The following is a 129,945-nucleotide window of genomic DNA, read 5'->3' on the forward strand; positions in this document are numbered from 1 at the left end:
GGTATCCCCTTCCCCAACATATCAGTGCACAAAACGACCGAGGTAGAACCACACTTAGTGGGTCCAGTAGTCCGGATGTAACGGGTGCCGAAGCGGACAAGGAAGGCCTGGCGGTCCAATCTTCAACTTCTCTAGGCTGCTCTCAACGGGTGTCATGATCGTGACTACTGAAATTTGTGGGCGTGGAACGGCCGTTGCAGCGCTATCAGAAGACTGCAGGCCCCTCTGGGCTAAGCTACCTAGGGTTCTGTTGGTGCTACACTACCTAGGAGAGGAAGCCGCCCTTCCAGCTCCCTGGAATCCTCTGACCTAGGTTTTAATCTGGCGGCTGAAGCTCCTCTTACATGCGTGCCATAGGGATACAAACCCATGAGAAATTAAGCCAGGCCACTAGCTTCTGTTCCTAGGAACATGGCTTTTCTCCCTCTCGATCTTGCTCCTGGAGAGCAGTAGCTGCCTTTGGCCAGTTTCAGAGCTGGAGGTCAGGAATGTGGGGACCCAGTCCCATATCTTCTCTCCTACAGGAACCTCTGCCTCTGGGCTTAGTTCTCCACTACTGGGACGAGTTCATTGTCGAGTTCTCAAATCCCTCAAGGACACCTACAAGGATCAAACAGGATGATGTCTATAGAGCTAGCCAGAACCTGCCTGGCTCATAGGGATCACTTGGAAACTTTTCCTCCTGTATTTTTCTTTTTTTCCTGTTTTTTGTTACTGCTGTTGCTTTTGAGACAGGGTCTTACAACAGAGCCTAGACCACCCTTAAACTCAGAATCCTCCAACCTCAGTCTCCAGTGCTGGGATTACAGGCATGAGGCATTATGTTAGCTCATCTGAAAACTTCTAAAACTCTAACCTACATCCCAGACATTGCAGAGCTTCCAGGCGGAGTGCAGGTGCCCTGTCAGGTGGGCCCAGGGTTGAAGCCAGAGCTGGGAACAGACAGCCTCACATTCTTGTGTGGACGAATGGTGTTGGTAGGATGGGTATGGGTGAAAGGTGTCTCACTGAGCAGAACTTGGGCACGGAACTGGACTGTGAATTCGGGTAGCAGGGATGCCTGGTTACAAATCCAGCATTACTTTCTTTTTGTCTTTTTTAAGACAGGGTCTTAGTTTATCTTAGTTTATAGCCCAGACTGGTCTCAAACTTGTGGTCTTAAGCTTCCAAGTGTTGAGATTATAGGTGTGTGCTGCCTCGCCGGCTGCCCAGCACCTTCCCAACTGTGTTCTTAGGCAGGTGAGTCTTTCTGAGCTTGCCACCCACCTGCTTCAGCCATTACGTTCTGATCTCTTTTTTTTTTTTTTTTTTGGACAAGGTTTTTCACTCTGTATCCCTGACTGTCCCAGAACTCATCATGTAGACCAGGCTGGTCTTGAACTCACAGAGATCCACCTGTCTTTTTTCCTCTCAAGTTCTGTTTAAAACTTGGACTTTTTTTTTTTAAATCTAAGCTAAATGCAGATAAAAATGTTCTTTATGAACCTCTAGACTTTCCTCTGAGCCTAGATCTGAAAAGGCTATGTCTCTAAGATGACCCCAGCCTCCCTTAAAATTCCTGCCTGAAAAAACTCAGGCTGGCAGAGAAGCATTAGCCCACATCTGTGATTAGGGACTCCCAGTCTCCATCAGAGGGTGGACTCCTGACTGGTCCCTGTACACACAGCCACCCAGGCTCCTTTACACCACCCAACCCTTTAAAATCTCTTACTCCCTGGCCCCGAAGAAGCCCTTCTCGTCCCTCTCCCTCCACCCTTATCCTTTCTGTAAAAGTCCAGGTACTTTCATGCAAATAGAAGTTAAAATCTATTCCCACAGGATTCTTGCAAAAATTATTACTGACCAAAATCTGTCCTTAACACATTTTTGAACGTTAGCTTTGTTTATCTTGGTTTTGGCCTTTGTCTTTTGAGATGAAGACTTATGGAGTCCAGCTGAAACTGGCTGTAATACCAGAAATGACATTGAACACCCTGATCCTTCTGCCTCTGCTTCTGTCTTTGACAAAGACTTTGATGATCTGAACTGTTTCCTAGAATTCCACCTATGAGGATTTGAGGCTATAGATGCAAACTTTTATCAGTTACATGTTTATCTTCATGGTTGCTCCCCCCCTCCCCCCCAAAAAAAACTATTGCCAATGGCATTGGTTTCCCAGTCTCAGGGAACAATGCAGTTTCCTTAGCGAGAATAAGGATGATAGTACTGACTTGCAAGAATAAAGTGAGCCTGGTGGTACATAAAGCAGTGCAATTTGGGAAATGTGGACCCAGTTCCACTACCTTCTCTTCCAAATGGGGAAATTTTTAAACAACATGTCCAAGCAGAAGGCACAGGATGAGCCTTGTTCCCCACTCCTGATGTGGGGCTATCTGACCAGGCAGGAGGGGAGTCAAGCATGGTAGCTCTCGTCCAGGGAATCTAGCCTGAGTCCTCTACAGACTGACAAGGAAGAGCCATGTCTGGTAGGGAAAGGACAAGAAGGACTTCTTGGCGAAGGGGCAAAGGTCAGACACCAAGGAGTAGGAAGTACCTTGAGAGAGGTGGGAAGGAAGGAGCCATGTTTACAATGGCAGCCCAGAGCTCAGAGAAAACAGATCCCTGGTGTCTTAGGCGCTATTAGGTTGCTTCTCCTCTGATGGGCCCTGGGGAACAGGGTTACATTCTGGGTGGAGTAACAACAAGCAGTGGCCATGAGAGCTGGGTGTGCCCTCTCCTGGAGAAGGCTGAGCTTGGCAAACAGGTTTGAGTGGCTGGCTCAAAGAAAGTGTGGAGAGAAAAGGAGGGTCAAGGAAAGTCCTTGGGGAGCACTTCCCTGGAGGAGATGGAAAGAGGATGAATAGCCACTAGTGAGGCACACACACACACACACCCCAGAAAATGGAAAGCAGCTGATGCGCAGCGAGAAGGCAGAGAGGACCGCTCCATCCTCCAGAACCTAGGGCGGCAGGGCTGGTACTTTCCAATGACGGGGGTGTTAATTTATCGTCTTACACAGTAGTTGCCATCCACACCATTGTTTCACTATCACAAGGAACTTCTTGTGTTAGCATTTGACTCTGGGCAAGCAATTAACTCTCTGCCTGGGCCACTCCTTTCTCTCCTTAACAAAATAAGAAGAGCCCCTAGTTCAGGAGCACCTCGTTCAGCCTGATGGCAGACTCCTACTCCAGGGGCTGAGAATCCTGCCTCTGGTGCTCTGCAGAGTACGACCAAGGATGACCTGGACAACTTTGTGCATCTCTGTCTCCAAAAGTAAGAAGAGGGCTTTGACTATAGCATCCTTCTATGCAAGCATGAAGACCCGAGTTTGACTTCCAGCACCCACATGAAAGCTGGGCATGGCAACACCAGCCAGTAATCCTAGCACGAGGGAGGCATAGAAGGATGCCTGGGGCATACTGGCCAAACACTAATCAGTGAGCTTCCAGGTTCAAAAGATGCCTTGTCTCAAAAAATAAGATGGAGAGCGATTGAGGAAGACCCTTTATGTCCACCTCCAACAAGCATAAAAAGAGCTGCAAGGATGGCAAAGTGTTTGGCTAGCATTCAGATGCCCTAGGTTCAATCCTCAGCATTAACTATGGAAGGAAGGGAAGGAAGAATGGGGGAAGGAATAGAAGAGGAAGGAGAAGAGAAAGGGGAGGAAGAGGGAACACTGAAAGGGTGGAGGGGAAGGCCAGAGGCAGCTGTCTCAATGGCTGTTGTAAATTGAATGGAGAATGTATAAAGGCTCAGCATACACAATAGGTGGAGCAGGTGATCATGCCGTGGTTGTGTGTTCCTCCTCTGTGGTGACACCTGGGTCCTTGAGTTGCTCACAGGCTCGCAATGCCTGAGTATCTGGGTGACCCGTGGAGCACTCACACCATAGGAATTTAAAAGAACTCATTGAAAGAGCTCATCGCCCACTGTCATCTTGCTTGAACAGGCATAGCCCAAGAGTCCTCTGATGTTTCTGTGAGTTATAGAGCCTGGTCTCTGAGAGGATAGATACTTCCTTCTGGAAGGTGGCCTTCACCCAGAGTTGATGTCATCTTTATTTGGGAATATACACTATTGAAGTGATGTGACACCCAAGTGTTTGTGACACATTTTGTGTCCTAGCTAAGGGAGGTATAGGACACAATGGGAATCAGGTACCATTCTCACCCTCACATTGGGCAAGAATAAGTCAAATAAAGATCCTACTGTATGCTGTGATAAGGGTAGGGAAGGAAGCGTTTTCTCTAGGACTCTGGGGGTCAAGAGGTGTCCTGGCATTGGTGGGCTTTGTAGTGGGTCCTGCAGGGCCCAAAGAAGTGCCAAAGAAGAGTGAAGGCCCTAGGTGGGAAGACTTTGGCTTCAAAGAAACAGACCATTGCGTCTGGAACGGAGGAAGTGGGGATATGGGCCTTTGTTGAGGGGTTGTGTGTTTTGGGGGACTGAGATGCCTCAAATGGCTTTAAGGATGTGATTGTTTCATATTTAGTTTATAAAATTTACTATTTTATTTATTTTTTTAGAGAAAGGTTTTCATTATGTATCTTTGTCTGGAACTATGTCCACCAGACTGGCCTCAGCCATCCACCTACCTCCGTCTCTGAAGTACTGGGATTAAAGGTGTGAGCCACTTTTTACTTCTAGGTTAAATTTTAACTTCAGGAAACTCACCATGTTGTCATAAACATCCATCTTTTCATTCTTCTAATTTTCGTAGTGAGAAGTTATAAAACATTTTATTCTTGTTTTTTGTTGTTGTTTTGTTTTGTTGTCCCCCCCCCCCAAACAGGATTTCTGTGTGTAGCCTTGACAGTGTGTCTTATTTATAAACACCATTTAAGTGTTTGGTGGTGGAGCCTCTTAAAACAGCTGCAAGGTTTTTGCAGCTAAAGCTGAGTCAGGAAGCCTCCCTTAAATAAGACACACTTGCCTCTAGCAAAAAGAGCCTACCTGCTCTTTGCTGCTACCAAAAAGCCATGCTTAACTCTGTTCTTTTGTGTCTAGAATTGCTTTCCAAGCTCTTTCAGGTTTTGTGTGGATGTAGTTGTCCATGTTGGCACCATTCTGTTGGCAGAGGTTTCTGTCTCACCAGGTCCCACAGCCATTCAGTCCCAAAGAAATACACAGAGGTCTACATTAATTATAAACTGGTTGGCCTATTAGCTCAGTCTTTCTTATTAACTAACTCTTATATCTTAAATTCTTGTCTGTGTCAGCCACGTGGTGTGGTACCTTTTATCAGTGAGGCATTCTCATCTTGCACTCTCTGTGTCTGGGTGACACCTGCAGACTGAGCCTTTCCTCTTCCCAGAGTTCTCCTGTGCCACGCCAACACAGCAACTGTTGTTCTTCTGAGCAAGGGACGTCGGGATTAACACACAACACAACTTCAGGTTCTGCAGACAAGCCTTTATTCCACTTTCTCACACAGTATATATAGCCCTCAGCAGGGGAGGCCAAGCCAGCAAAAACAGGAAGCTCATCACCATAACTCAATGGCTTAGGGGTAAACATCCTTAGAAACATTGCTGAAAACAACAGATTGTTCCTGTTTTCAACCAATCACAAGAGTGCAAAACAGATCAAGTGGGGGTGTGAAGGCCTGTCCTCTAGGGACCCAACACTCCTGTTCTGGTTGCCCCACCTATACTTCCTGTCTGGCTACTGGCCAATCAGTGTTTTATTTAACCAGTACAAGTGAGAAATCTCTATAGGATACAAGACCATTGTCCTACAGCAAGGCTGTACCACCACTGCCCAGCTATAAAACATTTTTTGAGCTATTGTGTCTTTTAGATTTTAATTTGGAGACAGTTTGTTCTTCTGAAGCGTAGCTAGATTCTTAATTGCCAAGAAAATGTTAGATTCAAAATGACCAAGGATTTTATGTCTCAGACTTGCATTGTAATGAAATCATATGTGAAAAATGACAGTCACTATAGAAAAACTACAAATATTTTTCTTCTGTTATGTACTTGTGATTGATTTTTTAAAATGCTTTTATTGAGGAATAATTGGCACACAACAAATTGCACATAAAATACACCATTTAATACATTTAGATATCCTTAAATACCCCCATTAAAACATCCTCTTAATTGAGATAGTGAACATAGTCACAGCTTCCAAAATCTCCTCCTGTGTGGTTTCAAGATGGCCTGCCCGAGCTTGTAGCTGAACTGGAGCCACACCCTGTTTTAGTCTTTGAAGAATAAACCCCTCGGTACTTGGGGTGCTATGTTGACTCTGTCAGCTCCTGGCTGGGTAACCAAGTTACTTCATTGCTTAGGTTGCTTTGTTTTGATCTGTGAAAAAGTACCTGCCTCACAGGGTTGTAAGGAATGCCGATAGATAATAAAGCCAGTCGAGGGCTGGAGAGATGGCTCAGCGGTTAAGAGCATTGTCTGTTCTTCCAAAGGTCCTGAGTTCAATTCCCAGCAACCACATGGTGGCTCACAACCATCTGTAATGAGGTCTAGTGCCCTCTTCTGGCCTGCAGGCATACATGTAGACAGAATATTGTATACATAATAAATAAATAAATATTTGAAAAAAAAATTGGCTTTAAAAAAAAAAATAAAGCCAGTCGATGCTGGCCATTGTTACTCGCTACAAAGCACTGGACCTAGATGTAAAAAAGCCATATGGGGGTGGGGTGGGGGTGGGAGTGGGAGTTCAGTAGGTAAAAGTGTTTGCTGCACTAAGTTCTGAGGATTCTCCTAAAAGCCAGAGGTGTGGCAAGAGCATGTGTAATGTCTGGGAAGATGGAAAGCAAACACAGGAGTCTGTCGCTGGAAGCTCAAAGACTAGCCAGCCTGATGGAAGAAAGGAACAACAAAGATGGGGAAGGTAAGGCTTGACATGGTGGCTTATGCCTTTAGTTGCAGTAGGCAGAGGCAAGCAGATCTCTGAGATCGAGCCAGCCTTGTGTACAAAGAGAGGTAAGTTCCAAGACAGCCGGGATTACACAGAGAAACCCTGTCTTGAAACAAAAAAGGCAGAAAGTAAGAACCAAGACAACCCCACACACATGCTGTGACATGTGCACACCCACATTTACCCACAGGAATGTGTGTGCATACACATACATGTACACTTACACAAAGCCAAATAGGACAGAAGTTTGGAAAACCACTCCCTTCTCCAGGGGAATCAGCTTCTCATCACCTCCATTCTCCCACTGTCCTAGGATGGGAAATGTGTATGTCCAGATGATTGGTCATCTTGTCAGTCACTTGCGGCACCTCTGCACAGGTCTCTGAGGGTGCTTCCAGAGAGGGAAGGCTCACCCTGAGTGAACTGGGATCCTGGGCTGAATAAGAGAAGCAAAGATCCAGTTGAGCATCTAGCTGCCTTGTGCTACTGTTGACATGCCTTCCCGGCCCCTGCTGGACTGTGCCTTCAAATTATGAGCCAAATAAGCTCTCCTTGTGAAGTAAGCTCTTGCCATAGCAATGACAAAAGCCACATTCTCCCTCCTGATCAGCTGGCACAGCCCTAGAGAATGTCAGACTCTGAACAAAGAAATTGCAAAGGCTCATCACTAGAGAAATACATATTAAGTGATGAGATGCCAGGGGCTTTTGTTTGGTTTTGTCAGTAAGGAATAATGAGAGGCTGTGTCAGTCAGCTCCTGTGCGGTAGAGAGAATGCCTGCCCACTGCAATTCTCAAGGAGGAAATCCTCAGGGCTTGAGCACACTGGACAACAGGCACCATGGGCCCAGCATCCAGCAAGGAGGAGGAAATTCTCCACATCCCTAGAAGCTAGTGACTGACATGGAGATGAACATTGCCTAAGGACTTGGTGTAGCTCCTCTGACCAGGGAGCATACTTTCTTAACTTTTAAATTTCTCAGCACTTGATTACAGCATAAGATACACAAAACTTTTTTTTTGCACATGTATATACATAGCCATGTGGTCACCTGAGTCTGGTATAGAACAGGTCTGTTGCCCTGTGTGTTTGCTCATTCTGAATTCCATCGCTCAGACCTCCATTTAAATGCAATACTATTTTAGTTGGCCAGCTTTTGCTCATCATACATTTTTGACATTTTTCCCCTTGATGTTAGGGATCAAACCCAGGGCTTCATGTCTCATGTCTGCTAAGCAAACACTCTACCACTAAACACTTTTCTTTTCTTTTTTTAGATAAGTTCTCACTACATTGCCCAACTTAGCCTTGACATTTTGATCCTCCAGCCTCAGCCTCTGGAGTAACTGGGATTGCAGGCCTGGGTGGTTAGGCCCCCCACCTGCCTGTGAACTTAATGGTTTATCAGCTGAGTGTGTACAACTGTGACGGTGGCGTGTGCATGTGTGTGGCGAGGCATTCTCCCTACCAAGAGCCTAGCAAGCAGTTGTGCTGCTGAGTGCCCTGTTTCATGCCCTGACCCTGTCCACTCGGAGACAGCTAAGACCCTACAGGGGAGGGACTAAGTCCCGTGAGGCTGCCCTTCACTTGAGGTGCCAGGCGTGGGTTTGTGAGCAGTACCTCTGGCCCACTGGCTGTAAGCAGAGGATCCCTTCCTTGGGTTGGATGAGTTGGTGAGAGCTGCTCATGCAGTTCAGTAAGGTGGGCAGTGCAAAGGACACAGCTAAATCCATAGATGGAAGAGATTTGCTGGGCTCGACATCTGGGGAAGGACAACAAGCTGATGTGCCCTTGGGGAGTGTCACCTTCCAGGTCCTTCACAGGCTTGGCTCTCCAGGAACACTCAGAATCTTGTTCTTGGGTCTCATGGAGGCTTTGGTAAGTGGGCAGTATTGATTCCATCATTGGCAATGAACTTTCTTTTAGACCTTTTCCTGGCAATCAGGAGGTGGGGCTGGAGTTAATGTCATCTTGAGGGCCTACTCTTACAACTTCATCTAATACTAAGTATGTCCCAAAGCCCCCACCTCCACAAACTACTAACATGGGGATTGGGGTATTCAGTTTCCATCACGTGAACTTTTTTGGGGGGACCTACAAACCACAGCTCATCTCGCTTTCCAGCAATGATGACTGTTATGAGCATCACATGAGCAAGAAATACATTTGTGTGGCATAAAACTGTTATCACTTGAGGATTTTCCCAGTAGAGCAGCTAATTATGCCTTAAGTGATAGTTAGCTAGAACCAGTTTATTGTGCCTTCAGTCAAGACCGGAAGGACCAAATCTGCATGGTGACCAACGCCTGTGGATCTGAAGGACACACAGAAACATTAGAGGAATGATGCATTGAATATTCTGATTCCGCTTTTTCATGCGCTTCAGTTTTTTTGCATATATATATACCACAATTAGTATACACAACATTTTGTACTACACAAATTATAACAGCTTTGGATATTTTGAGAGTCAGGATCAGAGAAACACTAGTTGCTATATAAAAGGCCAAGAAACTCAATCAATTGGATTTGTGAAAAGCAGTGTCCCAGGACTCCTGAGTCTCCTCTGAGCTGCCCTGCTCCCATTCAGACGATCCAGCTGTGTGTCAGCAGACACTGGACTGGAAGACAGGATCCCAGAGCACTGCCCAGGCCCTTGCTGGTTTTCAGAGCAGCCTTTCACCCTGTGAGGCCTCTGTTCCTGCCCTCCAGAGACTGGCAGCAGTGGCAGGCTCCCACAGTAGGGTGAGACAGAGTCTCCCATGGTAGGGTGAGACAGAGTCTCCCACAGTAGGGTGAGACAGAGTCTCCCACGGTAGGGTGGGACTGGACCGCTGGAGCAAAGTCTTGGTGACTATAAAGGAGACATCTGCTCTCTGGAGGTCCTCCAGCCTCAGAGGAGGCAGTAGGCAGCATCTTTGTTTAGTTTGGACAGAGATCAAATGTATTCATTGCCCCTCTCCCAGCAGGGAAGCCACATAGCCCAGAGGCCTCACCATGAAGGTGACTGGGCACTTTTCTGATAACTAGCATGTCTGCCAGTACCGTGGCCATGGTCACCACAGTTGAGTTATGAGGAGACAGAAACTTGCCCAAGTTCACACACAGTTGAAATGAGACCCCACCAGACTTCTAACCCAGACAAAGGGATCCTAAAGCCCACCGTGTTCTTTCCACTTCACCACACACCTGTCTCCATGGCCAAGGGCCAGGCATCCAGCCAACAGTAATGGAGACAATTTGCCCTGTGACCCCTTTAACAGGGAAGCAGGAAAGCAGTTCCTGCTCCAACAGCACTCTCCCTCCATCCCTCCCTTCTCCCCCGCCTTCCTTTTCTTTAGTCAAGTTAGCTATAGCACCAGCATTTTGTTGAACTTCTGCAAAAGTCCTACAGTCCACATACAGCATAAAATGATGGTACTGTTTTATTTAAAAAAATAATTTCATGACGTGTGTGTGCGTACACGCTTACCTAGGTACCCAGATGATACTGCTGAGGGAGGTCAGAGGGAGCCTTCGGGAGTTGGGTCCCAGCAAACAGATCGTCCGGCTTGGTGGCAGCCTCACCAGCCTCTCATTCTGCTTTTAAAGAAAACTTTAAAGTCAGTTTGTTCTTGGCCAAATATGAGTAATCACGGCCTGCAAGCACATTCAGGTTATCCTGAGTAGCATATCCTCTGTGGCAGTGGTCACATGAATTTCCATAGCAACAGAACAAAAACAGATCAATCCACCTATCAGCTATATTGGTGATGGGGGTGAGGAGAAATGTGGGGCAGATACAGCAAGGTGGGCAAATGTCTTCCCAGGTGTCAGACGCTACCATGCTGCTTTAGGTAGGTAGAGACCAGAGATCTGCTTTTGTGATGCACTCTGGGACATTTACCTAGTAGTCATGGCCTTAATCAGACACAAAAATTAAGTTAATAGCTGTTAAATAGCCCAAGATAATTTTGGTTCTGGCTCTAGAGCCTGTCCTCTCTTTGTAACCATGATGTCCTAGTCAGTCAAGGGCCAGGAGCTCGAGAATCTTTGATGCAAAGGAAGTTCCTCTCTGTTTACCTTCACCACTGGGGTCAAACCCAGGACTCGGCATGTGTGAATGCGCCGTAAGCATTCTACCACTAAACTACACTCCAGGCCCACAGACACAGCCTCTTTAGCGAATGTTCATTCTCAATATGCACAAGAAACTGGGATCTAAAGGGGAATGAGAGTTTGCCTGGTATCACCCAGCATCTTAGCCTCAACAGATTAACACAACAAACCTGGGCTTTCTAGCTCCAAGACAATGTCACTCACATCACACAGGCCCCTAAAAATGACTAAGTACCTTCATTAGTACTTTGTGGGGACTCGGGGATCCTGATAGTAGTAGAGCACTTACTAAGCAAGTACAAGCCCTAGGTTCAATCTCTCCCCCTGCAGAAAGAGAAACTGTTCTCAGTAGATGTACAAGATACACTGTACACAAAGGAAACACACAGATTGTAGGCATACATTGTAGCAAACCATCAAGGAATGACTGCTCCTATTTAACTCCACCACGAGATAGGAAGAGGACATTGCCAGTGCCACAGATCTCCTGTGCTCCTCCTGACCACTGTTCTCTCCACTCACCCCAAGGGACTTGGATGCTGACTCTTTTCTGTGTATGTGACATTGGGGGTTTTAATTTTATTTTATGTGCCTGAGTGTTTTGCCTACATGTATGTCTGTGCACTACATGCATGCCCAGTGCCTGGAGGGCATCAGATTCCCTAGGACTAGAGTTACAAATGGTTACGAGCTGCCATATGGGTGCTGGAAATTGAACCTGAATCCTCTGAAAGAAGAGCCAATGCTTGTATGTCTTTTCCTGGATGCCTGACCCAGGACTGAAATTGCTGGATGGTTTGGGGGATGACACTTGAATGTTCTTCTTGTTCTCTTCCGGTATACTTCCCCTTAGCAGTGAAGCCTCCTGCTTGCAGCCTTGAGGAAATCCCCAGCTCCCTGCCCTGTGTTGTCCAGAAGCTCTCAGGCTGTCAGGCTGTCCAGTTGAGAGAGGGCAGAGGACAGCCGGGACACAAATTTGTCACAGTAAGTGGCTGCTAACAGACGCTGGCACGTCTGTAAAGTGCTTCCCTCTGTTTGTGTGAGATAAGCCCCCTTCCGACTACATAAGGCCCTATGCTGCTGGGAGGGCCCAGGCTCTGTCCAGGCTGCCAGTCACTGCTAGTCTCCCAGCTTATAGCCCTAGTCCTCTGTGGCAGCTGGCATGCCCACCGTGGTCCCTCCCAGAGGAGGAGCTGCATCTTTTCTTGCTACATTCCCCTGGCCTAGCCTGTAGCCTGATATATAGAAGGTGCTTGGTAAATATCTGTAGAGTAAACCTAGCATTCTGAAATGCCGATTGGAGAATGCAGCTGGTGGCTTTTGGGAAGGATTAGGAAGTATAGCATTGTTGGAGGAGGACTGTCTTTCAAGCAAAGTTTAAGTTTTTAAAAGCCTCCCACCATCCCCAGTGCACTCTCTCTTCCCATTTGTGGGTCAGGACGCCTGCTCTCAGCTACTGCTCCAGTGCCGTGCCCTCCAGCCTGCTGCTGTGTTCCCTGCCATGATAGTGAGGGACTCCTGTCCCTCTGCAACTGTAAGCACAAAACAAACTCTTCCTTTTATGAGTTGTTTTGGTCATGGTATTTTCTCACAGTGATAGAAAAGTAACTAGGACATCCATGAGTCTGTCCCTTGCTCTTGTCATTCCATACTCATGCTGCCTTCTCCCAACCAGCACGTGACTTCTTAGCCACCCTCGCACTTTTATACCTTGTTTTTAGAATTTCTTTCTGTAATGATATGTCCTGCCCCTTTAAGAGACAAGTCACGCCCCCCCTCTGCTGAGGCAGGCAGATCTTCCTTCCTGCTTGCAGCCTGAGTTTCTTCCTTTTTGTCTCCCTCAAAGATGCAGCTTCTGCCTCTCCCCACTTCTCTCCTCCCCTTCTTCCCTCCCCCTCAAAAATTATGGCTCTTCCATACAACATGTGACTGCTGCCATTTTGACTGAGGTCAGGCAACCTTACCACCATCTTACCTGAGGTCTAGTGACTTCGCTACCATCTTGGCTGAGAACCAGGTTAGGTGACCAAGTTCTGCCGTCTTTACTGAGGTATTCCCTGCCGGGCTCCCCAGTGTTAATCCTGTTACATGGGTGACCTTACTGCCATTTTAACTGAGGTCAGGTGACCTTACCGCCATCTTAACTGAGAGCCAGGTCAGGTGACCAAGTCCTGCCATCTTTACTGAGGTATACCCTGCCTGGTCCCCCGATTTACTTATGTTTTTGTCTCTAAATTCCTATTGTTGATTCTGTTGTATGTGTGTTTTGTGCAGTGGCATGCCTTTGGTAGGGCCCACCAAGAGCATCCACTTCACCCAATTCCTGTTTACTCTGTGTGTGTTCATACATGTAACTTAAATGCACCTATGTTTACTGTTAAATGTTATAATTGTCTGTTCATTGTATTTCATTCCAGACTACAAAGCAGTAAGTCTTGTGTTTTAAACTGGTATGTACTTTTAAGTCTCTTACAAAAATACTTTATATTTAATCCAACCCTGTTGAGCGCCAGTACAGTCAAGCTTGGACTCAGCTCTTCAGGCAGATACTATACTGTAGCTGTACCTGATAAACAGCCCTCAACTCCTCAGAGATCTGGGGAATATGGCATTTAAATATTTAATTATTAAAAACTTTCCATAACAAAAAGAGACAGTTTGGCTCCTAGCAGCAGCACTCTACTTCCTCCAAATAAGACAGAAGACAAATGGGCACACAACAACGTCCATCTGCAATATACTTCAACTGCCAAGTGCTGACCACTGGGCAAAACTGCCTTTCATCTAAACTGAAGATCTCCAGATGTGGACAGGATCACTGGAATTGACAACCTAACTGCTCAGGTCAGGGTAGGCTTGTCTTCCTACAGATTTCTTAGCCCACAAGATCTAGAGCCTGGCAGACCCTGAGCTAAACAGAAAAAGGCAAATATGACCTTCAGTGACCATGGAGGACCCTGAGGAGTAGCTCTGGGTGCCAACCAAGTAAGTTCTCTGTCATTTTTAATCAATAATCCAAGTAAAATTTTATCCTCCTCAAAGATCTCTGATGCAGTTTGACAGCTGAGAGGTTTTTGTCAGTTTAAATGGACAACCTCACCAAACAAATTTCAGTAAAATACAAATACAAGACCTGCAAGTTATAAAGGTGTGAGGACAAATACAAGTTATCAAACTTCTCTCTCTCACTGCCTTTCATTGTGCAAAAATATCTGTCACAGTCATTCTGACATAAATATGCTACTCTTTTTACAATGTATATGTCTAAAACTTCTGTTTTCACAAACCCAAAAATTCTTGAGAGTTCTAGGGAGCAACATTGAAGGATCCACCTTAAACAGGTCAGATACATCCCCCTCAATTCCCTGGTCCTAATTTTTTTTCCTTAACTTAACTTTGTCCTCTGTTCTGCCAATACCTTAAACGGTGTAAGAGACACCAGACTTTTCCATACCACAAACACCAGACAGGAGCAAAGAGACCAGCTACTCCAGGATGTGACCAGCACCCAGATTTCTCAGGTTCCCCCCAAAAAGACGAGGTCTACAAATAAGCAGGAAGCAGTCTTGAGAATTCGTCACACCAATTCCTTTAACCTGTGGTGCCTAACCTCCCGCCTTTTTATTATATAAAAGAGATGGGAATGTAATGATCTGTCCTGTCCCTTTAAGAGATAAACCCCACCCACTCCCCCCCAGTCTGCTGAGGCAGGCAGATCTTCCTTCCTGCTTGCAGCCTGAGTTCCTTCCTTTTCTATCTCCCTCTCTAAGAGGCAGCTTCTGCCTCTCTCCACTTATCCCCTTCTCCCCCCTCTCCTCTCTCCTCTTCTTTCCCCTCCACAACCCACTAAATAAATACCCAACCTCACTCTGCATGGTGTGCCTTTCTGTCTGTCTCTCCCCTGCTGCATGGCTCCCTGCTCAGGACCAGCTGCCTTCAGAGACCAGTGGCGTGGTCTTGTGGCATGCCCATCTGTCTGTCTCTCCTCGTAGCCTGCTGTAGCCATTTGGGAAACTGTGCTGTCCCTGCCTGGGACTAGCTGCTCTCGAGACCCACATGACCCACTGCCCACTGCCGCCACTTGGGGACCTGCAGCATTTTTATTAATCCATTACACTTTCCCCACATTCAGTGCCTTCAATCATGCACTTCCTTCAAAGTTCCCCTGAAAAATCACCTGCACCAGGAAGCCACTCTTGCCCCCCATGAAAATAGCCTCCTCTCTTGTCTCAGGTGTGACTGGTGGCTCTGAGGTGGTCCTGTCAACTGTCTGAATCTGTGGTGTGCAGCCCAGGTAAAGTTTTAGACAAACTGGTGCTGTGTTGTCCTGTCTTCCTCTACAAAGCAGTAATAATAGTGATTGGATAAAACTATGTAAGGCCACATGGGTGGGTGTAAAGTGCTGTAGCACAGGACTGGAGAGATGGCTCAGTGGTTAAGAGTGTTTATTGCTTTTGCAGAGGACCTGGGTTCAATTCCCAACACCCATGTGGCAGCTTACAACTTTCTGTAACTCCAATTCCAAGAGATCTGATGCCTTCTTCTGGCCTCTACTGGCAAGTACTCAGTGCAGAAACATGCACGGATGCAAAATATGCATAACCCATAAAAATAATTTTTTAAATGCTGCAGCACAGAGTCCTATGTACAGGAAAAGCAGGAATTTAAAACAGTATTGTCTGGAGCTGGGGATATAGCTCAATGGTAAAATGACTGCCCAAAAGGCAGGAGAGCCTTGGTTCATTCCCTGTACCACACACACTCATCACCATTTCCATTGTATCAGAGGCTTCTGCCTTGTGTCTTGCGGCTTGGTCCTGGAACCCTCACTGGGGGCAGTGAGAGAATAAAGAAAGAACAGACACAGAGACATGTATACAGGAAAGCTGGGATCAGGTGGGGTTGTACTCACTGACAGAAGAGCACAGGGGTAGGCCTAGCTAGTCTTAGTAGAAGCCTTCTGTAGGTGAGCATTCTTAGGCTGTAAATGTCTGGGGGGAGGAGAAAGCTGCAATTGCTAGTTTCTGCGCACATTGACCACTCCCACACACAGTGACTCCTCCCACACACTCAGATCTGGGAGGAAAGCTTTGCTATCTCTCTTGAGCCTGGCCCAAATGGGGAATAGGCTTTGTCAACTTCCCGTGGGTCTGTGGCCTTGGTCTTTGTCATGACAACAATACACATTGACTGAGGACGTCAGTCAGGGCTTCCTCCATTCCCTACAATGCCCCCTTTCTTATTTCTTAGATGCTCGGGATGAATCTTCATGCTTAGTCTAGGGATGGCTCCCTGCAAAGCTCCACACCAGACTGTAATCATGAACGAGGAAAGAACAAAGCAGCTGCTATGCCCAAGGAAAACAAAAGGACGTTCTAACAGGGTAAAGGGTTAAAGCCTCGGAGCTCATTGAGGATCATTTTTGCAACATTAGCAGGAGAAGCAGTCTGATTATAAACCTTTTGCATTTCTGGGATGTGTTGACATAATTGGGCCACATTCTTGGCATCATTATTTTGGGTCCAAATGCCAAAGAGGCCAGCCCCAATTCATTCCCAATTATATGTGTTCTAATTCTCAGGAGGTGCCACCATACATGTGTTTGGTAATTCGTATGACAAATTCAGTCTTGTCTAAGTCAAAAGGCTATAGCCTGCCCTGACTGTTTGAACAGTGCCCATGGACTCCAGGTGATGAGAACACTGCCCCACCTCCCCACAAAGGAGGGAGTTATTAGTATAAACAGGTATTGAAGGATGTGACCAAGCCACTGGACCAAAAGGACATAAGTCCAGGATGCTCTCCTCTAACAAGACTTAATCTGCACAAATATGACATAGACTCGTCAGACATGCAGCTACTGTGTTATTTCTGGTTCCCCAAATTCATAAGGTGTTGCCACTCCTGTGGGGCTGGGACCTTGATGTGACTTCCTTCGTGTCAGGAACACACATCCACGCGGGACTTCACTCACTCAGATCTGGTCCTTACAGGCGCCCCAGCTGATACATAACTTTTGCAAGTGGGAGGTGCCACTCACGCCTGGACCTCTGAGGAGGAGGAATCACAATGTAATCACAGGTGACGATTGGTTTTTAATGGGGGCACACGGGCATTGTCACATCTGATGGCACTTCATGGAGCCAGCAACAAGGCCTGTCTCTTATGCCCCAGGCCAAGCAGGATCAGAAATGTCCGTTTGTGTGACAGTAGCCAAAGGAAGTGGTTTTAGGGGTCATATGAGGGGGCCAGCAAAGTAGGGGCTTCCAGAAAGGCTTGTTAGAGGAGGTAAGTGTGAGACGCTGCAGTAGACACCTCGAGGTACTGTCATTCCTTAAAGATGGCAGCTCCCAGGCTCCCCCGACCCCGACCTTCTGTATCACCTCCTTCCACAGACTCAAATGTGGCTTTCTTTATAAATGGTGGTAAAGTCACTCCTACTTGTTGGGAAGGTCCCTAGGGATGAGTTGACCTTTCTGTGTCCCAGAGTTCCTCAGAATAGGCCTGTGAAGGCTGGTTCCACCTGACCCAGCCACGGCAGATGTTCTCTGTCCTCTTAGCGAGCAGGCAGAGTCTGTCTGGATTTTGCCTTGGAGAGTCCCCATAAAGAAAGCATCTTCATAAAGGATCCTATTCTACTTGGGAAAAAAGGAAAAGAAAATGACCTTTAGACTCTTGAGTAACATTAGAAAAAAGAACAAGTCATTCATGTGTGACTGTGTTCCGTAAGCTCCACTGGACTTCTTAAGTCTCCATCCCTAGGCTGCTGTCAACACCCTAATTGCTTACCCACAGCTGACTGCAGAGTTATACACCGCCACCACTCAACACAGAGGCCTTGGTCTCAGAGAGCGAGGCCTGGCTTGCATGGAGCTCCAGCATGAGCCGAACCCCTCACAGCATCCTCACCGGTGTGAGGGTGACATTCTAAGGCTTCCTGCCAGTGTTGCCAAAGGCACACGTGAAGCCTTGGCTGTGAGTGTCTGGTGTGGGACTAGGCATGTCGGCCCCAGTGTGACCACCATCCTCTGCTACCTCCTTTGGGAAGACCAAGAAGCAGCAGCCAGTCCTGACGGGGTGGAGTATTAACTGATCTCTTTTCCCCTCCATGTGAAGTAGCACACCTGGAGCCCTGGCCCCCACTCTGCCTCCTCTTTCCTCTCTCAGAAGTTTGTCATTAAGTGGGACGTGAAACTTGAGTGAGGAAGTAAATTCTCCATGCTTAGGTGTCTAGGTAAGGGCACCTAAGGTTTGGACCAAAGGGTGAGCAACGTTGTTCTGCCAACCTTGGTCCTGGCCCCTGGTTTCCAGGCCACTTGCCAGGACTCTTGAGTCTTGCTATACACCCCTTCTCTAGTTCTTAGCCACAGCCTAGGCAGAGACTAGAGAGGGCACAGATTCAGGGTGGACATGCCCTTCCCAGATCTGGGGAGCCTGCATCACAGGTGCTGTTCTCTCTCCCTCTCTCTATCCTTTCTTCCCTTCTTCCTCCCCACCTCCATTCTGCCCCCTGTTTCCTCATCTGTTTTGAATGCACGGGGTTGGAAGAACTCTCTTCAAATCTTTCCAGGCCTGGCACTCTCAGACCCCACAGGTAAGTGCCCACTGGGCTTCTGTTCAGTCTATGTAGCCACTTGGCTGAGGAGGAAACAGTTTTGAGATGTGGCAGTCTCTCCCAGGATCATGGCTGGACCCCAGTCCCTGCCTCTGTGGGTACGCTCCTTCCTCAGCCTTGGGACACTCTCTCAGTTTCAGACACAACTAGCCTAGTGGGATACAGCCAATGGGAGCACCCTGAGCCCCAGCCTAGTGGGATACAGCCTATGGGAGCACCCTGAGCCCCAGACTATGAGTGCCAGGCTCTGAAGAAGGTCTTCCCTACCTCCAGGCTCCTCTTGATGATCAGTCTCAACCCCAACTCAGGCCACAGAGTACTAGGACAAATACTAACTCTGTTGCTTTTTATTTTTACATATGTGCCTGTGATCCTACATAAGTATCTATGTGCCACATACGTACATGGGCCTTTGGAGGCTAGAAAGAGAGGTCAGATCCCCTTGCACTGGAGCTAGAGATGGTTGTGAGCTGCCATGTGCATGCTGGGAAATGAACCCATGTCTTTTACAAGAACAGTGAACACTCTTTTTAAAAAATATAAATTTATTTTTATTTGACTTTTTAAAATGTCTGTTTTGCCTATGTGTGTTTGTGTACCACTTGCAGGCCTGGTGCTAGAGAAGACCAGATCCTCTGGAACTGGAGTTGTAGACAGTTGTCAGCCATGTAGGTGCTGGGAACTGAACCCAGGCTCTCTTCAAGAGCAGCCAGTTTTCTTAACTGCTGAGCCATCTTTCCAACATCCCTTTTGGTTATTCATTCATTCGTTCGTTTGTTTATTTTAACAAGTTCTCTCTATATTGCCCAGGCTGACCTGGAACTCCTAGGCTCAAGCTACCCTCCCATCTTAGCCTCAGGAGCGGCTAGGGTATACCTCTGGGCCCAGCAACGCTCCCTTTCATTGATTAAATATCGGGCTGCTCTCAGTGTTTCCTGGGTATTTAGCTTGTGTGACCTCATAAGTTATAACTCCATCTCACACAGCTGGCTTAGGTTCCCTAGAAAACAAAGCTCATGATCAGAGACGGCGGGAGAAGGTGTGGACCAGTGAAGAAGAAAGGAAGTGGGGAGGGAAACACAGGGCATCATGGGTGGTGGTGAGTTGCTCTCAGAGCTCCCTGGCATTGCCCAAGAAAACACAGAAAGCTCTCTGCCAACTGAGACGTCTAGACAGGTCCTGGATCTGCACCTTGGACTATCCTTTTGAAAGAAGGAAGTGGCTGGGTGGGCAGAGAATTTCCTGGGTTTTCTCCCCATTCCTGTGTTGAAGTGCAAGGCAGGCGATGGGAAGAAAAGCCATCCCATTGAAGGGGGTTGGGCATCAGACAAAATTTCACTTAATTATTCACACTGTCTGTAATCCGTGGGCCACCCTGTCCTTTCTGCTTAAGCTGGTTTCTGACAGGATTTCTGCACCTCACAATCATGAGTCCCCATTTCACAGTAAAAGACAAAGCGGCCGGGAAGGCAGGTGTCTTGGCCTTGGTCATGTGTCAAAGCCAGGCATCCATATTCCTGAGGACAACGTGTGTGGTCCTCCATCCAGGCCCTTCCAGGTGAGGAAAGCAGCTGTCTCTTCCTTCTGCCAACGTCAGGCAGGTATCTGTGCTTGCTTCCTTCCTCCTCTGTCCCAGTTTCTTCCTCCAAAGCGCACTTCAGTGGTCCAGGTTGGCCTTGGCAGCCCGAATTCCCACTGTACAGTTTTTGGCCCAGCTCAGATGGAGACACGTGCCATCCCAACACCCCCAGGGCCTTGGGCCTCCGCAAACTCCAGGTTCATCCAGAGCTGGAGGAGACGGACTTTTTGGCTGGAACCCCCTCTACTCAGTCCGTGTCGATCAGGCCCAGAGAACGCGAATGTGGCCCAGGGTTGCGTAGCTCTGGAGTACAGCTGAGACCCTGTGTACTGCAGGCAGAGGCGTCCCTGCAGGCAGTTGAAGGCAGGTACTGCTGGAGCCGTTTTGCTGCTCCATCGCTGGAGCACGGAGGAGCTGTAACCAGCAGAGGTCAGCAGAGACCTAAAATGCCCTTGCTTCTGCATGGCAAAGCCAAGAAGGTTTCAGGTCAGGGGCCCCATGTGAAGTATTTGAAGATAAAAAAAGGAGAGGGGGGAGAGGGGAAAGAGGAGAGAGAGGGAGGAAGGAGAGGGAGAGAGAACCTTCCTACCCAAGACCTAGAAAGACTGGGGATGGAGTTCAGCTGGTAGAGTCCTTGAGGTTCTGGGTTCCCTGGGTTTGGTTTCCAACACCACATTAACGGGGCTAATCGCACAGGCTTATGATCCTAATACAGGAGAGAGGCAGGGGAATCTAGAATTCAGGGTCATCCTTACCCTGGGCTTATTTGCTTCGTCACCTACTAGGACACTTGCCCCAATGACCTAGATCATTATACCCAGCTCCCTTCCCACCTCCGTGTAGTACTTAATAATTTAATGTGCTATTTTCCCACTGGCATTTGACCCCGTTTCTGAACAGTGCTTTTGCACAATGAGGACCTGGGCATCCCCTCTGACCTTCACCTGCTCCTCCCCTCAACCATTTCTTTACTTTGCCATTGGTAAAATAACACACTCCTTTATTAAACAGGGGGGAAGTTTTCCCAGAGCCGGGAAAAGGGGGTAGAGAGAATGGAAGGGTGAGAAGAGAGCCATTAAATGTGGTCCCTGGGCATGGAATGGCCACTTCCCTCACTGACCGTGGGCCACTGTGCTTACCTGTACCCGATACAGCTGGTCAGCAGTCCAGCATGGATTCAGTCACACTCATGAGTCCCCACCCCTAGCTGAACAATAGTCCAGCATGGATGCAGAGGGACTCAGAAGTCCCCACCCCTAGCTGAGGAGCTACTGAGAGTTGATGGCTGCGGGGTGGGGGAGTAATTTTTCATTGGGGGTTGGCAACTGGTAGGGTGCCTATGCTCAGTTGATGTTCCCACACCACCTGCATGTGGGCATCACTAATAGAACTCCATGGATCATTAAAAAATGTTGTGTGTGTTTGTGCGTGTGTGTGGAGAGATCTATACAGGCATGAAATTGTGAAAAAATAAACTTTTAAAATTCTTGAAAAAATATTTCCCCAACTTTTCCCATAGAAAATTCCAAAAGCACTCTATAATAAGCTACGCAATAGGTAATCACACATTTGAAAATGTGTTTAATGTTAACTTCAGTATATTAGAAAATATGTGTATGTGCACATAGATATACATCCTTTGTTTTGTGTTTTCACAGGTATAAAAAGCCCATTTTTAAGTTTTAAAAATGAATTTAGATGGATAAAACTATTAGATGATGGGGAGAATGGCTTGGAGGAAAAATGGCTTACACCTATGTAAATTCCTGAAAGGCATAACCATGGGCCTGTGAACCCAGCACTCAGGAACAGGAGATGAGGGATCTCTGGAGCAAATTGCCTAGCAAGACTTGCCAGATCAGTGAACTTTGGGTTCTTCAAGAGATTCTGCCACAGTACAGGGGTAGAAAGCAAACAAGGAAGATGTCCAAACTGAACCTCTAGCTTCCACATGCATGCATATTCAACTGCACGCACACACATGGGAGCGTGCACACATTCACGTGTGTTCATGTCACCAAGTGTACATGCACACATGAAGAACTTTTCAGTGACATACAGTGGCAAAAGAAAAAATCAAGGAGGTAGCAACAGTGTCGCTACCCAAGCACCAGTGTGCCTGATACTGAAGACAGGCGGACTCCATTGCCTTCCAGTGGTTTTTCTTGCAAATTCCAATCATCTTGTTTTCCTCATCTGTGACCATGCCTCAGATTGAGGCTTCATCTCAGTCTTTCCACTTTTGATGCAGGCCTCCCCCTTTACCCAGAGACACTCAGTAAACAAGGGCCCACAGCACATCGCTTTGGCACTCCCCGGGCACAGTTCCTTCATTTGGCAAATGTTGACGGGGCACCTTTTCTACACCAGGCGCTCGTTCAAAGTGCGGCAACCTGCCTCGCTCACTCAGTGGGTAAACCTCGGCCCGGCCTTCGTGCGTGTGTTCACTGCTCTGATAAAGGACCATGACCAAAGCAACTCAGCGAGGAAAGGTTTTGCTTGGCTTCCATATCCTGAGTCAAGTCCATTGAGGGAAGCCGAGGTAGGAGCTCAAACAGGAACTTGGAGGCAGGAGCTGATGCAGAGGCTGTGGAGGGTGCTGCTTACTGGCTCGCTCTCGTGGCTCATTCAGCTTGTTTTCTTATAGAACCCAGGACCGTCATACAAGACCCAGGATAATCAGTCCAAGGGTCGGTTGCTCACAGTGAACTGGACCCTCCCACATCAATCATCAGTCAAGAAAATGTACCACAGACCAACCTAGTCGGGGCGTTTTCTCAATGGAGAGTCCCTTCTCCAGAAATCTCTAGCTTGTGCCAAATTGACATGAAACTAGCCAGGGTGGGCCCCAAGTAGACGGCTTATAGATACCCTATGTATCGGTACCCATAATTGAATCTAATTCATGAATTAGGTACAGTAAAAGATGAATAACGATTCGTAACAGAGTAGACTAATTATGCTAGTCTATCCGCATGGTATATCCTCATGATATACACGAACATTCTAATGTTCTCAAGCTACCTCGCGATTCTGCATGGCTTCTGGAATCTGAGGTGATGTGGAGCCTGTGTGGTGAAGGAGGGTTAATTACTGTCATCCTCCATTAATCCTGAGGAAGTGTGTTAGAATCCCAGTGCCACCCATCCCCCTTCTGAACCAGATGAGCACCATGCCCATGTCCAGCCCAACGATTTAGTTTAGCCCTGTCTCAGTATCAGATCAAGATCACATTACAACACTTACATTCAAGTTGCCCTCAGAACAGAAGACACATCAAAATGTATGAATTCTTTTGTTCTAGAATTTTCCATTTCCTATATTTGGGCTGTGCTTGACTGTGGCTAACTGAAACAATGGACAGGGAAATCTAGGATAAGGTCCAGCTACTGAGGCTAGAGTAGAAATCACAGAAACACCTGCATCCAAGGAGCTTATGAAAGTATGTCACAATGCTGTTGGCCAGGGTGAAGGAGGAAAATCAACAAAATAGGAGCTGCTGGTGGCATGGGTTTCAGACTGGATGGTCAAGAAAGGCCAGCAACCCTGAAGCAGGGATTAGAGGAGGTGAACACATGAGCTGATAAGCACAGAGAGAAACTGTTCCAGGCAGAGGGGTGGAAAAGCCCAGAGGAAGGAATGTGCCTGTAACTTTTGCATAGCAACAAAAGGCCAGTGTGGCTGTTGCCAGAAGCACTGAGCTGTAGAAGCCAAGGTCAGAGAACAGAAGCCTGTCCCAAGTAAGAACTTTCACTTTTATCGTGAGAAGGTAAGCTTCTGGAAGCTTCTGGCAAAGGAACAGTGTCCTGTCAGACCTGAGTTCTAACAGGTCCTTCTGGCCTTCCTGCCACACAGGGGTCATGACTCCAGCCTGTGGAAAGTTCGCAGAGGCTTGGGATGACCAAGGCCAGCTGTCCACAGCCGAGGGCAGGCAGGCCCTCTACCCTTGATGCCTACTCCAGTCCTCTCCATCCCAGTCATCTGTGTGGCTCCTTCTTCCTCCCTTCTGCCTCCCACATCTCCCAGGCCTCCTTACCTGAGAGAGGGACAGGTTTGCCGGCTCATTTTCACCACCCCAGTTTAGCCAGTGCTTTCTGGGCATCATGGTTTCTGCTTTGTTTTGAACTGTCACGGGAGTTGTTAGGGTTCGAGCCTGGACCCTGTGAGCCCTAACAGGGTAAACTCAGCCACATGGCCTCAAGAGGTCAAGTCAAGAGACAAATTAGGGACCAGTGAGGAGGCTCAATGAAGGATCTTTCTGACAAGACTGATAATTTGAGTTCTATTCCCTGGTGGACGGAGAGAACCACCTCTCACAAATTGTCCTCTAACCTTTAAACACACACACAGACACACACACACAGACATGCACTCATATACAAATGTAATAATTTTTTATTGTAAAAAAAAATTATCCTATAGAATGTGAATAGACATAGTTGTAAAACTTTATGAGAACACAGCTACCTGGCTAGGGAAGATAGTTTAATCTGTAAAGTCCTTGCTGCCCAGGCTTGAGGATCCAAGGTCATATTCCCAGCACCCACACAAAAGCCAGGTGCAGGCATACATGTCTGCAATCCAAGCACTGGGTGGAGCAAAGACAGGCAGAACCCTGGAGCCCATTGCTTACTTAGCCTGGTCAGAGTGGTGAGTTCCAGGTTCAACGAGAGACCCTGTCTTGAAAAATAAGGTGGAGAGCAATGAAAGAGAAAGGCTCCAGATGTTAACCTCTGGCCACACACACCTGTATCAACACATATCTACTTACAATATACACACACCCACATACACCCACACACAAATACAACTATCAAGAACAAATACTTCTCCTAGGGTATTAAAAGACAACATTTATAAAGCTGTACAAAACACAACCACGAGCAAACATTTTTTAAAATGAGTTTGACGGTTAAATACTTGGTTACAGATGTACGTCTTTGGTGACCAATGTCTCTTTTAACTATTAGGAGGCATGTCTTGGAGTGCATAGTATTAGGGTGTATTTAATTATTATTGCTGAAAGAAAATACCCAGGATACAACTAGAAATAACACAAACCAGAAGAAGGGTTTTTAGGGCACTGGTGACAGTGTCATCCTGAGCTTTGGTTCTTTGACAGCTTCTGCGGTACCCAGCAACAACCAGTCAACGCCGCACAGAAAGACACAAAGCAAGTTCTCTGGTCACCAACTCCGATTCTCCTACTCAACAAAATGGAGAGTTTTTGGCTCACTAAGATAACTGGGCTACATGACAAAAATAAACAGTTTAGACCTGACAAATTTAGGGAACCGTGCTAGGAACTAGAAACACACTCATTTTCTGATGGGAAAGTGCACATCCCACAATAACAAAATACTTACTTGAGGCAAAGAGACACACCCAGGCTCTCAAATAGCAGGGTTGGCCAAAATGGCAGATTTTTTAAAAAGAATCTGAATGGCACTAATTAAAATTAGCAGAAAAGTCAAAAAATCCACTAGCGCACTAGGTGATGGCGCATGCCTTTAATCCCAGCACTCGGGAGACAGAGGCTGGCAGATCTCTATGAGTTCAAGGTCAGCCTGGTCTACAAGAGCTAGTTCCAGGACAGGAACCAAAAGCTATAGAGAAACCCTGTCTCGAAAAAGAAAAAAAATTACAATTATGGCATAGCAACGAAAATAATTTTATAGTTGGAGGTCACCACGTCACGAGGAGCTGTGTTAGAGGGTCGCAGCGTTACGAAGACTGAGAACCACTGGGCTTGAGAGAGACCCTTGAGTAAAGGTTCTTGTCGTGCAAACCTGGCAATCTGAGTAAGGTGGACAAGAAGAACTAACTCTACAAAGGTCCTCTGACCTCCACATGCCCGATCCATCCTCCCATAACAACAATCAATTTTAAAAAAATTAAAAGCCATTTTTCTTAAGAAAATTTTATTTCTTTAGACCCAAGAATTAGGTTCTAGCTGAACATTAGTACCTTTGCACTAGACACAGATATTTCTCTAAATATATGAATCTTATTTCATCAACTGTCACACTGTGGGGTTTTACTGTTTGTTTGTTTTTGATAGGGGAAAGATATCAGTTTCTCTGGTGTACCCTTCTCTGTCTTAGTCTAAGTCCGTGCTCTAGACAGGCCAAACTCTCCAAATAAGGACAGAAAGACCCAGTAGTGTCCATTACACGATATATTTGTTTCAAAAGGTCTGAACACTCCAGGCAGCTGTTCCCAGACACAGATTGCCTTGCGTTGTTCCCATTTCTCCAACAGGGGTTTAAAGTACACAGCTATTTCTCAAGGAGCCAACCCTAACGGCAGCAAGCCAAGCACCCGCAGAGTAATCTTCTCTGCCTCCACACCACGCTCCACTGTCTACGAAATAGATAATAGGTGGTTGAGAAAGAAAAGCCTAATTTCTAAATGCGTTCCATGGGCAGGCAAGACGGCTCAGCAGGTAAACAAGCTTGCTGCCAAGCCAGACAACCTAAGTCAGACTTCCTGGGATGTGGAGGCGCTAGCGGGAGAGGGCCGATTCCTGAAAAGCTGTCCTCCAGTCTCCACGCACACACTGTGTGTGTCACTAACTGTTCTGTTGCCACGACGAGATACCTTGACTAAGGCAGCTTATAAAAGAAAGCACTTGGGGGGGGGGGGCTTGCTTATGATTTCAGAGGGTTAGTCCATAATCATCATGGCTTTGGAACCTGTCGGCAGTCAGCAGACAGGCAGGGATGGTGCTGGGGAAGTAGCTGGGAGTTTGTATATTATCTCATTTTATCTGCAAGACGGAGGGAGGCAGAGAGCATGACTGGAACCATTTTTTTTAATTGAAATAATCTTTTTCATACAATATATTTTGATTATGGTTCCCCTCCCCCAACTCCTTCTTCGCTTCCCCATCCACCCAAATCCACACCTTTTCTATCTCTCTCATTAGAAAACAAACAAAAATCTAAAAAAATAAATAAATAAATAAGTAAAAGAAGAGCAAATAAAAATAAACCAGAATAGAGCAAAGCAAACAGAAGAAAAAAAATGAGCTAAAGAAAAAATACGGGTAACACAGACTCAGATACACACACATTTGCACACATAGAAAACCTGTAAAATCAAAACTGGAAATCATAATATATAAACAAAAGATCTGTAAAGTTAAAGAAAAAGCCCGACAAAGCTTTATGAAACAAATAAACAAACCCCTCCAAAAATCTTACTGAGACCTGTGTGGTCCCGTGTGTGCTGCCGGATTCTGAGTTCATGTGTGCTTCAGTCCTGTTGGGTCTAGAAGGCCTCACTTCCTTGGCGAAGTCCATCCCCACAGGCTCTTACAATCTTTCTACTTCCTGTTCTCCGGAGTTCTCTGAGCCCTGACGGGAGGGTTCTGATGGAGGCGTCCTATTCTGGACTGAATGTTCCAGGTCTCTCACTCTCTGCACACTGTCCAGTTGTGGGTATTTGTGAATCTTCGCTTCTGTGCAGAAGAAAACTTCTGAGCAAGACACAGAACCATGAGTATAGCAGAAAGTCATTAGGAGCCTTGCTACATCCCTTGGCTCAGTGGTCAAGAGCACCGCCTGCTCTTCCAAAGGTTCTAAGTTCAATTCCCAGCAACCACATGGTGACTCACAACCATCTGTAATGAGATCTGGTGCCCTCTTGAGGAAGAGACCTGGTCAATCATCCTCATCAGCTTAGACCATGAAACCCAAAATGGACAAGTTCAGCAGAACTGCCATATACAGGCTGCCCATGCACACTTCAGCATTGCCAGGGCATAAATTTCATTCATTTTTCAATTTTCAGTATTTGTTTTTCCTCTAGTTTTCCCTAATTAGTCTCAGGTCTAAATAGTTTCAGCCACCAGAGCAGTGTCAAGCATAGATTCCCTCTCATGGAGTGGACCTCAATGCCAACCAGACAGTGGTTGGCTACTCTCACCGTGATTGCGCCACTATTACACCTGTAAATCCTGCAGACTGGCCACGACTGTAGTTCACAGGGTTTGTGGCTAGGTGGGTGTTTCCCTTTTTTCTCTGGTAGTGTGCAGGACCTTCCAGTATCACAAATGCTCGTCAGTAGGGGTTGGCAAGCTTCAGCTTGACGTCTCCATGTTCAGTGAGTTAGGTCTTCAGCAACAGGAACTCGCCAGCAGTTTGTAGAGAGTAACCAACAGCCTCGGCAATGGCCAGGGCTGTTTAGGGGTTCCGTGGGGCCCCTTCGGCCAAGAGGTCAGTTAGAGGGAACTCATTCCTGGCACTGGAGGTTTCGTTTGGTGGTGAGAGATGTCTAGTTTAGTTGGGGCTTTTAGAATTTTGGTGATTCCACTTAAGATGTCTGGTGTGGGCTTTTGGAACTCAAAGCCTCCCCGCTCTAGTGACACACCTCCTCCAAGCCCACACCTCATAGACATTTCAGAACAGTCCACCAACTGGAAAACAGACATTCAAAGATATGAGCCTATGGGGGCCATTTTCATTCAAACCACACAATGTGTGTGTGTACACTCAAATACACACACACACACACACAAATAAAAGAATTAAAAAATGCATTCTGGGTATCCATTACTTACATTCTAAGTTTCTGAAAGGGTGAATTATGCTCAATTTTTAACCTGCATTTAAAGATGTTTACAAAGACCAAATTTTTTTTTACAGTACTTTCTTCGATAACAATAGCCAGGTGATGGTGTTGATTAAGTGACCATCTTCATGTACTTTGTAAAATGAATACTTGTAAAATTGACCAGTTGGCTTGTGATCTTAAATCATAAACACACTGAGGAAGAATTCAAGACACACAATCATGGCAACATTTAGAAAACACTTCACAGAACGGTCGGAGAGCTGGCTGAGAGGATTGGAGCACCGCCTGCAGTGCCCGAGGTTCCAGGTTCGAGTCCCAGGTAAGTCTGTACTGTGTGTGATGTAATGTGTTTGTGCTGTGTGTGTCTGTGTATGAATGTCTCTGTGCTGTGCCTGACTGTGTATGAATGTGACGTCTGCATGCATAATTAATCAGGAAAAAAAAGAAAATACTTCACAGGTAAAATAAGCCAACTTGTGATCCAGTATTGGAGGGTAAAGGACCAAAAAGTAGGTGGTGAGAACCACAGAGAACTCATTTACAGAAACTGGACTTTAGAAGGAAGCCTTTGCTTTGATTTTTTTTTTTTTTTTTTTTACTTAGAAGCTTTTGGGGTTAACTCGTATACCCAATGGACTGTAGCCAGACACTGCATTCAGGAGATCCATATACTTCTAACATGCGGACAAACACTCATACACATAAAATAAAAATAACTCTTTAAAAAGCAGACGGGGAGCCGGGCGGTGGTGGCGCACGCCTTTAATCCCAGCACTCGGGAGGCAGAGGCAGGAGGATCTCTGTGAGTTCGAGACCAGCCTGGTCTACAAGAGCTAGTTCCAGGACAGGCTCCAAAACCACAGAGAAACCCTATCTCGAAAAACCAAAAAAAAAAAAAAAAAAAAAAAAAAAAAAAAAAAAGCAGACGGGGTCCACGGGCTGTTATCTACTCGCTGCTGCCTTTAGAATGACAACTGATGAATTTAGTCAAGCAAGATTTTTAAACCAAAAACAAGAACTCAGCTTAGTAAAGATATTTTTTTAGTTTTTTTGGTGTAATTGAATATTTATTCTATTTTATGTGTGTCACAGTGTTAGTATTCAGGCAACTGTACTGGCCTGCCCTTGGGGTCCTTACAGAATATGTCCTCAGCTGCAGCCTTAAGAGTAACCCCTGTGCACGTTCGCTTCATTCCCTTTTAAAAGGTGGGCCTTGCCCACCTCCTGTCTCTTCCCCCACCCCTCTTTCTCTTCTGCCACTCTAATCCCCAGGGAGCAGTCTCTGCCCCCGTCTCTGCCCCCATCTTCTCTCTCCTCTCCCAACAAACCTCCCATGTGAGCCTTGTTGCATGGCGTGGCTTCCCTTCTGGGCATTTTAAAATGAATCACAGCACAGAGAACCTCAGAGCATCTTTCCCACTTGATGTCTTCCCAATCACTCAACTCATTCCTCACCTACAGTTTCACGACATGGTGGTACTAGCCCACCTTCGTAGCGGCTGCTTAGACTAGGAGAGATGGAACACCTTGGTCAGGATCACTCAGTTCCTAAGTAGAAGAACCAGGAGTTGAGGTCAGGTTTGGGTAGCAACAAACTGTCCCTGTGGTTCAGATGTGGATCTCTGTGAAGGGCTATGGTTGGGGGACTTCTCTCCTACCCGGAGCCAGGGAGGAGCTGCACACTCAGTGAGAGATGTAGCTAGCTACAAGGACAAGGACTTCTCTGCTGCCAAAAGAGTAGCCAAAGGGAGGGAGGGAGGAAGGGAGGGAGGGAGGGAAGAAGGGAGGGAGAAAAGAAAGAGAGAGAAGGAGGGAGAGACATCAGTATTCCAATCACAGGCCTGAGGAAACAAAGTGGGCAAGGGTGCTTGCTGTACAAGCATGAGGTCCTGAGTTCAAATCCCGAGACCTGATGAAAAAGCCTATCCTGTAACCCCAGTAATGTGGGGGCAGAGCAGAAAGGAGAGGGTGGCTGGGACTTGCTGGCCAGCCAGCCTAGCTGCATCAGTGAGCTTTAGAGGAATACGGCAGAAAGAAATAGAAGATACCAGACACCCCCTGGCCCTCTCAAACCCCTCCACTCCTGCACACACCCCCACAGGCACTGCTTCATACGCCACTGATAACACACACTCTTCCGACCACCATCCCCTCTGCTGCCGCCACCCCGAATTGGCCTAGTTTACCCAGAGACCAGAGGACATTGGTGGAGACTCCCAGGATGAGCCCTCCTCCTCTTGGGCAGCAGCCAGGAAAGTGGACAGAGGGACCAGACAGAATAACCACCATGGGGGCTGTATTTATTTTGCAAGAGGAAACTAAATTGCCATTTTCCAATGCAGCTAGAGCAGCCTCTCCTACTCCCTGGTGTTTTCGCCTCCGTGTCCCAGCATGGACTTTGTGTGGAGACATTTATCCTTTGTCCCCAGGTGACTCTGAGAGCCAGTTATCAGCTTCTGTTGGCAGGCCACCAACCCTCCTTTCACAGGGGCTAAGATACAGGCCACTGCCCTTCTCTGGGACACAGGGCTACCCGGCCCTGTTACCCCTGGTGTTCCTCTGTGGCCTTTGCTAGGCATTTTAGGGCCTTGTGACTTCCCAGGGTCCCTCCACCCTTAGGTTTCACTGACCTAGGCAATAACTTTGTTTCCAGATCCACCCAGGTCCGCTACCCCTTTCCCAGCTCACTCATCTCTGTAGCCTTTCCCAGCTTTCATCTTGAACAACAATTTCTTATCTTCTTCTCCCTTCTGGTTCAGTTCCCTCATAATGGGGGCACAATGATATTACTGACGATGACGCCACCCCTCCCCTCAGCACAGCCAATCAGGCCCCTGGCAAAGCTCTCCCCATTTGGAGCTGGCAGTCTTTGATGGCCAGCCTCCAGACTATCACCTCATGATCTAAATAGTTCAAACTGAAGCCCAGGGAGATACAGGGACCAGGTCAGAGTTAAAGACTTGGGCCTCCTGCCCAACGTACCCTCAACTATACTATGGAAGCAGCTTTGGGTGAATTGTTTGGGGGACAGTCCAGTGTTTCTTAGTCACCTGACTTCCTCGGTTAGGATAGCATCACCTGTGACTAGCAGACTCAGTGATCTTCTTAGGGACATTTTTTAGTGTGACAGCAGAGTAGAGATCACAGAAAGCTACACCAAGGTTACAATATAAAAAAAACTAGTTGACGGGGAAATACCTGGGCTTCATCTAATAAAACATGCATACATACACACACACCAGAAAAACCCATGATACACAAACACAGAAAAGTTGGGTGCTATATAAACATATTATGGAGGCTATTCCTTCTGGTCCAATGCTTTTGGAGCTTCTCCTTTCAGCTCCCTAGCCCACTCTTATTCTTGAGACAATTTCCTCCTCCTCGTCCTGCTCCTCCTCCTCCATCTCCTCCTCCTCTTCTTCCTCCTTTTCCTCCTCTTCCTCCTCCTTCTCTTCTTCTCCTTCTCCTCTTCCTTCTTCTTCTTTGACTTTTTGAGACAGGACTTCTCTGCGTGGCCTTGCCTGTCCTGGAACTCACTCTGTAGACCAGGCTGACCTTGAACTCACAGAGGTCCGCCTGCCTCTGCCTGAGTGCTGGGATTAAAGGCGTGCGCCATTTAGTTTTATCCGTCTTAGTAAATGGCTTCTATGGTTGTTTCTAGCCACGTGTCCCTGGTGCTATCTTTTGTCTCAGGACACAAGAGCCCGGAATCTGGTACCCTGTAGAAGGCAACCAGCTCCATGGGCTCACAGAGAGCAATAAAGAATCCAGAACTGTTAAACACACAGGCTTTTCTCTTCAACAAGAGGGATGTGTATGCCTGTTTTCCATCCAGAAGGCTGGGAGTGGATATGTTGACAACCTTGTAACCTTTATTATCTGTAGAGCCAAGCCTCAGCCGGATCACCTATTCTTATGAAAGAGGTTCAGTGTACCACCTGCCATGTTGTTTTTTCTCTCAAATTTTAAGAAAATTGTTTTCAAGCTTTTTTTTTCCTGTGTCTGTTCCTAAATTCTCTTACCAAACTATAGACCCACAAAGGGAGCCCTGATTTCCCCCAGTAACAATAGGAACGCCTGCCAACATCTCCTGTATACAATCTGCACTGAGTTAAACTTTATCTTTGCCAAATTAATGTCCAGTCAGATCTTCAGAGAGGGGGCTTCTTTGGAAATGGGGTGTAAGCAGGTGTAATCGGCTAAGATGAACTCGGATAGGATTGTGATGGGCCCTGGTCTGCTGTTTGGTGCTCTTATACGGAAAGACATATAGATAGAGAGGGGAAGACAGCCCTGGGAAAGCAGAGGGGTTACAGATGCCGCATCTCCAAGCCGAGGAAGATGAGCAGGAGCCGTGACCTGTAGAAACTAGAACAGAAGCAAGCAGTGTTCCTGTGAGCTTTGGAGGAGTGTGGTCCTTTCGCATCTGCATTTCAGGCCCCGACTTCCTGAACTAGGAGAGAATGCATTTCTGCTGCTCTAAGCCATCTAGATTACAGGGTTTTTGTTATAGCAGCTGTAGTAATAAACATACAGTTCACCTTAGAGGAAGCTTTCTGGTATTAGGAGAAATGGCTGCTTGTGGCTGCCTGCCAACTAGCTTTTCCTCCTTTAACGAAAGGGGCAAATCCTTGCTTGTGTTTAGGTGTCCCTGAATGGCCCCATTTTGGGGTTCCCACTCATGCCTGCTTTAGTGCAGATGCTTCTATGTGCTATGAAATAGCCCCCCGTTACCCTCCCCCAATACTGTACTCCTTGAGAGCAGGAGGGCTTTCCTGCGTGTTCAGTCCGGATCTGGAGCCAGGGGACTCCCGGCAAACCCACTTGGGTTACATTCATCTCTTGAGGCTGAGGCTGCAGAATGGGCATTGGGACTAGCAGTCATCTCCGGTTCAGGGTCTGGATTTGTGCTGGGAACACCCATTTGCTCCAAAGTGTCCCTTTAAAGACAGTGAGGAGGTTTTCTGGGGGCCTAGAAGTCCTGAGCCCATTGGCTAGACCTTCTGGGAGAACCGGGGTCAATTTGCATAAAAATGAAGTCTGGCTTCATTGAAATTCTCCTCATCTTGAGTACAGCAAAACCAGGAAGAAAAGGGAAGTTTTCGTCCTGAGCAACTTCACTGTCTAGGGACATTCTGAGCTTCTGAGAATAGAGAGGAAATGGGGCCCTCTGGGTCAATCCAGGCACCGCCTACCCCTACCCCATGCCCGCCCCCACTGCCCCAGTCAAGGCCAACCTCTCACTGTGGGAGACCAGCGCTGAACAGCGCTGTCTTTGGTGAATGCCCACAGCGGATGCCACGCGGTCCTGAAGCAGGATACTGCTGCCTGACCAGGGACTCCAACATGCCCGACAGCAGAGATGCCCAGCAGCAAGGTGCCTTGGGGACCACCCAAAACAGCTCCCAAACAAGGTGAGTCCAAGTCAGGTCTCAGCACATGGAGCTTGAGGCCCGGCCGCGTTCATTCTGTTACAGGGGCCGGGCAAGCAACGTATCTTTCTGAGCCTTGGCTTCTTTACCTGATCTCTGTGATGGAAAAGGAACGAGTTAGGGACGCTTGTCCTTTGGAATGCCATTTAATGTGTCTGTTTTTTCTGGTAGCCATAGAAGCTTGATTGAGGAACGAGTTACACTGCCATTAAAACAGGTTTCAGTCAACAGGCATGTCCCTCTGTCTCCCGGGGTTGGTGGGTGAAGTGGCACATAGCATATGGGGGTCAATGGCCGATAAGTTCAGGGAAGTGCCCATGATCCCAGCCCCAGCCTGCTGAATGACCTTGGCAAGTCCCTGGCCCTCTTTGTCAGTACATGACCAGTGGCTGAAGTTGTCCAAAGCCACTGATTTGGAGGAACTGCATCTATGCCCCATGAAGGAAAGAAATAGGCAGAACACAGAATAGTGGAAGACAAGGGCTCAGGCCCAGCAGTGTGCTAAGTGGCTGGATTGTATACAGGGGAGCTCAAGGCTAAGTGCCAAGGGCTGAGTAGTAAGTGCAGATCCTGCAAGGATATGGGTTCCAAGAACATGGCCACTGTCCTCATAAGGGCTGTGCAGAAAGAAAGGTAGGGTGGATGGGAGGATGTGTTGATCTGTCCCTTAAGGTCCTTGGAACAAATTCATCAGCCACAAGCAGTACCCTTGCCCCTGTAAGGGATGCAAGTATAGGGGAACAGTTGTGGCCTTGGACATGGGCTGTTGGCACAGAAAGGTCTAGGCCCTGGAGGCTCTGGGTACAATCTCTCATGAGCTCAAAGAGCAGGGGCTAGCACACCATCCCAAGTGATGCTCATAGATGCCTGGGAAGCTCAGACCTTGAAAAATGAAGAACAGTGTCTGCTGGTTTTCAAAGTCACCTGTCCCACTAAATGAAGGGTGAGTAGGGTCAGTAAGCCCAGTTTTTGCTGAAGTCTGTATGTCAGGTCCATATTGACAGGGACTTGGCCACCAGGGAGAAAGCTGGGCACCTGAGCTGATAGGCCCTGGGTCTGCTTCACTGATAATACTGAGATGGTCAAACCTGGGGGCCGTCTCCAGCTTTGGCAGGAAGGACTCTGTTATGGGAGCGAGCACAGCCTCAGGGCTTGCAGGACAGACAAGGACTCCACCGCTTTCTCACTGGGCAACTTGGGATAAGTTGTTGAACCTCTCTGAGTTTTAGTGTTTCCCTCTGTGCAACGGAAGATGAACGGCCTGACTTCCCTTGACCTTGATCATGTTTGACAACGTCTTCAGGGGTGCGGGCTCACACACCACAGACACACAAACCCCAGGGCAGTGGCCAGGGCATCTCGGCAGCAGGCTGCAAAACTCAGGGCTTGGGCTCTGGTCAGGCTCTACTCCTGACTCACTCTACAACTCAAGGCAAGACATACCCTCTCTGAGCCTCAGTTTCCCCATCTGTCTGGCAGGGCAGGCGAAGGTACCCCAGCAGTCTTGCAGTGTAGCTACGAGAAAAGACCATTGGTTCCTTACTGGAGTCAGCAAAGCTCCATATCTGTGGCCAGGGACAGCTGCTCCTGCGGTAAGGATGGTTCCAGAAACCTCCCATAAGTTGAAAGACCCTTGCTTCCTCTTTCCTCCCTCATACTGCAGAAGGGTTGGCTGGCGGTGGAGGAACAGGTATTAGGGGTGCCTAGAACTGGTGTACCTCTCGAGACTGAGGCTATAGAGGATGCTATCTACCGGAGGCTTTATTGAGCATGCCCTGAGCCATTAGGTCTCAGTCATATCAGGTTCCAGGTCTGGGAGAAACACCCCAATGAAAGGAAGTCCTTGAGAACGGGACAACTGGTCTCAGGTTTGAAAGGCTATGGTCCCAGGGTGGTAGCAGGGGCAGTGTGTTTGTGAAGAAGTGGCCATCAGACCACCAGGCTGGGGCCAGGCTAACTCATGGTCTGGAGAGTCTGAGGTGTTCTACTTGTGATGGGCAGGCCTAGGGCAGCCAGCCGGAGAGGAGGAAACAGGTGGCTGCATCCCTTCATCCTTCCAAGGCTCCAGAGCCACTGGTGGCGGTGAGCAGTCTATGGCAAGTAAGGAATGGCTCCGGTGGTGGCCACAAAGGGACTGAATGTGAGGTAGCCAGGGGAAGTGAAGCAGAAAATTGGTCTGTAGGATTGCTGGCTCTAAACTGCCCAAACTCACCCTGAGCGGCCTGCTACTGTCTTAGCTCTGCCTGACAGAAGCCAGGTATGGAGAGGAACCCCTCCCACCCCCGAGAGCCCATGATGGAAGACAGTCCAGGATGCTGCAGCAAGCTAGGCAAGAGATGCTGTCCTCGCAGATAAAGCTTGCTAACGGTGGCAGGGAGGGGTCAATCCATCTCACCAGCTTGATGGCTTAAGAGGAACAACCACAGGGAAATGTTACCAAAAGCACAAGTGTCCTTGGCATTGGGAACACACAGAGCCTTCTAGTTCTGGAGATTCTCCCGACTCCCACTGCCCACTTCGCATAGTACAGAAGTATGGCTGCTCTTTCTTTTCCTCATGCTTTGATATCTCTATTGTTTTCCTCTGTTCTATAATATGCCCATTCATAACTCAACATCACTTATTGTCAGATCTCCAGGAATTGCACTAAACACAAGAGAATGTCAGAGACTACAAAACAAGCCTCTGCCTTAAGGAGTTTACACACCAGCCAAGAAGGCAAACATTAATAAATAATTATGCCATGAGTCATTAAACTTACAGTTTAATGATAGGTATCAAAAAGGAATTTTAAAATGTGTGAAGAAAAATGCTAGTGTGTGTGTGTGCATGTACGTGCATTCGTGCATGTGTGCATGTGTATAAGTGCATGTGTGTGCCTGTGTGTGTACATGTGTGTCTGTGTACATGGATGTGTGTGCGTGTGTGTGTATGTGTGTGTGTGTGTGGACATGTGTGTGCGCATATGTGTGTGTGTGTGCGCGCGCGCGCGCGTGTGTGTGTGTGTGTGTGTGTGTGTGTGGTGGGGAGGGGGACTGGTGAGATGGCTTAGCCAGAAGAGTTGCCTGCCACCAAGCCTAACAATTTGAGTTCAATCCCTACTGCAAGTTGCCCTCTGACCCCCACATGCACATCCCCTTAAACACACAAATATTTTTTTTTAATGTAGTAAAAGAAAAGAAAGGAAAAAATATACAGGGCCAGAGAATTATACACTTCAAATGGTAAAAATGTTAACTTTTAGGCTATATTTAATTTATCGTGATAAAATAATTTTAAAGTTAGTAATGTAAAAAGAAATGGAGGTAATATAATAGAGATCTGACTTTGTCTTGGAGACTAAAGGAGTCTTTAAACCTGAGGCCTGAGCCGGGCGGTGTTGGCGCACGCCTTTAATCCCAGCACTAGGGAGGCAGAGGCAGGCAGCTCTCTGTAAGTTCGAGGCCAGCCTGGTCTACAAGAGCTAGTTCCAGGACAGCTCCAAAGCTACAGAGAAACCCTGTCTTAAAACACCAAACAACAACAACAACAACAACAAAATTCGAGACCTGAAAGGTAAGCAGAATTTCATTGGGGAAAGAGCTCTATAGGAAAGGATGGGAAGGACCTTGGTGTTCAAGGCCAGTGGGCACAGGACAGAGTTGGGACTATAATGGCCACAGGAAGTCAAGGTGTTGGTGTCGGGAGTATCCAAAGGGCAGGACCTATCTGGAAAGTCAGAGTCCCTGAGGCAAACTGGGCCTGGTCCCAGATATATGACATTCAATCTGGGTATCTTCAGACTAACCCACGTCAGCCCTGGGTCCTTGCAGTGTTGTCAATTGTTAGCCAGGGGCAGCAGAGGCCAAGCTGGCTCAAAGCCAAGGATTGGGACCCAAGCTAATCGCTGTGTCCCCAGGTAAACCCTTTTAAATGACATATGCCCTCCCAGGCCGGTGGGTTCTTTCAGGTCATAGTCTTACCCATTCGGTTACTACACCAACACAGAATCAATTTACTTCAATCTACTCTGACTTGAATCCCTCTGGGGAAGGAGAGTTTGTTACTTAATTTCATCACCTCTGTAAAGGACAGCGGTGGGAAGAGAGAGTTCTGTTAAACACCCAATACTTCAAGAGACCCCCGTGTTGCAGAAAGGATTAAAGAGCCAGACAGTGAGGCTGTGGGGCTGTGGAGCTGTGGAACGCTATCCTCTAGGCGTTGAGTGCTTACCACACTCGTGAACTCAGAGCAACTGGGAGGACCGGCACAGGACTGAACCCTTCAACACGCAGTCATGGCTGAGGGCGGGGCCCATGGGGTCTAGCCCCTCCTCCAGGTGTTATTGGCAGCTGATGATGAGGGAGGGGCCCATGGGGGTCTGGCCCCTCCTCCAGGGTGATTGGCAGCTGACTGTTGTTGCAGGAGTGGGAGTCATTGTCCTTAGTGGTCCTCCGCTGTCTTTAGTGGCTACTTGTCTATGCTGCCACCATGTCCGTGTATGCAGCGCTGCCTAAACTCCGTGGACCACAAAACCAAATTCATGACAGTGCGGGGCTGGAGTGATGGCTCAGTGGTTAAGAGCTCATCTGCTCCTGCAGTGGTTCTAGCTCAGTTACCTGTCCATGGCATAACTGCAGTTTCTGGCCACCACAGGCACTGGTACGTACGCACTCCACCCCAACGCTCACTTGATTAAAAGAAATAAACATAAACCTTTAAAGAATGATAGTGGGAGGAAGGAGCACCTGATGAGAAGAGAGACTTGGGGCAAGGAATGGGGATAAGCTAGGGTAGGTGGTGACTGTGGCCAGAATGTATTATATATATGAAATTTCCAAGGAATAAATTCATTTTAAAAATTAACAAATTGAAGTAGTTAATTAAAAGAGAATAGTCTCCTGGATTCCTTGTTGTGACTCCTGACAGAGGCTTGTGTGGAAGATGCTCACAGAGAGCTGGGAAACTCTAAAGGCCACGATCACAGGAGAGACATCTAGGCCTGGCTCTCTGAGCTTCCACTTGCAGAATGTCCGTCTGAAGAGTTGAGTAGGTGGATGGGGTTTTATTAACGGAGGCAAATGTTTCCTACCGTGAAACATACTGACCTATAGGTGATGACTTCAGTGTGCACACCATATGATCAACAACCCAACTTTAATATGGAAAATACTCATCATTCCAGAAAAATCTTTTACGTCCCCCCATTTCTCTAGTCATTCTTGAACGTCATGTGTGTAAGTCACTCCACACAGACTGTGCCCTTTTGTGCCTGGCTCTTGTCACATTTTATGCCTGAGAGGCCATCCATGTCATTAAGTGTTTCTGTGGTACATTGTTTATTCTTTGGATTGTCAAGCACATCTCTGCTTCCTTGTGTAGATACCACAATGTGTTTATTCTCCATTCTGCCAAGGGTCATTTGAGTTCTTGTTTTATTTGATGTATGTCACACTACCACCAACAATATCTTGAACTGCTGTAACCTCTTTCAGAACATACGTAATTGTATTTCGAGTTCTCTTGGTAACACAAAATATTCTTTCTGTCCTGAGCTCCTTAATCATATCCATACCCCACCACCAAAAGTAAAGTAAAAAGCCATATTCACAAGTTGCCAGTGATAAGGATGTGTGTTATTATACTGGCATTGGCTGGAGACCTTAGTTCTTTGCCAATGGCCCTCTCTGTGAGCTACTTGAGTGTCCTCACAACGTGGTGGTGGGTCAGCAGGGCTACTAGGGATGTTTGAGAGTCATGGCTCACATGTCTGGAGCCTGTGCTGGGGACACGCAGTATGCCGAGTGTTCTAGGACTCTTCAGCATATATGTATTTCTATGTGTCTTCCCTGAATGATGTCACCAACATGCCTTCGAGGTAGGCAGATTTCTGACATCATGGGTCAGGGATCCACAATCACCTACTTTGAGAGTTAGGTGGAGACTTTGCTTTTTCTGACCCAGCCTTGGAAGCTAGGCACTTCCCTACAATGTTAGGAGCCAGGCATTGGGCTAGCACTTATTAAGGGTGTGGGTGGGATTAATCAGACTTCACCAACTGATGGAAGCAGTGTTGCGAATGTGCAGGATGGCCAAGCATGGTGACACGTGCTTATACTTCCAACACTCAGGAGGATGAGGCGTGAGGATTGTGAGTTCAAGCCAGGCTGGGCTACACAGGGAGACCCAATCTCGAAAAAGAATTTGCAAACATGATTTCAACCTATTACAGCAGTTTTTGTAAGAAATGTTTCCGTCTTTCATTTGTGGGAAAAAATGCCGTTATTTTACCTTCCTTTTAAAGGTGAAGAAAATTCTGGCTTGCATCCAAGGATTTGTTATAGCCATACTGACATCTCCATGGCTTCCATGGCAAGCGGCCAGTCACTTCTGCCTTCTCCTTTTGTTAATGCGTCCTCCCCCCACAACCCTCCATTTCTTTTAAAATATTGCCTTTGTCTGCACCCATCAGCATTTCGATGCCTTTAATCTGAGGAAACCACTGATTTGTCTCTGCTGAGACATTCTATCGAGACAAGCTGATGTACAGCCTATTGAGAGTGACCTCTTAGCAGCTGTGTTTTCACGACTCAGTCATCATGTAGCGTGTATTATTGTCTCCTTCTGTCTGTCTGTTTGTGTATGAGGGGGGCTGAGGCAGGGTCTCACTGTGCCACCCAGGCTGGCTTTGAACCCAAAGCAATTCTCTAACCACAGCCTCCCAAGTGTCAGATTAAAGGTGTGGTAGGTAGCTTTTCATTTCTTTTATGCCTAATTAATATTTCTTTATATGTCACAACTTGCTTACTCCTTCATCCATTGATGGGCACGTGGGTGTTATAACCATCAGGCTGAGAATATCCATGTTCAGTTTTGGTGTCAACATCTCTTTTCATTTCTCTTGGGTATATGCCTATGAGGGAGTTGTTAGGTCATATGAAATTCATTTCATAACCTTTTAAAATTTTATTTTCCTGTTTGAGACAGGGTGTCATTATGTACCCTTGGCTAGCCTAGAGCTTTCTATGTAGACTAAACTGTCCTCGAATTCAGAGATCTGCCTGCCTCAGTCTTCCAGATTTGGGGGTTAAAGGAGTGCACCTCATACCCAGCTCAACAGATAATCTTCGAGAAGCCGGAAGAAACTGTCCTCTGAGCAGTTGCAAGGGCTCCAGCGTTTCCATACCATTGCCAACTCCCTTAACTTTGGGGATTACCACAACCCTGGTGGGTGTAAGCTGTTACTTCATATGGTTTTGATTTGTGTGTCCCAGTGACTGAGACGTTGAGTAACCTCTAAAGAGCCTATTGTCTTCTTCAGAAAGATGTCTCTTCAATTCCCCTTTGTCAATATTGTTCATTATTGAGTGATAAGTGTTCATTTACACATTCTAAACACAACTCTCTTTACCACCATCTGATTTGGAAGTAGTTCCTCTAACTTTCTGGGTTAGCTCTTCGGGTTCTTGATTGTGTCCCCTGAAGCTTGGATATAGTTCTAATTTTGATCACAACCAACTTATCGGTTTTTCTTTTGTTGTTTATATCTTCAGTACCGTGTGTGAGAAATCTTTGCCTAAGTCACAGTTACAAGATTTACTTCTTCCAGTGTTTTCACAGACTTAGCTTTTCATTAAGTAATTGAATTCACATTGAATTAGATCAAATAATGTATATTAGTTTGCTTCCTTTTGAGCTTCTGTTTTGCGGCTGGCAGGGGAAGAGCTTTGCCTCCATCTTCCTCAGCCACCTCAGCTTGCTGGAAAGACCCTTCTTTCTCTGTTGGGTCGTCTCATCTTAGTGAAGATTGGTTCGCTGTGAACTTACAAGAAACGGGAACTCGTTTCTGAGTTTTACTCCACTGTACTTGTTAATGTGTCCACAAAACACACCAGCACAAGGGGAGACCCCTCTACATGGGCCCACACAAGCATGTACCCACATACATCACAACACACACATACAGATACCCAGCGATCAGCACAAAATGTATACACATCATACATATACACAGACAGACTGACTGAGCGACAGACAGAAAGACAGACAGACAGAAACACACACAATGGATTGTGACTATTTTTTCCCTCTTTAATTCTTCAGTTTGTCTTAATAACTGCTACGAAGCCCTGGTATCTTCATTTCTATATCTGTGTCAGACCAGGGGTTGTTTCTCTCGCTGTCTTTCCCCCTTGATTGTGCATATTTTCAGATGTTTAGTCTTTCTTGGCTGAATGATCAATATTATGAATTGGGTGTTAGAAGGATTAAGACTATGTTAGTTTAAAGACTCTACTAACACAAATATAATAAACCCGTTCCTTAGCCCACCATGTCTGCTGTTCTGCGTCAGTTGTTTCTAGGAAATCCCATGTTGCTAAGACATAGAATGGAACTGGAGGCTTCATGGAGTGGGGGCGGGGGTATATAGCTCAGGGCAGAGATTACCCAGCATGCACAAGTGAATTATTCAGCTTTATTCAATTCCCAACACCAGAAAACAGAATAAAAGCAAAAACGTGAACCCTGGAGTCTGCTCACCAGGGTCCCAGATGACCCCATCACTAGCTGCATGACTTTCAGGGATTTACTTCCTCTCATTGTACATTTCCTCATAAGATGGGGCCACAGTCAGTCAAGACAGCAAAATGAGCAAGTCCTGTAAAGTAGCTGGAACATTATCTGGCATCTTCCAGATTCCCTTCTGCTGCTGTGACACTCCAACCACTCCACAGCAGAGCCCCTTGCCAGCCAAGGCCCAAGAAGTACAGACTGTGGTCGTGTGTCACATCTTTCTTCTTTGGCCGGTGTGTCCCCAGAGCAGCGGCCGTCTTTGGCACACACCTGGGTGGCCTGGGGGACGTCTTCTCTACACGGTGAGGATCTAGGACTGGAGGACCAAGCAGTGTGTTTCCCTCCTCTCATATCCCTGGGAGAGAAGCAGAGACTCCTCTTTGACCAGAGCTGGGATTTACAACCTACCTATCCACTCCAGTCCTATTCTGTAGCCGGGGCAGCCGAGGCCCCAAGGGGAAAAAAAAACACAGTCAGAAACGTGCATGCAGCACTTCAAATAAAAATGGCAGTCAGTGGTTTTCAAGTCATTTTTGGGCTAGAACTCTGTCAACTTTGAGCTTCACACCGCCTCCCCTGTGATCAGCAGACCTACCAGTTGTATCCTTGATGCCACGTAAGAGGTGGTTCAGGGGCTGAGGCATTTGCAGCCACGCCTGAAAACCTAAGTTTGATCTCTTGAGTCCACATAGTAGAACAAGAGAACCAACCCCTGCAAATGTTCAAACAACCCGTTCAGACTGTTTTCTGACCTCCACACACAAATAAATAAATAAACAAACAAAATAAATAAATAAAATTTGGGATTTGAGAAAAAAAGAAGGCGGCTTCATTAGGATTTCAGAACTAGAATTCTGACCTTTCTTATTGTCCACAACACTTGTCACAGCCCTGATATTTGATGCACAGTCGGGAATGGGGACAGAAGATGCTGAGATGCCCCATTCCCTACTGGCCTTCTTGTCCCTGCCCTGTCCCACTCCAATCACCTGGAGGGCCCAGCACTTCCAGGATATCTGGCTGACTAAGGACGTGCGCTCTGAGCCCACCTCTCTGAAGTCTATGTCTGAGTGTGTTTCTTCGTCTGTAAGATTCCGACAGCAGCAGTGTTTCTGAGCTGTTGTGAGGATGGACATTTCCACACAGATGGAAAACACGGAAAGCATTGCACAACATCCAGTACGTGCCCCGTACAGGAAAATCAAGAGCACATACCATTCTTATTCCTGTATGTTCCCCCCTGCACTCTCAGGCATGGGATCCTGGCAACACGCAAACGCGTAGGTTTATCTCTACTTAGAATGGCATACTTCTAGCGCAGGCCCTTGATTGTCAAACACAGTCTTGAAACTGGGAGGCCCTTTATCTGTGACATCTCAGAATATGGAGTACCAGAGAAGAACCAGGAGTTGTCTGAAGTCACACAATCAAGGCAAAAATCCAAAGATTAGTGTCCAGAGAACTCTGCCTTGGGCTTGACCAATTTACTAGCCAACTCCTTTGAGAGACTGTCATAGAACTTGATGATTGGTATATTTATTTCCTTACGCGGACAATGGGATTTGGTTTGCCAAGGTTGAACACTCAGTCTAGGTACTGCCAGCTGGGTTAAGAGTAAACTGGCTAGATGGCTGCCCCACCCATCAAGATGGGAGCCAAGGCTTAGGGAGGAGGAATTGTTGTGGGTGAGGTCCCTCAGTAAACAACCCACTCCTGTTGGGACTCAGTCAGTCAAGGCCCCCACCATCTCTGCTCCAATCCGTTCCTTCTGGTGGCTCTGAGCATATGCTAATCATGAATACCTTACCCTAATGATTTTCTAGAGATTTCATATACCCAGCAGATCTTTACTTTGGCCCAAGGCCCCACCCATGAACTGGGAGCTAAGACCAGATGGTCCACAGGCTATATCTATTACCCATAATAGCTTCCCCTGCCCTACCACCATGGCTTCACATGAAATAATCTTACCTTCAGCCCTCCTCCATGGTCTCTCTTTGCCCTCCCCAAAGCTGGCACTGATGATGCCCCTCACCAACCAGTAGCCTTGAACACATGCATGCCCACCGGCCATCAAGCGCACACTATCTCTAATATAATCCAGTTTGCTCACCTCTGCTTACACAGCCCACATGCCACCTGGTACACAGAAGGCATTAAATCAACTCCGGGATAGGAGGAAGGACGCCCCCCCCCCCCCGAAGCTATCAATCACTGGGACAGGGAGAGATTATTTCCAACTCTGGGAGTAAGGACTGAGTTCACATTTCTGTTTCCTAGCGATTGCTAGTCCTCAAATACTAACTAAATGCCTTGGATTAGCTAGCCAGCTCCAGGAAAAAATGTGACAGCAAGGGGTCCCTCTCGGAGTTCTTGGAATATGTGGGGCTTTTAGGAGTAGGGCACAGGAGGAGGAGGCTTGCTGATGGGTTTTTCAAAGGATTGGAAAGGGGCTTACATAGTTCCCAAGTTCCCTGAACATCATCAGTTTGGAAACTATATCCAGCCATCCAGAGGGCCTAGAAACTTCGGGATGAGGCTACCTTTGTCTTCAAGTGCAGATGTTACCACCCCTTCCCCTCAGCCAGTATGACCCAGTGCTGATCCCAAGCGTGAAGCCGCTACTCAGCCAGCACTGGGGAGAAGAGGGGAGCTCTCTCATCACCTCTCCTGGTGGGATGAAAGTCTGAAAGCCTTTCATATGACTGGGCCTGGATTTCTGGGGTCACACAGGCTTCTCAAATAGGAAGAGTGCTTCTGATTGCAGAAGCCTATGGATGGAATGAGCAGTGGATTTCTAGAAGGTTCTTTTGCGAGACAGGGTTTCTCTGTAGCTTTGAGGCCTCTTCTGAAACTAGCTCTTGTAGACCAGGCTGGCCTCGAAGTCACAGAGATCCACCTGCCTCTGCCCCCCAGGTGCTGGGATTAATGGTGTGTGCCACCACTGCCCGGCTAGAAGGCTCTTAAAATGGCTCATCACCAGGTTTCAGAGCGAAGAGTGAAATGACCTGGATGTCACAGGGTGGAGCAGTGGGCAGGGGCCACTTGGGAAAGAAGCTGCTCAGGAGTGAAAACAGGGTAAAGGTCAAAATTATCTTGAAGATGGAGTGCTGATAGCTCTCTGTCACCCAAGTCAGTAGAGGACCTCCCAACCAGCCCCTGTCCCCATTGCTGTCTCTGTGCTCTGCATGTGAGTTAAACTAGGATTTGAAATCTCCCCTCATGCTGGCTGGGGTGCCTCTAGTCTCTCGTCTCAGCCTGGGAGCAGTTTGGGGTTTGGAGTTTAGCTCCCAGGGAATAATTAAAGATGAAGATATGAGTGAATTTCTCAAAAGAGACAAGAAACAGAGAAATCTAAGGAGAAGCCAGAAAGAGAGGTGGGCAGAGGTTCTCCTAGTTTTAGAGGGTACTAAAGAAGCCATGGCAGCGGCAAACTCACTAGTGTTGTGGGGAGCGGGGTGGGGAGTGTCTTTAGAAACCCGAGGCAAGGTCCGTGGATGAGGGTTGTCCGAGGAAGGTTGGATAGAATGGTTGAATTTGTGTTGCAAGTGCCGGATAAACCTGTGTCCTGGCATCCTGGCTTCAGAGCCAGCTGTGGGGAGCCAGTTTAAACACGCTGGCTCTGCCTCTTGCTGGCTGTGTAACATGGAGCAAGTCTAGCACTCTCTGGGCCCCCATTCACTCATCCGGAAAATGGGGATATTAATAACATTGACATTACAAGGTGGAACAGTGCATACAGGAAGCCCAGCCCATCTGACAAGGTATGTGTACTTAGAAACCATAAAAATGGACCCCCCCCAAAAAAACCCAAATTGAACAAACAAGTCAATCTTCTGGCCCAGCCCCAGAGGCCCCCAGAGTGTGTTCTGTCAGGTACATGGCCCAGTAGCAGGAGTAATTTCTCCAAGGCTCTGTTAGGGATCGCAGTCAACAAGCCGTCTCTGGTACTGCACTGGCAAGTCCCTGTCCTGCTTCCCACCCCGCTTATGTAAGAGCCATAAGCTGGGTCCTATGCCATGTAGGTCAGAGGTACCTGGGGCCACACCTTGCCAGGAGCCCCAAGGCGGGCTGGGGCGGGTCCCCACTCATGCCCAGCCCTTGTGGCTCATCACCCGGAACCTGGGCCACTGCGGCAGCCAGTTCTCAGATTCATCATGCCATAGCTGCAGGAGCAGGGGGTGTTTAGCCCTGAGCCTGCCACCACAAAGAAAAGGAAGGTGAGCGGGGAGTTTGGGGCCGAGCTTGCTAGGCAAGTCCTCTGCTGTGACTATTCTGTGGGGGTCGTGGGAAGGTGGGAGTAAGGACTGGAGAGAGCTGTCAGAGGTTTCATCTTTGAAACGAGGCAGTCCATATAGACCAAAGGGAAGCTGGGATGTGAGGTCTGGTGTACAAGATAACAGGGTGGCAAAGTATGGGCTTGGCCTTCTTTAGGGAGCCCCAACATGTCTTTGGGGTTTTTAAGGTGCAGGGTGGTGCTGAGGTAACACCTCCATTGAGAACTTTCTCAGGATGTCTGGAAGTTGGTTTTCCCCTTGTCTCTGGACAGAGACGAACATTTCAAGTACCAGAGACTTGGGCAGTGGGCAGAGTCTTTGCAAAGTAGGAGTCCTGGAAATCTGATAGATTGGCTCTTGCAGGTGAGCAATTGGCTCTAGGGAATATTGAGCCCAGAGCCTCAAGGAAGCCACCAACTGTGAGCTTGTGTTGTTCCCAGACTGAAGGGATGTGTGGGTTTAGAAGGCAGTAAACTACAGTCAGGTGCCCAGCCCCAGGAGTGGTGAGTCATGCCTCAAAGAAGGACAACTGCCCCTGCCCTGCTAGGCCTGGGCAGTGACTCACACTGTGTCTCTGTTGCAGGGCGGTCGAGTTGGGCCTCTCTGGGGCTGCGGTGGCTTTCCCCAGGGGACGCTGTGACACGCCCTCTGAGGTTCTCGCTCTCTCCCTGGTGAGCTCGAGGGGTGCAGCCACCCCACAGGGACCATGCCAGAGGTGCTGCTTCTCAGGTCTGCCAGCTCCATCCTGAGGACTGTGTAAGGAACCAGGGTCCCACCATCCTCCTGCCTCCTGCCCGTCACCATCTCCCATGGGGGAGTACTTAGCACAGTACCTGAGTCCCGGACCTGGGTTTAAGACTTGTCACCCTGTTCATTCCCCCTCTTGCTTTCGCCAGGGATGGAGGCAGATGATTCTGCACTGAGCGCTTTTTCTACATCATCTTCTCACGATAGCATAGGATATGGGTTAGAAAACAGCTCAGATGCCGGGCGGTGGTGGCACACGCCTTTAATCCCAGCACTAGGGAGGCAGAGGCAGGCAGATCTCTGTGAGTTCTAGGCCAGCCTGGTCTACAAGAGCTAGTGCCAGGACAGGCTCCAAAGCTACAGAGAAACCCTGTCTTGGAAAAAAAAAACTAAAAGAAAAAAGAAAACAGCTCAGAGACACATAGCGATTTGACCATAGCATAGCGCTTGAGACGTTAGTTGAACCCTAATAGGAGGGCAGACTCCATGCTAGGCTGTTTCAAGAGAACATTGATTTGACAGCAATTGCGTTACTGCTCATGGCTAACTGGGAAGATTGAATGATAAGACTATATAGGAAATGGATCGTTGTGAGGGAGTCACACGGGAAGCAGGGTTCTCCTTAATTTATGTGTCACACTGTGATGATATGATGGGTATATCCAACCAACATTTACCGGGCTTCGACAATGATTACTCATGGCTGGAGAACAGAGTTGAATTGGGGATAACCCTTACTTTCCAGGAACTTCCTGTGTGTGACTCTCAAAGATCAAGCTGGAGGGTATTTTGGGAATCTAGGAGGGCTTCCTGGAGGAAGAGTTAAGGAGGCTAGAGAGGCTCTGCAGTCTGCTGGCAAGCCTGGATGACTAGATGAGATGGAATGATGGTTAGGAGAGAGCCAGTGAGCAGGCCCTGCCGCACGCCTCTGTCCGCATTTCATGGAGTTGCTCAAACAATACCTTGGTCTTCTTGTTCCCTGCATACCTGGAGAGGTAGCAAAGAACGCCGAGTTTCGTTGGCTTGCTTCTGTGAAGAGCAAACAGCAGGCTTATATGAGAAGAACACTAGGTGAAAGGGAACCAGCCTCCTGCCATCTTGGAATCTTCCTCCTCAGAATTCAAAACACAGACAGAAGCAAGTCAGCTCAGGCCCTCCTCCCACCATCCCTGTCATTTTATTACTTGAGGTGATTTCCTCCTGGAAACCTGCCAGCTTCCAGAGCACTCATTCAAGAGGAGTCTAATTTCCCAGAATGACAGGTATAAACATTGATCGCTGTCAACAGGCGTGTTACTAGTCATAGTGTGCTCACCTGCCGGGATCACTCACTGGTCACCTGTCCTTCTGGAAAGAACAGAGATCTGCCATGTTTCCCCCTTAGCGCTGGGGATCGAACGTGGGGCCTCACGCTCACTAGGTGAGTGTTCCACCACCCAGGGCTTCCCAGGGCTTTTGGAGAGGAACATGAGCCGTTTCATCCCGAGGTCTCTCTCCTGACAAAAACCGATAGTATGGGTTCACTCAGACCTCTTCTTTCCTATCCTGCTATAAAAATGATGCCTTGCTAGGTGCCAACATTGACAGTGGCAAAAATGGGTGCAGGAAAGGGTAAAAACAGGCAAGCTGTGTGAGGTGGTGCCGTGCTGGTGATTTGTGTGGGTGACTCTGGCCCTTATGCAGTTGAAACCTCTTCTGCCACTAGCTAGAACCCTGAGTGAGCAGGAAGGACGTTAGACACATTCGAACTCAGGTGACAGACAGTCCCTCCAAGGGCCTCAATTGCCAAGGCCCTTGCAAGGGGAGATCAGCTCTGTGGGTAAGGACAACTCCTTTTTGACTTTTTTCTTAACCTAGGTACCCCCAAATTCTTTAAGCCCAGGACATGAGGGTTGAATTTGACCCTCTGTGGGCCAACTGCAAGGGTAAGTGAGGTGTCCTCTCCCACCAGGTCCTGGTGGGAGAACAGGGCCCACCTGAAGGGTGGGAAGAAGACTAGGATTATAGACGGTGTCTTCTCCCGCTCCGGGTGCTGGAGCTCAGGAAAGGCCTGTTCAGGGAAGATGGGTTTCCCACACTCTCTAACCAGAAGGCTCTCATCAGAATAAGTAACTTAGCCTTCTGACTTCCCAGGGTGGCTGTCTTTTTATTTTCTCTGTTTAGCTTTGGGAAAGCCAGAACCAGTTCGCCCAAATTTAATTAGGAGCGGAAGAGCACCGTACCTTTGATGGTGGGGACTTACAAACAGACCTGTTTAGAGGAGGCTGCTGAGCTAGATGGTAGGCGATTACAGGCTGATTTTGTAGTGGCTTTCCAGTCAGTGATTTTAAAGGTGGGTCGGCTCTGAGCACAGGGTTTGGCCTTGTTGTCCAGGCCCCACCTCACTAAGGGAACTCACAGGCTTGTTTGGTAACATTACTGTCTTCATCCCCAAGCGGGGCAGCTTCCACCCAGCAGCCCTAGAGAACAGCGCTGTAAAACAGCTGCCCCAAAGTCAGTAAATCCAGAATGCTCAGAAACCTTGGCTTTGTCATCCTTTCCGTCCTCTCCAGAGCAGGTCACCATAGCAACAGGGAAGATGCTTCAGCCCTAGGGACCATGCCTTGTTCACAGTGTTCCCAAGAAGGAGCCAATTCAGTCCTCCCCTTCTGTGCCAGGTCATCATAGCAATAGAAGGGATGGTCCAGCCCTGTGGACCATGCCTTACTCATGGTGTGCTCATATAAAGGACCCACTCAGTCCTCCCCTTCTGTGCCAGGTCGTCATAGCAACAGAAGGGATGCTCCAGTCCTGTGGACCATGCCTTAGTCACAGTGTGCACATATAAAAGACCATCTCAGTCCTCTCCTTCCCCTTCCAACCCTTCTCCTTTCATAACTTTCTGTGTCTTTTGCTTTAACACATATCTCAGGTTCTTAAGCAGACTGCTACCAGGTGGGCCTGGGTGTGTTCGAAAACTTAGTTTGAACCTGCAGTACCAGCAAGGAATAAGGCCGAATGTACAAAGCAGGTAATTGACCTGGCTTCCTGGGAACTGGGCAGGGATGGGGGTAACCCCACCCTGACAAACAAATGGGACTCCCTGGAGCCAGGGTCATACCCTTAAGGCATCTGTGACCAGCCATACTGGTTACCCACTATACAATTCCAGTAGGTTCTGTTTACATAGCTATGACGATGATGTATTCCTGCTGTTGTACAGTCCTGCAGCCCTGTGTAGTCCTGAGGGGTGTGTATTGAAATCCCTCTGCTTGTCCACCCAGGAAGGGGAAGTGTGACCAGGTAAACCCTGGGAAGGACTGGTGCTGAGGGACAGCGAGGCTGCGGTGATAACAGAAATCCAGGAGCCAGCCTGTCCCGATCGATAGAAGAGACCCTTGCTCAGGGCCACCTAGCCTGGGAAGCCAGGAAGAGCTAGGACATGCACAGCCCCAGCTCTCCCTGGCCCCTGTCCTCTCCATGGGGCTGTCAAGATTGCAGGCAGACACCATGGAAGAGGGAGCCCCTTAGGATTCCAAGAGTTCTAGGAACATCCCCAGCTTTACTCTGAGCCTCTCAGTGAGCCCCAGGACTAGTAGGAGTGAAGAAAGATGGGGCAGAGGCTTCCCCCAAACCTCAAGCCTATATTCTCTTAGAATGAAGGCTCAGAGTCCAAGCCTCTTCCTGTCTGGATGGAGACACTGAGACTCATGGGGAGATAAGATCTTGCACGGTGACACTCAAAGAATCAGGAGATAGCAAGGCTTGATTTCTCCTACAGAGGGAAAAGGAGGGGACTGGAGGAAGTGAGGCAGGACACAAAATGTTCTAACCTATGTTACCCATCTCCCCCACTCCCCAGCTCCTTAATTGATGGGCGAACGCTCCCCAAAGAGTCCTCAACTCATGGCCTTGAGTTCTCAGCTCCAGAGAAGGCCTCACCGCCAGATGCCACAGGTGAGCTCGCGTAATGGGGTGGTCTTGGAGGGAGTCGTAGGGGCTGCTGGGAGCCACAGAGCAGAACTCAAGGAGAATCCATGGAAATCTTGTTATGTCCACATTTTGGGGACCCCATCTAACTCTTAACTCACAGTTGCCACATGGCCATCAGGGCCAGGCATGATGGAAGATTACAGGGGGCTGATTCCTTCTCCCCTAAGGTTGGGAGGAAGGGGCAACAATGGGAAGACCCTAGCAGGTAGGGCCTGCAGGCTTAGGCTGCCAATGGACGGGGAAGGGGGCCAGCCAGATAAGCAACACCTTTGGGAGTTTGTACTTAGTTAACTAGAGCATGGGGCAAGCAGACGGGTGCAAGCTAGCACAGTTTGTTTTGGAAGCTGGGTCATCACGTGCTCCGTCGGTGACCTTCCCCTCAGATAAGCAGGCCTCAAGGAAGGTAGTTATCATTCACCCTGAAAACTTATCTGGATGATAATTGTATCATTACAACACTTGTTCACTTTTATGCACAGAACAAGATTGTAACAGAAGCAGCATTTCAAAATAAAAAGAGAAACAAGAGGCAACCCACTCAGGGGTTCCCAGCTTCCCACTCGCTGTGCTGCCCTTGAGCTCTAACTGTCCCTGGCCTGGGTCACCTTTCAGGACTGAGCATTGGGTGACTGGTCTTCCCTGGAGGAAAGTCTGCTAGCTGTAGGCTCCTCCAGTAGACAGGCAGACAGTCCGGTGGTCATCCAAGTGGGAGCTGGTTGGCGTCGAAGGCGAGTTGCTATCAGTGGCTATGTCTGAAGCGGCGGTGTATTTTGTTGTATGGCCTTCCCTTTGGGTGTGCCTGAGCTTTCCTCGTGGTTAAATTGTCTACAAGTCTGGGAGTGTGGCTGGCAGTGTGTGCAATGAGGCAAGGTGGGGAAGAAGGGGCCATTTCTAAAACCCCGAGCCACAGAGTGATGGTAGAACCAGGGACTAGAGAAAGAGAAGGAAGCCTGTGGCCTCTGTCCCAAATCCTCTCTCCTCAATTACATATTGCTGGGGTCCCAGAGTGGCTAAAAGACAACAGCAAGCTCCAGGCTTCTCTGCTGTGCCACAGTATTGTCCCAGACTAGAGAGAATTCACTACCCATTTTCAGCAGGGAAACTGAGGCAGAAAGTATTTCTTTTAGGCATAATAACACATACCTGTGGTCTTAACACTTAGGATGAAACAGGGTAACTGTTGTATGTCTAATCCCAGCCAGCCATGTCTCTCTAATAAATATAAAATATCCAAAAACAACAATCAAAGAAGTATAATGCAGGGAGGCCCTGGACCAGGATCATGGGCATTCCAGTCCCATCACTGGCTTGCTGCCGCCACCTGACAGGCTGCCCCTGGTGGCCTTGGCAAGAGTGTCACCTCAGGGCCGAGAGTGTCTTCTGTGGGTCTTTCACACACCCTCCCGTCAGAGGTAAAGAAGGAGCCAGGCCAGTCCCTGGTTTCAGAGAGTTCTTTGCTAGGCTCCAGAGAGGCATAAACAGAGCTTCACTGCCATGCTCCTAAGAGCCCAGGCACCTCACTGACCTGTCAGGTTCCCAGGGCAGTGTCCTGCCCCCACTTCCCCCACCACAGTGTCCTCTCCCTGCATGAACCCAGCTTGCTTATGCAGATGTTTAATTGCTTCCTGAGGCAATTGAAGGGCAGATGCCAGACCCAGTGGCTTAGGCCAGGGAAGCCCCAGGGCTCTGAGGTCCTGGGAGTGGGTGGTAGCATTGGCATTCCTGGCAGTTGAGAGGAAGGGAGCTGATATGAGAGAGCTCGGAAGGACACCTGGCTTCTTTGAGAGGCGCGAATGACGCTCGCCTGTGGGCCTCTCAGCTGCTTTAGCAGCTGCAGGCACAGGAAAAAGCAGGTCTGAGCAAGCTGGGTATGGAATCCCAGGAAGGTGACATCTACAGTCTACCTGAGCAGCTGGGGACAGGCGGGATGCAGAGAGGACACTGCAGTTAATGTAGGGTGGGGTTACAGGATGCCGGGACTGTGGGCATCTGTCAGACGTAGGCCAACTGGCCCTTTGTAGACTCTAGACCTTGCCTTGTGTTCCGGGCTCTGGAGATGGTGAAGTTGACAAGCTTCCTTCCTGCCCTCCACGAACTCCCAGCTCGGATGCATTCTAGTTGTGGAGAATCTTGTGCTATTCTCCCACCTTCTTACTCTGATAGACTGGAGGGGGGGCAGAGGAGTCTCTTATCCCCATGGCTGTCAGCAGACACCCAGAATAGAGGGTGCATGGTACCTCCAGGCCCCATTCACACAAGTCATGTCCCTGGGGTCGGGAGGATGTTGGCAGAACAGCCTGGAGCTTCAGGTGTTACTGGCTCAAGTGTCTACTATCAGCAGGCTAGGCCTTGAGCTTCGGCCTGGCATCCTTTGTCTCCCTGGTCAAGGAAGCTTGTGGGGTGGGGTGGGGTGGGGGTGGTGGGGAGGCTGGGCTATGGTGGCCATTGAAGGAAGGGGAAGGGAAGGGTCGCAGGTTGAGTGGGTAGGTTGTGAAGCCACCCTGTGGCATAATGTTTTTCAGAAGATTGAAAACGGGCCGTGGCATATTCCACAGTCCTGGGAGGGGCATTTATGGGATTCACACAGGACAGAAAATCCCTAATCCTCGCTAGCAATGCGTCCATACAGCTGCCCCTTGTTGAGCAGTTACTGTGGCCAGACTCGGAAGATACATTTTCATTTTCTTCATCCTGGCCACAGAGAGGGAGGGAGGCTGCGGAGAGGGTGACACATACCCTGCTTCTAGCTGGGAAAAAAGGGGGGAGGGGAAGGGAAGAAGGGAAGGGAAGAAAAGGTTAGGGATTTCCTAATTTTCTTCTCTCTGCCTGTCTCTCTCTATCTGTGCCTGTCTGTCTGCCTCTCTTGTCTATTTCTCTCTGGGTCTCTCTGTCTCTCTCTCTGTCTGTGCCTGTCTGTTTCTCTCTGCATCTCTCTGTCTCTCTCTTGTCTAACTCTGTAGCCCAGCAGTCCTTGAGCTTGCTATTCTCCTGCCTCAGCCTCCTGAGTGCTAGGGTGAACGATGTAGGTCTCCACGGCCAGAAGTGATTTTCTCTGAGCCAACATCTGTCTATAGGTAGCTCTCCCAATGGCCCGTTTGGTCTCTTTGGGCCCTCAACTCTGTTGCACACAGGAGTCAGACCAGCCCCGTCTCCCGCAGCCTCCCCACCACCTAGCCACAGAGCTCCTGCGTTCCTGCCTGCGGGAGTCAAGGTTCAGCATGGACCCCTCAGAGGCACCTTGGTCTCCTTAAGTTCCCAAGAGGTTTGAGGGTCCTACACTCCAGTCCCCAGGCTGGACTCCCAGGGAGCAGTGGTGCCAAGCCATGCTGGAATCTGACCTCCACACAAAGGCAGCCTTGTGCCAGGGCCTGAGATACATTTCTTTCTAGCCCTTTCTAGATTGAATATGAACCCCTGCTGAAGAAGGGGGGGGTGACCCAGGAAGAGCAGCTGCCAGGGACAAAGCTGATAGAGGTGCTGACTGGGGCTAGTTTTCCATCCCCACCCCCAGGAAATTGCCAGTCCCACCCGGGAGCTCTGAGCTGAGGATTGGAAGGGGGGTACTCATCCCTACTTGGTCCCTAGGGCAGAGAGGACCTTAGGCCCAAGGGATTTATACCATTTCATTGTCCCTTACTCTCATCCCAGGGACATGTGTGCAGGCCTAGAGTGGAGCGCCAAGCTGAAGAGACAGAAGGGAGCAGGGTTCTACCCTTATGTCTAGGAGCTCATAGCCTGAAGCTGGGGACCAGGGAGGGGTCCAGCTCTCACTTTAGCCTCTGTGAGAAGGGCTTCCCCGAGATCTGGAGAAGCAGTGGAGGTGCTTTCTCATCTATGAAATGGAAACAGGAGGTAATCCCAGGCCTGTCAGCCAAAGACACATCTGAGGTACCCTTGGGGAGACCTTTCCAGGGGTCAGGGTGCATGGCTTCTCCTAGACATTCTTCAGACACTGCTTGATGTCCCACCCCTCTGCCCCCTCCTGGAGACTTTCCTTTCAGGGCAGATAGGAGAATTCCAGCCTTGATTCCTCTAGAGAGGTGGTCTCAGCCCACAGTCCCTGTGTGTCTTCCAGGCTGACTGAGACCCCTAGAGCGATGACTGGGAGGGACTTAGCTGGTGGATGTTTTCCCTTGTTATCATCCAGACAGGGAAACCAAGGCTCAGGGATGGCAGACGTCTGCCTACGGTCACTCTGCTCTTGATCAGTCACAGGGAAACCTAGCCAGAGCCCCCAGCTTCAGGGCCTCTCCCACCAAGCCCAGAGAAACAAAGTCATTGGACGTTCAGCAGAATAGTCTAGACCACACCACCATGGTCTTCACAGACCTCTCAGGGCTAAGGGCCCGGTCCTTTCCCCACCTCATGCCCCAAGGCCAGTGTGACCTCTGTACCCACCAAGAGGCTCTCATCCTGGAATCCCTGTGTGAGAAGACTTCCATGGTTGGGTCTCCAAGGTCATTGGGGGAGGGGTTGTGGGTGCTGTGCAGTGCTGTGAAGTTGTTCTGATTCCATCCATGCAGTCTTGCAGAGAGCTCTGTCCTTGTCCTCAGGCCCAGTGTATGTCACCCCCATCCCATCCCTGCAAATACACTTGGCTTCTGAGCTTGGCTATTCCCACAGGCTACAGGAAACACCCCCATCCCCCACCCCCTGTCCCCTCTTCTCCACCCCTCACCTTCCACCCCATGCTGGAGGTTTTCTCCTTCCCAGAACATGCAGTGATTTTTTTTTTCTCTGCTGTTTAGAAGCCTTTGTTCCAAAATCCCAGCGTACACACCTCCCTGCCTGCCCAGCACCCTTTAGCACAATGGGCGGCTTGTAAAGCACCCTGCCAGCTCAGGCCAAGATGAGAGCAACATGGAAGGTACTGGAGACAAAGGGGAGCAGCAGACAGTGTGAGGGGGCAAAGCCCACCCCACGTGCCCAGAGGCCTGGCTCTGGCATAGGCAGTGCCCCGCTGGCTACTGGGCTATGGTTGGCATGGCAGATCGAACCGTGGGAGGTACTGCCGGGAATCTTCTCCAGTGGGGATACGGGTGCCTTGCTAGGTGATGGAGACTTCAATGGGCTTCTAGTCATGGATCGTGGCTATTGTCCCGGCACTAATGTAAACATAGCAGAGAGACAAGGGTTGTGCCCCTGTTAAATTTTGAGGAGTATTGCCAGTCCCGCCTGATCCCCTAAGTCTTTCCAGTCCCTAGCAGGCCACCCCTGAAACGGTGGACGGACGCTTAAAAGAAATCCCACACTAGCTCACAATTGAGAAATAGTTATTTATTTAGGGGTAAACTCACAAATCAGAATCCTCTGCTTGACCGGTTGAATCACATGATCCAAAAGAGCAGCCGTTGGAAAAAGAGCAAGGGGAAGGAGAAAAAGGGATAGACGAGCGATTGGCTTTTGTGTCTATAGTATAAGAGGCCACACCCCAGTAGGTGGGTAATTACAAGCTGTAATAGTTCCTACAGCACACCCCAGATGGGGAGACAGTCACTCACAGCAAGTATGACTTTTCCCTACTGCATGGCTCTGAGCAGCACCACAGCCCGTGAGCTCAGACCTACCTACTCTCCATCCACTGGGCAATCTTTCTAGCTTCTGGACACAGGACACTGCCAGGACCAATGGAGATAGGTTTCCAACCCTACCTTTGACTTGCAGAAGTAAATTCTCTCTCTCTCTCTCTCTCTCTCTCTCTCTCTCTCTCTCTCTCTCCCTCTCTCCGCCCGTAAATTAAAAACGTGTGTATTGCTGTATATGTGCAATGTTTATACAGGTATGCACGTGACTCAGAGTCCGCACTGAGTGTCTTTCTCTGCTGCTCTCTACCTTACTTTTTTTGAGACGATGTCCCTAACTGAACTCAGAGTACATAGATTAGATACACTGGTATTAGTAAGCTTGGGAAAGCTACCTGACTCTGCCCCCACAGCACCAGAGCTATAGATACCTCCCACCATGTCTGGCTTTTTCACTTGGGTGGTGGGAATTTGAACTCATGCTTAGATGGCATCTTCCCACCCACCCCCATTTGCTTCCTTTTCGGCTTGATGCTATAACCGTGAGCATTTCTATGTGTCACTGAGTATTCTAATATCCTATTTTCTTGACTGTCTGGGAATCCCTGATTTCCACTATGCATCTCACGCATCCCTGTTCGACACTGAGTCTGTGTCCCACGGAACACAAGGTTGCCCATTGCCATTGGCTTGCTGCATTTGTCTCACTGCTTCACTTGAGCAGTTTCTCAAGAGCATCCCTGCTGACTCCAGGAACACTCCTCCTGCAAGGCAGCATTGTCAGCCACTCTTGGGAAAATCATCTGTTTGCGCCCCACATTGGCTGGCACCTTTCCCAACCATGGAGCCTGGCTGCTGCCATGCTGCTTGGGTTCTTTCTTTCTAGGAGAGTCAGGAGTGGGAGGTGGCAGGTGGGTGAGGTGCTTCAGAAGATGGCATGCTGTTTATCTAGAGGACCAGGGAAGAGAAGAGGCATAAGAAGAGGCTGGCGGGAAATGAGAGGGAATGGACTCCCGCGGTCCCCAGTGAGAAGACTCCAGCTACTTCTATCTGCTCCTTGCTTCTATGTATTTCTCTTTCTATGGAGTGGCTCCGAATGCCTCACCCTCTCAGCTCGCCTGCCTGATCTCAGTCAGTCACTTCTGGAAGGGAGAGGAAGGGGGAAGGATCTCTGGTGTGTCAGGCATCCCCTATTTGGAGTAGTCCGACTGGACTGCCTGCCTGCACACTGATACGTGGGCACATGGCCAAGCTTGAAGCCCTTTGTCACTCATGCGGCCGAGGTAGCAGGACTATTTACTGCCCAAGGCCCGGCCTCCATGGGCAGGGGCTCTTCTCACTGCTCTGCCCTGCATTTAGCACATGCCAATAACTAAACCCAGACTCAGACCTTTTAACTTGTTGTCGGGACGTGTTCCCTTGGCTATGGGGATGGAGGTTGGAGGAAGGCAGTGTCAGGACAGGCTTGGGAGTAGGAAATACACGTAGGAGGAATCAAGGGAGGAGGTGCCCCACACCTCTGTTTACCCTTCTTTCCGTTCCCAAGTCCAAGGCCAGGCTTCTTAGCTGGCACCAGAAACCCAGGGGCCAGAGACCTGTGGTAGACTCAAGCCAGAGGGATATTAGCCATTGTAAATTCCACCAGATCCTATAATTTTGGACGTGGGTCTGTGCCCCCCCCCACCTGCATCTGGAGAGATCATGCCCTGCCCTGTCATCACACCGTTCTCTGGGACCAGGTGAAGTAGAAAGATGAAGTCTCTTTGACACACACTCGCTCCGGCCAGTCCTCTACTAGGATAAGAAGGAGGCCAAGTTGTTCTTCTATAGATACTGAAAATCAGCACGGTCAAGCTAACTGGGTGCTGAGCCATTGCTGCGCCTGCCTCTCCTGCGTCCACACAGGTGGCCTCCTCTTAGGACCCAGAGTCGTAGCAGCATGGCACTGAAGTGACATGGAATGTGTCCCTGTCGCAGAGTGAAGGGTCTGCCAGCTAGAGTCACAACATGCACAAAGATACCGAGAAAGGGGGCAAGGGGGCTTGGACACATCTCAGGATGGAGGGATAGCCATATGTGAGAGAGGGCCTGCTGGAAAGGAGGGGTGGCCAGCACGCTGTGGCCCATGAGCTCAAAGGAAGACTTTTGAGCAGATCTGGTCTGGGTTTAGAAAGGACACTTTGGAAGTCTGAGGAATGCAGGACAACTTATCAGCCACAAGTCCAAGGTTACAAGACAGGATTTGGGCAGGAGTCATTATCTTTTTCCCAGAGGAGATATGGAAACAGGGATTGTAGTGAAGGCCACTCGGGGGACAGCACACCAGAGGAGGACAGTGAAAGCGTCAGGCAGAGAGACTCTGAGCCACAGTTCTGCCTCCCAGCTCTGCGACCTCTTAGCTCCCTGAGACCTAAGCTTTAGCTAGGTGACAGAAGATTGTGGGCATATGAGACAGTGCTCAATTCATGTGACCATGGTGGCTTCTTCCTGGGGAAAGGATGACTGGGCCCCAGGGAGGGGAGAGGCAGGCCCTTCCCCCCCCCCCAGGTTTCTCTTTTGGCTTGTCTAAAGGGCCTACTGGCCTAACTGGGCCTGTGGACAAAGAGAGCCAACAAGATTCATTCTGCTTGCTAGGAAACCCTGTTCTTTGTGGCATGGTCCCCAAGGCTAGGGCTCTGTCCTGTTTCATGAAACAGCTGGACTAAGAGGGAGCGGAAGTACAGGCCAGCCAGCTTCTCCTCTCTTCCCGTTCTATCTTTCTTCCTTTCAAGCTGTGGGCAAGCTGAGCGCTCAAAAGCGTTGGCTCCGGGAGGTAAAGCAGGAACAAGACAGAAGAAATTAGATGAATAACTCTGTCCAGAGATGTGCATCAAAAATAAAAACACGGCTGCGGCTGGAGACCAGGGGCAGGAGAGCAAGGCTGGGGCTGGAGACCAGGGACAGGAGAGCAAGGCTGCGGCTGGAGACCAGGGGCAGGAGTGTTGTGCTTAGAATGTGCTGTATGCCATCCCAAACATCAAATTCCCAGGTGCCCAAACAAAATTTTAAAAACACTTTTTTTTCCTGATCCTTTTATCCTACCTCTAGATATCTATCCTCTAGAGGACCTGGGATAAATGAGTAACGATTAATGACTGTGTTTGTCCTGACCCACATAATTTTTTAAATATTTAAATGTTCAAATAAGAGTACACACACACACACACACACACACATATTTCTTGTAACTCTTGGTCTCCATTTGTCCTAGTTACTTTTATGCTGCTGAGATAAGACACCTTGACCAAAGTAATTTATAAAAGAGAGTGTTTAATTTGGGGCTCATGGTTCCAGAGGGTTAGAATCTGTGATCATCATGGCAGGGTGTGTGCGCGAGGCAGGCAGGGTGCTGGAGCAGCAGCTAAGAGCTCACGTCTCAATCCACAAGCACAAGGAAGAGAGAGCGCTAACTGGAAATGGTGAGGCCTTTGTGAAACCTCCAACCCCCCCAGTGGCACGCCTCCTCCAACAAGGCCACGCCCCTACTCCTTCCCACACAGTTCCACCAACTGGGGGTCAAGGATTCAAACCTATGAGCCTAAGGGGACCAATCTCATTCAAACCATGACACCACTCTTACCTGGCACCGAATCCCACCACTGAGGAGCAGGGCCCTCTGTTAGTATGGCATATCATCTCCCATGTCCTTAGGAGTCCTTACCAATCCCTGTTCCCTCTCTGACATAGAGGCTTGGGGGCACAACTATTGTCCTTGCATTATAGATCCCCCCCCTTAAAAGTTTAAATCGGCAAATTAAAAACCACATATTTATGGTAGTCTGTTTTAAAACCCATAGGTAGTATGGGGTGGCTAAATTGAGACTGTTAACATATGCACTCCATCACAGATAACATTTTTTGTGCTGAGTACACAGAATCTACTTGTTCATTTTCAAAAATACATGTTGTTATTAATTGTGCTCTCTCAAATGTTGTGGCTCCCTCAGACTAGAGACATACCACATTGTTCAGGGCCTCCATGGAAGCCAGGAAACCAAGGGTGCAAGTGGAGGCCCCGAGTATCAAAGAAACAAGAGGGTTTCTTTCTGTGTGCAAATGAAGACCGCCCTGTGGACTGCACTGGCAAGTCCTCATTGCTGGGGCGCTCACTCCTGCATTATTTATTGCTATGCATTATTTATTATGATGCTGACACATGAGCCCCAAAGTCTCATGGGCATTTTGAGTTTCCCCTCCTGGGTTATTACTCCAATGGCATGATCTTTCCCTCCCCCACCCCGCTTCGTGGTGCAGATATGCTAGCTGCACTGCTGGGCTGTGTTTGTAGCTCAGTGGTAGGCTAGCACATAGGGCAGAGCCCCAGCAGCTACACCAAACCAAAGCTAGCCCAACTGCAGCAGCAGCCAGAAAGAAACCTTTTTGGTGTCTGGATAAGGAGGCCACCCACTTCTGTGCAGCACAGGCCTCTGAGCCATTTCGTATTTCCTAGAGAATGCATTCCATTTTTGTCATTGAAACGAGAGATTATAACTGCTTAACGTTAAGCCTCTTGGTTTGGACTAGGGATGCAGTACGGCAGTAGCGCACCTGCCCTAGCATGCACAGAGCCCTGGCTGCAACCTCCAGTCCATGTAGAAAAAGAAGAAAGACAATTCTTGGCTTGAGGGAGGCTTTAGCAATGATCATAAGACTGAGGCTTACCTCTGCTCCTCTTGGCAGCTAGGAGAACAGGTGCAGGGGGGCGTGGGCTTCTGGACTAGATCATAGGAGGAAGACGCTTTTTCTGCTCCAAGCAGACAGAAGTTTCTGTTCCCCTGGGGAGGGAAAAGGACTAACAGGAAGACAGCAACTGGGTACCCAGCTTCACACACACTAAACACACCTCTGTTAGGAAGATCAACATTGTTTTTTTGAGACAGGGTCTCATGCAGCACCAACTGCCTTCAAACTTGCTATGCAGCTAGCAATGATCTTCAACTTCTGATCCTGCTGTCTCCACTTCTTAAGTGCTGGTTTTGTAGGCATGTACTACCACACTTGGTTTCTGTAGTGCCGGAGAGTGAATCCAGGGCTTTTTGCACACTAAATAAGCACACTGACCACTTTGCTACATCCTCAGCCCTTCTCCCTTTCATTTTCCTCCTCTCATTATTTTAGAAGCAATTTCACTAAGGTATATTTCATATACCATTTAATCCACGTCTGGTAAGTGTACGATACAAAGTTTTTTCAATTTACTTATTTATTATATGTGTGTAGGCTGGAGATACGAAGGTACGATACTGTGCAGGTAACAGACAGGAGGTCAATCTTTCCTTCCAGTGTGCAGGTCCTAGGGACTGAACTCAAAAAAGTAGGCAGTGTCTTTACCTGCTGAGTCATCTTTCCAGGCCCAATTCAACAAGTTTAGAAACTTACAGAGTTCTGTAATCATCACAATTTATTTTTAGAATATTTCCATCAATCCCAAAAGATGCCCTGTACTCTTCTTGTGGTCATTCCCATTCCCACCCCTAGCCTTAGGCAACTAACCAGTCTTTTCCTGGATATGTCTTACAATTGGAATCACGAGGTACATGGTCTTCCACATCTGGCTTCTTTCACTGAACATGGTTTGAGCTGTCTCCATGTTTGACTCACAATTGGTACTTGGCTCCTTCTTAGAAATGGATCCCATCGTATGGATCATTGTCAGGGTTTCTGTCCTGCCCAGTTCCCGTAGTCGTTAAGTCCCAAAGAAATCACACAGAGGTCTACATTAGTTATAAACTGATTGGCCCATTAGCTCAGGCTTCTTATTAACTCTTATAACTTATATTAGCCCATTATTCTTATCTGTGTTAGCCACATGGCTCAGTACCTTTCTCAGTGGCGTAGTCACATCTTGCTTCTTCGGTGTCTGGACAGGACTGCAGAAGGAGCTTCCCTCTTCCCAGAATTCTCCTGTTCTCATTGACCTGCCTCTCCTTCCTGTCTGGTTGTCCCGCTTATACTTCCTGCCTGACTACTGGTCAGTCAGAATTGACAGAATATAGACAATTGTCCCGCACCAGATCATGCATTTTGTGTCTTTGGTCACCTGCCTGTGGACATCTGAGTTCTTCCCCTTCTTAGGTTGATAAGTAATATTGGTATGAACGCCCATATGCAAGTGTTTGTGGGGACACATGTTTGTTTTTCTTGAGCTACCTAGGAGCCACAATGCTGAGAGGTATAGTAACTCTCTGAGAAATGGCTAAGCTGTCTCCTGATAGAGCTGTACCCCAGCCTTCATTTCCACCAGCACTGCCTGAGCATCCAGCTTCTCTGTCCTTACTAATCCTGCTTTGCCTTCCATGATTGCAGTGCAGCTAAGAGGAAGATTACATATTAGGATCACAGCAGGGAATGACAGGGTCAAGGTTTGGAACCCAAGTTACTCTGATTCCTCTTCAGCTTATGGGATAGTGGACAGAATCTGCAGGGGGTAGTCCTGGGGACTGGGGCTGCTGGACTTTGGGACAGGACTTACACCTCCGTCCTAGGGGCAATGGGCTCCAGCAATGGCTACAACAGGGACTTGGTCTGGGAAAGATGGGGAGATGGTCAGTCAACTTGTTCTGGCTTCTGCCAATATGGGTCACAATAAAACCTTCTCTCTGGTGCCCTCCCCTGGCCCAGCCTGTATTTGCCATGTCCCCTTCCTTTTGACTGGGTCTGGCTATGTTCTCCTGTCTCAGCCCCATGAGCTTTACTTCTTTAGGCCAATGTCAAAGTCTATTTGCAGCCTAAGAATATATCTATAGAGGAAAGGGGCATCTGATCTGTCTGTCTAGTTCAGGTAGGACCAGAGGCAAGATCCCCCGTTGGTGCCAGCCTTGAGGCAAGCCCTGTGAAGGCGTTGGCTTCCTCCGAAGATGTGCCTGGCCAGGAGGCAGCAGTGAGGCTGCCTCTATCCACATGGTGCTCACGTTTTTAGAATGATCATCCTTGTCCCAGGAAAAGAAGGCCCAGCCAGATATGGCGGCACCTACCTATAATCCTGGTGCTTAGCAGGCAGAGGCAGGAGGATTGTAAACTTGAGGCTATCCTTCAAGACCCTGAAAACAAACAAACAAATAAGCCCAAAAGGTCTAAAAGAGTTTAGAGAACCAATCCCATGCAAACTTCCTTTATAAACAGGAAAATGGAGGAGAATGAGCTTTTATTGACCACTTGAGTCTCCTTCGTATGCGTCATTTCTTCTGGTCATTTTTTTCTGATCCCCACACTCGATGACAAATGCCCCACCTTCCCTTTGAGGAAGCAGATTCAAGCTGTCGTGTTTGCCTCAACCCAACATGTTAAGTGGTTCAGCCAAGAGGAAGATGCCTGCTTATGGGCTCTGTTCCCACACACACAGTGTCCCAAACCGTGGGATGAGACATCAGGCATATGTGATTCAAGACCTGACTCTGCCACTTTCTTGCTGTGTGATGTGGGGAAAGTGAGTGAACCTGTCTGGGCCACAGTACCCATGTGTGACATCATAAGGCTGTGTGGATCTACTCCATAAGGATGGAATAAGAAGACCCAGACACAACTGTCTAGACTTCTGCTGTCTGTCCTCTGCTCTGCAGGCTCTGCTGGCTAGGAATGCGGGCCTGTTGGTTTTCAGCCCATTACCCCAACCCCAATTTCGCTCTAAAACCCCGACTTTCTGTCCAGCTAGATCTGTCCTCGCCTGCTTCCAGAAGCCTGAGAAGCTCTGAGCCCAGAGACATTTTTACTCTTGTAAGTGGGTCTGAGCCTCACCTCTGCCCACCACAACCTTGGCCTGCAAGGGTAAACGCAGAGAAAGGCCCAGGAATCTCCATCTCTGGGACTTCCCTCCAGTCGTTTCTTCTCTTCTTCCCTGCTGTCTCCCTGAACTGTAGCAAGATTAATAAAAACCTAGAGATAGAAACTGGAGTTCAACCCGAAGGTCAGAAAAACGAAACAGACACCTTAATCCGAAATGTCGATCCTGCCTCCAGGAATCTCAGAATGAGACTGTGACTGAGAGCTGTCTCCTCCTGTCTTTTATTCCTCTCTAGTGCTGGGATTAAAGGCACACAACTACTATCCAGTTTCTTTGGCAAACTAGTGTGGTTACTGGGATTAAAGGTGTTTGTCACCACTGCCCGGTCTGTAAGGCTGATCAGTGTGACTGTTTTACTCTCTGGTCTTCAGGCAAGCTTTATTTATTAAAATACAAATGAAATATCTTTACACTAAACTTTGCTCATCTTCCAAGGCCAAGCCAGACTTGCCTTCTCCAAACTGCCTTCCGGCCCACCACAGGCCTGGTTTGCCTGCCAGCTCTCAAGGTCCTGTCCGGAAGGTATTGTCGGCAGCAAGCCCGGAGGCCCTGCCCCAGTCAGAACTGGATCCCCTACAGACAACCCAGGTAGGTTTGACCACACTGCGGTCTTTTCCTCCTTGCAGAGGAAACACTCTGGACAGCTCGGGCAGATGGAAGAGTGCGCCTGCGCCGGGAACCCTTCTGCACGCAGCCTCCCTATACCGTGCACCGGATGTTCTACGAGGCCCTGGATAAGTACGGGAGCCTCAGTGCTCTGGGCTTCAAGCGCAGAAACAAGTGGGAGCGCATCTCTTACTACCAGTACTACGAGATTGCCCGCAAAGTCGCCAAGGGCTTCCTGAAGGTAGGAGCCCCTCACTGCACACCCTTTCTTTCCTGAGACCTGCTTTCTAGCTTGAGCACTCATAGGCCTCCTCCCCAACTCCCCAGCAGGTGAGGTCTCCAGAAACCACCACTGTAAAACATGATACCATCCGCTGGGCTAACACTATATTCTGGGCCCTACGCTAAGGATTTTACATTTATGGAACCTCTACCACAGGCTACCTTCAAAGAAGGAAACCAAATAGACTGATCTCCCCAGAAAGTCAGAGGAAGAGTAAACAGGGTTGCCAGAAGCTGATTTCCTAACATGTTTTCTGACTGGGTGAACTCTGAGATGGGGATGGGCCTGGACGGGTTTCTGCAGTCTACTGGGAGGCAGCAGGGGAGGGAGAGAGGTCCTTTCTGTGTAGTTGACCCTCCTATCTGTCTTTGGCCTGGAGCTCGGCCTGGAGCGAGCCCACAGCGTGGGGATCCTCGGCTTCAACTCCCCAGAGTGGTTCTTCTCTGCGGTGGGCACAGTGTTCGCAGGGTGAGTGACTGGGCAGGGGTAAGGTCTCCTATGGGCTGGTGGTGGGCAGAAAGGACAGAGAGGATCATTATTTCTTTAGAGGGCTCTATACCACTCCGCAGCATCCCTTATCTCCCCCACCCCCAGGACCTTCTGGGTTCCCCTTTTCCCATCCCTGCCTGTTGGAGCTCCCTGGGAACAGAGTCTGTGAGGCTGTGAGGAGGGGATGGTTCCTCTGCACCTGATATGAATCTTCCTGTGCCCCCAACAGGGGCATTGTCACTGGCATCTACACCACTAGCTCTCTTGAAGCCTGCCAGTACATCGCCCACGACTGCCGTGCCAACGTCATTGTGGTTGACACACAGAAGCAGCTGGAGAAGATACTGAAGGTTTGGTGGGAAGAGCAATGGGTTGTGGTTACAGGCTGGACATCTACTCTAGTGTATGAAGGGTGCTTTTATTCACCCATCAAGAATTCTTATCTCCCTCAGCCCATGTGCACATGCAATACACATGTACAACACACACACACACACACACACACTTGGGGAGTGGGTAATATTGCCTTTCACTCATACTCCTGGCCAGGCCATTGTCTGTCATGGCCTTCCCTCTGGACAGGGTCTGACCTAAAGGGAGAGCTGTGGACATGGACTCCTCTGTAGCTTAGTTTGTGCTTTGGAGATGTTCCTTGGGCTCTAGCCACTCATCTGCTCCTGAGGGTCAACCTTCCAGAACCTGGAACCTGGGTCTCCAGAGAGACCACAGTAGGTGCCTGCCTCCCTTCATCTCTGCTGGAGAAGTCTCTTAAGAAAAAAAAAAGCAAGCTGGGACTTGTAGTTCTCACTTGGCTGTGGAGATACTCCCTGGGGCAGACCCAGTTCCTGGAGAGGGTCCCCTCAGGCGAGGCTGTGCGAGCCCTTGCTGAGAATCACTAGCTCACAGCAAAGTGAGAAGACACCCCCCCCCCCCCCCCCCCCCCCCCGCCCAGAAGCCTCCAGAGTCCAGGTCTGCTCAGGGAACACTAGTGCAACAAGCTGAGTGTCCCTCCTCTCCAAGACAGGCCAGGAGCAAATGCAGAGCTGGGGCCCAGGAAAGCTGTGGGATGGAGGGGATGGGGGACCCAGACCCCAAACAAGATCTAACAGGGGCCTGAGCCATCAACCTAAGAGACAATTCCTCAAACAGCAGACATGGCCTGGCAGGCGTGAGCACACACACCTTCCTGAACTTGTCAGTGAGGCTGGATAAGGTGCCCACCCCTGCATCTTGTGCTTGGCTACCCTATGGCTAGATCCAGACTCCATGGAGTGTGCACTAGTCTAGGACATGTGAGCACAGCCTTTTAGGCCAGTTTAGGGTGATTATGGAAACTCTATTTTGCGGCCATTCTGTTTTACTGTGAAGGGTTTCTCCTGTGGCTCCTTGGCTAGTGAGGAACTGTCCTGCCTCCTTACAGGGCCCTTTCTTTGAGTCCTGCTTTCAGGATCTCACTGACCAGCTCCATTTGTCTATCTCGGACAAACATGTGGGTTTGGGAACAGACAGATAAGGACAGAGTGTGTGGCCCCAACCTTACTCCGAGACAAGGAGGGCGGAGCTATCTTCAAGCAGTCTTCTTTCCTTCTCCAAACTCTTGTTCTGAGGGATATGCTAAGTGGTCAGCCTCCAAGAACCATGGGGCCTGGGTTTCCAGAGAGGTCATGGAAAATGCCTTCCCTTGTCTCTACCAGAGTAGTTAGTCATCAGGGATTTATATGCTACTGGCCTTTTCAGAGCACCCTGGACTTAGCATGACCCAGAAGTCCTCAGATAGCCTCATGGTCTCAGACACACCCAGGTCATTGGGTCATTTTCTGAGCCTTACTCATCACAGCCTAACCCAGAACAGAGCCAGGCTCTCCCAGGCCCACTTAGGTCTGAAACCGTGATGGATTAGGAACCAATCAAACAGGGTTGAGGCCTCATGAGCTTGCCTTCACCATCCCTGTTAACATGTCTATTGTCCTGGTACAGCTCGTTGTTAGGCAGACATGTTGGGGAGATTTTATTGGCTTAGCTCCTGACATTACTATGAGACATAGTCTCACAGCAAACTCCCTGATCCTGTGGCTCTTAAATCTTTCTAGTACAAAGAGCTACATACAAGCAGGGAATTCTGGGAGTAGAAGAAACAATCCTACCCAGGGTCAAGCGCACCAACTGGTTATCCAATACCAAGTGGTCAGCTCTGAAAACATATATACACAAAGTAACATTATACGGACAAAACAGACTGTATGTGTGTATTTAGGAGTGTGTGTGTGTGTTTGTGTGCATCTGTGTGTAACGACAATTAATGAAAAAAGAGGCCATGAATTTGAAAAAGAGCAGGGAAGGGTATATAGGAGGGTTTGATGGGAGGAAAGGGAAGGGGTAAATGATATATTATAATCTCAAAAAGGAAAGTTTTTTTTTTTAAGGAACCAGTCTAGCTGGAGGGGGCATGGCTCTGTGAAGAGCGTGCCTTCTAGGTGTGCATGAGAACCCGAGTTTGGATCAGTAGCACACACGAAAAGCCAGATGTTGTAGCAAGTGCCTGTCGGCACAGGTGAAGGTAGAGGAAGCCCATGGCTAGGCTCACCAAAAGACCTCAAAAAATAAGGTTGAGTGTGATCGAGGGAAAGCATCTGATGTCTCCCTGTGCCCCCTCCACACACACACACACACACACACACACACACACACACACACACACACTCATGGACATACACACATGTGGGGTCTGCTGTTAGGTCCCAATCCCCAAAATGGCAGTACCACTGGCAATGTCCAAACTGACTATCTGGCCTCAGCTTGAGGTGTCTCAGAAGGATTGCTGACAGAAAGATAGAAGCTTCCACAGCGCTGATCAGGAACCTGTGAAATAAGTCTCTACCTGCCAGGAAGAGCCACTTCTCCACTTCTGGCAATTGGTACATCTATATCCCTATTAGCACACACACATAACACATTTCAAAGCTCCGAGCTAACCTCCAGGCTCTTTTCTCCTCATTAACATCAACATCTCCCTGTAACGCATGTGAAAGCCAGTGATCTGGCCTGCATGCTTCCTCTTCCCCTCCTGTCTAAATCTCAGGCTACACCAGGTTCTACCTCCTCTCTTCCACAGCTGGCCCTCTACATCTGTCTCTCACCCCCACTCCAGGTAGCCACGGCAGCCTCCCCAGATGCCTCTGGCTGCTCTCTACCACCTGATAGCCAGGAGGCAGTTTCATAGTTACAGTAAACCTCCTTCCCACCCATGGAATGGCCTAGTTCAGTGGTTTCACTGAGCCCTCACTTAGAAGAAGGAAAACCAACTCGACAGGCCCCGTAGCCAATGGTACGCCCTCTTTTGAACCCTCCCATGCTGGGCTGGGGAGGGTTGGATAGCTTAAAATGCAGCCTCTCAGATCCAGGACTTCAGTTAAATGACTCCCTTAGGTTTAAAACAGAATCTGTGTTATGGAAGTTCTCAAACAAACAGAGACAGGCCCCTGCATCATCAGGTTTCATGTTTATCAGGGTGCTCTAACATGCGTCTTGGCCTTTTTGCTAAGTTAAAAGGCAAATATTCCTCATCATGGTGTTTCATTCTCCAAGTTCTTCCCTGTGCATCCCAATCAGCAGTGTGAGTCTTTCTTAAATAATGTCTGGTAACGAGGGCTGGGAGTGTTGCTCAATTAATAGAATGCTTACCCAGAACCTTGGCTCCACTCCCAGGGCCACGTAAACGTAGCCTACATCACTGGATGCGTAGGTACGCCGCTGTAGTCTTAGCACTCAGGAGGTGGAGGCGGGAAGACCAAAAGCTCAAAACCATTCTCTCTACATAGAAAGTTAGAGACCAGCCTGGGATACATGAGACCCTGTCTCAAAGAAAAGGATAAAGGAAAAACAGCTGGCAAGATGGTTCAGTAGGAAAGATGCTTGCTGCCAAGCCTGGTGATCTGAATTTGATCTCCAGAATCCACGTGGTAAATGGAGGCAGCCAACTCCCTCAAATCAACCTCACATCCCTCCACATACATATGCAACCATGCACAAGCAGACAGATACACACAAGTAAATATAACTTTGTGTCTTTAAATGATTCTTCTGCTCCTAGCATTTACTGGGGTCTGGAAAACAAAATGATCACTAATCAACCATGTGGCTACTTGTTCTTTGCCCCCTTCTGACTTCTGCATTGGGTTTGTGTTGTGTTTGGTTTTCCAGTCTATCTCGACCTCCGTTCCCACCTCAAGGTTTGCTCTAGACCTTCTGCTGTGCATCTTGAACAAATCTCAGTGCACCTTCAGACAGGGCACTGCTCCACGTGTGATGGGAACTCACAGAGCATGCGGACAGACCCACAAACCCTACAGTGGGTTTCACAGAAGCAAACCAACCAACCTCAGAGAATAGTGAGGGCTTTGCAGTCATGCTGAACATGTATAGGGGTGTGTGTCAGAGGGGAGGGCACATGTGTACTGTGTACTGAGTGACAAGAAAGAAAGAAAGAAAGAAAGAAAGAAAGAAAGAAAGAAAGAAAGAAAGACACGACTGCTCCTAGGCATGGTGGAGGGGAGTTTATTCTAGATGCGTGGGAGAGCATCGTTAGAGGCAGGGATGTCTGGGAGAGTCCATAGTAGACATGACCCTGAACCATCTGAGGAGAGGGGGAGGGGAAGGTGGGAAACCAGGGGCAGCAGCCAGGAGGCCCAAAGGAGAACAGACAAAAAGGATCAGATAGCCAAAATGGCTAGATTATATAGGGAAGGGAAGCTGGGGGAAGGGCAGTCCAGCCCCTGGGCTGGAGAAGTTTGGGGTGTGGTGGGGTATGGCAGTCAGGAGGACCCTGTAACAGGTAGGGACTGAGGGATGCAGGGAGGAGTCTGCTTTGATATGCTAATGGACACCTCAGCCATTTGTCCCATATTTGAAACATCATACTGAGGAAATCAGAGGACCACTTTCAGAAATTGGTTCTCTCCTTCCACTAAATAGATCCTGGGAACTGAACTCAAATTGCCAGGCTTTGTGGCAGGTGTATACCCTTGAAATTCTCTTGCTGCCTCATTCCTCAGCATTCTTGAGGTTTCTCTTTTTCTGAAAAAAAGAAACTACTTTTGATTTCATTTGTTGAAAGATTAATTTTGTCTTATTTTGCCCTCTTGGTTGACCCTTCCTTCCTTTGTCCTTAAAGATTCATCCCAATGTTTTCTCTCTGTGTGTTTCCTGATAGAAATCCGTGGTGTCTTTCTTCCTCATTATGATGTATTTCTCTGGCTGCTTTTTTGTTTTGTTTTGTTTGTTTGGGGTTTTTTGTTGTTGTTGTTTTGTTTGTTTTTTAAGACAGGGTTTCTCTGTATAACCCTGGCTGTCCTGGAATTCACTCTGTAGACCAGGCTGGCCTTGAACTCACATAGATCCACTTGCCTCTACCTTCTGAGTGCTGGGGTTAAGATGTGCCTCACCACCACCCAGCTTTTTCTGGCCACTTTCAAGACTTGCTTCGTTTGCTCCTTTGAAGCTAGCCTTGAACTCTGCACACTCCAGGCCCTGCATTGTCACGTCTGTCTCAAGACGTGTTCTCTAGCACTGGTTTTAATTCTTCCCTCAGGCTGTATCTGGAGAGGTTTCTTTTTTAATCAATTCATTCATTTATTTATTTGTGTGTATGTGTGTATCTTCCTTTAAATTCACTGAGATTCTTGATTTGGTGGATTTATAGTTTTAATTTAACTCAGCAATTCCCCAACTTTATTTTTAAAACATAGGGATTTCAATTATACATATATTAAATTTCTTTTTTTTTTTTCAAGACAGGGTTTCTCTGTGGCTTTGGAGCCTGTCCTGGAACTAGCTCTGTAGACCAAGCGGTCTCAAACTCACAGAGATCCGCCTGCCTCTGCCTCCCGAGTGTTGGGATTAAAGGCGTGTGCCACCATCGCCTGGCTAAATTTCTTTATATTATACCACAAGTACAATTTTTTTCTGCTCTAACTATTTTTGAAGGCAAGTTCAAATTAAACTCCCTTAAGACATGGCTTTTCTGGGTCTATGTTTTATGGCCTTGGAGACACCTGCGTAAGACCTGTTTCCTCTGGCTTAACCATTGCTCTCTGTAGGCAGAAGCTTCTGTCCCCCCCCCCCCAGTCCTGCAGCCATTCAGTCCCAAATAAACACACAGAGGCTTATATTAATTAATTAAAAACTGCCTAGCATATTGCTCAGGCTTATTACTAACTAGCTCTTACAACTGAAATTAATCCTTAATTCTTATCTTAGGCTTAGTGCCTTTTCTCAGTACAGCATTTTCATCTTGTGTCCTCTATATCTGGCTTGTGACTACATCTCTGCCTTCCCTCTTCTGAACATTCTCCTAGTCTGGTCACCCCACCTGTACTTCCTGCCTGGCTACTGGCCAATCAGTGTTTTACTAAACCATTACAAGTGACAAATCATTACAGTGTACAAGAGCATTATCTCACCACACTTCCCCTTTTTTTCTTTTCAAAACAAGAACTCTGAATCTAATCTCCTTTGTTTAGTCTTTTTCCTGACCATTATTTATAACAACTTGTAGCCAACAAAAACAAGCATCCATTATCTATTTTTTGGGAATGTGGTTGTAGTTTTCTAGGCTACTTCCTATTGATTGGGGGCATTGATAATCTTTGGGGTATCCTGAGAAAATTTAGGATTATGGCTAAATCCTGACTGGAGTATTCTGTGAATCTGGATCACCTCCACCAGTCCCTTGAAGCTGTTTTGGATATAGAACTCGGAGAAAACTGCAACAGAGGTACTCTGAGATGGATCGTCTGGGCCATCCTCTCCTACTGGAGGTTTTTCAGGGGATCCTCCTTGATCAAACCTATTTTTCTTAACCCAGAGTGAATCTACAGCCTCTAGTTTCCTGTGGAAATAAAATCAGAACCTTTTCCTCAAAATAACATATCTTAAATTTTGAAATTGAGATATTTTTAAAATATATAGGTTGGTTTAATCTAGCATCATTTATAATCAAATGTCTTTTAGCAACTGTTATTCCTTCCTCAACAATCATATAATTCAAAGACAGCACAATAACATATAGTATCCAGACTCTCTGTGCATTTTCCATCTTACATAGCTTTTTAAAAATTACTCTATTTTTTAAGGACTTTCTCTATTCTTTTTCTTTTCTCTCCCAAGCTTAACATATTTTTTTAGCATACTGTAAACCATTTAGTTTTTTTTATATGAATCTGTCTTTACTGTATATTTCTGTCTTTTTCTGATCACATGAGTCTTTAACCTGCTAAGCAGCATGGCTAGGACTAAAGCGGTGGCTTTGACACCTGGCTCCACCCCATCCCTTGACTTCCTGAGAGTCTCGCTTCATGGTGGAGGTCCTGGTGGGAGCCATGATTGTTACCACAACTCTTCAGAGTGTTTAAATCCATGCCACCAGAAGAAGCATACCTTCAGCTGCTCATAAACATTGTCTAAGTATTTGGCAGCAGGGTATTTTAAAAGAGCCACAGGATTTTTGCCACTAATGCTGAGTAAGGAAGCCTCTCTTAAAGAAACCACACCTCTGCTTGCACATAACAAACAGAATCCACCCAAGAAAATACTGCTACCAAGAATCCATGTGTGATTCTGTTCTTTTGTGTCTAGAATCCTTTCCCAAGCTCTCTCGGGTTTTATGTGGATATAGTTGCCAAATGTTGGATGCCATTTGTAGATGGAAGTTTCTGTCCTGACTGGTCCCGCAGCCATTTAGTACCAAATAAGCACACAGAGACTTTTATTAATTATAAACTGTTTGGCCTGTTGCTCAGGTTTATTACTAACTAGCTCTTACACTTTAAATTAACCCTTATTTATTTATTTATTTATTGGTTTATTTCGAGACAGAGTTTCTCTGTGTAACAGCACGGCTGTCCTGGAACTTGCTCTGTAGATCAGACTGGCCTTGAACTCACTGAGATCCACCTGCCTCTGCCTCCCAAGTGCTGGGATTAAAGGTGTGCACCACCACTGCCTGGCAACCCATAATTTTTATCTATGCTTAAGTACATGGCTTGGTGCCTTTTCTCAATAAAACATTCTCTTCTTGTTTCTCTGTGTCTGGCTGGCGACTGCATCTCTGCCTTTCCTTCTCCCAACATTTTCCTACTTTGTTCACCTCACCTATACTTCCTGCCTGGCTACTGGCCAATCAACGTGTTATTAAACCAATACCAGTGACAAATCTTTCAAATATACAAGATCATTATCTCACAGCAACTTTGTCTCCAGTTTCATGAGCTCTCATCAATGAGATGTCTGTCAGCACAGCTGTTCAGCCAGTGAGTCACTGACCCTAGGAAAATGCCTGGAACTCTCCCTTCTGTGGCTCTCCCACCAGTTCTTCTGAACTACCTTGCCCTCCTGACTCATTGCTCTCTCACATCAATTCAACACGACATCAGACATGCCTCCCCTCCCCTTCCTCCCTATCCTTCCTCTTCCTGCTGTCCCTCTATCTCACCCTCTCACCTCCATCCCTTTTTCTCAAGCTCCTCATACCTCCCTCACCTTTCCCCCTGCTCTTTTTCCCTCTCCCCTCACATCTTCAGAAAGAACACTAGGTTCGTAGAAGCTCATCTCAATCTCAGGAGTGTGTGTGTGTGTGTGTACACTTGTGCTTGTATGTCTGCATGTGTCCATTTAAATCATATTTCACAGTGATAGATAGCTCTGATTCAAACATTTCATGGTGGGTATTTAATTTTGATTTTATTCTTGAATTTCTCTTATCTAGCCTTAAAAATTGTAGCAGATAATAACATTGGCCTAATCCTATAACACATATCAAATAATTTCAAAATAACAGTATAGATTTACTGCCAGAATAAGACCTATGACTGGGTGGTGGCGGCACATATCTTTAATCCCAGCTCTCGAGAGGCAGAGGCAGGTGTGTCTCTGTGAGTTCAAGGCCAGCCTGGTCTACAAAGCAAGTTCCAGGACAGACTCCAAAGCTACAAAGAAACCCTGTCTTGAAGGGAAAAAAAAGAATTAGACCTATGAATCCAGACATGGTGGCACATACATGTAACCCTGACACGGACACTTAGGAAATGGAGGGAGAAAGTTAGCCAAGGCTACAAGTTTGAAGCCAGCCTGAGTTATATGAGACCCTGTCTCAAAAAGCATGCCCAAATACACACACACACACACACACACACACACACACACACACATGGGGAGTGGGCTAACTAGATGAACCAGCAGATAAAGCACTTGTATAAGTCTGATGGCCTGGATTTGATCCCTAGTTCTCACATGAATGTGGTATTAACTCCACAAGGTTGTCTGACCTTCACACATGTGTACCATGACATGTGTGACTATACCCATCATATACACACAATAATAATAAATAAAAACATTTAAAGGCAAAATAAAATGAGAGAGAGCTAGGAAAATAACTCATCCAGTGAACTGCTTGCTGTACAATCGTGAGGACCCAAGTGCTCCCAGACTTTGTAAAAACCTGGGCATGGCAAAGTATATATACATGAACACAACACACACAGGTTGGGGAAAAAAAATGAAAGACAGAAAGGCTGCTGGGTGAAGTTTGAAATTTCTTTTAACTCTTTCCCAAGAACAAAGAATCAAAACACAGGCATAAAATTCTTTGATGAGGCCAGCACCACACACCTTGAATTCCAGCACTGGGGAAGGGAGGGGGCAGAGGCAGGCGGATCTCTGTGAGTTCAAGGCCAGCCTGGTCTACAGATTGAATTCCAGGACAGCCAGGGCTACATAATAAGACTTTATCGTTATGGAAAATGAAAATATACAAGCAAGTAATAAAACAAAAAACTTTTGATGCCATTGTGTTTATGTGATGTGTATGTGTGTGTGTGTGTGTGTGTGTGTTTAACCAGGTTGACGTGTAGTCTTCATTTGTATTGGCTTGAAGTGTTTTTTTTTGTTTGTCTGAAACAGTCTTACTACATAGCTCAGGTTAGCTTGTGATCCTCCTGCCTCAGCCTCCCCAGTGCTAAGATGACAGGCACACACTGTCACACTTGATTTCCTTCAGGTTGCTCTCAAGACTGGAAAATCATTTTTTCTCTTTTACATATAAACTTATTTGTTAAATAATTATAATATTTACATGATTCCAAAGTCAAAATTATTTGTTATACTTGAAGACCTTATCCCTCCCCCTTTTGTCTTGTGCTTGCCCCCACTCTCTGCCTGTAGAAAGTCAGGGTAATGAGTTCTAAGCTTCCAGAGCCCCTGTGACAAACATAAACAAATGCTTGCTTGTATGCGTGTCCTTTATTCACGTATGTTCACACCGCATTCCTTCCTCAGGCCACGAAGCCATGCTGTGGACACACATCTTTCCCACTGAGTAGTTTAGGAGACACACCGTATTGAAGTTTACACTCCCTTTGCACCTCTGTCTCCGTCATCTCCACTAACCTAACACTCTGTTGTGTGACTTGTTCAATCAGGCCCTGGGTCCCCACTGTCACTGCACCCAAGTTCCCACAATGGGGAGCTGTGGACAGAGGTGTCCCACTGGCATTGAGAATCAAAACTAGGAGACTTTTGCTACAGCCCACCACATGCAGATGAGGCTGTTTCTACAACATGGCCATTTTCTTGCTGAAACCCAATTTGTTTCCCTATCGATGCAGATCTGGAAAGACTTGCCACATCTAAAAGCAGTGGTGATATACCAAGAACCCCTTCCGAAGAAGATGGCCAACGTGTACACGGTATGAGTAGCAGGCCCCAGGTGACTGATGGGCCTGTCTGTGCCTACACGGTTGACCAACTCCTCTGCCCCGTGTTGCCACAGATGGAAGAACTCATAGAACTGGGACAAGAAGTGCCCGAGGAGGCCCTAGACGCCGTCCTTGACACCCAGCAGCCCAACCAGTGTTGCGTGCTGGTCTACACATCTGGCACCACCGGAAACCCCAAAGGCGTGATGTTGAGTCAAGACAATGTAGGACAGTTGCCCAGATGGGTGGGTGGGATGACTCTGGGCTGCGGTCCTGCCTCAACAGCCTCTGGGGAAGCCTCTCGGACTGCTCAGCCTAAGGAGCTAGATGTAGGAATGCCCACCCATTTGTGGTGTAGACAGAGCCCTGCAGAGGGGAGAGGAAAGGAAGCAGAGGGGAGGCCTGTCCCTAGAGGTCTCTGGAGCCTGTAGGAATACCCTAGAGGGCACCTCCATCCTCTGGGAATCTCTATGGAAGTAGCCCAAGCCCCTGTGGCTTCCTCCCCTCAGATCACATGGACAGCGCGGTTCGGCAGTCAGGCTGGGGACATCCAGCCAGCAGAAGTCCAACAGGAGGTAGTCGTCAGCTACTTGCCCCTCAGCCACATTGCTGCCCAGATCTACGACCTGTGGACCGGCATCCAGTGGGGAGCCCAAGTCTGCTTTGCAGATCCCGATGCCCTAAAGGTCAGTCTGTCTTCCTGACTTCCGGCCCCATGTGTGCCCAGTGTGTGAGTCAGGGCCTACCCAGGTGTGTGCTTGAATCTACAAGCCCTGTGTACTTGCCGATTCCTGGTGCAAATAGCACTCAGAGTTCTTTCAGCAACTGTTTGCCCAGCCTGACTCAAATAACCAAATGAACATGGAAGCTGATGACATTCTATTAAGTCATATAAACTACCACCTTCGGTCTCAAACTCCATGAAGTCACAGTTTCCTAGAGTATGACCATGAGATAATCAAAGGGTAGCCACAGCTTCCTGCACCCCAGTCTCATAAAATAGACCCAGTCTTTGCATCTTTATTTGAACCATGAAGAAACATTCCCAGAAACCCCCTAGCCAGCTTCCCTGACCTGGTGTCGTCTTGGTAGCGTCAACAGTGTCACATGGTTAGTCCTAAAACAAACACTGCTGGGGGAGCAACCAGCGTGTCCTTGTTTGGCTATGGTTGCTGTTGTTGTTGTTGGTGGTGGTGTGTGTGTGCGCAAGCATGATACGCTCTTGTTCTCACCTGTGCACATGCCTCTGAAGGCTAGTCAACATGGACTGGTTTCTTCTTTAATTCTCCATCTTTAAAATTATAAAATTTAAAAATTTTGAAAATTGTTTAATGTATGCATTGCGTCACATCCATGGAGACCAGAAGAAGGCAGAGAGCCATGGATCTGGAGGTTCAGGTATTTGTGAGCTACTTCATGTGGGTGCTGGGAACTGAACTCTGGTCCTCTGGAAGCGCACCAAGCACTCTTAGCTGCTGAGTGGTCTCTTCCACCACATCTACCTTATTTGTTTTCTTTTGAGACAGGCCTGCCCCCTCACTGTAGTAAATCAAGTGAAATTGTTTTAATAATGCTGAATTCAACCCTACAGATGCAGAATTTTAACCTTTATATTTGATATATTTTTAAATATTTATCTTACTTTATGTGTATGAATGCCTTGCCTGCATGCATGTGTGTGTCCCTGGTACCCTCAGAGGTGAGAAGACAGAGGAGGACGTTGAATCTGCTGGAACTGGAGTCGTGGATGCTTGTGAGGCATCATGTGGGTACTGAAAACTGGACCCAGCTCCTTTGCAAGAGTAACAAAGGCTCTAAACTACAGAGCCACCTCTCCAGACCCTACAATTAGTATTTTTAAATAAATTTTATTTTTACATTTATCTGTCTATCTATTTTGAGGGTCTCACTGTATACCTCTGGCTGTTCTGGAACTATGTAGACCAGGCTGACTTCGAATTCACAGAGATCTGCCTGTCTCTGCCTCCTAAGATCTGGGATTAAAGGCATGAGCCACTACACCTGGCTTATTTTTTAATTTTGAGATTATAGTATAATTATAACATTTCTTTTTTCCTTCCCTCCGAATTTTTCTCTATACCCCTCCCTGCTCTCTTTCAAATTCATGGCCTCTTTTCCACTAATTGTTATTGCTTGCACATAAATGTATTCCTAGATATAACCTGTCAGTCCATATAATATTATTTTGTGTGTGTGTTTTTGGGGCTGACCATTTGGCCCTGGCAAACAATTGGTGTGTCCTTCCTTGGGGAAGACTACTTCTCCCATGCCCAGCTTTCCTCAGTTGTCTGCAGTTTCTTGTGTAGGATTATGGCCTTGTGGGTTTTTTCCTGTACACTACAGTGTATCTGTTGGTGTTCCCCTTGGTCTGCTCACATGTGGGCGGTCCTGTTGGGGAGACTTGACGGATGGAGCTTCTGGCATATCTAGGAGACACAGTGTCACAGAAAACTCCCTGATCCTGCAGCTCTACAGTCTGTCCGCCCCCTCTTCTGCAATGTTCCTAAGCCTTGACTGTGAACGTGCTTTGTAGAGGTATCTACTGGGGCTGTGATTTTCTGAAGTGGTTCTGTCTATTGCAAAGAGAAGTTTCCTTGATAAGGAGTGAAGGCAAGACTTCTCTGTGGGTATAAGGACAAATACTTATAGATTGTTGTTTGCTGGTTTAGTGAATTAGGGCTTGCAGAATCTCCTCAAATAACCATAACGAGGCTTCCAGTTAACTGGGATACCAGGCATGGCATCTCTCTTATTAAGGACAGTTAAAGATCTGCTGTTGGTTACTATCAAAATATGCACGCTGCTACTGTACCTTTAGGGTTACGAGGCCATGCTGGTCGCTGATGTGGTCCATAGGCATCACAGCTGGGTAGGACTGTTGGTTGCCTTCCTCCTTCAGTAGCTTGCATGGCACCTTTTGATACCATGAAAGCCAGTCCTCAGGAGGGGGGCATTCAGGTCAGTTCCAGTTCAGGGATTTACTTTCCATCTCTGAGTGGGTAACCGAGGGCAATTATAATAGGCTGTATTTTGGGAGTTTCTTGGACAGCCCTGGCCAACAACTGTAAAGAAGGCTTCTCGTGTCTGGTATTTGGATTTTTTTTGTTGGATGGTCTTTGTCTCTTGGAGGGAACATTGTTAGTCCAAATGAGAAAAGTTTATTAAAACTATATGTGTTTATTTATCCATGGAACTGCGTATTGCATTTTGGATGACTAGTTCACAGCATGACTCCTTGTGGATTTTCCAGGCATTGTGTTGTCATGTTCATCATCTTCTATATTCCCCTAGAGAAGCCCATCCCTTCCCATTCCCCCATTCGGTAACTTGTACCCTGCTGTTCACCTCTCTCCTGCTCTCAGTCCCTCTGTCCTGGCAATGGTCCTGGGTTACTTTCCTGGCTTCTGTAGTTACTATAGGCTGTGTGCTCATCTGAAGACTGGGAGCGAGGTGTCTCCAGTGGGAGAGAACATCTGTCTTTCTAAATCTGGCTTACCTCACTGGATATGATCTTTGCTAGTTCCATCCATTTACTTTCAAAGTTGATGATTTTATTTTCCTTCACGACTGAATAATAATGTATCTATATACCACATTTTCATTATCCAGTGTCGGACACTGATGTGAGACAAGACCTCTCCCTGAGCCTGGAGCTCCCCATCTGGGTGAGAACTTTCAGTTGCAGAGTCCCCGGGATCCACTCTCCCAGCGTGAGGTTTCAGGCACATGTGCAGTGGCCGTCTTTTTTAGATGAGCCTTGAATCCAGGTTCTCATGCTTTCACAGCTGAGGCACCTCCCTAGCCCCTTTGTTTGGTTTTTAATTAATTTTAAACTTAAGCTTATTTATTTTTGAGACAGGGATACACATACACACACATATGGAGAGAGGGAGAGAGAGAGAGAGAAGCTCTGCCTGGCCTGGAACTCACTATGTAGATCAAGTTAGCCTGAACTCACAGATATCCCCCTGCCTCTGCCTCCCGAGTGCTGGGATTAAAAGCCAGTGCCACTACATCCTATTTTTATTTATTTATTTATTTATTGTATTTGTAGAGAGTACTGCAGGGTCTTATGTGTCTATAGTGTACAGTGTGTATATATCAGAGGACAACTTTCAGGACCAGTTGCATCCTTCTACCATGCAGGTTCTGAGAATGAAGCCATGTAGTCAGGTTCAGCCACAGACCCCTTGATCCACTGAACCACCCCACTGGCCCTTGTTTTTGTCTATTTGCTTATGTTATGTTTTATATGTCTCTTTGTCTTGAGATAGGATCTTATTAGGTAGCTCAGGCTGGCTTTAACTTGCTATGTGCCCAGCCTGGACCTTGAACTCATAGCCCTCTTGCTTCAGCCTCCTAAGTGCTGGGATTACAAATATTCTCCACAGTATGTGGCAAAATGAGGTTATCATGCTTGAATTAGACGCAGACAGGTCTGAGGGATCCAGGTGCTGCTCGGGCATCTGGATACAGTGGTCCGCAAGGGACACCAAAGTTCTGCAATGCAGCTGTTGAACTACAGCCTCCGCATGCGCACAAACTGGGTGCAAGCGCGTGCGCTTCCACAGGTGCGCCCGCTTGGAGTGTTTATACTGTGAGGCTTGTGTCTGCAGGCCTGGTACCACCTCTGCTTCTCTCTGGCCTTGAGCAGGGGAGCCTGGTGAACACACTGCGGGAGGTGGAGCCCACATCCCACATGGGGGTGCCTCGTGTGTGGGAGAAGATCATGGAAGGGATCCAGGAGGTGGCGGCTCAGTCAGGCTTCATCCGGCGCAAGATGCTGCTTTGGGCCATGTCCGTGACCTTGGAACAGAACCTCACTTGCCCTAGCGAGTAAGTTTGGGGCAGGAGGCCTGGGGAGGTGCAGGGCCAGTGCATACACAGTAACAAGCAAGAATCTAAAAAGCTGTCCTGGTTCCAGAGGCCTTCAGCTTGGGAAAACATTGCAGTAGTCTCTCTGTATCTGGGCTTGTACTCTGATACCATTGCAAACCTGATGGGGGTGTTAGCTGGGAAGACTGGCTTGATGTTTTTTCTTAAGAACTCACCCTCGTAGGGAGAGCTAGCTCTTGCCAACTGCTCGCCCTCAGTAGCTGGCTTCCGTGATACAAGCCTAGCCACTCCAGTTTTTCCATTTGACTACTCAGCTCGTTCCCAAATCCCTTCCGCTTGCTTATTATTGTAACTTTTTGTTTATTGAGGCAAAGTCTTTTTGTTTGGTTGGGTTTTGTTTTTGGTTTGTTTTTTGTTGTTGTTGTTTTTGTTTGTTTGTTTGTTTTCGAGACAGTGTTTCTCTGTAACTTTGGAGCCTGTCCTGGAACTAGCTTTTGTAGACAACGCTGGCCTCGAATTTACAGAGATCCACCTGCCTCTGCCTCCCTAGTGCTGGGATTAAAGGCATGCACCACCACTCCCAGGGAGAGAAAGCCTTAATATGTAGCTCAGGCTAGCCTAAAGTTCAGGCTTCTCCTTCCTTGGCCTTCCAGGTGTTGGGGTTATAGATGGAGACCATCACATCTGCCTCATGATTTCTTTTTAAATTCCCACACAGTAGACATCTGGCCTTGTTTCAACATAAAAATGCTTCTCATGTTGAGTGTCCAGCTTAGAGTGCTGATCGAGCAAGCACAAAGCTCTGGCTCAGGTCCTTTGACCTGAAAGACGGAGTGAAGGGGCAGAGGGGCTTCCATTATAAGTGTGTCTTCTGAAGCAGTGTCAGCTTTGTGGCAGAGATGCGGACACACCTGTTCACCTACAGCGTCATTCACACTCACAAATGGTGGCTGTGCAGCCAGGCCTGGGGGAAGGATGGATGGGCAGGTCTGTGATCCCAGCTCTCAGGAGACTGAGGCTGGAGAATGGCAGTTAAGGTATGCCTCAGCCACAGCTAAGTTCAAGGCCTGAGTAAATTCATGAGACTGTCTCAAAAGAAAATAAAAATAAAAAAGAAGGGTCTGGAGAGATGGCTCAGCTTGTTTGACTCCATGACATGTTTGCATGCAACCCGGAGGAGTCACGCTTATAATCACACACAAATTCATGTTGCGCATAGCAGGCCAGTATCCAAACTGTCCGCAGTTCATCACAACACACAGCTTCAATGGCCATGCCGGCGTGTGCTCCCGTGAGTGTCTTTGTGTTTCTTTCTGTGGACTGTTCTTTCCTCTACCCCCTCGCAGTGACCTGAAGCCCTTCACAAGCAGACTGGCGGATTACCTAGTATTAGCCAAGGTCCGTCAGGCTCTGGGCTTTGCCAAGTGTCAGAAGAACTTCTACGGAGCAGCCCCCATGACTGCAGAGACACAGCGCTTCTTTCTGGGCCTTAACATCCGCCTGTACGCAGGCTATGGCCTCAGCGAGAGCACAGGCCCCCACTTCATGTCCAGCCCCTACAACTACCGACTGTACAGGTAAGGTCTGAACTTGGGACACACTGAGAGCTCAGGTGTCCTTGCTGACACAGTTTGGTGCCTTGGGGGACTGTCCCTCTTACTCCCCCTTCCACACTGGAGCCTTGGCCTCAAGTGCCAACAGGGCCATCTTGGGCCAAGCCCCTTGCTTGCCCCCTTCATCTAGATGGGCAGTCTTTGCCGCTGTGACGTGTGTCCTGTGGCTGAAGACACCTTAGCTGCTGAGACCAGGAGTCCCTGGTGAAAAAACCTCCTTCTTCCATTTTTCCTAGTAGGGTAGGGAATGCTAGACTGTGTCCCTGGAGAGCTGATGGACAGGCTCCTGCTGGGGTGAGACTGGGAGTCAGGGCAGGCTTCTGGAAGGTAGGGAGGTCAGTGAGTTCTGGGGAGGGATTTAAGAGTGGTCTGTTGTCGTTGGCAACTCCCTCTGCATCTGGTATGATAGTTTCTACTATTAGCGTTTTGGCCATTCATTCATTCATTCACTCATTCATTTGATGAAAACCCTAAGGTACTAATTAAAATACAAAATCCCTCTGCTTTTAAGATGGCTCAATAGGCAACTCACACAATGAGAATCCGAGTTCATATCCCCTACATCCATGTAGAAAGCCAGGTGGGAGGCAGGTGCAAGTGGTCCATTGTGAGTTCAAGGCCAGCCTGGTCTGTGTAATAAGTTTCCGTTAAGGCAGAAATACATAGTGAGAACCTGTCTTGAGTGTCATGGCGCATGCCTAATCCTAATGCCTGGGATATGGAGACAGAAAGAGCTCTAGAGTTCCCTGGCTGGCCACTCTCAAATTGCTGAGTCCCAGTTTCAACCAGCAATCATGTCACACACACACAAAAGAAAAAATCAAGGGCTGGAGAGATGGCTCAGAGGTTAAGAGCACTGACTGTACTTCCAGAGGTTCTGAGTTCAATTCCCACTAACCACATGGTGGCTCACAACCATCTGTAATGAGATCTGGTGCCCTCTTCTGGCCTGCAGCATACATGCAGACAGAATATGATATATGTAATTAATAAATATTTTTTTAAAAAGAATAAAAAAAAAATCAAGTCAACTGTGACAGAGGAATATATCCAACATTGACCTCTGGCTTACACACACATACACACAGACACACAGACACACAGACACACACACACACACACACAATTACTCTTAGGTCTTAAAAAGCAATCCTGAGAGGGATTGCTTCACTGCCACCAGTGAAGACCATGTAGATCCCAGAGAGCCCCAGCAGAGGCTGACCCAGACTTTTCTCCACCCTTGTCTCTCTCATCACCAGCTCTGGCAAGCTGATCCCTGGCTGCCGGGTAAAGCTGGTGAATCAGGATGCCGACGGCATCGGTGAGATCTGTCTCTGGGGCCGCACCATCTTCATGGGCTATCTGAACATGGAGGACAAAACGTGCGAGGCCATCGACTCAGAAGGCTGGCTCCACACGGGTGACATGGGCCGTCTGGATTCTGATGGCTTCCTCTACATCACTGGGCGCCTCAAAGGTGAGCAGCCCTGCCCTGGGGCACAACAAGGGCAGAAATAAGTCTACCCCAACGCCCTTTGTTGCCATTGCCAGCCCTGAACCCTCCATGAGTGTTACGTGCCTCTACCAGCGTCAGCTCTGGGGCGAGTACTTTCACAATCAATAAGAACATCCAGAGAAGTTATGTACCTACTTCACGGTCACCTAGAGTGAATGGGGGACCTGGGGTTCACTTCCCCAGAGGAAACAAGACAAGCCTCCAGGAGACTCCAAGGCATAAGTATTATGCTGGGTTTTTTTTTGTTTGTTTGTTTTTGGTTTTTGTTTTTTGACACAGGGTTTCTCTGTAGCTTTAGAGCCTGTCCTGGAACTAGCTCTTGTAGACCAGGCTGGCCTCGAACTCACAGAGATCCTCCTGCCTCTGCCTCCTGTATTATGCATTTTTATGTAGAAACACAAAACGTGACAGAGAGTAGGGTAGAATGGATACAACATTTAAAATAAAACGTGAAACTTCAAAGGCAGAGAAAGGGAAGCTATAGAAACTCCTCCATGGAAAGACGTTTGTGTAGTACCATAGCCCCCAGGTGGCAAGCCCACTCTTTCCGGAGCTTACACAGGCAGGAGTGCAGCTCAACCTGGGTTCCAAGGAGGCTGTGGTCCTTTGTGGATGCCGGAGGTGGCTGTACTGGCCAGTGAGCCTCAGAGATAAAACCCTAGCCCCGGAGCAGCAGGTAGCTGCTAAGGGGACTGTGCTCGCTTCCGCCACCTAGTGTTCACTTTTGTAATGACAAATGAGGAAACCCGCATTCTAGCCCTGGGAGGAACCAGCCATGATTTTAGACAGTGTGGTGAACATGGTTTTCGATAAGAATACAGATACCTTTCCTCCAAAAACATACAATTAGGCCAGTACTGTCCACCAAAAGCGCCCTTCCCTCACTGTCCCTCAGTGTCACCTTTCTCACCTGCCAAGTCCATGAGCCAACGTTGGGATTGTTCTGTTTCTCGGCACAATCTCCCCTTGAGTAGCTTTAGGGGCGGGGGCGGGGAGGCTGGTGTCTGCTTCTGTGGTTCTGCAGCTGTGAACTTCCTCTCCATGGTGACTCTGGACATTTGCCTTTGATTTCACTGCTCAAGTGTATCAGTAGATTGGCTTAAAAGATGACTTTCATCTCGTTGGAGTTGTAGATTAGTTTTGTGAGGTTGTACGTCTTTCGGAATTGAGTCTGCCGGTCCCTAAAAGTGCTTGCTGTCTCTCCCCTCTCTGGCTACTAACGTCTTTTGACTTTTCTCTCAACAGTGTATTCTATTGTTCAGTATAGAGTTTTTTTCATCCCTTCACTAATATTCACTTGGAGAATTTTATTTGTATGCTATTGTAAGTGATGACATTTAACATTTTTGTGTCTCAATTTGTTTGTTGCTGAGATACAGAAGGCAATTACCTGTTTTTTATATATTGGTCTTGGGTCAAACAATCTTTTCCTTATTCTAGGGATTAAATAGAGGTACTTGAGCAGGCTAGGCGAGAACCCTGCTATTGACCTACCTACCACCGAGATTCTTACTTTTTTGCCTGAGAACAGGGTCGTGCTAATGCCTAGGCTGGCCTCAAACTTTTAACCCTTGTGCCTTAAGCTTGCCAAGTGGCTGAGATTGTGAATGTCACTAGGCCTGCTTCAAATGACCTTAAGGAGTTCACAGAGTAGTTGTCCTGGAGTCTTGAGTTTGTTTTATTGCCATTTGCTCGTTTGTTGGCTCATTTATTAAGCAGGGACTTGCTAGGTAGTCCAAGCACTCACAGCAATCCTTCTGCCTCAGCCTCCTGATGGCAGGGATTTTGTGTCACATGCATGACCACTATTTATTCTTTTGAAGTTCTGGGGAATGAAACCAGGACATTGCCCGCAGCCGGCAAGTGCTCTCTCACCACCGAGCGGCCTCTCGAACCCTCGTGCCAGGTCTAGCATGTGTGCCCTTTTGAATTTCCTATGGACAAAATCATGTCGTCTGTACACAGTGACAATTTTAGTCCTTCCTTTTCACTCATCATCATTGCTATTATTATTATTATTAATTATTATTGCATTCTCATCCAGGCTAGGAAAACCTCTTCTGTCACAGTAGTGGACAGAAATGGCAATAGTTGGGCTGGCTTAGACCCCGATCACCAGGCATAAAAAGAACAGAACATTGTGTGGTAGAGGCAGTTCTTGATTTGTTCCTGATCTCAGCAGAACAACTTCAACATTTAAAAAACATTTTCTAATTCTAACGTTTTTTTTGCATGTGCACACAGGTGCACACATGCCATGATTCATGTGTGGAGGGCTGAGGTCAAATTTCAGCTGTCAGTTTTTCCCTTCTGCCTTATTGAAGCGAGACCTCTCTTAATTTTGCTGCCCTGCATGCTCTAGGCTAGCTGCCCATGAACTTCTGGGATAATTCTCTTATCTCCACCTCCCACCTTACTGTAGGAGCATTGGGATTACAAATGTACACTACCTAGTTTTTCAGGGGTTCAGGGGAATCGAACTTGGGTCATCAGGCTTGCTCAGCTGGTACTTTCGCCTGCCGTGCCTACCCCAGGGCCTATGCTCTATAGCTTAGTGCTCAGTATGTTTGCTACAGAGCTGTTGAAGGCATTCTTCACTAGATTTAGGAAATTCCACTCCGTGTTAGTTTTCTAGAGGGTTTTAGTCACTTAGTGAAAACGCTGGTAGGAGTGGGGAGGGTGGGAGGGACAGAGAAAGGCGGGAATAAGGCTCACGGGAGTAGCTATGAGAGAGGCTAGAACTGTCCACCAGGTTTCTAGAGTTTGTTTTGCTCTGCCTCCTGCTGCTCCAGCAAACCCTGATCATTTGAACTCGTGTGGATTCCTCTCTGACCAGTCCATCCCCTCAACAACTCCCATGGCTTCAGTCACTGGAATATTCTAAAAACATTGCCCGAGAGTTCTCAGTGCTTGCTGTCTGCAGGGAGGCCTTGAGACTATTGGTCCCGAGCCCTCTTCGCCCTGGTTGATTTACTGCCTCCGTCCCCAAAGGCTATGTGCTTCTATGGCTCTGCCTGTCAAGCCTCTTTCCATGGGTCTCATCTGTGGGACCACACGCTTCCTGTCCCCTATAGCTCCAGTGAACCGTGAACTCCTCCCAGCCAGGCCCTGTCTTGTTCTGATCTGTGCCTGATGTCAGGCTGGGCCTGTGAACAGAGTGTGGCCAGTGACCGCTTTTGAATTAGATAACATAGGAGGACAGGAGACAATCCCACACACCAGTCAAAGTATGTTTCATGCATTTGTTTTATATAATTTTATCCTTTTTTTTTTCTAAAAGGCAGTGGGTTTGTTTACCCTCTGACTGGACCTAGGGAAAGAGGAACTTTTCGGCTCCTCTCGGCCTTGCCCACAGCGCTGCTTCAGCTTCTGGAGTTGCAGGGAGTGTGGTAGTATAAGGAAAGGAAAGGTGTCAAAATCTTGTCCTGGGAGATAGCTCTTCCCCTGGTAGTCAGGGTTTCCGGCTACTCTCACACCCAGCACGGGGTTCACTGGGAAGATTTTCAGTGTTTGGTTCTGTTGAGTTGATTGCTGTCTAGCGTGGAAATCTGTCATCGCTCAGAAGAGAAGACTGTGACCTTAAATGGTGGGCTGTGGTCTTGACCTTTCCACAGACACGATAAAAAATGAATGAAACACACACCCTGGGTGGGTAGAGAGATGCAGGAGAGCTCAGAGAAGGAAGCAGTGAGAAAGGGGCGGGGCAGGGAAGTGGGGACTGGAGGCGGGGTCGCGGGAGGGGTAGCCTATTGATGAAGGCTGCCTGCTGAGCAACAGGTAGGAGAACAACTGGTAGAAGCTGGCTGTGCAGAAAGGAGAGGTTTGAGTCGGTGGGGGGGGGGGCACACGACACGGACAATGTCTAAGTGCTGGGTCTCAGAACCGAACTGGGTGTAAACCTGAGGTTTGTTACTCTGCACCATGCGGCAGTGGACGAGTTACTTCTGGCCTCGGCTTTCTCTCTGCAGACGGCGATAAGAGAACCCCTCATTAGAGGCCAACTATGGGAATGGAATAAAGTGCCCTGGGTAAAGCTCCAGCCTGTGTACCCCAAACCATGCACCTGGGCACGACTGTCTTATAATTGACTGGCAGTCAGTGAACAGAGGCTGGAAGGGGAAATGTCACTGCCTGAGCAGGGGCGGAGAAAGAGGTTAAGAAGCACCATGGGATAAGCTGGCCCAGCAGAGAGGGACTTGGGCAATAGGCTGAGGAATGGGTGACATAGTAATCATTTGTTCTCAAGGGCTGCTGGAGGGTCGGGGGGGCCTGCTTCATGGCTCCGACAAGCACTGCGCTCGCTGCTCAGGCTTCTCCAGCTGTGGCCTGGGAGTGTGGTTCAGTCTGGACCTGACTTGCCTCTGCAGAATTAATCATCACTGCGGGTGGGGAGAATGTGCCCCCGGTGCCCATTGAGGAGGCCGTGAAGACAGAGCTGCCCATCATCAGTAGTGCCATGCTGATAGGGGACCAGAGGAAGTTCCTGTCCATGCTGCTGACTCTGAAGGTATGTCAAGGGCCCGGGCTCTGGGGTTGTATGTAGCAGGAGGGTGGTCTGCAGTGTAGCCCAAGCTGCTCCTGGCATTCAGTTTTATCCTGGCGTCACTCAGCCACTGCCGTGCACCGTGAGGGTGGGTGGAGATTCCTCTGCCCCATGGGCTACTGAGACGATCCTTCCACTCGCCAGTACATTCCAGTTTGCAGAGGTCTGGCTGCCCACCCACACACTCGGGGCCTCAGCATCACAGCCAGGGAGGAAGACTGGCTCCTGCTGAACGGGTGCTGACATCACCAGCCAAGGTTTAGCCCTCCGCCCACTGTTCTTTCCACCACTCCTCGGGGCAAGCACAGGACCTTGCCCACCATAGACACATCACTCTAAAACCGAGTCCACAGGAATTCCCACCTTGTTCCTGTGACATCCTCCCAAACCAAAGCGTGGTTCTGTGGAGAGGGAGAGACCCTCATCTGTCTTCTTTTCAGTGCACGCTGGACCCAGAGACATCTGAGCCAACGGACAACCTGACGGAGCAAGCTGTGGAGTTCTGCCAGAGGGTGGGCAGCAAGGCCAGCACCGTATCCGAGATTGTGGGGCAGCGAGATGAGGCTGTGTATCAGGCCATCCAGGAAGGGATCCAGAGGGTGAACGCAAATGCGGCAGCCCGGCCCTACCACATCCAGAAGTGGGCCATTCTCAAACGTGACTTCTCCATTTCCGGTGGAGAACTGGGTAAAGTTTTCTTTTCACAGTTCCTGGGGCTGTGCGGGAGGGCAACGCCCATGGCAGTGGCAGTGGGGAGCCTGTTAGGAAGTAGCCGTGCCAGCAGAAGGTGTCAGACAGGGCTTTGGACAGCATCTGAGCTGGGTGCCTCTGATTCTGTTCGTTTGAAAATGTCACTTTCAAATCCACGGGATGCAACCACCTTAGATTAGAAATACCAAGAGGAAAAATTGTATCTGCCCTGAACATATGCAGTTTTTTAATCCCTTAAATAATAATCCTCACAAAATATTTACAGTGTCTTAGGTATCAAAAGTCATCTAGAGACAACTTAGAAGCATAAAGGAAGACAGGTTGGTCCTGTGCAGATACCTGTCATTTCACACATGGGGCCAGAACACTGGACTCTGGTATTGGGGTAGGGAGCTCCCAAAACCTGTGAGCATGGGATGAGTGTATTACACATGTGGCAGAACTCATCAGTATCAACAGGAAATGCTTAGCTTTGCCTTAACCATGAGACTCTATTCTGTTGAGTGATAGTGCAGCCATCGGGTACACACCATAGCCCTGAGGGCGCCAAGGCTGCAGTGAGACCGCTATAGTCTGTGACATCAGCCACATGGCTGCTAAAAGGATAGAACTATCTGGGTCACAGCCCAAGCCCATAAGAGCCTGTGGTGCAGCCCCAGGTGGCCAGAGGAGTCTCTTAGCTATCGGGCATCTTGGGGTGCTCATGGCACAGGACACTGAGCATGGCTCCTTGGTGAGACTCTCAAGGTGAGACACACATTGAAAGTAGTCATACTGTCTGCAGCAATGCTCTGCTGTATCAGAGATGCTGGGAATATAGAACCAGATTTGTTCACACTAAATGCACGGGCAACTGAATGGAAGGCAGCTCATAAAGACCCTAACCTTGATGTTTCTAGTTGAGGGTTGAGTTATGCACACACAAAAAAAAACTTTAAGTTACCCAGTACCTTAAGTTGAAAACTGATTTGAAATAACTAAATATGCAAACAATAAACATTATCTCCTGTTGACAGAAGTTTCTGCCCCATCCGGTCCCAAAGAAATACACAGAGGTCTACATTAATTATAAACTGGTTGGCCTATTAGCTCAGGCTTCTTATTAACTCTTTTAACTTATATTAGCCCATAATTCTTTTCTATGTTAGCCACATGGCTTGGTACCTTTTGTCAGTGAGGCATTCTCATCTTGCTTCCTCTGTGTCTAGATGACAACTGCAGACTGAGCCTTTCCTCTTCCCAGAATTCTCCTGTTTTGGTCACCCCACCTCTACTTCCTGCCTGATCTCCCTGCCTATACTTCCCACTTAGCTACTGGCCAATCAGCATTTTGTTAAAGCAATGCAACTGATAAATCTCTACAGGGTACAAGATCATTGTGCCACAGCCATCTCCATTTTGGTGGGCCAAGAATCGGGAGCGACTGATCCGAGTGGCCAGTCTGGGAGTTTTCCGCCATACTAGTGGGCTGAGTGGTGGACACTGGAGCCCAGGATGTACTTGTTGCCCACTCGTATTAACTGATCACTCAAAACAGCTCAGCGGGCAAGACTTCAGTTCTCGGTCAGCAGACCTCCGCACAGCTGCTGGCTTACCTAGGAATGCTCTGAGAGGAGGCCTGAGACGGAGGCCATGTGATTGCACCATCATTTGCAGCTGGTGCCCTGCATGCACAGGTCCCACATCTATGGATCTAATCAGATCAAAAACTTTAAAAAAAATTATGTTACTATGTAGACCCCCTCCCTGATTCTTTCCCCCAGTACTGGGATTGACTATAGGACCTCTAACAGGCCAGGCAAGAGTCTACCACTGAGCTGTCTCCCTGGTTCTTTTCTTTTTCAATTTTGTGACAAAGTCTTACTAAATTGTCCAGGCTGGAGGTCCTGAACTCACTGTAGCTCAGGCAGGCCATGAATTTGTGATCATCCTATGTTAGCCTCCTGAGTAGCTCGGATTACAGGCCACAAAGGCCTGACTAGGCATTTTTTCCCATTATATAAACACTAGTTTATTTACATGCCATTCATACTGCATTTGGTATTCTGAGCAGTCTAGAGATGGCTTGGAGTGTATGCATTTGCATAGGTTTTGTGCAAAAGAAAGGATTTGAGCATATTCTAGCTTAGGTATCTGAAAAAGGTTTCTGGACTCACACACCCATAGTCTGAGAGATGGGTATGTTCATGCAAGGGAAAATCAGTTGAGGATCATGTTGGGGACACTACTTCATTATGTAATGGGGAAAAACAAAAGTCACTTCTGCTCCGGAAAGTGGCACTCTGCCACCTCCTCTGTATCCTATTGGCTGCAGACCAGCCCTAGTTCACTGTGACACAGGGAGGCTCAGGGGATAATGCTGAGGGACTCTTGCTTCAGAGGCTGGCTGGACTGCACACCCTGCTTCTCTGACTGACTTCCTGTCTCCTGTGAGATGTCTTACTTTTCTACTGCTGTGATAAAACACCATGACGAGGTAACATAGAAAAGTGTTAAATGGGCTTACAGTTTCAGAGGGTTAAGAGTCCACAATAGCAGAGCAAAGGCCTGGCAGCAAAAACAGCTGAGAGATAACTTGAAGATAGCACAAATCTTTGAAACCTCGAGTCTACCCCATGACACACCTTCTCCAAGATCTCCTAACCCTTCCCCAACAGTTCACCAACTGGCAACTAAGTACTCAAACGTAAGAGCTTCTGGAGGCCATTTTTACTCAAACCATATCTTCTCAACTCATCATAGGCTTCACTCGTTTCCTTCAATTTTTGTTTTAGGCCCCACCATGAAACTGAAACGGCTCACAGTTCTGGAGAAGTACAAAGACATCATCGACTCCTTTTACCAAGAGCAGAAACAGTAGTCAGGGGCCATGCTCCTGCCAACTGCTGGAGGGAGACGGCCTGGTGTCTCCCCGCCGGGACGCAGGAGCCTCTGACAAACGGGTTTCACCCCTAGTTCAGGGCACAGCACTGACACCTCCAGTACCTTAACCACTGCTCCTGCTCAGGTGTCAGAGACCACTCTCCTTCTGGAAGAGAAGACTGTTATTTTAGCCTCAGTCCAGGCAGACTTACAAGGTTCTAGTCCTCGGAACAGGTCTACCAGGGCTGGCTGCTGGAGAGGGAAAAGGTGACAGCCCCAGTACTAATGTGTGCTGCAGAGACAGCAGTCGCAGCTTGCCTAATGGCATCACTTAACTCTGGCATCTTCTTGGACGCTAGTACCAGGCTCTCCTCCACTTTAAACACAATAGGCTTGATGCTTAACAAACTGCTCCTGCCTATGTGGCTGTATTTAATGTGTAATTTTGAGTATTAAACCTTTTAACAGACCTGCAACAAGTACCTGGTGTTTTTTGTCGACTGGGCAGGTGGGACAGAGCGTGAACAGTTAACCCACGGAAGTGAGAGTTAACCATTAGTGTATCATTAGTGCCCTACAATACACAAAGGTGCAAGATGGGGTCAGGTGGAACGTTCCAGTTAAAGCAGCCAACTCTATTACCACCTATTACAACAAGCTAAGCCAAAATGCCTTAAGGCACCTACCTGACCAGGAAAGAGGCAGAGAATGCAAACATCTCAGCAGTTTTTAAATTCTTTATTACTGTGAACCCAAAGCCACTGGTAACTAGAACAATCCAGTAAGACAGAGAAAGCAGCAGTTGAAAGTAAAATACAGATTTTAAATCTGAATAAAAGCTTTAAAAATGACCCAGATGGGGAGATCTGTTGTTAAGAAATCCCCTTGTGACCTGGGTACATTATACAAAGCCATGGGTTTGCAAACTGGTACAAGGGCTGAGGGAAGACAGCTTAACTTTGGTGTGGGCCAAAGAGTAGCTTCATGCTGTGGTGCAGAGCTGAGGGAGGGTGGGGATAGGAAGCTAAGGGTCAGAAGCTGATAACACGAGCCCCAGTCTGGACTGAGTCAGCTCTGCCTCTGCAGTGGGGTCTTTTGTGGGTGCTACTGGGGCAGATGGCAGTGACTGGGTGTTCTAGGGGCAGCTATGAAATAGAAATTGTAGCCAGCATCCCACGGTCCTCGACTACAGCTGAGAGAGGTAGCCAAGCCTTTCCAGTGTCACCTGCAGCACCAGCGGAGTGTGGCTTCCTCCCAGGGCCACACAGGAGTCATTTGCAGTGGCTGGCTCCCCAACTGAGGGGCGAGTTCAGGGGTTCAAATGCTTTCTTACAATGTGTCTTCTAAAGAGGAATGATCTCCCTTAATTAAGAGTTCTCCCAAAAAAATAGTGAATCTCAAGATAACAAAATAATCTAATACACAGGGCATCTGGGGCTTTGGCTCAAGGATTACCTATACGTTATTAACAAAATTACATCGTTCATTATATATTTCTTGGAGCTTACATTTTTATTAATAATTCATGTACAGGACAAATATTTTTATTTTCCATATTGCTAAGAAATATACCATTTTTGCTGTGAACTTTCCCAAGAAATTCCTTTTGAGCCCATTTAGTTCTAGAATAATGTTATCTTGTGCGATTGTTAAAACCCTGTTTAATTCTCAGTATGTTTTCATAAACCAAAAAACAGGGCTTTTGTTAAAAAGTTAAATATTTTCTCTTATTAATTCTGTATCATAATATTTACAGTTGAGGAAAAACTACTTTGCCTGAAGTGTAAAATGGGTAACAATGGTAAATGATACAGTTCACTTACAGTTTACAAAAAAAGGTTCACCAGGTAGACAATAAATACAACAAGCACTTGGGAAAACCCTTTGAATGCAGGCCGGAGCCTTCATGTGCATCTGTTGCAAGGGTTTGTTAAGAAAAGGCCGGATTTGAAAATGTACTCTGTCAAGAAGCAAGCAAACCAATGGTGGGCATTCTCGAGGAGGATTCCAGGGTATCCTTCTGAAGTGACTGACAGCAGCAAATCCACCTGCAGAAGTGCTAATCTAAGTCCTTTACTCGGCGGCAGATTTCTTCTGTGAAGTCAGAGCACTTAGCGTTGCCTCCCAGGTCTTTTGTTAAGCTCTGAGGAAAGGAAAAAGCAAAATTAAACATCCATCACCACTACACTAAATTAAGCAAAGATAATTTCACTTAAAGCGCTCAGTGAAATAGGAACTGAGCAAGGTACCTGCCTACTGATGTCCAAGAGAGGTCCCATTACACACTATCTACTTACCATAGGAGGCCTGGGGAAAACCCATGAGGTGTGTACCCCAAAACACTGCCAAGTCAGGCATGATGGTGCACCGCATAATCCCAGCACTGAGAGGCTGAGGCAGGAAGACTCTTGCAAGTTCAAAGCCAGCCTAGTCTATACATCGAGTTCCAGGCCATCCAGGACTAGACAGCAAGACCCTGTCTCAAAACAACTCAGCACTGTATTTGAGAAGGTGCAGCAAAGAAACTACAGAAACGGCTGCTCCATTACGGGAATGTTTTCATTGTGAATAACAAAGAGGAAAGGATCCAGAAGCATCTGGAAGATCCAAGCAGAGAAAAAAAGACATACTGGACATATCCAGGGCTATCTTTGAGAGACATGGGAGAGCAGGAGAGAACAGCAGAAACAGCAAGAGAGAGAATAGTAGCAGCGCGAGAGGGAACACGATAGGGAGGTGAGAGGGCCCAGACGCTACTGTGAGGGCTTTGTAATGTACAGCAACCACAGAGCATGTCACAATGGAGAGCCGTATGTCCTTCCTGCCAGAGGCAAGAGAAATGACTCTTTCTGGAGAGAGAAGAAGTTTCACTAGTTCCCAGGAAATACTGGATTTTCATCTAACCACCAGAAGTTCTCCTGTAGTCCAGCCTGAGTTCACTTCTGCACATACAGACTGCCTGAGAGCTAACAGACACCTCGCAAGGATAAGGCCTTTCTGAGGAGCAGGGAGTATTCCAGAATTTACCCTTTGCTCAAACTATTACTGGAGAAAATACTGGTTGGTTATGACAGTCAAATGAAAGCAAATCTAAGCAAAACATCTGAGGGGAAATTTTAAAGCTCAAAAAAATTTGTAAGACACGTTCTGATCTATTTTGGTATTTGGAGGCAAATAGCATGAAAACATTTACACAGCTAACTCCTAACTTTAGGAGAAGTCTCTACCGTAGCCAATCTGTTTTCTACCAACTCATTTCCTCTTCGCTGCAAACATGTTGAGTTCCCTCCTGTAGACTAGCTACATGCTACAGAACACCCTGTGTAATCAGGCGTCTTTCTGCTCGGCTCTAACACAGCCTTGGTATAAATAACAAGGTCTCATATCCGTTAAACGATGTCAGGCTATTAAAAATATGTTTGCACTCCTTATGTGTTGGCCATAAGAAGTAATTCCTAGCTCTAACTTTCAGAAGGGTCAAGCTTTGAGGCACTATGTTAAGATCATACTAACACACTAGGCCAGCGGGATGCGCTTGTGCCTTTATCTGGCTCTCATGTTTTCCACTGCAGACTGCTGCCCATCAGTGCCTCTTTACTCTTTCAGAGGAAATATTCAGATCCTCCCCCAGAAAAATGCATACATGAACACATGTCTAACTTAAGCTCAATCTGGGAGTCCACATTAAGAATCCCTGTTTAACATCAAATCTTTCAGGGCTCTATTTCCTTTCTATGGAAGAAACACCATTTACCCAGTTTACAGTGGTCTAGATTACAGATACCTTTCCATCCTTAATAGTAGCGAAACACGCAGCCTCGATTTTGGCCGCATGGTCAAAGAGTCCCATGTGGCGCAGCATCATCACGGCACTCAGCAGAAGGGCGGTGGGGTTGGCCATGTCCTTGCCTGCAATGTCCGGGGCTGTTCCATGAACCTATGGCAGTGTAAGAAAACAGCATCAGCAGGAGGGAGACGGGAGCAGGCAGCCCTTCCTGGTCTTAGCATGTGCCCAGCATGCACCAAGTTCTGAGCTCAATCCCCAGCACCAACAAAAAAGAAATGACAGCACAGACTCTTGAAGAAGTGAAAAACAGTGTGGACAATCCACGGACACATGTGAAAAACAGTGTGGACAATCCACGGACACATGTGAAAAACAGTGTGGACAATCCACGGACACATGTGAAAAACAGTGTGGACAATCCACGGACACATGTGAAAAACGGTGTGGACAATCCACGGACACATGTGAAAAACAGTGTGGACAATCCACGGACACATGTGAAAAACAGTGTGGACAATCCACGGACACATGTGAAAAACAGTGTGGACAATCCACGGACACATGTGAAAAACAGTGTGGACAATCCACGGACACATGTGAAAAACGGTGTGGACAATCCACGGACACATGTGAAAAACAGTGTGGACAATCCACGGACACATGTGAAAAACGGTGTGGACAATCCACGGACACATGTGAAAAACAGTGTGGACAATCCACGGACACATGTGAAAAACGGTGTGGACAATCCACGGACACATGTGAAAAACGGTGTGGACAATCCACGGACACATGTGAAAAACGGTGTGGACAATCCACGGACACATGTGAAAAACAGTGTGGACAATCCACGGACACATGTGAAAAACGGTGTGGACAATCCACGGACACATGTGAAAAACGGTGTGGACAATCCACGGACACATGTGAAAAACGGTGTGGACAATCCACAGACACATGTGAAAAACGGTGTGGACAATCCACGGACACATGTGAAAAACGGTGTGGACAATCCATGGACACATGTGAAAAATGGTGTGGACAATCCACGGACACATGTGAAAAACAGTGTGGACAATCCACGGACACATGTGAAAAACAGTTTGGACAATCCACGGACACATGTGAAAAACAGTGTGGACAATCCATGGACACATGTGAAAAATAGTGTGGACAATCCACGGACATGTGAAAAACTGTGGACAATCCAAGGACACATGTGAAAAACAGTGTGGACAATCCACGGACACATGTGAAAAACAGTGTGGACAATCCACGGACACATGTGAAAAACAGTGTGGACAATTCACTGCCACATCTTAGAAGTAAAATAAAGCTGTGAAGAAACAATGAGCTAATTTTTGAGGGCAAAAATATGGGTGCCAACCAAGGAGACGGCCGGGCGAGGAAACACTTGCTGCACAATTTCACATCTCCAAAGCCCACAGAGAAGCAGGATGTGGAGCAGCAGGGTGAGACTCTGGTGGAGACGGTGGAATCCGGGGGAGCACGTGGGCTAGCTAGCCTGCTGTTTGCAGCAGAAAAACAGATCCTGCCTCAAACAAGGTGGGAAGAACCAACACTCTGACCTCCACACACACAAGCATGGCAGCACACACGTGCCTACACATACAATATACACATGCATATAAAAAATTGTGGGTCAATAATATTTTCCAGTAGATTCTGGTAACATCTGAAAGTGAAGGAGGCACATAAAGTGTCTGGCCAGACATGAGGTAGCCTCCTATCTCCAGTGTGAGGTTAGTCTGAGTAACAAAACTCCTCAAAATATATAAATAAGCAGAAATATATGGAGAAAAAGAAACAAACCAGTGTTATATAAAAAATAAAAGCTGTGGGATTGGAGAGATGGCTCAGTGGTTAAGAACACTGGCTGTTCATACAGAAGACCCAAGATCAATTCCCAGCATCTACATGGCAGCTCACAACTGTCTGTAGCTCCAGTTCCATGAGATCAGACGCCCTCACACAGACACAACAATACACAGGAAAATAAAAAAGAAAAAACAACAACAAATAATCATTTATAGATAGATGGACAGATAGATAAATTAAAAACTGGGCATGGTAACATATGACTTTAATGGCAGCACTCAGGGAAACAGGTAGGTGGCGCTCTGAATTTGAAGTCAGCCTTGTCCACACAGCAAATGATATGCCAGGCATATTTTGAGACCCTGTCACAAAACTTAAGACAAATATAATAAAAAACAGAGTTGAATTTCTAAGACCATGTGCAAAACTGCAGTTAAGAGCCTGTGTATAGACTACAGTGAACCCAACAATGGGCCAAACGCTACTCTCAGCTGGACAGGTGTATGTATGGGCAGAGTGCTCCATGAAGCCAAGGGCTTCCCAGAGCAGGATATAAGCTGGCTAAGGAGAGAAAGGACGTGCAGAACAGTGAACAAGGGGCAGGATCAGGTGGATGAAGGTTCGAGTTAGCCATGAACTCTAGCAATAAGGACTCTAGAGAGACAAGTTAGACTGACAGGAAGCAGTGGCCTGAGATGAGAGTCTTGAAAAACTGAAAGCTTGACCGGGCAGTGGTGGTGCACGCCTTTAATCCCAGCACTCACAAGGCAGAGGCAGGTGAATCCCTTTGAGTTCGAGGCCAGCCTGGTCTACAAGAGCTAGTTCCAGGACAGCTAGGACTTTCATGAGTTTGATGCCAGTCTGGGCTATACAATGAGACATGAATTCTGTGTAGGTGTTAGGGTCCTTACCGATTCAAAGATGGCAACACCATTGGCTCCAATGTTGCCACTTGGAGTCACACCAAGACCTCCAATCAGACCTGCACACAGATCACTGGGGACATAAGAGGACATTGTGAAAAAGAAAGCAATTCACCTAGCACCCAGATTTTAGTGTTTAGATATGATAATCCACTAGAGAAAAGCAGAGGTCCTTGGAGAAGTGGCTCATTCCAGGCATCAGGGTCAGAAATGCATATGAGCCTGGAGCAGCTTCCTGTGCCACAGTAAGGCAAGGCTCAAAGGGCAGGCCCAGCCCAGGACATAGCATCCATGCACAGGAGGCACCGAGCACAGTCAAGACAACCTGAACGAGTGAGGAACTCACCAGTGACTAAAAGAGAAAACCAGGAGTACACATGCTGATGTAGACCCCGCCTCAAAATTAAAACAATAAAATTTGAAATACAGTATAATTTCCCGATAATATGCAAAGCTCCAGAGGTGAAGGCATATATGCAGACTCAGAGTAGACAAGCTGTAGCCTCTCAACAGAACACCTCATAAGAAGTGTAGAAGAATGGGCTTCAAAAGTCAACATCTCCCAACATCCCAAGAGGAGGAGGGAAGAATCCAAAGAAGAAAGGTATGCTAGAGAAAGAGCTTGAAAGATTTAAGTACTCAGTACAGGGGGCTTCCTTCTACCATTACAGTAAGATTTTCATCAGTCTGAGATTATGTCAACAGTGACCGGGGCTGGAGGAGAAGCTCCATGACAGCTTAGCACAAGGGAGCGGAAAGAAGAAAGGGGACTTTGTGATAATGACCACCAATCTAGCTAGCTGTGCAAGTAACAAAATACACTGAAATGTATTAAATAGCTTTTAATACATTACTGAGAACAGAAAGCCATGATTCACTTTAGGATGTTTATATAAAAACTATAGGTCAAAAATAAAAAGGGCAGTCAGACTTACCTAAGGATGTCTCCATATAAGTTTGGCATGACAAGAACATCAAATTGGGATGGGTCTTGCACCATCTACAAAGAATAAGTTGTACATTTAGCAATTATAATCTGCATACCGTAAATACACAGTATGCACCATAAAAAGCAACCAGTAAGCATCAATGCATACTTAGATTTAAACATACAGTATAAAGGTACTTACATTTAAACATACGGTATCAAGATACATCTCATTGAATTTAATATCTTTACAGTTCTCTGCAACTTCCCTGCATTTCTGCAGAAAAAGCCCATCTGACATCCGCCTGTATTTAATAAAATACATAATAAATTGTTTAAAATGAAGACTTGCAGCAAGCAAAGAATCTAATCAAATCAAAGAAAAGTTCAAGAAAGTTAAGTTCCAAGAGGCCGGAAGATGGCTCAGTCACGGAAATGCACCCACAGAAAAGCTGTCATACCAGTTAGGGGTGCAGATAACAAGAGTCAAGCAGTGAGCTCCAGGTCAGTGACAGACTCTGCCCCTAAGGATGACACCGCGGTTGTTCACCATACAAACACTCAGGAGAGAAAGCCCAGTGTGGTAGCACATGCCTTCAATAGCAGCACTAGGAGGCAGAGGTGGTGGATATCTGTGAGTTCCAAGCCAGACAGGAATACATAGTGAGACTCTGGCTCAAAAACAAAACAAAATAAACAAACAAATAAGTTCCAGAATTCAAATTATCTGATTTCAATTACAGTATAATTATTTCTTGGGCAGTTAATAAATTGGGAGTTGGAAAGTTTTCAGATCCATAAGTGTAAAAACAAGAATAATCAAATTTTTTTTTTAATTTGGCAGGGCCCTTATTTTTGTTTTTATTGGGTTTTTTTTTTGTTTGTTTGTTTTTTGTTTTTCAAGACAGGGTTTTTCTGTACCTTTGGAGCTTGTCCTGGAACTAGCTCTTGTAGACCAGGCTGGCCTCAAACTCACAGAGATCCGCCTGCTTCTGCCTCATTAAAGGCTTGCGCCACCACCTGCCGTTTTTTTTTTCAAAGACAGGGTCCCACGCAGCCAAGGATGGCCTTGAACTTGGTATGTAGCTAAGGCTGGCCTCAAATACCCACAGCTGCGAGTATAGGTACACGTGGAACATGCCCTGGCTCGTATGAAAAATGCTTTAGGAGGGTAACTGTTAGTTAAAACGGTTTCCTGCTGTGCAGGTTCAGTCCTTTCTTAGGAAGTCAAGTCCTTGTCCAGTCAGAGGAGCCTTTAACAGACAGGGCTTGAGACCTCACCTGCCAGAGAAATCCTCTGACTGGATCTGCCCTATTTTAAGCCCTGAGCACATGGTACTTCAGAAACACCCCTGCTCCCCCACTTGGGAAATATGAACTGCATGGCCTCTGCTAACCTAACATCTTCTCCAGCTTCCTTCTGATACCTCAGCCACATTTAACTTCCAGGACATGAATTCCTGGCCCGCTTCATTTGTTCCTCTCATTTCCCCAGGAGGGACCAAAGGAGAAAACGCCACTCTGATTGGTACAATGTTCTTTTCGAAACTCTGGGGCGCAGAGAGAGAACAAGCTGGAGATTAAGTCCTGGAAGCTCCACCCCCACAGCAAAGCAAGTTCAGCCCCTCCACGACTCACATGATGTTGGCTTTGTGCACTGCTGTGACGTTGCTCCGGTGATTGTTCCGAGCATACTCGAAGGCAAACTCTGCAATGCGCTTGCTCGCCTCTTCTGTGATGAGCTTGATGCTCTGCACGACACCATCAACAATCTGAAAGAGAGGAAGCCATGCTTCAATGGATGGCTGTGGCATCACTTTGGTACCGCCAGTTTCAAAGTACAGACCACAGCCGGGAGATGGTGGCGCACGCCTTTAATCCCAAGCACTCGGGAGGCAGAGGCAGGCGGATCTCTGTGAGTTCGAGACCAGCCTGGTCTACAAGAGCTAGTTCCAGGACAGGCTCCAAAGCCACAGAGAAACCCTGTCTTGAAAAACCGAAGAAAAAAAAAAAAAAAGAAAGAAAACCTTCTCCCCCAAAACAAACAAACAAAAACAAACTCTGAGATGAAGAGATGAACGTACCACATGCTCAATTCCACTGTACTCTCCTTCTGTGTTCTCTCGGATGGTGACAATGTTTACATCCGTATAAGGGGTTTTATAACCTTCAATGGAGACACACGGCCGGACATTGGCATAAAGGTCAAATGTCTTACGGAGCAATAGATTCATAGATGGATGGCCAGCTGCTATTGGGGTCTTTAGTGGGCCTGTAAGGAAGAACATCACATGACAATAGGATATACTTGGTCTCACAGGGAACCCACTAACTCACCTGGCTTCTGTAAAATGTGTTCTGGCTTCAACTTCGGCCCTCCCTTAGACCATCTCAGGTCAAGAAAACAGTTCCATGGGAGAGCAAATAAAGAAAGAAAAAGATTCAAGAGGAGGAACAAATCCTCTAGGGAGGTTTCTGGGATATGGCCTGCATTTCCTATCCTAAGAACCTCTGAGGACCAACACTGCATCAGAAGCCTAGTATCTGCTGAGCCTCAGTGCTCAAAAGGGAGGGATGCTTACAATTAAAAGAAAAAAAAAACAACCCCAGAGAAATAACTTGGCCTAAGCTTACCAGCCAGTGGCCCACAAAAGATGGACCTGAACATGGTTTAAAGCCTGTGCCAAATTTCAAACTATCATGTGCTAATTATTCTGAATCATGGCCTTAAGCATGTATAAAGATAATAAAAACATTAAAAGTCTGACTAGAGGTAAATGGAGTTAAAAATAACAGACACAGTAAAGTTGGTATTGGCCAGCAATACTTTAATGTTGTTACTAGAGTCTTAAATGTCCCAGGGCTGAAGAGATGGCTCAGAGATTAAGAACACCAGTGGCTCTTCCAGAGGTTCTGAGTTCAATTGCCAGCAACTACATGGTGGCTCTCAACAGTCTATAATGAGATCTGGTGCCCTCTTCTGGCTAATAGGCATATTTGGAGGAGACAGAACACTGTATACATAATAAATAAATAAATCTTAAAAGAGAGAGAGAGAGGGAGAATGAACTTTTGCCAGGTGGTGATGGTGTACACCTTTAATCCCAGCACTAGGGAGGCAGAGGCAGATAGATCTCTGTGAGTTCAAAGCCAGCCTAGTCTATAGACAGAGTTCCAAGGACAGGCTCCAAAGCTACACAAAGAAACCCTGTCTCAAAAAATCAATCAATCCAACAACAACAACAAGAAATGTCCCAAATAAGAAATAATCATCTCAGGCCAAGAATATACTTCCATGGTAGAGCAAATAAAGAAAGAAACATCTAGAGATGCATGACTGTGATTCCAGCACTCAGAAGGCTAAAACAGGAAGAATCTCAAGTTTAAAGCTAACCTTGCACATACAACAAGTGCTAGGTCAGCTGGGCTATACCATGAGACCCAGCCTCACAACATAAAACATTCAATAAATAAACAGGTACCTTAGATACTTCATAAAAGGAGCGCTTTACTTTTGATAGACTGTCAGGCTGTACTTGGCTGACATGCATGTACTCTCAAAACAGAATGCCTGGGAACAACCAAAGCCTCCTCTCCACCGTACCTTTCAAGCCCATCTTGTTCTTATCCATGGACTCTTTGGCTTCTGGAGGGATCATCCACTTTCCTCCTGGTCCTTGAATGGCAGTGACATTCCGCTCCTCCCATTGAATAGGGGCCTACAAGTCACACAATAGCACAGTGAACTGAACACACTTGAACAACTCCGGCATTCAGACTATAATGATGGTGCATCAAGACTGGATGCAACTAGTAAACACATGGACCATAAGGTCCTGAAAGTCCCTTAGTGTGATATTCACTAGTGTGCCCCAGGGATTCTCTTGCTTTACTCCGGCCCAGCCATCACATCCAGCTGCCACCTGCTCACTTATTTTCTTCACAAGGACTCTTAAGGTAACTATAATTAGATTAACATAAGAAGGGGGTATAAGGTTCACAGAAATGATTCACAGCACTAATAGATGGATGAGCCTTGAAACCACAATGCTAAGAGCTAAAAGTCCACCAGAAATGACCATGTATGAGTCTATTGATATGAATAGGTTATCAGATCTATAGAGAGAAAGCAAATGATTACCTGGAGCTGGGGCAGACCTAGAGTGACTGCTACACATTATGGGTTATCTTTTTTGGTGATAAAATTGTTCTAAATTAGATGGTTTTTGTGTGTGGCAGCACAACTCTGAATATACTAAAAATCACTGGCGTGGATGGTACAGTTATTTGTGGATGCTTTTTTACTGTTGCAGTAAATATAGAAAGGTCAGGTATCAGCTCTGGTGTTGGTTCTCACCTTCCACCGTATTAGAGACAGGGTCTGTTGCTGCTCACTGATGCATATGCCAGGCTAGCGGGTCCTCTCACCTCACAACAGAAGGGCTGGGACTGCAGACACATGCTACAGCATCCAGCTGAACTCAGGCCCTCACGCTTGCACAGCACTTTACCCACAGCCAACTCCCCGGCCCTGCACTGTCCCATTTTAATGAGTGATGTGAATATTATGTGAATTATATCTTAATAAAACTGTCCAAAGAACAAGAAACTACCTATGAAAGTCCTGGTTTAAAGCACAAACTCATGTTCCCTTCTCCCTCCACCTGTCATATGAGAGCTGACATCTGCCAGCCAGCACACTGTCTGCACACAGCCAGACAGAGAAGTATAGAAAGAGATGTGGACCTTGTTCAGAAGGAGCTTACAAGCATTATCTCATCTGCAGGAATTTCCATTAGAAACTCACATTTGAAAAAAGAGAGTTGATATAATTTCAATAAATTTCATTCTTCAACTCATGGCTATTTTTTTTTACACTACACAGTTCTAACAACAATAAAAAGCCAAGTTACAGTCTTAAGTCCCCCAAACAAAAATTTCTTAAGATATCTACCCAAACTGAAAGTTGGGCTGTAGGAATAATATTCCATGCTTGACGGCAACACCAGAACAGAAAAAAAGGCATAATTCAGTGGTAAGTGTTATAATTTATTTAAAAATGCAGTAAAGAGAAGTCATACCATGTAACAAGGCTCACATAGGAGGTTTAATAGAAGAGAGAGAGAGAAGGGGCAGAGAAGGGGACAGAGAAGGAGACGGGGGTGGGGGGAGAGTCAAGACTGGTTCCTGGGGACAAGGGTGGCAGAAGAGAAGGAGAGAGAGGGGGAGAGAGAGGGAGAAAGGGAGAGAGAGAGAGAAAAATGGGTAATGGGCAAGGCCCACCTTTTAAAAGGGAACTTAGTGGATGTGCACAAGAGGTGCTCTTAGCGGCTGCAGCTGAGGTTGTTTCCTGTAAGGATCCCAAGGGCAGGCCAGTGCAGATGCCTGAATACTAACAAACATTCCTCCCTCTTAACTTAAAAAGGTGAGGAGTTAGAAAGGGGTAGCAGGTGAGACGGGGATGAGGACACCGTGTTCTCGAGACTGCTTCCTGTTGACCTAAGGGGTATAGACCATATTTGGGGGACCTGAGAAATCTGGGGTTCGTCACATCCTAGGGTAGATGGCTATTTCATTTCACTGTCCGTGCCCTGTGGAGCTGGTAAAATACTTTTCAAGGTGGATCCAAGTGGACTCCCTGGAGCTCACAAGAACTGAAAGCAGCTGTTCCTTTCCCATCACCACAGCATTACCCTGACACCCTCTTTCCATCTCATTTATCAGAAGACACCGTGGTTGACGACTGAGGACAGTCAAGAGTAAAGTGAAACACAACAAATTTGTGCCCAACTAGTAAGGCTGTCTCCTGAGAAGGCACAGAAAAATTATGGGGAAAGATCACCAGGGCCCAATGGGAACAGGAGTTGAGTAAATAAAAAGAAAGGGAAAGCCAGTGTGTGCCGAGCAAGAGGAAGCTGGCTTCTCCATCTGACCTGCACGATGCAGCAAACAGACGGGACATTTGAAAAGGGAGACCAGACAGACACTAGCAGGTCTTAGAACAAAGAAAAAGAAAGTGAAGAATTCTTTCTCGATTTCCCTACTGCCTGGTTCGAGAAATACTGAGGCCAGATGATCTGAAAGGAGTGGTCAGTAGGTCTCCAAAGGACACCTCAATGGGAATGAGGAAGTATGACACAGTTCCCTTGAGTGAGGTAGAGAAGTCAGACCCAAGGGTCTGCAATTCCTAGCATCCCAGGAATTCAGAGAGGATCAGATTAAGTAGGCTCAGGCTGTCCCAAGTGTTGTCACACAAGAAAAGGGGCCAAGGGCTCTGAGCCCAAGAGAGACACAGTCACCTGGTACCAGGACTTTGAGAAAAGCCAGAAGGCGAGGAAAGGACTATGCTTGACAAATGAAACCTCACATCCAGGGGAATGGTCAGAGGCAGGTAGCCCCACCAGAGTCCCAACTGCCAATACTGAATGGAAGGCAAAGCTGCCAGTGAACGAGATTTGTTGTAGGTGAAAGAGAGCAAATCAGAAAGCAAATTTGTTGCAGGTGGAAAAGACAAGAACAGAAAGCAATATCTAAGGGGTATTTGGACGAGATCTGACCACAAAGGCAGATGAGTTTAGAAGCCCTTAAATCGGGCACTAAGCGCAAAAGTTGAAGGTATAGGCGATGCTAAAGTTCCCATGAATGGGGCAGGTAAGTGAGAACCAAGGGTCTGTAATTCCTATCTTCCTAGGAATTCAGAGGGGGTTGATTTTGAGAAGTCACAGGCTGCTCAGTAATTCATCAAACACAGAGCAGGGGCCAAGGGCTCCAAGCCCGAGAGAGTCATGGTTGCCTGGTACCAGGGTTTAACAAGGCTAAGGAGATGAGAAATCACACTTGAGAGATGAGTCCTAATTTGTGGGAAATGGCCAGAGGTGGAGAAAAGGGGGGCCCACCAATCATGCCAATGTCGGATGGAGGAGCCCAGTGATCCATTCTTTGGAGAAATAAGGCTGTCCTATGAGGAGTGGGTTCCAGAGTCCCAGCATGCCTCAGACTGCCGGTGGGCAGGAGGAAGCACAGGAAAGTCTTTCCCGGTCAGGGAACCAATGTTGTAATTTATTTAAAAACCCCATGAAGAGAAGTCACACCATGCAACAGGGCTCACATAGGAGGTTTATTGGAAAAGGAGAGAGACGACAGAAAGGAGGATAGAGAAGGGGACAGAGAGGGGGGCAGTGACTGGTCCCTGGGATAAGAGTAACAGAAGAGAAAGAGAGAGAGAAAGAGACAAGAAGTGGACAAGGCCCCTTTTAAAAGGGAATGTAGCAAACGTGAACAGGAGGTGCTCTTAGTGGCTGCAGCTGACGACACATCCTGTAAGGACCCCAAGAGCGGGCCAGTACAAATGCCTGAATACTAACAACAAGGATTCCTGCTCAGCATGTGCAAAGCCAAGTTTAATCTCCAACACACCAAAACTATAATACATGAAAAAGCTTCTTTCGAAAATAGCCTATATAACTTCTAAAGAATTTTCTGTTAGATACAGCAAGGTAGGCAGGTGAGTGGGCAAGATTTAAACACCTTAGTCCCAAGCAGGGTTTAAAGAGTCACGAGTACTGCAGTGCTATCTGATTACAACTATCCAGGACAGTGACAGCACCGAGACAGGCATGTTAAAGGGACAATCATCCAGCTCTCAGGAGGCTGAGGCTTGAACACTACAAATTCAAGGCCAGCCTAAGCTGCACAGTGAGCTCTACACCAGTCCAGGCTTGAGAGCGGGACTGTCTCAAAAGTAAACAGGAGCTGGAGAAACAACAGTTCAGCGGCTTAGATCATCTGTTGCTCTTGCAGAGGACCCAGGGCTTAACTTCCCATATTCACATGATGGCTCACCACCATCCACCCACAACTTCAGTTCTAGGGATCCAACAATTTCTTCTGGGCGCCACAGGAACCAGGCAAGCATGTGATATACATACATACTTGCAGGCTAAACACTCTTATGTACAAAACAAAACAAATCTTTAAAAAAGGTAAATAAATAAGACCACCTTTTTGGAGATGGTCTCACTAGGTAGCCCTGGCTGGTCTGGAACTTGCTACATAGCCAAAGCTGGCCTTAAATGCAGAAATTTTCCTGTCTCTGCCTCCTAAATGTTGGGATTAAGGCCTGGACAACCACATTCAGCTTTAAAATAATTTTATTCATTTATTTACTTGGGTGCACTTATGTATGTTCATGTGGGGAGCGTGTGCCTGCCACAGTATGGGTGGAGGTCAGAGGACAACTATCTAGAGTAGGTTTTCTCTTCCCCATGCAGGAGCTGGCGACTGGGCTCAGGTCACCAGGCTGGGCTGTGAGTGCCTTTACTCACTGAGTCATCTCATAGTCCTAATTTTTTTTTAAGTAGAAAATTTGTGGAGACTATTTAACAACAGACCCCACAAACTATATAGAAACTTAAAACAATTCATCTTGGCTAAGAGAGCCTCTGTGGAGTACCTTTAAGAGAATTTTAAAAGCACTTACTTTGGCAGCATCAAAAATCTTCATAACTGAGGCTGAGATTTCTGGGCCAATTCCATCTCCTGGAATTAAAGTTACTGTCTGAACCTGAAGAGGAAAAATCATTGGGAAAATAGTAAGGGTTGGTTTTTAAATTTTTTAAAAAAGAGTATCACTCACAGAAAAACTCACTTTCCCAGGTATGTTGGAAAGACCCAAATGCTTTAAAGAAACAGACAAAACCTCGCACTGCGATCACGACAGTGGAGGAGAAACCAACTCTATGATACTCCATGTCTCTGCTCTCAAATGAGTTTGGAAGTTTAAATAGTAATGCAAATTATGCTCTTCAATAAAACAAAAATAAACTACCAAGCATACTTCCTGACTTGTACTTCTTTTCAGACAAGCTCCAATGACTGACTAGTTCAGGTCTGTAAATCCCAAGAGAGCAACCATCTCAGCATGGCTAACTAGCTACTCCTCATGAAAGTCCAGCTTCAGTCTGTGGAATGCTGGGAAGTTCTCAGGAAACAGTCAAGCTCATAAAACTACAACGTGTTTCCAGAACTCCAGAGGTCTGTTTGAACCCCCCGAGAAAATCAGACTTCATCTCTAGAAGCTTCTACTTTCCTTGCTTCTCTATAACACTGGCTACTTCGTATGGTCTCAGTGAGCATGGGATGTCATAGGAACCCATACCGTCATCAGACCCTAAGGCCCATGAGTGTGTGTGGTGTGACATCAGTTACGTCAACTCCAAAGGCTCTGGACAACAGCAAGCGAGCATCTAACCATAAGTGGAATGTGTCAGAAGGAAAGATGGGAGGATCTGAGACTTGTTCAGACCCCTCTTCATTGGGAACTACAGGTCTAGTTTTTCAACTACATAGTTTTTTTTAAAAAATCACTAATTAAGGAAGAAGAATGAGACAAATATGATAAAATACACTGTACACATGTATGACATTCTCAAAGAATTAACGAAAACATTATATATATCATAAATTATATATACCATAAATATATTTATATATATCATAAATTTATTGTTTAAAATCACTATTTCAGCTTTCCCTTACAATGACACCTGGACAGGTTGACTAATTATTTCTCAAGTTTTACATAGAGATGAATCAATCATTTTTAAAATTAATATATCCTCTTGATCTGTTAAAAATAACCTCATCGACCAACCAGGCTAATATACCCTAGAGATTAAATAACAGCAGAGAACCATGATTGTCTCACCCATTTCCAAGTGTGCTGGGTTTTTCCTTCTGTTCACTTTGGTGTTGAGGGTGTGCATGCAGGCAAGTGCTCTGCCACAGAACTTTACCCCTTTTTCCTTTGTATTTTGAGACAGGTTTAAGTTTCCCAAGCTGGCTTTCAACTCTCTCTGGAACACAGGCCCTGCATTTTTTTCTGACCCTCCTGAGCAGCTAGGATCACAAACCTATACCATCAAGTCCAGCTTCAGAATGGTTTTGAAATACTGACTTGGTTATTCTTGAGCTTGAAATGAAAGTCTTATTCTATATTTTTAAAAACTCTTATCAGTTTTTTGAGAATTCCATACAATGTGTTTTGCTCATATTCGCCTCCCTTCCCCATCTCTCCCTGCCTTCCCCACCCATTCAACTTTGTGTCCTTTTTCTTCTTTTGACCCATCAAGACCAATTTGCAATGCTCAAATATTCTAGGATTTGTGGACTTCAAACGGAGCGTGGTCATCTGACCAAGGCCTATAATCTAATCAGAGAAAACTGACTCTCTCTCCCAGCAGAATAACCACCAATCACTCCACAGCTAGAGGTAGGATTGTGTGCCCCATACCCCTCCCATGCTGGAATTTGGTCTGCTTTGGGCTTGCACTGGTCTTGTGCATGCATTCAGCTGCTGTGAGCTCATTTCTGCATTTTTGGCATAAGCAGGGCCAGAGGCTCCTTCTTCCTGTTCTCCCACATGTAATGCCATCTAAGAAGCTACTTTTCTTCTCCAGTACATCCAGCAAATAGAGGAAGAAATGTACTATGGTCTCATCACATTAATGGCATGAAATGTGATGTGGGAGTATAAGAATGAAGGAATTACAAAATCAAATCAGGTTCTATAAAAAGGGAAAAAATAATAAATAGGAAGTCACTGACACACAGTCTTGGAATGCTCCAAAAATGTGCCATCAGCTTTTCAAGCACAGAACTCTAAAGCCAGGAGTTCCAAAAACAGCAGACTTAATGGGCACTAGATGATCCACTAATACTGGGTCTACGGACTGCATACAGAGAGTATAGGTCTGCAGGGCCCAGAGAAGCATAAGATGTTCATAGATGATAAATCATCTACTGCTTTTAGGGAAGCTCAGAAAACAAAAATGCAAAGCAAAAGTTTTTGAAGCTTCTCAACAATTTTCTCTCAACTTGTATGTTTCTAAAAAATCATAAACGCTAAGTGTCTTAAGACACTAATGAGATTACAAAATAAAGTAACAGCTTCAGGGTAATTTCTATTTTTATCCTGGCTCCTTGAAGATATTACTGGGACAGGCTTACATAGCCAGATGTAACAGACTTCTCCTCAATAGGAAAATGACATGAGATCTGTGTAATTGTCAGCCAATAATTTTAACATACATTAGAAGTATGGCCAATTTCCTTTAGCATTAAATAAATGAAGACAGAATGCTAAATAATAAATGTATTTGAGCATCTTTCTTGAGAAACTTCTAAAAGGAAAAGTAAAGACATAATTATACTCACAGCACCGGCCAAACCTCTTGTCACCTGTTTTGTGTTGTGGAATGCACCCAGCAGCCGAGAGACCTACGTCAACACAACAGAGAAGTGTCATGCACAGAACTAAACACAAACACTGGAGAAGTCATTTTTGATAGGTTTCCTTGGAATAACTCAAGTCTTTTCCTTTTTTTAACTTGGAGACTTTTCAGGAATAATTTTCTCAAATATTACTAGCTCAATGTTGCTGAACTGAAACGGCAGAACTACAGTTCTGTACTTTTTCTTTCTTTGGGGGTTTATGTATGCGTGTGTGGTATATTAGTGTATATATGCACGTGTGTACATGCGTGTGAAAGCCAGAGGCCACACCAGGTGTCCTCCTATCTTGGTTTTTGAGAAAGGTTGAGCGCACTGAACTCACAGCTCACGAATTTAGGAAGAGCTGGCAGTGAGCTCCAGGAGACCCTCCTGTCTCAGCCTCCTTAACGCTGGAATTACAGTCATGTGCCGCCATCCAGCCTTTTTTGTTTTTAAATAAATTTATGTATTTTACATCCTGACCACAGTTTCCCCTCCCTCCTCTCCCCCAACTCCTCCACTCCTACTTCCCCTCCCAACCAGTTCCCCCTCCATTTCTGTTTAGAAAAGGGCAGGTCTCTGCTCAGCCTTTTTAATGTAGATGCAGGAAATCTGAACTCAGGTCATCATGCTTGCAGGGTGGGCACTTTACAGACTGAGCCAAACCCCTCCCCGCCTCACCCTCCCCAGCCCCCCACCCTTCTGCCAAGCTCAGCACTGAACTGTTTTTTAAAGTCTGAGTTTATAAGTGTAAACTGTCAAAAACTTTTGAAGACAAAACGGAACTACTCTTTTTTGCCTCAAATCTTAGTTTTCTCTAATGTTCTGGTTAGTTTTGTTAATCCTCTTGACCACCAGAGAAAGCCATATGCTCTAAGAAAATTATCACCAGATTTAAAGCCAGCAGGGTCCTTAAGGAACCAGAGCACGAACTAACTCTGTGGATAGAAGGTCAAAGACCAGGATTTGCACCTGGGCGTTGGTGGTGCACACCTTTAATCCCAGCATTTGGGAGGCAGAGGCAGGTGAATCCCTGTGAGTTCAAGGCCAAACCAAAAAAAATAAAAAATAAAAAAAAAAAGCCGGGATTTGGTTTAAGATCAGAGTGACCAATAAGCAAATTACTGAGTTCTTTTTTAAAAAATTATTATCATAGAATTTTATGCATATGGGTGTTTTGCCTGCACACATGTACCTGGTGCCCACGGAGGTCTTCTGAAGCTAGAGTTATAGACGGTTATAAGCCACCGCATTGGAAATGGAGCCCAGGTCCCCTGGAAGAGCAGCCAGTGCTCTTAACCACGGAGCCATCTCTCCAATAGCCAATCAGCAAATTAGAGACAATCTTGCTGGGCCTCTGGACCGTAGTTATGCAGTAAACTGAGGTAGGAGGTTCCAAGCCTTTCTGGGCTATAGGGAATCCTCAAGACTAACAAAGACAACTCAGCAAGACCCCATCTCAAAAACTAAGGAGGGCTGGGCACACAGTTCAGAGGCAGACCACTGCCTAGCATATACCAGCTCCAACATCACCAAAAGGGGAAAAAACAACCAGGTCTTCTGTGTCTGTCATAGGCCAACTGAAAATATTATAACAGTTTATAGTAAACCTAAACTAGTTTACTTAGCACTATTTGATGCCAATGCCACACAGAATATTTTAACTGTTTAGTTCTTCTAGGAGTACAGGAAATAGTTATTACTGTTATTTGTTAATTTGGAGACTACAGAAAGATGTAAAAAAGGAAAATAAAAGTCACTCAACAAACCTACCACTCCGCCAGGCGGTGGTGGTGCTCGCCTTTAATCCCAGCACTGGGGAGGCAGAGGCAGGCGGATCTCTGTGAGTTCAAGGCCAGCCTGGTCAACAAGAGCCAGTTCTGGGACAGGCTCCAAAGCTACAGAGAAACCCTGTCTCAAAAAATAAAAACAAAAACACAAACAAAACAAGTCTACCACTCTAAGACATTAGTATTAATACATTTTTTTCTGATAACCAATAGCATATGTACACGTTTAAAAAGGTATTTCAAACTGTAGCGTACACCTTTAAACCTAGCACTTGGAAAGCAGAAGTAGGTGGATTTCTCTGAGTTTGAAGGCTAGCCTGGTCTAAACAGTGAGTGCCAGGCTACAGTGAGACTCTGTCTCAAGAAAAACAGCTTTCAAATGTAATAATAGCTGACTCCTTCAGAAATTGTACAGTCTTACTGCAATAAAATCAAAGCAAATAATTGAATACAGACCAAAGACATTCAAGTCTGCTAAAAAAAAAAATTTTTTTTAATGTAACTTTTTCATGTTAGATACATGAGCAGACAGACATTGTTACACCCTGTCTTATTTTTCCCTGGCCCTCAGGAGGATTGAAAGTTCAATGCCTGCCAGTCTGTGCTAGGCTACAGAGTGAGTTTAAGGTCAGCATGGGTGGTTTACTGAGACCTGACTTTAAAACTGGAGGGAAAGAACGGTGCTGAGGGTGCAGCTCGGTGGGACAGTGCTTCCTGGCACCAGGCTCAGTCTCCAGCGCCACAGCAATAACCAATATCCCAAGACACGCAAGCCATTCTTATGCTTTGTCTGCTACTATATCTACAGTGCCTGGGACACCTCCTGCCTCGTGCTTGATGCTCAACAAACCCTTCTACAACAACCCAGGCCACTCAGAAAAATGCTATGTGCAGCTGAGGGCTCCCAACCCAGCTTCCGTGCTTGTACTGACTTTCCTCTAACTGCCGATATTTCCCGTTTTTCCATTTCTCCTCTATGATCTTGAACTAAAATAAAATAATATTTCCTCTATAAAACCTAGCTTCCTGAACTTGATTTCAGGCCCCAGATCACCTGAACCCTGCGACTCTTCACTTCCTTTTACTTTCATATTCCACCTAAGAACAAGAGGTCTATGGAAAGGAGGGGCTGGAGCTGGCTCTCAAAGTCTTTGGAGCAGGAAAAGCCTTTAAAACCCACTTTTTCTCAGTGGGGAAATCTTTGATCTACAAATGACTTTTTTTTTTTAAAGAAACAAATAAAACCTTAAATGGAAACTGGGTGTGGTAGCTCACACCTATAATCTTGCCAACAGTCGGGAACTAGAAAAAGGACCAGGAGTTCAAGGTCAGCCTGAGCTACAGGCTTAGCTATACTTGAGACCAAAGCAAAACCCTTAAATGGAAAGCCAGAAATAGCCTTCCTGAAGGAAACCCCAAATGCCATTTAGCACTTCACCTGATGAGTTAGCCCCAGGAGCCTCTCCTGAGCCCTAATCCCTAGAGAGACTGTCCCGAAGGCTGGGCCACCCTGCCAAAGGTCACATGCGGAATCACGTCCCAGGGGACATCTTCCGACCCTACAGCCAATAATTTCTGAACTTTTGGGAATTTTCTTACAGAGCTAAAGGCAAAACCAACTTCCCAGCACACTCTTCCCCAGTGTAGTTTTCTCTATCCTTCCCCTGAAGGCTGACTATACCTACTAAGGGTGGATCAGGCAGGGAGTGTAAGCCCAGACACTAAAGGACAAACTTGTTACACCTTTAACAGTAAATGTGACCTGATGTGGGTCTGAAGAATGTGGCAAACTATTGAGTGAAAAAGCCTAGTTACTGAGGCCCAGGAACCGCTGTCTGCTTGGCAATTGCCAAAATAGATATATTGATAACTAAGAAAGCTTCAGGCTTTCTTGTCCTGCATGGGCTAGGTGCTTGCTTTCAAGCACAAACAACTCTGACACAGCCCATCTTACAGGTGGGCTCACAGACATTAAGTAATTTGCTCCGGGCACACAGGTTGGTTGATGGCATTATCAGGATTTAAAACTAAGACCCCTACATTGAATTAGCAGTACATGATAGTGCATCCCCAAGCCTCTCTTTAAACTTAGAAAGGGGGGAGGGGGAAACACCAAATTTTATATTAAAAATCACACTGCTTAGAGCAGATTTCAGGGACCACTGGCTCTAGCATCAGATGACCTAAGGCCTGGTCAGTACTATATCCACAACTGGCTAAGTGACCTTGGCCACTGGACAAGCAGAAGGGCACTGAAAAATCAAAATACTTGGGTTCCTCTCCCAGATGACAATGACATCCTGTATGACCTTGAGTAAGACTGTCTTTGGGGACAGGTCAGCCCCACGGGGAAACCAAAAGATTGCATATGTAACCTCAAGTGCCTTCCAGCTTGTACCTGGGCCATCATATCGAAGAGAGCTAGAGCAGGGTTCCCAACAACAGGATGATGCTGCGGTCTTTCTCTCTGAGTTTTCAGAGTGTAATTCCAAGGAGCATGATTGATGCCCTGTGTCCTCTAGGGGAAATAGCTACCGAGGCATCAAGCTAGAAGAGTTCCGAGAGGGAGAAAAATCTGGCCGGCAGGACCGCCCCGGGATTCCCTCACCTGGGAAAACCTCTCACTCCCATAGTTTAGCGGCTCAAAGGCTCAGAGGGACTTGGGAGGGGCGACCTGGGCCGTGCCGCTGGCTGCCCCGAAACCGGCAGGTAACAGGGCCGCGGGGCCTGGGCGGCCGTTCCGTGACCTTCCGGGGCTCCGCGGGAGGCCTGGGCTCCAGTACCGGAGGAGCCTGGTAGGGACACCAGGAGCAGAGCCGGCCGCCTTGACCTTGAGGCCGTCCCCGCCGAGGGCGCGGCTGTCCCGGCTCAGGGCTAGCCACGCTCGGCGTGCTGGCCACACTCCCCGAAACTCTCCCCGCGGGACGTGCGCCGCCTCCCCTGGCCCCCGCGCGCTCGCCTCCGCCAGGCATGAGGAGAGATCACAGTCTGCCCTCCCGGGCCGCCCGCGAGCCTGATGCCCTGTGGCGCTCACCTTGGACACCCACGCGGACCCAGCCATCGCGTCCACTTCCCTCACCGCGGCGACAGCGGCAACACCAGGGCGCATGCGCGTAGCAGGAGCTCCAGAAGCCCGTCCCGCCCGGCCCCGCCCCGAGGCCCCGCGTGGCCCCGCCCCTAGCTCGGATTTTCGCGTCGTTCGCCTACGGACCCGACCCTTCTCTGCACAGCTGCCACTAGCTGGCCAATCACTGTCTTAATCTTTCGATGACGTGCTGCTGAGCAGGCCCAGCTGCGACCCGGAAGCGTCCCCCCCCCCTCGCCTGCTTCATTCATTGAGTAGCTGTGTGGATGAGGTGTTTGTTTGCCACCTATTAGGGATCTAATGAGCCTTCTATATTTGGAGGGTAATGGGCCCCCTTTGCAATGCCACGACAACAGATATTTTACTTATTCCCCAAACGTTGGTTTGGTTTGGTTCGTTTCTTAGAGACAGTCCTATAGATCCTCAAACTCTATGTAGCTGAAGCTGGGTTTGAATTCCTGATCCTCTTTTCTTGCCTCTACCTCCCAAGTGCAGGGACTACAGGCATGCACCACCACGCTAACTTGATTTTTGTTTTTTAATAGCTTTACTGAAATATAGTTTAAATATAAAAGATACTCTGTGTTGCTCAGAGGTTAAGAGCATTGTTGTTCTTACAAAGGACACTGGTTCGGTTTCCAGCACCCACATGAAGGCCTACAACCATCTGTAACTCCAGGTTTAGGGGATCCAGCACCCTCTTCTGGCCTCCCTGGGTACCAGGTACAAATGTGGTGTACACGCCTAAATGCAGACAAAACAACTCATATGTATAAAATAGATCTTTAAAAGTAGTCGATGTAAATGTACAGTTTTAAGTTTTTACTTTTTTTGTTTTTTTTTTTTGTTTGTTTTTTGTTTTTCGAGACAGGGTTTCTCTGTGGCTTTGGAGCCTGTCCTGGAACTAGCTCTGTAGACCAGTCTGGTCTTGAACTCACAGAGATCCACCTGCCTCTGCCTCCCGAGTGCTGGGATTAAAGGCGTGCGCCACCATCGCCCAGCTTCAGTTTTAAGTTTTTAATAAATGTAAACTTGCATAGTATCAGTTCAGAAAACACAGCTCTTGGGCTGGAGAGATGGCCCAGTAGGTTAGGTGCCTGTTTCAAAAGCATAAGGAGGGCTGGAGAGATGGCTCAGCGGTTAAGAGCATTGCTTGCTCTTCCAAAGGTCTTGAGTTCAATTCCCAGCAACCACATGGTGGCTCACAACCATCTGTAATGAGGTCTGGTGCCCTCTTCTGGCCAGCAGGCATACATGCAGACAATATTGTATACAAAAAAAAGCATAAGGACCTAAATTGAATACCTGACACCCATGTAAAGAGCCAGGTATGAGGGCAAGCATCTATAACCTGAGCAATGGAAAACCTGAGCTGCTTGGATACTTACCTCCATGTGCCAACCAGTCCCTGGTTCAGTGAGAGACACCGTCTCAAAAACTAAGGTAAGAATACCTGCCATGGAGAGGGGAGCAGAGAAAAATGTAGAGCTCAATAAATATCAATTTAAAAAAGAATACCTGCCGTGAAACACACACACACATACACACACACACTACAGCTATTATCTTAAAGAGAATAAGAGGGTTTATTCTAGCCAAATATAAGTAACTAAAGCCAGGAAACACAGACCTAGGTTAGCCCAAATTCCTGTTCCAACATGATTAAAAACAGTGTGCCAGTTAAAATGAATGTTAAATGTTAATGTTAGAATGCTGAGGACAGGAACATTGAGGAAGGTAAATAGGAGCTTGCAAGCTGGGCATGGTGGTGCATGCCCTTAATCACAACACTCAGGAGGCAGAGGCAGTTGGATCTGAGTTTGAAGGCCAGCCTGGCCTACAAAATGAGTTTCAGGACAAGCTGGGCTACACAGAGAAACCCTGGCTGGAAACACAGAAGGCAGCCGGGTATGAGACAGCCAAGCTCACTGGACAAAGAAGAGCTGGTCTCAGTTTTAGCAGGGTCTGACTGGCACCCACAAAGAATTCCCTGGGGCAAAAGACTAAATTGAATAAGAACAGCTTCTGCAGAAAAGAGAGCTGGCTCAGCAGTTAAAACTTAAGAGCAACTTTTGCTCTTCCAGAAGAATGAAATTCGGTTCTCTGCACTCAGCAAAGAAGGCTCGTAATCTCCGGGCATTCCAGTTCCAGGGAGTTACACGCTCTTCTGGCTTCCCTGGGCACCAACATACATGTAGCATGTGCTCACAGAGACACGAGCACATAAATAAAACATTTTTTTTTTAAAGAAAAGCTTGTATAAGAGCATCACCTACTCCAGGAAGGAGACACGGCCCCACTCCCAGGCGCAGCTAAAGAGCAGGTGGTAAAGAGAAGGAAAATTGCAGGTACCTCTTGGTAACCATGCCTACTGACAACAGAACGCTCTTCTGGGAGGGAGACATCCTTGGGTCAGCAGTTCAGTGGGGGCACCAGGACATTTACCTATACATGTACATACACGGTCAAAGGGCTTGCATCCTCAAGAAATGTGACATCATTAGAATATCATTTACATTATGGGGTTGATACATCTTCCCTTTTGTTGACATCATGTGAAGAAAGACGCAAAAAGGAAGAAGCCCCTGCTCGTGATTTAAGGTGGAGAAATTGTCATCTTACCGCATGAATGTTACTTACCTCATAAATATTCATAGAAGTTTCTTTAAAATTCACAGTGCATAACTCATTTTAGGGCTCCTTGGGCAAGGGAAGTGCATTTCAATCTCTCTCTGTTTTATCTGCTGAGCTGCTTCCACGCCCTACTGAATATCCTACTTGCATTTACTGACCAAACTGCTGCTTTATTAAGGAAACTTCTAATCAATCTGTCTACATCTCTTGACTGAATCCTTTTCTAAGAAGACAAGAATCAAGAGACATCCCCACACATACAACATCCACCACAGCAACAGTTTTGTGAAATCTTTATAGTAGCGGAACAAGAAAAATCAGCAGACTCTTTTCAAAAGCATTGGACCATCAGGCTGGCAGGTTTCAGCAAGGCTGGGAAATCCCTGCCAAGAGACCTCAGACGTTATCTGATGACTTTCTTAGCTTTTGGGTTAGGGACAGCTGGGAGGAAGTGCAACTAAGAGGATTTACTTAATAGTCCCGAGGAAGTTGGGTCACACACAGGGGTGGACAACAAATGCCTACGGAGGAGATAAGATAGCTAAGATAATTAGCCTCTGGGCTTGCAACATTCTGGCTCTCTACAGTTAGCCTTGTAGAATATTTAACAGCCACGTGGCTTTTTTTTTTTTCTTCTGGGAACTTAAGTTTCCAGACACGACTACAATCCCGTTTCTAACATACAGATTTCTTTCTCAGGTCCCATTTTCAGTTAGTTCCTGCTCCTGATCTCTGTCCTTGGCAACTGTGATCAAACTGATTGATTGATTGATTGGTTGATTTTTGTGGAAGGTGGTGGGGCAGAACACCACAGAGTACCACAGTCCACGTGTGGAGGTCAGAGGACATCTGGTTGGGTCAGTTCTCTCCACTCTGTGGGTTCCGGGGCAGATTATTAAGCTTGGTAAAGAGGACTTTCACCCACTGAGCCATCTACCCTGCCCTTGATCTATCTTTTTATCTTACATATCCCCAAACTTTTGATTTTTAGTACTGGAAAATCTGGGCCCTCATACATGCTAGGCAAGAATGCTACCAATAAGTGCTTTTATTCCCAGCACTTGGGAGGCAGAGGCAGATCTCTGTGAGTTTGAGGCCAGCCTGGTCTACAGAGGGAGTTCTAGGACAGCCAGGGCTACACAGAGAAACCCTGTCTCTAAAACCAAAACAGAAACAAAACTAGAATAGCAACAAAATAGAGTGCTACCAATGAGCTGTACCATCAGCCCTCTTCATTTTTACTTTTTTTTATTTAAACAAAGTCTCACTGAGTTACCCATACTGCCCTAAACCTCACTCTATAGTCCCAGCAGGCCTTGTACTTTCTATCCTCCCGCCTCAGCCTTCAGAGAAGCTAGAATGATAGGCCTGAGCCACCAGACCTAACAAACACTGTTAACGTCACTTACACAGCAGGCTCCTACCTTCGAGGTGGGTACATCTTTCTTTCCCTCGTCAAATCACTATAATGATTGACAGGATCTGGAATGACCTAGGCAACACACCTCTGGGTGTGCCTGTGAGGGATTCTCTAGAGCAGGTTAACTGACGTGCAAGGCCTGTCCTAACTGCTAGACTCAAAGGAGAAAGAGAGCTGAGCACCACTGTGGGGTCCACTTGCTTCCTGACTGAGGACACAGTGTGACCAGCTGCCACCATGCCTTCTCAGCCCCTATGATATAAACCTTCTTTTCTTACTTTGCTTTGGTCAGAGCTGTTTATTATAGCACAGACGCTATAACCAATAAATAAACTTTTGTTAAAAATCAACCTACGTGAATCAAACAAACAAAAACAACAACAAAAAACAACCAATGTAAAAAAGCAACGTATGTAAAACAACAACAACAAAAACCCAACCTAAAACCAACCTGTGTAAACTTGAATAAACAGATAAACCTGTGTAAACTAGAATAAATTTTATGCCCACCAAGAAAACCCTGGAAAGGTAGGTGACCCTGAGAAACCAGATCTCTCTCTTGCTGGACTTCTGATAGAGGGATTCCGGTTAGAAGGCGGTGTCCTGCAGATAATTTATTTTTCTTTGAATGCGAAGTCCAGTTTGATGGTTATTGACTCGTGCCCGTATAGTATATAGTTTAAAGAGTTTAAGCCCCTGAGGATAGTTTATTTGCTGATGCTTTTTGTTGTTGTTATTGTTGTTTTTGTTTGTTTGGTTTTTCAAGACAGGGTTTCTCAGTAGCTATGAAGCCAGTCTTGGAACTTGCTCTGTAGACCAGACTGGCTTTGAACTCACCAGAGATCCGCCTGCCTCTGCCTCCCCAGTGCTGGGATTAAAGGCATGGGCCACCACTGTCCAGCTGACTGATTCATTTTAACATTCTTTATTGACTGTTTCTAAGTCTCCTCTTTGGCCCTTTCCTACTTCCTGACTAGTCCTGGTTTCAAAAGACCTTGGCAAACCCAAACCTTAATACTCAGCCCAGAGAGGCTTCTTTGAGAAAATAAGATCCATACTTCTCTTCCCAACACAGGGCTCCTAGCTAAGAGCCAGGGGAGGTAGGTTAATTCAGACCAGCTTTCCCCAGAGTCCATTCTAGAAAGAGTTCATACAGAAGGGTGATAAATCAAAGCAGAGAGCTGATGCCATGAGATGAAATGAATTCAGCTAAATCTGTGACCTTGTCAGAAAGCAGAGTCCCTCATCAACTCCATCCCCTGTGCCCTTCCCTACAGTCAACTCCTACTACTTCCTGCAGGCCCATCCTGAAGTGTTTTCTCACAGCTTCCCATGCCTGACTGGCTTGTGCCCAGACAATGCCCTTCTAGGCCTTTCTCCCAGCATTATTTGTGCTCATGAGTACAAGCTCGTGTGTGTGTGGGTGCCTGTATGTTTGTGTGTGGTGTATGTGTGTGTGTCACGTGTGTGTATGTGTGTACATGTGGAAGCCACAAAACAACCTCAGGTGTCCTTCCTCAAGCACTGTTGTCTTAGTTACTGTCTACTGCGGTGATGAAACATCATGACCAAAGCAACTTATAAAAGACAACATTAAATTGGGAGCTTGATTACAGTTTAGTCCATGATCATTATGGCAGGGAACAGGGAAGGAGGCACAGCACTGGAACAGTAGCTGAGAGCTTATATTCTAAACCAAAGATGGGAGGCAGTGAGAAACCTCAAAGACCAGCCCAAGGGTCACACTTCCTCCAATAATACCTGCTAATCCTTCCTAGATCAGCCACCAAATAGGAATCAAATGTTCAATATACACGAGCCTATAGACGCCCACCAACTGGGATCAAATATTCAATACACAGGAGCCCATAGACATCCACCAACTGGGAATAAAACATTCAATACACAGGAGACCATAGACGCCATTTGCATTTAAATCACCACAGCTGCTACTTTGTTTGTTGTTTTGGTTTTTGTTTGTTTGGTTTTTGCTTAAGGTGGATTTCCCTACAAGCCTGGAACTCACCAAATAGTCTACAAATGTTGGTCAGCAAGTTTCAAGGAGATTTGTCTTTTTCTGTGTCTTGGGTGGAGATTACAAGCATTTACCATGTCTTTTTAAAGTTTTTAAAAATATTGATTTAGTTATTATGTATACAACATTCCTTCCATGTGTGCCTGCATGTACCAGATCTCATTATAGATGACTGTGAACCACTATGTGCTTGCTGGGAATTGAACTCAGGACCTCTGGAAGAGCAGTCAGTGCTCTTAACCTCTGAGCCATCTCTCCAGCCCCTACCATGTTTTTTTCTTTTTCTTTCTTTCTTTTTTTAACGGAGTCTCAGTAGGTAGACCAGGCTGGCCTTGAACTTAGAAATCCACCTGTCTCTGTTTTCCAAGAGTTAGGATCAGAGGCTGGTGTCACCATCCTAGCTTTAAAAAATGAATTTATTATTATGTGGGGTGGGGGTACACATGTGGAAGCCAGAGAACAGCTTTGTGAAGTCCTTGTGTAGAGGAATCAATCTCAGGGGACCAAATTTATACAAGATCTTTATCCTGGTTGTTGACCTATTTTTTCACTTTTATTCTTTTTCTATTTATTAATAATGTATTTACTCATTGGCCTTCTAAAAAAATTATTTATGTGTACACATATGTCTGTGTAGCATGTGCATGTCTGGTGCCCATGAAGACAAGAGAACGTGACTGGATTCCCTGGGATTGGAGTTACACAGATGTCACCCTCCATGTCAGTGCTGAACCCAGGACCTCTGGAAGATCAGCTAGTGCTCTTAACCACTGAGCCAGCTGTCCAGCCCTCTTTCTTTCCTTCCTTCCTTCCTTCCTTCCTTCCTTCCTTCCTTCCTTCCTTCCTTCCTTCCTTCCTTCCTTCCTTCCTCCCTTCCTTCCTGCCTCTCTCCCTCCTCCTCCCATGCTTCCTCCCTCCTTCTCTCCTCCTTCCTTCCTTTTCCTCTTCTCTTTCCTCCCACCTCTCCTTCCTAGCGTAGGTCTGGGCTGGAGCTCAGGTCTTGTGATTAGAAGGCAAGCACTTTTCCTACTGGGCTATCTCTTCAGCATCCCCCGCCCCCCCCAGCTGTCCTCTTTAAAGCTCTGACTGGAGCCCCAATGCCTTCAAAGTGTGGCTCTCCCGTCATTTCTCCTGCCATTGGTGTATTTTGCCAGCCTATTTCCCATCATTCACTCCAGCGTCAGAGACCGGAGGTACCAGCCAAGTAGGCAAGCTGGCTGACCCCTAAATGTCTCCCATGTGCCACCGTCCACACTTAGGCTCCTACCATTCTGTCCCCTTTGCCCTTGTGCCTTTTTGTCCCGTTCTCGATTACTGACTTCTGAGCCACTTGTCAAAACTCAGCTCAGTTGCTGGTTTCATTGGGAAAGATCTGTACAGTGTCTCTTCTACGCAGAACACCAAATGCGTGACTCCCAGCCTGAGAAACTTTCCACTATATACCATCAAGCCCCAGGAGCATCTCTGTGTTCTGTTCTGGAGCAGAGATCAGTGCACCAAGGCCCTTGTCGTCCAATGATGGCCCATAAGCTCTTATATTTGAATGCTTTTGTCACCAGGGAGTGGAACTCTTCGCTAAGGTTAGAAGGATTAGGGTATGTGACCTTGTTGGAGGAAATACGTTTCTGCAGTGGGATTTAGATTACTGCTCCAGGGTCATGCCTGTTGCGTGCTCCCCACCATGATGATCATGGATTAGCCCTCTGAAATTGTAAGCAAGCTCCTGTAGGACCCACAGATCTACCCCTCCTCCTGGGGGGTCATATTGAGGAGAGCTTGCAGTTTCTGGCCATACATCTTGCTGCAGTTTCCGGCTAAACATCCTGTTTGTTCCTGTGCTCCCTCTGCCCCCACCGGTGGTTAGCTTAGGGGTTTTGTTTACTCTTGAACCTGGTAATTTCCCACCTGCCTGGGGAGATTTCCACTGTGCATCAGCTAGGTATATAAGGTTTTTTCTAAGCTTGAATAAACGGCATTCGGCATTCTCTTCTCATGAATGACATATGTCTCTTGTGTGTTCCTTTAATCTCCAGGCCCTTGCCCGACTCGCCACTGGTACAGTAGCACAAACTGTACCGTAGAGAGTAACGCAGGCGTTACAAGCTCCAGTTAAATGCTTTCTTATGTAGGGGTTGCCTTGGTTATGGTGTCTCTTTACAAAAATAGAACAGTGACTAAGACAGTGAGTGATTCTGTCTCAAAAAATAAAGTGAAGGATGTCTGAGGAGGGTACTTGACATTGACCTCTGCCCTTTATGTGGGTCCCAGGCATTGAACTGGAGTCTTTAAGCTTGCCTAGCAATTGCTTTACCCACTTCACCATTCACTGCCCTCTTTTTAGAAGAAGTAAACAAACTCCCTTCAACAACATTTTCCTAGTTTAAGTATCTTGACTACAGTGTGATGTGGGGATTCGTGCTTGCAATCCCAGTATTCAGGAGGCTGAGGTAGAAGAATGTCCATGAGTTTGCCTACAGAACAAAACTCTTGCCTCAAAAATTAATTAATTAATTAAATAAAATGGACCTGAAAAAGATGGCTCAGCAGTTAAAAGAACCTTTTGCTCTTCTGGAGGACCAAGGTTCAGTTTCTTCCCATAGACCAGACATGATGGCCTACAACCTCTCATAGGCCAGGGAATCTGACACCCTCTTCTGACCTCTGTGGGCAGCAGGACACATGCACACATGTGAGCAAAACACTGAGACATAAAATAAAAATAATGAATCTAAAACATTTTTTTAAGAGAAGTTGCAGAGATGGCTCAGTGGTTGAAAGTACAGGCTGCTCTTCCAGAGGACCAGGATTTGATTCCAGCACCCACATGGCCACACTCTGTAACTCCAATTCCAGGGGAACCAATGGTTCTTTCTGGCCTCTAAAGCACCAGGCACAGACACATATATGCATGCACCCATACATATAACGAAATAAAAATATCATCAGTGAAGCTTGAATTTTCATCTTCGAGTTTTTTGCTTATTTGTTTGTTTGTTTGGTTGGTTGGTTTTTCAAGACAGAGTTTCTTTATAGCATCGCAGCCTGTCCTGAAACTAGCTCTTTTAGACCAGGCTGGCCTCGGCCTCAAACTCACAGAGACCACCTGCCTCTGTCTCCAGAGTGCTGGGATTAAAGGTGTGTGCCACCACTGCCCACCCAACTCTTAGGGTTTTTATTGCTGTGATAAAAAAAAAAGGCAGGAGTTGATGCAGAGGCCATGTAGGTGTGCTACTTAATGGCTTGCTTAGCCTGCTTTCTTATAGAACTCAGGACCACCAGCCCAGCAGTGGCTCCACCTAGAGTGGTCTGTGCCCTCCCACATCAATCCCTAATTAAGAAAATGCCCTATAGGCTTTCCTGCCTACAGTCCAATCTAATGGAAGCAATTTCTCAATTGAGGTTCCCTCCTCTCAGAGAACGGTGTCAAGTTGACATAAAACTATCCACCACAATTCCCATCTCAGTTTTAGGAGAAAATCCAACAAATGTCTTTTAAAAAAGACATTAGGGGGCTGGAGAGATGGCTCAGAGGGTAAGAGCACTGGTTGCTCTTCCAGAGGTCCCGAGTTCCATTCCCAGCAACCACATGGTGGTTTACAGCCATCTGTAATGAGACCTGGTGCCTTCCTTGCCAACAGTACATTGTCTGCTTAATAAATAAATAAATCTTTAAAAAAAATTAAAAAGACATTAAATACAGCAGAAAATAGTGGGCAAATGATCTGAACAGTCAGCTCACAGCCAAACACGTGCATAGCTTCAACCACATTCGACCTTGATTGTACTCAAGTACACGCGTATCATGAAGATAATGGAAACTTTAAAACCACTTTATTCCTAGGAGTGAACCAAGACTCTAGGGTCATACTCTATGCCAGCTGATGGTGAAACTGCGACAATCAAAGTTGTGGCTGACCTTGAAGAATCGCCACGGCTTTTTGGAGGTTGATTTAGCAATATGTCTCAGGAGCCAATAAGCGTCTCACTCTCTCACCCAGTTAGATCTATTCCTGAGCATTCATCTCTTGCAAAACTTCAGAAAGAGAAACCATCAACATTACTCATTATAGGATTTTCTTTACTTTTTAATGCTTTTTTTTCCCCTGGACACAGACTGTGTTAGTTACTTGTGACAAAAACAACTTAAAAGGAAAGGATTATTTTTGACTCGGAAATTTCAGGGTATAGTCTGTCATTATAGGAAGTCATGGTAACGGGACCTGGAGGCAGCTGGTTGCATTGTGTCTGTGGGGGTGGGGATGGGGCGGCACTTGGCTGGACGGACGACTCAGCAGTCTAGAGCACTGGCTTCTCTTCCAGAGGACTCAGGTTCTAGTCCCAGCACCCACGCGGTGGCTCACAATCTTCTGTAACTCCAGTCCCAGGAGATCTGATGTCCTCTTCTGGCCTCCTTGGGCACTGTGCACATGTGATGACTATACCCATGTGTACATATAAAATAAAGATAAATTTGTAAAATAAATAGTTTTTAAAAAGAAGAAGCAGAGAGTGATGAGCACTTGCGTTCAACTAGCAGTCTTCATTTTATGTCGTCTAAGATCCCAGTCTGGCTTACACAGCAAGTTCCAGGCCAGACAGAGCCACACACTGAAACTGTCCAAAAAGAAGCTCAAAGCCTAAAGCCTATTGAGAGTCACAGTGTACTATGGTTGGAAAGGCACAGCAGCAGGTGGTACTGTGTTGTCGGGAGCAGGTCGCAGCTGACTACAGCCATCAGTTGTTAAGAAACAGAAAGAGGTGGATGCCAATGACCGACCTATGCTTTCCCTCCCTCTGATCTCATCTGAGCCCCATCCACGGGACGGTGTCACTCCTTTTCATGGGTGGGTCCCTCCTGGGTAGTAAGAGCAAAGATAAAGAAGTGAATGACAGTCAGATACTATCTGGGGAAGTAAAGGGCAGAGCCCAAACCCTCACATGTGTGTCATAGTAAGAGGCATGGACTCTGTCCTTGGGGGGTAATGGGACATTACCGGACAGATCATATGTTTTACTTACAAATTCATTGTTTTGCCTAATGAATTCTGGCCAAACGATTTGCCCTGTGAGGTTATTGGGGGATAGTTTCTCTGGGATTGCCCTGTAATAAGACCTGGAAATGCAGTTCGTGGGAACTGTTCAAATTGCATTGATCTCAACTGTCTCTTGTATTTGCTTACCCTGTGGAAGCCAGGCTTTGCTCTGTCTGCCAAGTCCTCAGGTCAAGGGTTCAGGATGCTATGCAAACAGCAATAAAACTTAACTAAGCAGATAATGAGTCCCGGGTCTTTTATTTAAATGATTTTATTTATTCATTATATATAGCACTCTGCCTGCATGTATGCCTCCATGCCAGAAGAGGGCACCAGTTCTCATTATAGCTGGTTACAAGCTACTATGTGGTGGCTGGGAATTGAACTCAGGAGCTCTGGAAGAATAGTCAGTGCTTTTAACCTCTAAGCCCTCTCTCCAGCCTGATTCTCAAGTCTTGATTCTCCCTAGAGTAGCTAAGTTTAAGACATCAAAGGTAATGAACTGAGCCTAGCTTGGTGACACTGGCCCGAGAGATAATTTAGGTCTGGGCTGGTCCTGGACCTCGACAGTACTTATAACCCCCCTACGGCTACAATAATTTCTTCATTCTCCAGCCTCCCACCCACCCCTATAAAGGTTTGCAGCCAGATATGTCCCCCGGCAGACCCCTTAATTTCACTCGGGAGCTGCTGATGTACACAATAATAAACACAGCCTGTTGACGGTCAGACTCTTGTCTCTGTATGCCTCTGTCTCTCTACCTCAGAAATCCAACAACTGGGATTCCATTATAAGCACCCAAATCTTAAAAGAAAGCTTGAATACCTGTGTAATTCCATCATCCCTTTGGGAGGCCAAGGCAGAAGGATTGTAAGTTCAAGGTGTCATTGGGCTAGAGAGAGTTCAAAGACAGCTAACTTAGTGAGTGCTGTCTCAAAATAAAAAGTTGTTTTTTTTTTTTAAAAAAAAGGCAAGGGGTGACTGGGAACACAATTCAGTGTTAGAATACTTGCTCACCCATTTGAGAAGCCCTAGGTTCAATTCTCAGTACCACAGGAAGAAAAAACAAGGAACCAAGCAAAGCCACTGATTAAAGCAGAAGGTCTGTGGAAAGACAGAAAGAACGTAGTAATTTATTGTGTTGACCCAAATCCTTTGCCTTTGTCAAATTCACTTCATGGCTGTGTGCTGACATTTGTTTTCCTTACAAATTCATTGTGAGACTCAGACATGAAACAAGCAAACAAAAGACTAATGTTTCAAAAGTACTTACAAATTGTCAGGCGCCTCTGCAGTATCCCCACCTACTCCCACCCCGGGGTCCACTCTCTTACCCTTCCACTTCACTGTCTTCCTGTGTTACAGTATTGACAAGACTGAAATTGACTAGAAGCATGGATTCCTTAAACAGAGGTAGCTATATGTTCTATTTCCTGCCCTGGACAGTACAGTCAAGGAAAGAGTCAGGACTCAGATACACTTTTTTCTTTTGAGACTCGGGGTCTCACTATGTAGCCCAGGCTGGCATGGAATGCCTATCCTCCTAGGGAAGCTTCCTAGATGCCAGGATACTAGATGCGTACCACCATGTCCAGCAGGACCCAGATTTAAATCTGTACATTAGCCTAGCGTAGTGGTGTGTGCCTGTAATTTCAACATGCAGGAGACAGATGCAGGCTAGCCTGGGCTACATAGTGAGACCCTGTCTCAAAAGCAATTAGTCAATCCAGCCATCTATAGTTGTGGCCCTGTGTACCTTCTCTGAGACCATGTCTTCATCTACTACTAGGGCAGTATCACCAGACGCTACAGACTGATGGGGAGCTTACGTTCAGTTGATATAAAGTATCTGACATGGTCCTGGACACCAGGTTTGCACACAGTATTCCTTCTCCTTCTAAGTAGCATCCTGTCTT

General features: G+C 47.1%; 2 protein-coding genes across 3 annotated transcripts; one reads left to right on the forward strand and one right to left on the reverse strand.

Moving 5' to 3' along the window:
* The first annotated feature begins 33,786 nt into the window (after positions 1-33,786).
* On the forward strand, positions 33,787-93,762 carry Acsbg1 (acyl-CoA synthetase bubblegum family member 1). Of its 2 annotated transcripts, XM_075965873.1 has the most exons (16): positions 46,816-46,935; positions 47,576-47,748; positions 50,651-50,749; positions 51,581-51,675; positions 65,679-65,899; positions 66,321-66,409; positions 66,660-66,780; positions 77,092-77,172; positions 77,256-77,405; positions 77,691-77,867; positions 81,857-82,038; positions 83,385-83,615; positions 84,911-85,128; positions 89,535-89,674; positions 90,151-90,397; positions 93,196-93,762. In XM_075965873.1, the coding sequence occupies exons 2-16, from the start codon at positions 47,699-47,701 to the stop codon at positions 93,279-93,281; spliced, it is 2,187 nt and encodes a 728-aa protein (XP_075821988.1). In that variant the 5' UTR covers positions 46,816-46,935; positions 47,576-47,698; the 3' UTR covers positions 93,282-93,762. The 2 variants fall into 2 exon arrangements, with proteins under 2 accessions (XP_075821987.1, XP_075821988.1); XM_075965872.1 differs by lacking the exons at positions 46,816-46,935; positions 47,576-47,748; positions 50,651-50,749 and adding an exon at positions 33,787-34,144.
* A 240-nt stretch (positions 93,763-94,002) lies between these two features.
* On the reverse strand, positions 94,003-116,965 carry Idh3a (isocitrate dehydrogenase (NAD(+)) 3 catalytic subunit alpha). The gene is made up of 11 exons (XM_075965874.1): positions 116,856-116,965; positions 111,975-112,037; positions 109,240-109,323; positions 104,365-104,479; positions 102,845-103,032; positions 102,399-102,532; positions 100,963-101,065; positions 100,768-100,832; positions 99,821-99,905; positions 97,068-97,220; positions 94,003-95,426 (listed from the first exon to the last, which is right to left on the reverse strand). The coding sequence occupies exons 1-11, from the start codon at positions 116,928-116,930 to the stop codon at positions 95,343-95,345; spliced, it is 1,149 nt and encodes a 382-aa protein (XP_075821989.1). The 5' UTR covers positions 116,931-116,965; the 3' UTR covers positions 94,003-95,342.
* Positions 116,966-129,945: the final 12,980 nt, after the last annotated feature.

Source organism: Microtus pennsylvanicus, chromosome 3, assembly GCF_037038515.1.
Source record: "Microtus pennsylvanicus isolate mMicPen1 chromosome 3, mMicPen1.hap1, whole genome shotgun sequence".
Taxonomy (NCBI): Eukaryota; Metazoa; Chordata; class Mammalia; order Rodentia; family Cricetidae; genus Microtus; species Microtus pennsylvanicus.

Bases quoted from the DNA above. Each gene is read 5' to 3' on its own strand.
- Acsbg1 (XM_075965872.1), top strand. From the start codon at position 33,891: ATGGGGCCCTCTGGGTCAATCCAGGCACCGCCTACCCCTACCCCATGC. The intron at 77,406-77,690 runs GTAGGACAGTTG...TCCTCCCCTCAG, and splicing joins TGATGTTGAGTCAAGACAAT to ATCACATGGACAGCGCGGTT. The intron at 90,398-93,195 runs GTAAAGTTTTCT...TTTTTGTTTTAG, and splicing joins CATTTCCGGTGGAGAACTGG to GCCCCACCATGAAACTGAAA.
- Idh3a (XM_075965874.1), bottom strand. From the start codon at position 116,930: ATGCGCCCTGGTGTTGCCGCTGTCGCCGCGGTGAGGGAAGTGGACGCG. The intron at 100,833-100,962 runs GTAAGTACCTTT...TATTCTTTGTAG, and splicing joins TTGATACCGTATGTTTAAAT to ATGGTGCAAGACCCATCCCA. The intron at 99,906-100,767 runs GTAAGTCTGACT...TTATGTCCCCAG, and splicing joins TTATATGGAGACATCCTTAG to TGATCTGTGTGCAGGTCTGA.